We start from the raw sequence: 142,177 nt of genomic DNA, 5'->3' as shown, positions 1-142,177 counted from the left end.
CTTGGCTCAGGAAGGCTTTTGGGAATTAGAGCAGGTAGGCAGTGACTGTGTGTTTGCATGCAGAAGCACTTTGCTGATCAGTGTCAGCCTCAAGCAAGAAACAGCAAATAGGTCAGAGAGAAATTCTGCCCAGGACACAGCATGCTGCAGCTCAGGGAGGACCTGTGGCTCCTCAAGGACCAGCTCAGCTCTGGCTCTATCTGTAGCCGATGGCTCAATGTTTCCCAGTGGAATGCAGCAGTGGGGAAGTCCTGGGGATGCTGTATTGCTGTTCTTTCACTAAATTTCACCAGCATGTGCTTGCCCTCCCTCTGCCCAGTGTGGGGGGTTTATAGAGGCACAGGGCTGCAGACACCCGTGCGGTGTGGTGGTGTTTGCAGGGATCTTAGGATGAGGGAAGAGATGGGAATGTTGACTCCATGTTTCAGAAGGCTTGATTTACTATTTAATGATTTGTATTATATTAAAACTATACTAAAAGAATAAAGTATTTCATCAGAAGGCTGGCTAAGAATAGAAAAAGAATGATAACAAAGGCTTGTGACTGACTGAGACAGTCTGGACAGCTGGGCTGTGATTGGCCGTTAATTAGAAACAACCCCATGAGACCAATCCCAGATGCACCTGTTGCATTCCACAGCAGCAGATAACCATTGGTTACATTTTGTTCCTGAGGCCTCTCAGCTTCTCAGGAGAAAAAAATCCCAAGGAAAGAATTTCGCAGAAAATATCATGGCTACAGCGCGGCACAGCTGAGCTCATCCTGTGCAGGGAGGCGATGCTAAAGCCGAGCTAAACCCTTCCTCCTGGGAAGCGAGAGCTGCTGCGGCAGGGGGACCGTGCCCAGCCCAGCCAGGGCTCCGTGACCCGGCCCCTGTGCTCTGTGTTGCAGTGGCAGCCACCAAGCCCATCATCAGAGCAGCGGAGCCGGGGCTGACGCTGCCGGCCGGAGCCAGCACCAGCCTGAGCTGCGAGGCCGGCGGGTCCCCTCCCATCAGCTACCGCTGGTTCCGCCGCGGCCCGGCGGGCACGGCCGAGCCCCTGAGCAGCGGGGCCGAGCTGGCCTGGCCCAGCCTGCGGCCCTCGGACAGCGGCACGTACTTCTGCGAGGCGCACAACAGGGCCGGGGCCGGCGCCGTGCAGCGCAGCGATGCCGTGCGCCTGACGGTCACAGGTGAGTGCCGGCAGCGCAAACCCTCTGCAGAGGGGCCCGGGAACCGCATCCTCCTGCCCTGCCCGGCAAGGAGGAAATGCCGAACGCCTTCAGCACCCTGACACAGCCCTGCCCGCTGGCTCCAGCCTGCGTCCTTCTGCATTTCCTCGCTTCAGTTTCCTCCTCTTTGAGGAACTGCTCTTTTCTGATGCAAAACCAGATTTCTACTTCAAACATTCATTTATTTATTCCTCTGTGGGTTTTTTGAAGTTCTCCCTGGCTCTGTAATGCTGCCCATTGCAATTCAGCAAGTTTAGACAAGGAGTCGGGGCTTTATTTGGAGAAGCGGGAACAAGGGAGTGGTAACTCAGTGGCAGAACAAACCAAGCTGGCCTTTGCTCCCCATCGCCAGCTGCGTGTCTCAGGGAGACACACTGCACTTCATTCCAGGCTCTGGCACCTCCAGGCTCTGCAGGACACTGTGTGACAGCTTGGACTCAATGGCTGCAGAGGCCTTTTTCGATCGAATCAATTCCATGATGGGTGCCTGGTGCAAAACCTGCAGCTCTCCTTGGCTGGTGACTGGATCAGCAGAGCTGTGAAGCCCCTGAGGGCAGAGCCAAGCACAGGCACCTCCCAGTGGCCTGGGAAAGAGGCAGAGCCTGCTGAGCTCCCGGACACCGAGCTCTGGCTGAAGCCCTGGGTGCTTTTCCCAGCAGTCCCAGCCTGGAGGGAGCAGCACAGGAACAGGCTCAGTGCTGCAGCTGCTGCCCCACGCTGCTGGCACAGCATCCCCCTCCTGTCAGCTGGGATGGGGCTGCTTCCTCCTGCTCCCCCACCCGTGGGGAATTCTGTACCACAGCAGCATCACCATGGTGGTCAGGCCCCTGTGTAAGACTCTGCTCCCCCTCACCTTGCAGATGTGCCCACAACAACAGCAGCCTTGCAGAGGGATGTGGGAACCACGGGGGGACACCACTCAACCACCAGTCAGGGTGAGAGCTGTGGCAGCTGCTGGCCGGGCTGGGGTGTTGGGGCCGTGTGTCACCAGTGTTTGGATGTGGTTTTATTGCTGGGGACCAGAGTCTTGGCACTACTGAACTTCAGTCCATATGCCTCCGGTTTTAACTCAGATGTTTCTGAAAGTAGATCTTCTTCCCTCAGTTTCCAATCTTTGCAGGGCTAATACGTCTCTCCTTTGTAGGAGAGACTGAACGTGTCTTAGGACAGCTAAAAATGCCTTTTCCTAAGCTGCAGATCATATGGAATGGGATGTTCTGCGCTTGGTTCTTTTCTAAAGGGTTTTTTTGCTGGTTATCTGATCCTGAGTAGAAGCTGCTCAGGGGAGGCAGGTCTGGTGTCTCCAGTGGCAGACACAAGGAATGCAAAAGCTTCCTCAGACCCAACTGAAACCATGTACTTGACCAGGGACAGCTGTTTGAGGGAGGCTTGTGGTTTCCCGTTTGTTTTTGTGGCATGTAGGAATTTTTGCCTGGACTAGAGCAGGCCTGCTTGTTGGGTTATGTTTCATTTGCATTTATGGTGCCCCAGCAATCATGTGGGGATTGTGGAAGCTGGGGGAAGATGTTGGCAGGTGTTGATTGTTCTTGCAGAAAAACCTCAAACAGAGCTGGTGTCTGGAGGTACCTCAGCAATCTCCTGGACTCCATGGGGCTCCACCACTACTGCAGGTGTGTGTGTACAGACATGCAAATGCACACAGGTACCTGGTGTGTGTCTGTGCAGTTTGGTTATACATAAATATGTATATATACTATATATAGTATCCATCCAGTGACCATATGTTACTCCAGGTACTCTCTCTATAGTGTAGAGTATACATAATGCTCATTTCTGCAGTTTGCCTGTTTTCACTGCCTTGTAAGGGGGCTGGAGGCATTCACTTCTGGTCCTACAGCTCGAATCCCAGATCTCCTGGTGCTAAAATGAGGGCTGGAAATGCACAGTCAGACTTTAACTCATGTTTGTTTTCCAGATCTGCCCATAACAGCAACAACTTCTGAGAGTGGTGTGGGATATCCAGGGAAGAATGAAACAATTCATGGTAAGAGCAAAACCAAGCTGAGAAGAAGATTAAGGACCCAAACCAGATGCTCTGTAGTCAAAATTAATATTCTGCCTTTTTAGCTGCAAATTGCATTAACAGCTGTTCTCAAAGAACCTGATAATTTATGGTGGCTCTTTTAAAGATTCTGGATGTTTTTATGGAAGAATAAGAAAAAAAAGTTGACATGTGGGGCACACAGAGTTGTTGCTGTGTTGCTGTGCTCCTGAGCAGTCAGTCCATTTTTTATCTTGGACTGTCAAAGCTGAAACAGCAGAAAAACCTCAATGTGTGCCTCGAGCCAGATCTACACATCCTCCAGCTTTTGCAGCACTGTGAATGGTTTAGACACTTCCCAAACAGAACTGAACAGCATCCTCGAATGGCAAGCTTTATTTCATGATATGCAGTGCAATTATCCTGCCCAGCTCACATTCCTTGTGACCTCAGCATGAGCTGGACACTGTCTGTACAGCTGGGGTCCCTTGCTGAGGTGTACACAGTGCTGGGACACACAACTCCCACTCAGAGCCACAGCACCAAGGCTCTGTGGGGACACAGCCCCATGTGCTCAGGCAGGGCTGGCTCTTGGGGACATGGTAATGTCATGTCCCTGCTGCTGCTGTCACCCAGGAGGGCTCCCCTGTCTGAAATTCCTCTGTTGTATTGCTTTAGAGTTCCAGAGGACTGGCTTGTCCCTGTACCTGGTCATCCTGATTGCTGTGGTGTGTGGTGCTGTGGTTTTCCTTATCATCTCTCTTATCACTTGCATTAGAAGGCCCAAAGACGGTGAGTAGAATGTTCTGGAAAACCTGAATGTTTTACTCATGCCCAGCATGGCTTTACCTCTGATGGGTTTTGGGGCCTGGAGCAGAGCTTGCAGCCACCAGCAGGCAGGAGATGACACAGATGGTGGGAGACCCAAAGAGGCAGAGAAGTCCTTGCAGCCAGGAGGGCCTTCCAGGCTCCAGCTGTGGGGTTGGGGCAGCAGCAGCCCTGGTGCTCCTGAGCTGCTCCCTCCATCCCTGCCCTGCAGCCCATCCCAAGGTGTGTGTGTGGCTCTCTGCCACAGAGCCTTGGGATGGGTGTTTCCCACTGCTCCTCACAGACATCCCAGGGCTCAGACTCACCTGCCTGGCCAGGTTCACGGTTCCAAATCTTTAAAGTCTCTGGCAGAGGGTTCATCCTGTCCTGCTGCTGGGAAGAGCCTTTGGCAGCAGCTGCTGCTCAGCAGTTCCTGTAGTTGGCACCCAGAGGGAAGAGGTCACAGTCAGTTCTCCCTGTTCCATGTGAATTTGTTTCCTCTCTGGTCTTTAGTCACTGGATCCATTCACTGAATGCTCTGTCTCTCCTGCACTGCCACCAGAAATCCCCTTGACCAAATGTTCCTTGGAGCCCCCTCCTCACCAGCTGTGCAGGGAGCACACAGATGTGCTTTGGGCTTTGAGATCCCACAGACTTCATTTTTGCCTTTGTTTTGTGAATGATCTTCCTGTGACTCCATGCTACCAATTAATAATAAAATTGTCAGATATTTCTTTTACCATTTTCCTTATTTTTCTTTCCTTTTTTTTTTTTCTGAGGAATCCAGAATAGCCACTTTCAAAACTGCTCTTTATTGATTTCTAATGAATAGAGAAACTGGGGAAACCTGTGGAGTTCTGGTTTCTAACCTCAACTTTATCTTTGACGTTGGGTCAAAATAACCCAGTAGTGTGATAGCTGGGTTGTTTTTGTTTTCTTGGACTGAATCCTGGGAAACTGAGTCATCACCCACCTGACATGATAACCAAGGCTGTTATTTTTGTTCTGTCTTGAGAAGTCATTTTCTTAAACCAAGAAGTTAAACAAAGGAATTCTTTTTTAAGGAATGTAAATGCAAATTATTGACACAAATTCTGATTTTTTCTTTTCCAGCTCAAGTCTATGATGTAAAATTGTGAGTATAACCCTTTATCTGGCACATAATGAGTCCTGGGGGGAGGTATCAGAGCAGAAACAAAAAGCACTGCTATTAGCTGTCATAATGAAAACCCCCTTAAGCAGTCTGGCTGAAGAGGTTCACAGTTAGCTCAACAGCACATTGCAGAATGGCTTGTGGGCTTTCCACGGCAACAAAGAATGTGGGAAGAAAGAGCTTTTTCATGGCAATATCAGAATTGTAGAAGTGAGCAAGAGCTGCTTATTGACTCCTAAGCCCAGGGAGGGCTACTGAAGATGACTGCCAAGGCTGAATTCTCTCTGTTTTACCAAGGCTAAATTTCCAGTGTTTTTTCAAATGCAAAGGAAAGGAACTCCCCTTCTAGAGACCACTGGTTATACTCTGATTTATCCTGAAAACATCCCTGGCTGAATTTGCTTCTTCTAACCATAGCTAGGAAGGAAGTTGTAGCTATTTCTAAACACAGGTTTCACATCCTGATCTACTTGTAACCAGTGGAAGTTTTACTGAAAAGCCTGATAATAGAAGGAGAACCATTTCTCTAGGTATAAAGTGCTGCTGACCTGAGTATTACAGTGGGAAGTGCCAGCATCCCAGTGCTAGGCTTCCCCAGCAGTGTGTAAGGCAGAAGTTTAAGTAACATTTGAACCCTGAGCAATGGAACAAATGCTGTGATGACATTTGTTCTCAGGGGTTCTATCTTAATTTTAAAAATATTAGGTACCATAAGCCAGACAGTGGATGTGGGCTGTTTTCAGTTCTCAATTTACACTTCCTCCAGTTTTTTTTATAAATATTTATTTCTCTTCAGCAATTATCTGATTGTGCAAGAAATGGTGGTAATCCTCTCATTGCTTGCACACCCTTTGCTGCCTCTCCCTGGAAGCTTTCTCAGGGTTGGAAGCAATGCTGCTACAATGCCCAAGGTTTTTCTGCCACCAGAAGGCAAAGGACAAAATTCTCTCCTTCAGAAAATTGCCATAGCCCAGTGGCCCAAGGTTACATGGGTTTGAGTCAGACCATAGTACTGCTAAAATCCTGATGGTTGGAGATGCTTTGTTCACTCTGGTTGCTATTCTTTTTGCTTTTTGATTTCAGCCACAACTCGAGAGCAGCAGCTTCTTCCAGCACAGGTCTCTATGAGGAACCCATCTCTGCCACTGAAAACCACTATGTGATGGAGCTTGGGGAAAACAAAGTCTCTGAAGAAGTAAATAAGAATGTGTCTGGCTGTGTTGCAAACCCCCAGGAATCTGAGTATGAAGTAGGGGACACTTCCTGAGAACCAACAATGCTGTGCAGATACCAGTCCTGAGGAGCACCTTCACCCAGACAAAATACATATTTATTTTCCCTTCTGCCCCTGACAAATAGGTTAGACAAGCAGTGGTTGCTCTCCCTTTATAGTTTCTGCAGTGAAAAATGCAGGAACTTCAGTTACAGACTGCTGTACAGAATTTCTGATTTTGTTTTCCTTGATTCCCGTTCACACCTCTATCCACTAAAGCCCTTTGAATGCTGCACCAGGCAGGTCCCAGACTAGGAGCACTGTGCTGAACTTACTGCTGTATCTGGCCAAAAGGACCAGTGTTTCCAGCCTTTGTGTGGTGGCAGGAGAGCCAGCACTGAGGCCTGCTCAGCATTCCCCTCCCCGTGGGTGAGCAGGGCAGGATGAGGCTGGCTTGGGAATTGATGGCTCTTCTCCTGCCCACCTGATGCTGCACAGATTTAATATAAGAGATATTTTATAGAAACAATGGAAGGCAGACTAAAGCTAAGAGAAATTCAGGAACCTGCCACACCAGGAGAAGCAGTGCAGGAAGCAGGAATGTGCCCTGCTGTCCTTGTGCTGCCCTTGATCCCCCTGCACAGCACTGCAGGGAGGTCCAATGTGGTTAAACAGCAGTGTTATCCTGGCTGGACAGCCAGCACCAGGATCTGATGATATTAAATACAGCTGTTGTAAGGCTAACTCATTAAACTGAAAATAATTCCATGAATTCTGGTCTCCATGTGTTTTGTGTCTGCATGCACTGTGGGACAGCTGGACAAGGTCCAGGTCCTGACTTGGTCTGGGATGTAGCTGGGCAGAAGAGCAGCTGCTGTGCACCCTGGGCAGTGGCACAGGATGAGCTGAAGTCACAGCAGCTCATCTCTGTGGTGGTGTTCACAGGGGTCCCAGGATGAGGGAAGAGATGAGAATCTTGACTCCATGTTTCAGAAGGCTGATTTATTATTTTATGATATATATTATAGTAAAAGAAAATTATATATTAGAACTACACTAAAAGAATAGAAGAAAGGATTACATCAGAAGGCTTGCAAGGAAAGGAAAAGAATGGAATGATAATAAAATTGTGTGAGTGACCAGAGTCTGAGACAGCTGGACTGTGATTGGCCATTAATTAAAAACAACCACATGAGACCAATCACAGATGCACCTGTTGCATTCCACAGCAGCAGATAATTATTGTTTACATTTCGTTTCTGAGGCCCCTCAGCTCCTCAGGAGAAAAGATCCTGACAAAAAGATTTTTCATAAAATGTGTCTGTGACACATCCCAGAGCAGCAGATTTGTTTAGCAAACCCAGAGCTCAGCCGGCCTCTGCAGAGCACTGGGAGGAGGAGCTGGGCAGCCTGAAAAAAGCCAGCATCAGATGGTGCTGAGTGAGAGTGCAGAGAGCACCAGCAGTGGTGTGTGGTGACTGCAGGTAAGGGACATCTGTGATGGCTGGGGGGGTGCAGCCCACCTGCAGCACCAGGAAAGAAACGAGAACTCGGAAGACATCGAACACATGGGGCACTTTCTTGGAATCAGGAGCTGTTTACAAGGATTTGGCCAAGCTAAAAGCAACCCAGAACTAATGTCATTGACCTGGGAAGGGAAGTGAATTTTTCAGAGAGAGCACTTGTACATCACGTTTCTTCAGTCACACAAGCTTTGAGGGGAAATGCTAATTTACACCAATTTCTCTTTCCTGAAGTGGAACAAGGCTATGTTTTGATGACTGACTGTATGATTATCTGATGTGACAGAACTGTGCTGTGAATGGCTGGGGGAGATCACACAATCAGCTTCTGAGGGACATCCAAAAAGTACTTAGCAAAATACACTCTGTTGAGTCAGATCCATGAGTTAGCTATGGCTGGACCAAACAAGAAAGTCTCAAGCAAAAATTGCTTCTTTTTTGAGTGCATATGGTTGGAAAAGAGTACTTTAAGACCCCTCTTCTTGGTTATCTACTTTTTGGTGATTTGCTCATAGTTGGGTACTGAATTTCATCTCCTTGAACAGGAAGGATCTTATCTATCACCAGAAAAATGACAGCAAACTTCTCTGGCCACTGGCAAACTTTGTCAGAAGATGAATGTAAGATGTAGGCACAGCAGAGCTAGTCCCTATGAACAGGGTCTGAGTGACCATGGGGGGACATGGGGACTTTACTGTGTCACCTGCAGATAGCCCAAGATGAGTAGCAGAAATGACAGAACATGCCTGAGCTGTGGTACTTGAAGAAATGACACTTGAGAGAGTGTCCTGTCCTGTGTGGGGGAGGAAGGTGGGTACCTGGGGGGACAGGCTGCAGTGCCTCACCTGCAGCACTGCGTGGGAGAGAGCAGAAGTTCAGCCCAGAGCAGAGACACTGGAATAAAATACTGCATCTTAATAAACCAGGTAGCTAGCCAGCATGTCTGAGACATTGAAGGCTTTTCTGCTTGTGTTCAGATACAAAACTCTGAGGAGTCCTTTCAGTAAGGAAGAAATGGGCTGACTGTGTGACTCAGGGAGCTATGTCTGCATCCAGGGAGAGAAAGATGTCATGTACATCACATTTGGGGAACTACAGTTATTCATCTCTGCTTTAGTTAAATAGACTTTTTTTTTTTTTTTAATCCTGCATAATTAGAGCCTCAGGAAGTCTTGCATGTCCTGTTCAAAAATAATCATATCAGCAGTTTTAGCTTGGGTTTTCAACTTCTTTCAGGGCGTGTTCCCAAAAACCCAGCTTCTCTTAAACTGTTTTGTGGAGGAGACTGTTTGTCTGGGACAAGGCTCTACTGCTAGTTATGCATCAGGGTGTGGAAAGATTTGAGTTCTAATCATCTCTGTGAAAGTTGACACATTTCCCTCTTTGAGTGACACAGCTAGCAACTTTAACAAGTGGTTTTTTGTTTGTTTGCTTGCTTTTAGGGAGGACTCAAACATTGCTAAAATCTTCTCAGGGGCAGCATGGGCAGATGGATCCAGGCCACGTGCACTGGTACCCACAGCAAAGATGTAAAGAAGAAAAATCAGCAAAAATGAAGTTTCAATGTCTTACATAGACATGTTCTGCAAGAACGGGTGTGGCTGCCCCCGTCGTCTTCCTCAGCAGGGTGGCAGCTGGTGGTGGCTCTCAGAGCCCTGGATGAATTTGCTCCACCAGGTCTTGCAGCACAACATTTGGCTTTTTGCTCCAGACAAGTTCCACCACAGAGATCAGCAGGGTGGAACTTGTAATCACACTCAGCAAGGGTCCCACGGGTGGGCATGCCTCTGCCTGGGACTGAAATGAGATCCACCCAGCTCTCATTACCCTACTGACTCTGGGAAAATGAAGATCATCTCCAGCTCTCATCACCCTAGCAGAGAGGGAATAAGCTGTCACTGACATGGAGCAGCACTTCCAGAGATGGCTTCAGCTGCAAGGTGAATGTTTCAGCCCCAGCAGACAGGTATTTGTAGTGATGGGACAAGGCTGTAGCAAAACCATCCCATTTACCTTCTCTCCCAGCTCCAGTAGAAAACAGCTCCCTGTCCCTCAGACACATCTGCCTCCTGCTCAAAGATACTGTTTTCCTGATGCAGCTGTTAGAACCATCTGCTAAGGCATGGCTATTGAATAAATCCCAAAAAGCTCCTCTACTGACTATTAAACACTTATTACAGAATTCACTAGGTCACTAGATTTGCTTTTATACATGTATCTTATCTTTCTGTAACTCCTTCTGGTAATAATTAGTAAGCACAGATCAATCCTGTGTATCACACCTATAAAATTCTTGGAAGTACTTTTATAGATACCTTACAGAGCACACTCAGAATGTCCCCTTGGCTGCCACTCAGAAGTCACCTCCTTGGCAAACACAGTGTGTGCTTTCAGAACACGACTTTTGCCCATGAACTGGACTATTGCAGCAGAAATGTGAGCTGAGAGAGTCTATGATGCTCAGCATGACCTGGCAATGGGCACTTGCAGCTCAGAAAGGCAGCTGGGTGCTGGTGCATCAAGAGAAGATGATGGCGACAGGGAATGGGACTAGAAAGATCCATAGAGCCTTTCTCCTTCCTTCACCCTTCACCTAACTCAGATGGACTCGTGATGTTTCAGAAAGAGGATCCTAGATGAAAAAGAACAGAATAAAGGGAAGTGTTCTTCACTTGCAGTCTGGTCCCTGGAGGGTGGGAGTCTCTTGGGGAAAGGAGGACAGACCTGCACTTCTGGGAGAATGGGAGAAGTTGGATGGATTGTGGTGTTTGTGATGACTTTCATCAGCTGCAACGGTGAGTAAATGCTTCCATGTATAAGAAAAAAAATCAGAGTACTAAGAGGATAGCAAAAATCTTTTGAATTATAGCTTTTTTTTTTTAATTGACAAGTCAATTAGGAAGTCTTTAGCTTATTGTATTAACCATAGAGCCTGAGAATTCATGAGAGTCTCCTTTGGCATCAGATACAATGAGGTGCTTTCAAGAGTGTAGCAAATGGAGCAGTATTGGGCAAGTCAGCTTCCCTGCCCCAAGGCAAGAGCAAAACCAGCTTTTTGGGACCTTTAGCAGGGACCCACTCTGGTGTCCAGCTCTCAAAATAGTCTTGGTGAAGCTGGAATATGCATTCTAAATTTAATAACTCATCCTCATTGCTCTGTTAGCATGGCCCTGGGAAGGAGAAGAGCTGTGAACCAGGTGCTGGCACATTTGATTCCCCTTGGTCTCTCCTGCCTAATGACTCTCTGGTTGCATCAGGAAAGCGGGGACTGGGACCTTGGCTTCAGTTCCTATTCCCCTGACTGAATATATCCTTTCTCAGGGCATGTATGACACTGGCAGCAGCAGAAGAATAGTTTTGGGAAATGGGAGAAAAGTGCTCTTACACGTTGTATACAAAAGCATAGGATTGCTCCTGACATTTAGAAAATTGGGTTGAAATATAGTCCCTATTTCTTCATAAAAAACCCAGCTTTGCAGATTACTGGGATCTGCCTCTCAACCAACTTCTAGAGAGCTAAAGCTGTTGAATTTAACCAATGTCTTTTCGGGGAGGGGAAAGGGGAGAAGAATAAGGGGTATTGGGAAAGATGAGCCAAGTCAAAGGAAATTCAGGTGATTTGCTACTTACAAGAGGCACGTCCCAGAGATGTGGGATCCATGGACAGGCAGCTGGAGAAATTGGGAGAATGTGTGGAGAAAATCTGCCAACTCTTCTCCTGTGCCTACCTGAACACTTGGCAGGGTGCTGATCTAGGTCAGGTCTGAAGTTTTCCAAGGCTAAAGCAAAAGGATAGGTTTTGGTCCCCCATTCCTATTCCAGGCTCAGTACTGCAGGGAATACCCCTAAATGTTCCTGCCCACAAGGAGACTGTCTGTACCGAGAAAGAATTAAGAATTGGCAAGTGCCCAGAGAGAAACTCAATAAAAATAGCCATGAGGTCAAGGCAGATGTTCACTTCCCCACGTCTGATGACGTGGGCTGGCTGTGTGCTGTGGTGTACAGCACATCTGAGACCTAGCCAAGTGCTGGCACTACTGCCCGGTGAGTCCTGTCTCTCCGGAGGACGTTTCCCTCCTCTGCTGCATTCTCATTTCTTCCCTTCCACTGCTGTTCCTTGCAGCCTTCCTGGATCTGTCTAGTGTCCACCAGGTCACGGGCACATGGATGGCATCCACCACTCTACCGTGCACCTATGTGCCTACAGAAGATTTCACCCAGCAAACGCTCAGCTGGAGCGTGGAGCAGGACTCCAGCACCTCCACCATCTTCCGAAGGGACAACACCGGTGACCACGTCCTGCTCTCCAAATTCCGAGGCCGAGTCAGCGTCCCAAAGCATAACCCAGGGGATGCCTCACTGCTCATTCAGAACCTTGAAATGCCTGACAGTGGACACTACACTTGTCAAATCATCTGGAGGTCCAGAGATGACAGATTGATAACAAGAGAGGTGACCACTATAGTTAAAGTTGTCAAAGGTAAATCCAGCAGTAAAGTCCTGCTCTTGTGCAGGCAGGTTAAACCAAAAGAAGGTAGGGGAACCAGCATTGGTATGAATAGTCTTTCACACCACACAAGGTTGGGGGTTGAAGCATCTGCCTCCCTTGCTGTGTTGGTTAACCTTCCCAACACATGGAGGTGTAGGAATGAACTGGGGAAGAGAGCCAGTTAGTGTACAGGCCAGGCTGGATCTATTGATGGGCCAGTTGAACCCATAATGTCTGAGATAATATCCACATCTGGTTCTGTGCAGGCAGCCAATATCTCTGTGGCTCTTGTAGCAGGTGGGTGTTGTGTGAGCCAAGTCTGCCCTCTCCCCTTCCAGAGCATCCTCAAGGTGTGCTAGAAAAATCTCTTTCTGCAAGGGGGCCACCCACCCCAGAGAGCAGGACTTTGTGAAAGGGCAGCAGCAATGGTGGCACTGTGATGGTGTTTACAGGGGTCTCAGGTTGAGGGAAGAGACAAGGATTTGACTCTATGTTTTAGAAGGTTTGATTTATTATTTTATGATATATATTAGATTAAAACTATACTAAAAGAATAGAAGAAAGGCTATCATCAGAAGGCTAGTTAAGAATAGAATAGGAAGGAATGATAACAAAGGCTCTGTCTCGGACTCTGTCTGAGCTAGCTGGGCTGTGATTTGCCGTTAATTAGAAACATCTAACATAAGCAAATCAAAGATCTACTTGTTGCATTCCACAGCAGCAGAAAATCAATGTTTGCATTTTGTTCTTGAGGCCTCTCAGCTTCTCAAGAGGAAAAATCCTAAAAAAAAGATTTTTCATAAAAGATGTCTGTGACAGTGGCACAGCTAGTGTAACCTGGATTAACACACAGGTTACCTGAGCTCATCCTGTGCAGGGAGGCGATGCTAAAGCCGAGCTAAACCCTTCCTCCTGGGAAGCGAGAGCTGCTGCGGCAGGGGGACCGTGCCCAGCCCAGCCAGGGCTCCGTGACCCGGCCCCTGTGCTCTGTGTTGCAGTGGCAGCCACCAAGCCCATCATCAGAGCAGCGGAGCCGGGGCTGACGCTGCCGGCCGGAGCCAGCACCAGCCTGAGCTGCGAGGCCGGCGGGTCCCCTCCCATCAGCTACCGCTGGTTCCGCCGCGGCCCGGCGGGCACGGCCGAGCCCCTGAGCAGCGGGGCCGAGCTGGCCTGGCCCAGCCTGCGGCCCTCGGACAGCGGCACGTACTTCTGCGAGGCGCACAACAGGGCCGGGGCCGGCGCCGTGCAGCGCAGCGATGCCGTGCGCCTGACGGTCACAGGTGAGTGCCGGCAGCGCAAACCCTCTGCAGAGGGGCCCGGGAACCGCATCCTCCTGCCCTGCCCGGCAAGGAGGAAATGCCAAACGCCTTCAGCACCCTGACACAGCCCTGCCCGCTGGCTCCAGCCTGCGTCCTTCTGCATTTCCTCTATTCAGTTTCCTCCTCTTTGAGGAACTGCTCTTTTCTGATGCAAAACCAGATTTCTACTTCAAACATTCCTTTATTTATTCCTCTGTGGGTTTTTTGAAGTTCTCCCTGGCTCTGTAATGCTGCCCATTGCAATTCAGCAAGTTTAGACAAGGAGTCGGGGCTTTATTTGGAGAAGCGGGAACAAGGGAGTGGTAACTCAGTGGCAGAACAAACCAAGCTGGCCTTTGCTCCCCCTCGCCAGCTGCGTGTCTCAGGGAGACACACTGCACTTCATTCCAGGCTCTGGCACCTCCAGGCTCTGCAGGACACTGTGTGACAGCTTGGACTCAATGGCTGCAGAGGCCTTTTTCGATCGAATCAATTCCATGATGGGTGCCTGGTGCAAAACCTGCAGCTCTCCTTGGCTGGTGACTGGATCAGCAGAGCTGTGAAGCCCCTGATGGCAGAGCCAAGCACAGGCACCTCCCAGTGGCCTGGGAAAGAGGCAGAGCCTGCTGAGCTCCCGGACACCGAGCTCTGGCTGAAGCCCTGGGTGCTTTTCCCAGCAGTCCCAGCCTGGAGGGAGCAGCACAGGAACAGGCTCAGTGCTGCAGCTGCTGCCCCACGCTGCTGGCACAGCATCCCCCTCCTGTCAGCTGGGACGGGGCTGCTTCCTCCTGCTCCCCCACCCGTGGGGAATTCTGCACCACAGCAGCATCACCATGGTGGTCAGGCCCCTGTGTAAGACTCTGCTCCCCCTCACCTTGCAGATGTGCCCACAACAACAGCAGCCTTGCAGAGGGATGTGGGAACCACGGGGGGACACCACTCAACCACCAGTCAGGAAGACAGTAGTGACATGGAGCACACAGTGACAGGTGAGTGCCCAGGCCTGGGTTATTCACCTCTGTGGCAGGAGAATACCAAGGCAGGGAGTTTGCTCTTCCACAGCCAGACCAGACACCTATACTGAGTATGAATTGTGTCTTGATTGTTACCCGGAGAGGCACCACCAGAGGCTGGCACTCCTACTTGAGAATGTGCCTGATGATGGGAGGGGACAAGAAAATGATTTCTGTGTCCCTCTGGGACCAGAACTGTTGAGGCTGCAGAGCTTCTGAAGGAGGTCACCTGGGGCAAGAGACTTGGCTTAGGCCTCTACACCTCAGGAAGTTTATGGTGCAACTGATGGCAAAGCCCCCCAGGCCAGCCAGGGAGTCACCATAGGAGAGAGAGAGTGAAGGTGTCCTCTGGGAATCTGGGGAAGTGCCAGCAGGGCAAAGCCAAAGCATTCCCAGGCCATGCTGCAGCCAGGCATGATGCATCATATCAGCCAGGGCTGCCAGGAACCTGGGGCAAAGGTCAGGGAGGGGGACATGAGTGCCAAATGCTGCCCCAGGCCTGCTGGCAAAGGGTAACAGGTGAATCTAGGCTGGCAGAGCAGACCCCATTTTCCTGATGCCCAGTGGGGCTGCAATGCATCCACCATTCTCCACTGACAGATCCAGTCCCAACCACACGGGTCTCCAGGATGGATGCTGCTCCAGTGGGGCCTTTCACAGACATAGGTGAGTGGAGTCTCATGCTGGAAAACTCCAGATTTGCACTGGCAAACATCATCCCAGACCAGCTCCACATCTGGCTGCTGTGCTTGTGGCAGATACAAACACAGCTGACAAGGATTTTTGCAGGGCTCAATGCAAAAATCCAAGCAGACAAGGGAGACACAGAGCAATAATTTCAATTACTAACAAAATTAACAATCTAGTCTTCAACAAGGCTTTGAGTTACTCAATTATGCTCTGGCTCTTGAAAAAACTATTTAGTTATTTCTATCTGTCATCTACTTGTGATTGACTCTCTTTTTTAAGTTTGCAATGCTTTTGTAGATTGATTCACTGTGATCTGATAAATTCATGCAACACATACTTTTAAAATTTTGGCATCTATGAGATAACAATAAGAAATCTACAGTTGCTTTGTTTTGCATGTCTAATGCTGTTTACATCTAGCAGTAACTTACTTAAAGCCACCGACTGCAGGGAACAAACCCTGGCATGCCAAATGCCAGGTATTATCCAGGCAGGAGCTGCACTCCTGACTCCCGCCCACACGCCTGTTGGTGGGGGTGTCTGCAGCCTGAAGTTGGCTGTTTGTTTTCACGCAGGGATGCCCCATCCCTGGAAGTGTCCAAGGCCAGGTTAGACGGCGCTTGGAGCAGCCTGTTTGGTGGAAGGTGTCCCTGCCCACGGCAGGGTGTGGAACGAGATGATCCCTTTAAGATCCCTTCCAAACGGAACCATCCCGGCATTCGGTGACTGCCGGCAAGTGGCTGAACCCGCAGGTGGCCTCGGCCCTTTCTCGGTTAGGATTTAAAGGCCGTCCAAAGCAGGGGGGGAGTGGCGGCTGCCGGCCCCCGTGTCCCCCGGCCGCGGTGACAGCGCTGTCCCCCCGTTAGAAAAGTTAATCCACAAACACCAGAGGTTTATGTCCAAAAAGGAGACAGAGGAGTCCTTTTACTTTATTCGAATAAAGGGAGAGGCCATGGGGCATTCCCCTGGGATCTCTCAGATATTTTGGAGGATGCAGCCTCCTTTTTATCCCAATTTCCCGGCCACATTTCCCTTCTCTCTTTCTCCATTGGCTGAGGTACTTGAGAGGTTCAGACTGCCCCATACCCCTGATACTAAAGATTCCCCTCTAATGTATAACCCTCCCTTTTAATTTTTAATTCTTATGGAATTTAGGGTTTTTTCTTCCCCATTGTTTCTTTCATCTTTCAATGTCTAATTTCATTTATCAGCAAACCTAAAGTTTATTAGTAAAAGCAAATATATTTTTCCATTCATCAATCAGCGGAATCCTTCCCATTGTTTCTTCTATCTCCCAGTGCTGCTTTTATCTACCAGCAGACCCACGGCTTGTTTGTAAAGACAAATCCGCTCTTGCTCCCCCGCGCAGGTTCTCCGCGGCTCGCACCGTCCCCGCTGCTGTACGGGCTGCCGGCCGCGCTGGGCGGCGCCGCGCTGGGCGCGCTGCTGGCGGCGGCGCTGGGCTGCTGGCGGCGGCGGCGGAGGAAGGACGGTGAGCAGCGACAAACACAGCCGGGCCGGGCGGTGGGGACAGCCCCGGAGGAGGGGATGGGTGGGCAGTGGAGGGCCCGGTCCGAGGTGACGGATGGGAGGGACTGTCCCATCCCCATTGCTCCCATCCCCGTCTCTCCCATCCCCGTCACTCCCATCCCCGGTTGATCCCTTCCAGAGAGAAGCCTATGGAAGGGTTATTCCCAAAAACGTTTTGTTCTATGACACATAAAACAAGTTGATGCATATCTTAAATTCTTTTTTTTTTTTTTTTTTCAGAACCTCTCTATGAAGTTGCTTTGTGAGTACAATTTTCTACTTGGGGCATTAAGACTGAGGGCACTGTACTGGTATCTGTTCCTAAAAAGCCTGTTTGCTCAGGGAAAAGCAAAGATTTTTTTATCTTACAGGGGGAGGATCTGAAGACCTTGGCAGTTTAGTTAGCAACATGAGGACTTAACACATGGTCACAGGAGATACTCAGACTGTTCTTTAATATGGTAGAAAAACTGAAAGATACTCTGGGTGCTTTGCTGTGCCTGTCACATGCCATGGGAAAGCTGTTCTCTGTGGGAAGTTCTTGCCATTATTTAGGAAAGCAAAAGACATAAATTTTCAGCTCTTCCTTTAAGTTCCCTCTACACTTGCCTTTCTCTATAAGAAACATGTCTTAGTGCTTGGCCAAGTATTACTTTGCAGAGTTCCTGTTAGCATATGATTGTACAAACACATCTTCTGCCCTGTCCTCATCTCAGTCTTCAACACCTTCATACTGCTTTCCTACTCAGACACACACCATAGCCATCTGTAGCAATTTTTCCCAAATAATCCTGGTATTTATTTTCCAAAGGCTGGACTGTCTGCTGGTAACTTTAGAGTATAACATGATAATGCCACGAGAGTTTATAGTACCACTATTAACCAGTGCTTCTTTTTGTGTAATTCTTTTAACATCACTTTCTAGTGTCTTTCAGAGCCCCCCAGACCCTCAATAGAATAGTATGAATTTTGCTGATCCACAGATTATGTGGTAGATCTTGTCTCTAAGGTGTAAATGAAGTGCCATCTGCTTTAGTTGTCCCTCTCACTCGTGTCTCTCTGTCCCAGCCGCAGAACTGCAGATGTCGCCCTGCTGCACCCTGAGGTGGAAGTCCCTGTTAAGTGCCTACAGGAGGAAACGCACTCTAGCCCTGAAAAGACCACCATGAAAGGCAGGAAAAGCCCTGAGTATGAGAACCTTGTGACTGCAATGGAATCTCAATATGAAACAGAAGGAATTTTGTAAAGTGCCAGCTTTTCCACATAAGCAGCCATGCAGGGCTGCAGGTACTGAATAGTGAACTCAGCAGAAGGAAACTCTTCCTCCTGTTGTCCCTCTGTTCTGCTCTCACTGTTTGCTTTAACCCAGAGGAGCTGCATAACCTTTTGGTCTTTGGCAGACCAGGCCCTGCCTGCAGGAGCAGAAACCCCCAGCCAACTCTTTGCCTACCCACTTCTATAGAGCAAGTTGTTTCTGAGCAACCTGAAGGACCCAGGGCAGGAAGAAAGGATCTAAAGGAGTGAGAACATGAAATTCTTTAGCCTGTAAATCCAGGAGTAGTTGGTGCAATGCTGCCAGTCAGTAACACTAGCAAGGTGTACTCTCCAATGTGTGTTCCTGTTAAGACATCCCAGGCTGCAGGGAACCAGGATTGTGCTGGAAATGGAGATCCTCTGGCTTTTGCAGTTCAGCAAATACTGGTTGTACATTACATCCTGCCTGTTGCCTGTGCTTGAGTCTTTTTTTTTTTTTTTTTTTTTCAGCATGGTAAAGGGACCACAGAGGGGAGGCTGATGTCCCAGGAATGCCATTTTTGCTATCAGACTGGAGCTCAGTGCTCAGTGAGAGAGGGAATGAGTCTCTGAACTGTCACCCACTAGTTTTCTCCTGGAAAACAAGAACTGATGTTGAAGGAAATGCTGGCATTTAATTTTTACAGTATGGGGACCAGAGGCATGATAAAATAGAAATTTGAGGCATTAAGGGATCTCTCTGAATACAACAGGCTGACACCAATTTACTCTGGGGGATGTAAGTCAATCTGTCTGATTACTAATGCTGACCTGTTGTGCAACATGGATGCAAATCCTGCCTTCAGCTGCAGTGCATTCCCTACAGTACACTGTCACTCAGCAGCCTGATTTGCCTTGTCACTGTTAATTGTTTGCATCTTGCCTGGATGGCAGTGCTGCTGTCAGTTCTGTCCTCTCTGTCTGTGCCTCCAGCCAGCATCCCTTTGTCCTCCAGGGACTTGGCAGGGAGGAGGAATGCCTCCTGGCTTTAGCAAACCAAATTTGTAAGAATTACTGGCTTTTTTATATCAGTGGGTGCAGCAAGGAAAGCATGGGGAAGCAGCTGAGCTCAAGTCACACACACCCTCCTGCTTGGCCCTGACTTCACCCACAAGGCTCATCTCTGCTGCCATGAATCATCTCTGTTTGGGTCAGCAGCCTAACAGCAGGGTCACTTTGCTGTTTGTGGCCTAAGTGCTGTGTAGAGCCACACTTTGACCTTTACAGTTCTGAACTGCAGGATGTGAGCTGGGAAAGATCAGAGAAAAAAAATCTCCTGCCTATATTGTGAGGGCTTCACAAGCATGGTGACAGCCATGCAGGGAGGGCTGTGCTGGCTGTCAGGCTGCACTCCAGGGAGGCAGACAGGATGCAGTCTGTCCCTGTGGGACTCATGGCAGCCAGCCCTGAAGACCCCATGCTGCAGAAGCTGCTGGCATCAGCAGTTCCAGGGGTGGTGCAGAACAAAGGAGTTGAGGGGAATGGAGAGCTGCAGCCATGCTCATGCAGGGCAGTAGCATATGGTGCAAGGTCAATACTGGGTGAGAAGGGAACTGAAAACTTCTCAGCTTCCCCATCCTTACCTCAGCAAATCTAGGCCCAAAACACATGACATAGCACTCTCCTTCCTCCCCCCCTCCCCCCCCCCCGACCCAAAAATCATGCTCATTCATTTTCAATTAGTTTGGTATTTTGTGCAAGTTTTCCTGCTGTTTAAAGCTCTGAGCTCCAGGTTCACTCATTGACTATGGTAACACCATGGTTTTTTCCATCTTGTGATTCCTCCCAGCACTGATCTGCTCTGACAAGGTCTAGATAAGGTCTAGATACCTTCCTCAGAAGACATGAAGCCTGGGAGAAGATACAGAGGAAGAAGGCAACAGGAGTTAAGAAAGGGGGAGCAGATGGACCCAGATGGACCAGCCCCCATGTACTCCATGCTGTCACTCCTCTAGTTAGGGCAGCGACAGGACTTTGGTCACAAGTAGCAGAACAGTGGGAACATTAGAAGCCTGTCTCCAGTGCTGAGGTGTTTTTCCCTGGATAACAAGTGTGTGATTATTTCTGTATTTTACTTTTTGCATGTTTTCCATGTTTCTAATAAAACCTGTTGGCAATAGAACATTTTTCTTCTGAAAGCCACAGGGAGTTCTGCAGAAAACTTCTCCTTTCCTTGCACTGTGCTCATCTGCTGAGCTCTGCTCCAGAACGGAAGGAAAAGCTCAACTTCTGCCCTGTAAGGACGCTGCCCCCCAAAAACACACTAACTCAAGTGTCCAGCACAGTGTCATGAGACTTGCAGTTCCCCTTGCAGTGCTTGTTCCATGGAGGGGACCCGTTGGCTTTTACAACTGCTGGGTTTGTACCATACTTCAGAGCAGGGAGGTGGGAGATGAAGTCACAGAGAAATTTGTACCACTGTAATTTGATGCTTGTTCTTGTAAGAGAGGAAGGGGTTTACTTTCTTCCCCTTCACCCCAGTCATCTGGAAGGATCTGGGAGCTGAAGGGAAGAATTATCTAAAAAGCAGAGGGTAAACTACTGGAAGCAAATATTGAAAATCTATGAGAAAACAAGAATGAAGGGCATAAACAAACCCTTGGCCAGCTGTGGTGCAAAGGAGGTTGGGTCTGTTGACATCTTAAGGTTTGAATGACAGCAGGACTTGGGGCTGACATGGCTGTGTGCTTCATGGAGGAGTCACTGGGGACAAAGCAAAGCCTGAAATCTTAGACCTTGCTCTCTTTTGAAGCTAACCTCAGTGATAAAGATCAGAGTGATGTCTGTGAGTCATGAGGAGGTGCTTGAGAGTGACCATGGGAGTGTGAGTCACAAGGAGTAGGGCCATTTTTGACCACTTGTGGACCATGTTTGTCCAGAAGTGCACAAGCTATTCAAAAAGCAGAACACAATTTGCTTAGGCAATTATATATTCATAAGTTCCAGCTTAGTACAAACTCCAGCTTCTTCAAAATATTTACTAAGGAATAGTCGCAATAAAAAGCCCAAAAGCTTAGTATTCAAGTTTATTAATACTCTCAAATATTGCAAAATTTTTCTGGTGGTACTGTCCTAAAACTAGTCAGTAGAGTCTTGGGATTTTATTTTATTCTTGAGTTTTCCTTGTCAAATGCTTTCAGAGAGTTTGATTTGTCAAAATGGGCTGGATGCTGCCCCTGTCATTCCCCCACCATGACATATCTAAAATGCTACAAGTCAGTTACTGAAAACACTTAGCAACCGTTACATCTTCAAGTGGGATGATTTGGAGGGAATTACTTTAATTAAATAGCAGAATAGGCAACCTTGCTGCAAGTGCTGACTAGGAATAACCATGCAAAAACAAGAAGTCTTCTCCAAACAGCAAGGCTCCCAGGAGGGGCAATGGACTCCATGGCCTAATTTAAAACAGCTTGAACCAACATGCATTTTTCACAGGCTAATGGGCCAGAGGGAAGTTAATGAGCAGCCTCATTAGTTTGTACTCCATATAAAATGATTACTACATGTGCAAAGGCAAGATTCTTTATTATGGATAATGCTGCCTTTAGCCATGATGTTGTGATTATAGTTGCCAGGATCCTTGTTAACTGAGCTTAATTTACAGCTGGCTAGTTAATGCTGTGTAAGAGAACAGCATTGTATTTGGATGCAAATAACAAGGACCCGGGGCACAATTCCCTGTCTTCACCGTGCAGAGAAGTTGCACCAGCACCACTTCTGCTCTGATTTACTGTTGGGAGGGATACCCCAACAGATACTTCCAAAACCGGGGTGGAAGGGAAACCTGGCAGCACAGGATCCTTCAGGTGTTCTGGAACAATGAGATGGGCTGCTCAGTACCTCGGTGGCTTTCTGGAGAAATGCCGAGCCTGGAGAGGAAGGCTCCTGCCGGAGCAGGAGGGAAGGGCTGCACCCTCGGCGTCGCGTTGCTCAGCAGTGCCTCACTTGGGGTATTTGACAAACTGACACTCTGCACACTGAGTGTCGGACTCAGCTTGTCAAATACACGCAGTGCCACACTGCAGCTCCCGGGGTCACGGCGGCCTCGCCGTATGCCAGCCTGGGCACACAGAGGGAAGAGAAGCACAGCAGCTGTTGTTAAATTCACAGGCTTTTTCCAGTTAGCAAAAAAGCATCGTCTATCCTCCTATATTTCCCCCTCCTGCACTCTTTTTGGGTGAGAGAGAACCATACCAGCAGACATTGCCTTCTGCTGCTGAGGAAAATATCCACTCTATTAATTCAGAAGTCAGAAGTACAACTCTGCTCCTGGGCATACACACAGGGGTTAATCACTGACTCTGTTGGAGGCTCCTCCATTTGGCAGAATACTATAAAGATTATGATGCTGAAAGAAAACCAAGCTCCACAAAGGGAAACAATGAACTTCTTCAGAAGGGAAGTGAAACTTTCTCTTCCGTTGACAAACGAGCCCCCTTCTGCTTCATTTCTAGTGAACACAGAAAGCCTTTCCTGCAATAAGTGGAGCTTTCCACCTCCAAACACTGGCATAATCCAGCCTTTAAGGGTGAACATCATATTCACACACACACACACACTTCTGGCACAAATATACTGTTATTCCCTTGTTCTTTTATCAGGAGTGTGCAGGAAATGCAGAAATGCACCTAAAGAAAACTAAATAACAAAACATACACAAGAGAATATGTTGCACAGTATTACTCTGTTCTGTGTCCTTCTCAGATGCTGACTGTTTGGAAAATCAGTCTAAAAAGAGATTTGAAATTCTGATACTATACAACTGTCCCAGAAAAATCCATACTGGCTCCTAAGTCACACACTCATTCAGCACAACGCTGTTTATGTCATTCATACTTTTTCTGGACATGTCCAGATATAGCTGAGTTTTTAGCATGGTGTTTTAGCTTCCTTACAGTCCAGAGATTTTAATTTCACATGACCAGCATCACCAGTTTGTGAGAAAGTAGTCATGCTATTTTTAGTATCAAAATAAAGACTAAAATGTTTGTAATTATATTTTTAAGGTAGACCATTAAAGACATTAAAGTAGAATTAGATTAAGTATATTAACAGTATCATGCAGTGGGCAATTCATCAACCATTTCCACCTGTAACTTCTGTGACTCTATTTTACACAGATGATCATAGGACTTCATCTAATATCACAAACAGAAACATACCTGGAAAGGAAAAGGTTTTTTCAGGTGAAAGCATAGCAAATACATGTTCTTCAAAACCAAAAGAGAGCAGAGTAAGACTTAAGAGCAAGAAAACAGCAACAGCTTTAAAGGTAAAATCTGTTTCTAGACTGAGTCACTATCCAGGCTTTGCAATTCTGGCATTCCCCTGTCTCCACCTTTGCCTTGGGTGCAATGCAGATAGTGACCAGTTCTGTGCTCTGCCTCCTCATTCCAAATGCAGTTCAGCCACGGCAGATAAAACTATGTGGCAATGGATAAAATCAGCATATGCACTTCATGAAGATAAGAAAACTATGTTAATGAGCTGATTTAAGATCAGCCTACTGGAGTACATGTGAACCTGTGATTCCCCAAAGGACTCTATCCATACCAAAATATGGGGAAGCCACTAGAGAAAGACTAAGCAGGCTCTTCCACGGGTATCAGTGACCAGATTGCCTTCATCTCAGTGCTGATGTCTAACAGGGGCAGATATGGCCTTGGAAGGGGAAGAAGAAAACAAGGCAGCACTGCTTCTGCAATTGAAGCTTAAAATAATCCCCTGCTGTGGCTTTCTGAGGGGAAAAACAGCCACTTAAAATGTTGCTGTGAGGGACAGATAAGGGGTGGGGACACAATGGAGATAATTCTATCAGCAGATGGGAATGGAACTTGCAACTCTACCCGTAGAGATCATATCTGATGTGAATGGATTTGTCATTGTCAGAGCTTCTGGTTTCAAGCTAAAGTGGGCATTCCCCAGTAAAAGTTCAGTGTTATAAAACTGAGTAATCTACTGCATACTCTGAAGGCCAAAGAGAAAGAATTTTTCTTCCCGCATTCTTAAGTCAGTCCCTTACCAAATTCACAAAATGTCCCCTCCAGGCTGCACATCATCACTCAGGTATTTTTACAGGGCTGTCAGACTGTTCTGGAACTTGTAATGAAAATAAATGAAAAATAAGATTACTGGATAGATTCAACTCTAAACCTAATAACAGCGTGTATGGAAGTGTGGCTGTGTGGTTTTCACATGCTGAGTAGCAGAGCCCTAGGATGCAGGCTGAAGCCATTTCAAGGCATGCATTTATTTTGCAGGATTTGAACTGGAATAAAGGTCATCTCTGTTCTCCCCTGGGTGAAACACAAATCACATCCTGAATTGAAAGCAAGAATCCCCACAGATCTGTGGCAACAGAGTCTGCTGAACCCCTGGCCAGCTGAAACCTTGGGTTGTGCTTCTCCTAGGAGCTGGAAGACTTCGTCATAACCGAGACAAATAAGGCTTTGCTCATGGCAGGCTTCCACTGGATGCTGTCCTGCTCCATATATGACTTTCCTATGCCCCCAGCCCTGCAGTGGACACTGCAAGGAGCTTTGCCAGACAAATGCTGGTTGGCTTCAAAGCCCTCAGGAAGGGCCTGATAATCCCCCATTACCCTCAGGTCACCCTCACACGCTCCCACAGCCCCTGCACTCCCCTGAGCCCCACAGCCCCAGTCCCTGCACACTGGACTCTGTCCCCATCCCCAGATACCCAAAGAGGGGAAGAGGGTAAGTGCAGTAAACTTTCATCTGCTCTACTGAAACCATGGGGACAGTGAGAAATGGAGCTGAAGAGCACACTCGCACACGGCTGGGACAGGGTCTCCCCCTGCTTACACCCTCCTCCATCCCACACCCTCCCATGCTCATTGTGAGCTGCCTCATCTATGACTAATTTAGATCAACATCTCCCACTGCCAGCAGCTCACAGGCAGCATGTTTGTGAGTTGAGGGAGCGCAGACACATGTACCCAGCTGCTGAGTAGGGCTACAGATCACTGCTAATCATAATTTATCTTCATCAAGGAGCCAGGGCACAGTGCTCCTTGGCTGGGATCAGTGGCATTCCATCCCTGAGCCTGCCCTCCCCAAGCACACCCAGCCAAATGCTACCTCATCCCTCAAAGGAGCCACCAAAAAGCCCCTCTGGCTTAGGCAGACACAGCCCCAGAACCGAAGGGAAGCAGCCCAAACCCAAGCAGGATTAAGACCCCTCAAAGTTCAAGGTGTAACATGGGGTGGGAGGACAGCTTTCTTCACTGCCAGGAACATGGACACCCCACACCTTTCGGTGTCCCAACACCCACAGGCCTTTGGGATGAAGCCCAAAGGACACATCCTCCCCTGTCCCCAGCCCCCCTTCTGTGGGCAGGACGGGGACCTGGCACCTACCATGGTGGGGCCATGCAGAGCCGCGTCAGGCCGGGCTGGCAGCACGGGCTCAGCGGGGGTCGTGCAGGAGCGCGCTGGGGGCTCAGCCCGGGCACACAGCTCGGTTTTGAAGGGGCTGCTCCTCCTTCAAGAGGAAGCTGCGAATGGGGAAGATAAGGCTGAGGTTAGATAACAGGAAATGTCTGGATGTGAGTGACAACACATCCAGGTTGTGAAAGCAGCTCTCCCCATCCTGCACGAGGCTCACGAGCGGGGTGAGGGCGAGTGCTGCGGCCTTTGCCCAGTGCAGCCATGACGCCTCAGGGGCCGGGCACGCAGGGCCTGCAGCACACAGCCACCAGCAGGGCAAGGACGGGCACCAGGGAAGCTGTGAGCAGCCACACCGACTGTCCCCAGTCCAGCCACCTCCATCTCACAGTGGGCAGGCTCCGCTGCCCTGGCTGCTGAGGAGCCATGCAGGGGCTGTGAAGGCACAAACAGCCAGAAGGGCTCTGGTTCGGGACACAGGCTCATGCCCAGGGGTGGATCTCTCACCCTGAGAGGAGTCTGAGTGAGGTGCAGGGAAGCAGAGTTCTGTCCTCAGGGCTCCAGCCACTGCAGGAGGTTTTGTTCCCAAAGCTGCCCCTCAAGGCTCACCTCGCTTTTGAACTCATGGCCATGCCTCAGCTCTTCTGTTCCCTCGCACTCACATGAGCAGACAGGATTTGCTTTCCCAATTGCAGCACCCAACCAAGGAGCTGGCCCTGCCTCTGTGCCCCTGCTGGTCCCTCCACGCACCCTCTGGTGACCACTGAGGTCCCTGTCCTGGAGCATCCACAATGCCGGCACAGAAAAGTAAACACCAGTGGATAGTTCAGAGCTGTAACCAAAGCAAGTCCCACAGTTTCTCCTCTCCTGTCCCGTCCCTGTACCACCCTCACTATGAGGTAGACTCAGGTGGCACCTAGAATCAGTGCTGTTTTCATCCACCCTGGCCAGAACCTCAGCTGGTCAGCACAGATGTGGGGACAGAGACCAGCAAGCTGCATTTGCCCAGGCCAGCAGCACAGTCTGGCCATGCAAGACCACAATGACTTCAAGCAAACCCAAGAATTTTAGAGGCATTCCTCATCTTTCTAGGCCAGTATGATACACAGTATATTTTGTAAGACCTTGATTCATTAAACATATATTTCTCTGTGTCTGCACCATCCCAAGCATGTTTGCCATCAGCTAGCCCTGATGGTGTGATGGGCACTTGAGGGATATCCCTCTTGTCGGATTGGTTTTCCCACTCCCAGCATTCATCTGCCGCCCTTCCTTTCCAGTTTTGCCTCCCCACTGCTGTCTGGCTCTTCAACCAAACCGCACAGACACCCTCCTGTGCTGGTGGCTGGGGCCTGCCCTAGTCTAGCAGCTTTCAGTTACATTATCAGTGTGCCAGGACTGCAACCACAGACTTTATGTTTCTGCAGCTTTGACCAAACCCTTAATCTGGAAAGCACTTATTTATGCCTCCAAGTAACTGAGCCCCCTGGGAGCACCCGCGAGGTACTCCTGAGACTCTGTGCAGACACAGTAAGAGCAGCCTGCCAACAGTCAAACCCATTCCCTGTGCCTGAGGAAAAGTCAGATAATGAGGAATACAGTTACTGTCCAGTTCCTCTTTCATTTGCCTGTGTTTTAAAATATACAGTAAAAGAGGAATGGACAGGTCTGGGTGGTTTTGTTCTGTTTTTACTTTGGTTTTAACTGTCTGCAAGGAGTAGGGCTGTTCATGTAGTCTCTGTAGTTTTTTATGCAAGCCAGCATGAGCTTGAGTCCATGAAGGCTTTCTAGCCAACATGCCACCAGAAACCTGAGACTCAGCAGCTGGGGCAGTGGGAGATCAAGCATCCTCCCCCAGCCAGGACACTCTGCCTTGCCTGAACCTGACCCCAGCCCAGTCCTGTGGGCCCACAGTAACATCCAAGGTGGAAGGCTCTCAGGAAAGCTGATTTCCTCTATACTTTGCAGATGTCACCACACTGCCCTAGTCTGTGCAACAGCCTTGAAATCACACTCAGCATTTCCCAATGAAGGGACTGTTTTCAGTGCCCTTGCAGTGCATGCAGCTCTTAGCTTGCTCTGGGAAGAGGAAGAAAGGAGGTAGAGAAGCTGTGGGCATCACAGACTGGCATCAAATAATGTTTCAGTGGCTTCTGCATACTGCTCCCCAAATTTTCTTGGAAAATCACATGAAAATAAGTGCATCCATTTGATTTGTGTGCAGCAAATTCTCTCACTCTGCAGTCTCAAATTCTTGTACTTTTTACCTGCCATAAAGCAGGACATGAAGGATTAGCAGGTTTGTACTGGACATGTTAAAACTGGGACTCATTTAATATGTTGCTCTGTGCAGATCAATCCACACAGACATGAAACAAAAAGGCCATGGAACTCTTGGAGCAATTGCAGAGCAGATCCACAAAATTGATAAGAGGACTGGAGCACCTCCCTGACAAAAACAGGGAAAAGAGTTGAGGCTGCTCAGCCTGGAGAAGAGTGTGTAGAGAGACCTTTCAGCAACTTTAGTATTTGAAGGACCTACAGATACTGGAAGCTGGAGAGGGATTCTTCATCAGGAACTGTATTGACAGGACAAGGAGTAATGGGTGCAAATTAAAAGAGAGGAAATTTAGGCTGGATATTAGGAAGAAATTATTTACCGTAAATGTGGGGAAATACTGGAACAAATTACCCAGGGAAGTTGTGAAAGGCCCAACCCTGTCACAGTTCAAGGCCAGGCTGGATAAGGCCTCGAGCGAGCTGGTCTACTGGAAAGTGTCCCTGCTCATGGCAGGGGGAGTTGGGACTAGATGATCTTTAAGGTTCCTTCCAACCCTTAACTTTCTATGTTTCTGTAATCCAAACTGACTTAGCCAAGGCCAGGTGATTGCAGAATGTGGCCCTTGGTCAGCTTCTCTTCACAGCACACCAGGAGATTTTACATTGGGATGGCTCCTTGCACAAACATCTTCAAAGCCAACATACTTGTTTTGATGAAGGAATTAAAGCTGTGTGTTACCAAGTCAGGCCCAACTCCAGTCATCAATGACTGTCTTCCATTTCAGTTTGCTCAGTCAATCTAGTTCTGCCATCCAGCAGCATCCAGAATTAAGTCCATCAGTTTTAAAGCCACCATAAGAAAGGATGGAAAGACAAATTATTCATACATTTAATTCAAAAATACCAAACCGCTCTTCTGAAGTTTCTCCTCCCAGGTGAAGAATACTATTATTTACTCATGCACTGGCTAACTGTTCAAATTGTTTTCCTTCATCCTTAGTTCTTGGAGAGCTTTCAGACTAAATCTCGGAGAGCCAGTTGCTACCAGACTTTCTCCTGAGCTATCTGTGAGAACAATAGGCACTGCCTTGCACTGCAGTGAGGTGGTAATGGTCAGGGTCTAACAAAGCCAGCAGTGACCCCTCCAGCAGTCAGCTATAACACCACCCTTTTCAGTTTGTCCAGATGTGAGTGAGCTTTGACACTTGTCAGCATTACAGGTGCTGCTTGGAAGAAGCTGTGAGGCCCAGTGACAGCCCAACATGAATGCACATGGGGGAAAGGGTGAAAAGAAGAGTGTTTATGTGAGCAACCATAGTGACCATGTGAATGAGGAGAGGAGGAAAAGGGAGACCAGGAGCAGCCCTGAGCTGCCACTGCAGCACTTCCCCCCTGTGCCACTGGAAGCACTCATGGTGCTGGATTCTCCAGGGAGCAAGATGGGGTGAGTGTTTCCAGAGTTCCTTCCCTCCAGAGGATGGCTAATTATGACAGCTTAGCTCCAGGCACTAAAACAACTTGCAATGGTGCAGGAAAATATCACAAGTATTCCTTGAAGGCCAAGCTGTGCATGATGGAGGAACTCCCTTGGGAGGTCTTTCATCCCTACATCTGAGCAGGGATCTCTTCAGCCAGCAAGGTTAGAGGCATTTCATCCTCACCACAAGCCTGCCTCTAGGAACAAGACTTCTCAACTCCACGTCTTGTCAGAAAAACTCACTGAGCTGAGCCCTGCCTCACTGGCCAGCCTGAGCTTTGAGTTGTGTGAACATCTTGTTCCCATTTCCATTCTTCACCTCGTTCAGAAAGAAAAACAAATCAACACACCATGTGGACCTCCAAGTTTTGCTGTCAGTGCCATCCTCCCTTCCTGCCCTCTTTTCTGGCAGGTGCACAGCAACAAGAGTCAGAGGCTGGGCTCCAGCAAACAGCGGATATTTCTGTTCATGGCTGATTATGTGTTTGGCACACTTGTTTTAGACCTCTGGTTAAGGGGGGGAGAAATGAGAAAGACAGACAGAGAGAGAGGAAAAAAAAAAAGGCAGACACCAACCAAGAGGTTCAAAGCTGGTTTTCAGATGGACAGTGAGAGATAAGAAAACCCCACTAACTGTCACAGCTACTGAGTGACCCAGAAGACATCCTGTACCTCATACACTGTTAAGAATAGTATTCAGGGAACAGTAGTAGTGTTGATATTTAATTCTAAAGAAGTAGCAAAATAGCACCAGCCAGAGGTCAAGTAAGTTCATGTAGCTTTGACTTATTCTTACTTAATTTTAATGAGTACACTTGGATTTTTATATGAGTGGAGGAAAACCAGACTTCCTTTTTTCCCCAGGTCTGGCATACCTGTTCAGTTGAGACCAGTTCTCTGTTCAGAGGTGCTAAGTAACCTTGTCTAGAGATTTTGCTTCAAAATAAAGTTTTATTGCAGTCACCTTAATTCCTTAATTTCCTTAATTCTAATGCATCATTGAAAAATAAAGCTACATTTTCCACGTTTGCTCCATCAAAGGACTATCTTTTTTCTTGCAGTAATCTTATTACATGGCTAGACAAAGAGTAAAGTCTTACTCTAGGTCTTGATAGACATTATCTCTTAAAGAAATCATGAGCTATGGAGCTGCTTTATTCACTGCTGGTATCAATACAGTTACTTCTGAAAACAGAATCCAACCCTAGAATTCTAAAAAGACAATTGTGGATTCATATATCTATTGGGTTTTTTCATTAAAAAAATTTAACAAGCATTTAAGTTGTCAAAGACAGGATTGTGCCAATTCTTTTTCACAGACAATGAAGGCAGAGAGCAACTGTGCTTCTGACACTCATCACTGAATATGCAGTAACTAATTTTTTTTTCTCTGCATATTACTTTCAGAAACCACACATCAGCCAAGTTTCTCTGCTGCCACTTTCTGGAGATCCTACCAAATGAATATCCTGGGTACAGAGCACTGGTGATGGCTACAAGGCATGGCAGGAAAAGGCCTGTGGTGAACCTGCACGCTCCTGCTCTGCAGCTACAGTCTCTCTGCCATGCCAGGCTCTCTCCCACGTGGGAATACAACAGGAAAAGCAGCTCTGCAGTGATGCTCTCAGGCTACCCTCCCATTGCTCAAGGGGCCAGTGCTGGAAAAAGCAATTGGCAGTCAGGAAAAAAAACCACATCAGGCCTTTCATGTTTGGAGATACCACTTCTAAAGGCTCCTAAGTCACAGATAGCTGGAAACCAGGACTGCAGCTAGAGAGATACCAGTTGCCCAGTCTTTTCATTCTTCCTTTAGCATCTGTGCTGGTGAGCCCCAAGTGATAGAGTGCTGGGTCAGCCAGCCCCGAGTCTGACCCCGGGCAGATGTTCCAGATGTTCTGCTCTTCAGTTAAGCCTCAGAACTGACTGCAGGAACAGCATGGAACCAACACACCAGGAACACCTAAACTCCAAGTTGGTGTTTTATCAGTCCTGCACTCCACAGGCAACTGCTGCAGTGTCACAGAGACATCCCTCAGCACTGACCACTGTCAGACCCTTCACTCTGGGCTTCTGGGAGGAGGCAGATGTGCAGTTATGTTTCCCCCCTGCAATAGAACACAGAGGGCATTTCAACACCGCTGCCTCTGCTTGCAGAGTCACTGTCAAAGGGAAGTCCATGACCGCGGGGCTCTGGCTTGCAGCTCACCCGCTGGGTTGCTCAACAGTGACAGTTGGGTTTACATCAGCCACCTTTCTCTGTGGCAATGAAGTGCTTCCCAAAGACCATCATAACAGAACAGAAGGAGGTTTCTGTATAACACATCTCTGTCTCTCAGTACATGAAGTATCATGCTGGTAGGCCACCTCATAGTCATTACATCAAACCTCCCCTTTTGGGACACAGAAGTTGTTCACAGACATTGTGAAAAAACATCTGTCACAGCAGGATGACCTGCTTCATCAGACCTCTTCAGAGTGGCACAAGAAAAGCCAAAACAGAATTGTGTGGGTTGGTACAACTGCCAACGAGTTTGCAAAAGTGGGAACTCTGATTTTCATAAGCATTGCCTTGGCTGCTGCAAGGCTTCTCACCCTCCCCAAGAGGAAAACTGTACTTTGAGAGGCCACAGCCCTCATAACTTGGACGGCCTTTTCTTTTCTTTTGGACTCTTAAGAGATTATTCATTAAGTCTTATGCCTTCACACTATAGCTGAACTGGGCAAGAGCATGAAAATACATGGAAGGAAAGAGGTTATATTGACCCTCATGGCTTAATCTTATCCCAGGATGTGAATGAGCTTTAACAACACTCAGACTGAAAAGTTCAAATGTAGACACAAATGTCTCTTTCCAAAGCAGTTTATGGAATATTGCACAAATCCAACACGGCACATAAAGGTCTATTTTAAGCAGCACCCTAGCCTTATCCAGACAGTGAACTTACACTTGGCACCAAGAAAGACAAGAAATTGCCCATCAGAGCACATGGCCTGAGTTAGGAGTTAGTGTTAGAGCTCTGATTATCCGCTGAAATGCCCATAGGCAAAGAGTTGGGCCATCCATCTGCCTGCAGGGCTGGTCCGAAGGGCTGGCAGGGACACAGCCCTTCTCGTGGCTTTTTTCTGTAAAAGGCTGAGCAAATGCGAATGTTGACTCTTAAACCTGGAGCAGACCGGGTAACTCGAGGCAGGGCCACTTCTCTGAGCAGGTAAATACCCAGCCCGATGGGCAGGCTGGGCAGGGACACGGCTGTTCAGCAGTGTCCTGTCGGGAGAGCCTCAGCCGGGATTTGGGCAGGCCACGGAGGCAAGTGTTTAAAAACTGTTCTGCTGTGTATCAGAGGTATGTGTTATATTAACGATTTAAAACTTTTCGGCAGATACAAAGTCAAATTTAGCGTGACTGGTGCAAGGAACTGGGGAGAGACACAGAGGGAGAGACGCTCCCAAAGTCACCGGCCCACCGGGGAGAGCGGCGCTGTCTCCGGAGGTTGCAGGGGAGACTGAGCTGCCCCGGCTTCGCAGAGCCGCCTCTCGGGACCAGATCGGGCTGGGCTCCCCCCAGCCCAGAGCGGCTCTTGCTCGGGGCAGGGCCCGGAGCTGCGGCGGGGCCCGGCCGGGCCGGGGCTGGGGTGGAGCGGAACGACCAACGCCGCCCGCGCTGCCGCCCGCGGCCGTCAGGTGTCGCTGCCGCGCCGCTCTCCGCCCGACCCGGCTCCAGCCCCCGGCCGGGCCCCGCTCCAGCCGCGGGCGCTGCTCGGCTCCAGCCCCGGACCCTCGGCTGCAGCCCCAGGTCCTCCTCGGCTTCAGCCCCGGGCCCGGCCCGGTCCGGCCCCAGCCCAGTCCGGCCGGCCCCTCGCTGCGGCCGCCAGGAGCGCCCCGAGGAACCCGCTGCCCGGCGGGGCCGGCGGCCGGCAGAGCCCCGCGTTCCGCGGCGGGTGGTGCCGTGGAGGCTGCGTGGGAACATTCTTGGCGGTCCTGGGCTCGCGGCCTCTCCAGGGAGAGGACTGCTGGTCAGAAAGGGACAAGGACGACTTTCAGGCGGGGGTAGGGGGGGCCAGTTTTATTTTTAAAATCCGCGTAAAAATACTGCAAATAAAGCCCGAGCCGGCTGACGGGCCCGGAGGCTCATTCGCAGTCAGCGCAGGGCAGTCCCGCTCAATTACTGCTCAAAGCCGCAGCACCGAGGAAATCCTTGTGCTGGGAATTGCCTTCCTGACAGCCCTACTGTGGCCCTCGATATCGCTGTGTCAGCCACAGCTTTCTCCTTGGAAAATTCTGCAGGGTGTGCCATTGTCAGTAATTGCAAGAACCTGGTTCTTGTCAGCCCCAGACCATATCCAGACTCCCACTGCTCTGCCTGCCATCTCCATCCCTGTCCCAGCACTGCTGCCAAGCTCAGGGACTGTCCCTAAGTGTTTCTGGGTACTGTGTGCACAAAGCTGATGGCAAACACCTGCCATGGACCTGATTCCTGGGCACCACGTGCCTCTGCACAGGATCACAGTGACCATCTTTCCCCCACTGGTCTAACTTTGCTTCCTTCAGCCTGACCCAGCCAAGTTCTTCCCGGCTATCTGGCAGTAACAGTCTCTCAGGTTTTGCAGGTGTTTCCAGTTGGGGTGAGCACTGTAATGAGTTTCACGCTGCTAATGCCTTGAGACAGGAAACTTGAGGAACAAAAAGGATGGGTGAGTGACAGACTGCATCACACAGCCAGCACCGGGGGTGTGGATGTGGCATTGGTCAGGCTGCAAGTGAGTACTCACCACTGGAATGTCCCACAGGAAAGGGGCTTGTGCCAGCCCTGGGAGGATGCGAAATGAGGTGAGGAACTGGGCTGACCCACAGGCAGGTCACATCCTGAGGAAGGGGAACCCAGGGAGAGCAGGGACAGCAGGTTTGCCTGGGCTGGGAAGAGTGATGGCAGTTGCAAAGCACAGTGGAGCAAGGGCAAAAAGGGAGACATTGCTCTTCAAGAACACCCGAGTTGAATCATCAGGAGTACCTGCACTTTGCAGTGGGAGTTGGAGTTCCTGTAACCATGTGATGGGGAGAGCCAAGGCTGGTGCAGACAAAATATCAGTGCCTGCTCTCTAGCTGTGTGGCCATGCCAGTGTGCCTCACTCCTGCAGCAGAGCCAGAGCTCCCTGTGCATCTCTGCCGGGCTCTGGCTCCTACCCCTGGGGTCCCACAAGTGTTCCTGCTCACAGCTACACAGAGGTTGTTCATCCCCTTTGAGCAGCTCCCAAGTCACACTGTTACTGGTGCAATTTGTTGATGAAGATGTGGTTTGCAATGCCATTTTCTTAGGGAATGAAACATTTTGTTTCTTTACTCAGGGACACTTTTTTTTTTTGCTTTAATCAGTTTTGGGGAGATAAATAAAAGTATATATGCATACTGAGTGTGGCATGTTCCTTCTCAGATTTCCTTTCATTTACTTGATGAAGTGAGAGGGCTCTCCAGTTTCTTTACATATATAACATTTTTCACTTGCAAAAACATGGGAAGAATAAAGTAAATGCATATTTCAGATACTTTTTCCTTTCAGCCCTTGGTTCTTAACCTTTTGCATCATGTGCCCATGGGAAAGATAAAAAGTATTTCTTACTTCATGTGACCTGAGAATTTGGGGTCTTCTGTCTCTTCAACCTTTTCTCAGTTTACACAGACACACACAACACTTCCCTGCATGTACAGTGTGACAATAGCTTGAAAGCAAGTTTGTCTTCCTCAATTTTTTTTTAGCTCACATAAAAAAGATTGGGAGCATTTCACTTCTCACAAAGTCCTGGCTTTAGCCTCTCTTGAGCTTGCCCCACGCTGACAGCATTTGGTTGGACTGTGCTTGTCCCAGACCTTGCTAGCAGTGGCACCAGGCAAGCTGCCTGTCCTGTGAGAAGAGAGGTCCTGGTGGGTCACTGCAGTGGAAACTGTCTCAGGAAGAACTTGAAAGACACAAACCCCTAAAACTTTCTGCATTTCAGCTCTATACCAATTTAAATACATTTGCAACAAAGTTCAACAAGGTCCAGTAAAGGCTAAACTGGCACAGTGGGACTTCTTCCCATTTTCTTTCATTCCTGTCTTTAAAGGAGGTTTTTTCTTCCAACAGAAAAGCTTCTTCCCTCCTAACCTGCAGCCCACAGCATGGCACAGCCTTGCCCTGAGGAGCCTGGATCACAGAGTCAGCCAGCCAGCCTGGTGCCCTCCCTTGGCCATGGTCCAGCCAGTGCCACCCAGCACAAACAAGGGGCAGGTGATGTGGGGATGTGCCCTCGTCCTGCCCAGCAGCTGGAGAAGAGGAGGGAGGGCAGTGGGATGAAACCCAGGTCCTGTGGGGAGCAGCCAGCTCTGCCCACACCTCTGAACAGAACAGAACAGAACAGGCCATTGCTGAGCCCCAGGATCAAACAGCATGAGTTTGCTTGTGCCCACATTACAAAGCCCTTGAATCCACATATGGAGCCTTTGTGTTCATAAAGAATAAGCCTCAATTTTTCATGTAGTTTTTTTTTCAGTTGAAAGCATATGGAAAAAACCATATCCCATGCTGCAGTTCATCTGAGCAGTGTTTGCATAGCGTGGAACTGTAAGCTTGCCCATGCTGCCTATTGGCAATTGTTCCTGATTTATGATATTGTCCAAACAGTGTTCAGGCATCATTTAGGAGAGTATTATTAGCAAAGGCTAAAATAGTGCCAGGGTGTGAGCTAATAATTAAGTAGGATAGACAATCACTGGTCCAGTGCTGAAGCTTTTAAGCTGAGAATGTTTTGTTTACACCATAGCCACAGCCTGGGAATCAGTGGAAACTGGAGGGATGTGATTTGGAAGATATGCAGTTTATACACTGCTCTGCCAAGTGGGATATCCCATAGCATCAGGAAACCTTGGTCCTTCCAACACTGCCCTGCTTCTTCTTTTTCAGTGACCATCAGCTGCCATAACATAATTCAAGCACTGTAATTTTTATATTCTTATATAAATAATCACAAAATCAGTTCTACTACGAAGGCTGTTTTGGTTCAAAAGAGGAACACGAAGTGTTGCACACTGTGTAGGGGTTCAGGCATGAATGGGATGCAGTGGATGTGCTGGGTCTGTAGCAAGCAGAGGACTGGCACCTGGAGAGCAGGAGGAGGCTTTTCTCCAAGGACTGTAACAGCATCACAGGTAGCATTGTGGTGCCATTCTTAGAGATTGTGGATACTAAAGCAACTGGGATCAGGGCTGCATGCACTGATAATACAGTTTTGAAGGGCTGCCTTGGTTATTCTTCAAATGCCCAGGAAGTTTCTTTGCTCCTGCTATTTGTACAGAATACAAATACTATGGGAGCAGTATTGGGATCAGGAAGGAATCAATGTGGCTTATTCCTAAAATCAGGGTGGTCCACATTTCCATGGAAAAGTAGTCAAAAACATCTCAAGGTCGTTAAATTAAAAGAAAAGCATTTGAGAATAAAGACTTTTCATGTGGTTGGAAGTACATTAAAATCTCTTAAACAGCTAATTTTCTTCTCTTGAGCACAGCAGAAATTGCTCATAGTCAGTAATAGATCCAATACACTTCACCCTCTGCAAGTTTTCTGTTCTGACACTCCTCCCCACCATTTTCTTTATTTACTCACTGTTTAAAACTATTTGTGTTTCCAGTCTGAGATCACATCCTCTGCCACAGGCAGCTCCCAGCTGGGGAGCACAAATCAGCACCTGACCTTCCTGGTGAATACACCTGGCTCAGCTAGGGTGAGACTGCCAAGGGTCTGCCTTTTCTGCTGTCCTTCCCTAAATTATTATTTGTTCTCAGCAAGCTTTACAAGATTTCTTAGATGTTTCTACTTGTCAGTTGTTCCAGGGACTTTTAGTGAAAAGCGAGGGTAGAAGAAAATCAAACTGGAAGACTACAAGGAGATGCCTTTACTCCATGGCACCTCTTCCAAGCCTCGCATCTGAAGTGGGAATTTTCATATGCATGGAAGGTACTTTGGCCTAGCAGAAGTTGGTTCCCTGCAGCACATTCCTGAGCTGCAGACTGAGCCCAGACTAACATGATTTAAGTGGCAGGGCTTCCATCCCCTCACACTGGGAAATGCTGCCAAGGTTTTACAAATCTTGCTGTTAGGGCATTTTTCTTACTAGGTTTCAATCTTAAGTATCCTTTTGCACAGTTGCATCCCACTAGTTTCAGATACAAGCTAAAATGAAGAAGAATGACCTGAAATGAAGCCAAGGGAAATGCATGAAGTGATGTTTGCAGAGTACATTGATAGAAGGGGACAAAATGTCCTTGGGAAAACAAAGCTGATTGTTAATAACACATTTCATGATGCAGACACCAAAGAAGTTTTATAACTGCTGTGAAGTCCCTATGTAGTAACTTCATAGTGCAGACCTGCAAAGTGCTCAGGGTAGCTGAGGGCAGGGGATTGCAGGGTGGGCATTTGGATCTCGTGGGTTATCAAGCAGCCCTGTGCCTGCCCCCACCCAACTGGGTCATCTCCAGTGCTGGGCATCCATCCCCACAGGGATCTTCTGGACCTGCTGGCTTGGGGAGTGCACAGACAAGTGGGGAGCTTCTAGGAGCAAGGCTCAAACTCAAGAAAAGTGCATTAATCTGACTCCAAGTGCCTGATTTGATTGTATGAGAGCTGAACAGCACAGAAGGAATTTTAGTGATGCTGCACTGGAAATGGATTGCTAGCCTAAACCCTGAGCAGAAGATCCAAGCCCAGCAACATCTGACAGTAGCTGTGATTGGTCCACATATATCTGGCAAACAAAGAAGAGTTCTAAACTGATTTAATCTTTCCAGCTTATTCTAATAATCAGGTTAAGATGAGAGCCATGCTGTGGACGGAAGGAAGGTCAGCAGAACCCCAGTGTCTGTCAGGTGAGAGAATTAAGTGAAGAAGATGGATAAAGAGGAGAGATTTGGTGAGGGTGATGGGAAAGAGGACAAAAAAAAAGTTAATACCAAAACTCAATAATGACAAATTGAATGAAGTGAGGATTTCTTAGTGAGTGGAGCAGCACCAAAACAAAGTCTGAACATGCTTGGGAATGGACTGGTTCTGAAACCTAAACCATCCAAATCACTGCCAGCAGTTTTCTTTTGAAATCTTAGCTACCAGGGGGAAAGAACTGGGCAGAATTGCAGAGAAGGAGATCCAGAGAACCTCACAAGCAGGTACAGCACAGATGGCTGTGGGCTCTGTATCTTTTAGGTGATGTATTGGAGTTCTAATGGCAGCAACATGTATAACAAATGAGGTCACCAGACTAATGTTATTACAGCAAGTTCCACATGAATTAATCATGTTTGAGCCATGATAACAGAGGGTTGCTTAGTGTATTATCTCTGAGGCTCCCATCTCTCTGGCACTTGCTCTTAAGCCAGATGCCTTGGGATGGGGCATGGACTGTTTTTTTCAAAAGAAAGCAAGCATTTCTTTCAAAAGCAGACTCATTTATTCTGTTTTATTCTTGGGTAGGTCAAGCTTTGGTAGCAGAAGCAATCCCAAAACTGCAGTATGATATTTTTTGTAAGGTTTTATGTTGGGTTTTTTCCCCTCTTTTCTGTGGAAGATACTGAAAGGACCCTGGGAAATTTTCCCCCACCAGCCTTCTGGTTTTGAGATAAATATAATCTCTTTATAAAAACACACTCTCACATAGCTTACAGCAGCCTTGTGCTGGATATGGTGTTCACCATAAATCACACCACCTCACTGCCAAACCAAGTCTAAAACAAAGTGAAACTTCTTAGTGAATGTCCAGCTTTATTTCTGTCCTCAAGAGCAGGAAACTCATGTGAAAGGTTTTTAGTAGTCCTTGCACAAAAAAAAAAAAAAAGTTTGAGAGATCTCCAGATAAAGGTTTTCCTGAATTAATACACACATAGGTTAGCATACATCAATAAATAGAAACTCTTATGACCATGACAGGGAAAAGCCATGCAGGTGTGGAGCTGCTTGGGTGCCTGTGTGTGACATTGATAGGTCTGGTCACAGCACTGGCTTCCAGTGTGGCCATCCTCCCTGATGCTGGAGGGCTGCCAGGCTGCTACCAAAGGAATGAGAAAATAAAGAGAATGAGAACTTTGACCAAATCCCTGGTAACCAGAGAAGTTGTTAATTGACTTGCACATCACAACAAAAGTTGAAGTCAGGTTAATGGCAGTGGCTTATCCATGGGCTGTTTTTCTCAATCTGGTCACCCCAGAATCACTGCTGTGCTTTACTCTGCAGTACAAAAGATGTCTCTGTGGCTCACATGTAGCAAGCAGGAAACCAGCAGGAAAGAGTGAAGATTCCACAAAAATTCCACCTTTTCCTGTATTACTGACTGTGCTGATGCTTTCTCTGTTCAGTTCTTGTTTGGCTCCTGGGCACTCACCCAGACTCACTCTCTGGCAGAGACAAAAAGTGCCATTCATGGACTGAAAATTGGAGCTTTGGTTCTGGGTAACCATTTGGCTGACAGATGTTTCTGCTTGCCTGTCTCCATCATCGCTTTTTCTCCAACTAATTCCTGTCCTAGGAAGTGTTTGGCACTAGTGCAAAGAAGGAATGGGGGAAACCCACAAAAAATTAAAAACATTTTCAAAGCCTGGGGGTGTGAATTTCCAACCTGTTGGCTGATGATGTCGGGAGGGTGTGCCTGCACCTCCAGGTATGGGTGGGAGCCTGGCTGCTGGGGATCTTTCATGTAAGTCAAAGGCACAAGTTACAAAACATCTCCCAGCTCTTGTTTCACAGGTCAGGAAGTGCCAGCAGTCCAAGGGTTCAGAGAAATGCTGTCTGACAAAATGTGCAGAGTTGAGCCCTGGTCCTACAAGATGAGGGACAAGCTACCTGCAGTTAATTTGGAAAAAAAGAAAAGAAATAGAAAAAGAAACATACAAGAGATTTCTTTTGTTTGCTTTTAACTGTTTGGTTTGTTTTCATATTGTTTAATTTCTGAAATGTTTTGACCATTGTGCAGAAAAGTAAGAAAACAGAAAGAATTATGTTATTTTCTGTGTTCATTTGTCATGAGAGTCACAAAAATCCATTTCTGAGATTGTTTTATTCCTAACTTATGTCTGTTAACTGTACAGTGTCTCACAATGATCCCATAAAATCCTTGGGAACACGGACAGCAGAAGAGCTGCTCATTCTGCCCAAATGCCAGTGTGACAAGGGAGGGTGTCACAAGACTGTCACATCACCAGCTCTGTGACTGGCTCAGAGCCTCTGACCCATCTCATGCACACAACTTGTGCCTCACTGTGTCCCAGGGCTCACACAACAATGGGGTTTTTTTCCCATCAGTGAGGCTGATGGGCCTCACTGTTCAAGGAGGGATGGTGGCAAAGTTTTGTATATGGGCATTGCTGCATCTTAATAGAAATATTTTGAGGATTTCTGACTTCCTGGAGAGGTCTCTAAGCTGCTCCACCTTTGGAAGCACAGGACAATGGTGTTAGAGAGTAAGATTAAAATCTTGGAACTTTTACATGCATTTTTTCAGAAGGAGTGAGGTCACAGGAAAATTACTTAGTTGTTGGAAGGAGACTGGGACTGTTTCTAAACATTTGTCATTTTCCTACAAGGGATTTTTGCCACCTCGATAAGCAGCTGTCCAAGGCAGGAGGCAGTTCAGGGGAACACTTTGATGACACTTTGGCTGATCTGCTCCTGCTGGTGCTTCTAAGGGCGAGACGGTTTTGCAAAGCTCCTCCACCCAATTCAGAGCCCTGTGACTAACTCCCCTGCACAGAGCCCATTTCCTCAGAACAGCAATCACAGGCTGCAGACAGCAGCCTGGTCCTGCCCTAGTACAGCCAGCACAGTCCAGCATGTCTGAGGGAGCCTTAACATGGGTGTGATACCCAGCCCAGGAATTCCAGTGTCACGAAGTAATTATTTGTAATAACTCAGAGTAACAATTTCCATATGTAGGACTCAAAAACAAGAACTACAGGTTGGGAGATAGATACAGCTTGTTAGATGAGAGCAGGATTTCCATGTCCTTTAAAATAAGATCTGTCCTGTTTTCTGTTTTGGTCTCCCCACCAAAATAAAATCAGCTGCAAACAGATGTGTCAGTGAGCAGAGGCGGAATTATTGCCAGAGGTGTGAGGTGGGGAGGGTTTGACATGGACTGAACTCTCAACACCATGATCATACTTTACTGATTAAAGAGCCTGAACAGATGCATCTTTCACTTCCAGTTTAGATTAAAACCTTGCCTATCTCCTCCAGGTCGGCAAGTTTGGTGTTCAGGCTCTTTCAGGACTGTTCAGAATGTAGAAATTAATAGAGTGAGACAGACACAAAGTGAGGTGTCCCTAAAAACTTCCATGCAAAGAAGCCTGTGTGCTTCCCTGCATGGAGGGATGGGATCTTCCTTTGCTCATCCCTCAGAGAGTTCCTTTGTCCAGCTGGGCAGAAAAAGCCAGGAAGGTGAAGGTTAATGCCAAGGACGTTATTTAGCTTGAATGGTGGCTTTTTTCCTCCTCCACCCCCCATTCCAACACACACACACACAAACACACACACACAGGGTCTGGCACACACACATCCTGGAGCAAGGAAAGGAATTCCCTGCAGGACAGCAGGACACAGGCCAGGACCTCAGATGATACCTGCAGCTGGTGAGTCCTTGCCCTCACCCCACAGAACCTTCAGCCCTCCCCAGTGCTCAGAGCTGGGTCAGCAGCCCCACACACAGACCTTGCTCTGTTCCTGGGCTCAGCATCACCCTGGCTGTGGCCAGCACGAATCCTCTGGCCCCCAGCCAGCCCACAGGGTTTCTTTCCCCCTTTCTCTGCCAAAGCAAATTGACTTGTGACACCTTCCCTGATGTTTTCATCCTTTAAAGGGTGGAAAGCTGAAAGCCTGGCTTCACTGCCTTCACTTCCATGGCTCCTTTGTGCTCTCCCACCTAGATGTTAAATGAGCTCTTTCAGGGAGCACTGGCCATTGGAGTCACTGTGGGCAGGCAGGGGCACACGTGTGCTGCAGCCCCTGCCAGGCACAGCCCAGGGGGAACAGTCCTACCCCAGCAGTGCATCCTGGCTCCTCTTGCTCCCACTCTCCAGCATTTCAGCTCCCTGGGCCTTAGCCATCCTGCTGTTTTCATTTCAGAAAATCATATAACCTAGTTCGATCATGCCTTCTCTGATATAAAACACGTTGCAGGTTTTGACTGAAAGATGAATAAGAATTTTTGTGCCCTGTAGATCATGGATCTTATGGTCATCTAAAAAAAAAATTTATAATTTCACAATCTCAGATAAGACCGTGTCCTGACAAGTGGATACCTTCTTCTACTTCCTGCACTTTAGCAGAAATCTAGTCCACATATACACTACAAGCTCACCTTCTCAATCATACATGGTTTGCAGCATTCTTCCCAAACAGAATGACAAAAGGCATGTCCATGAGTGAACTCCAACTCTTCTACTCCTGACTCTTCTATTGACTCTTCTACTCCTCTCCTTGCATGAGACTATGAGGGACCACCTTGAGACTTGTGCTTATGTGGAATATAACACTGAGGTATTATAACAATCGAGTCAATAATAAACTGTTTAATAATAAAGGTGATGCCAAAACCAGGTGGGATCACCTGACCATTTGTTTTGCTAACAGAGGCACAAAGGACCAAGTCCAAAGCCCAGTGGAAGGCACCTGTGCACTTAGATGCAGTGCAGTGAACTTGGGTGTGGCCAGCAAATCCATCCCCTGTGCTGTGACAGTGGCCAAGGTGCACGGCACCAGATCTCTGCACAGGTGATGAGAACAGCGCCCTCTGCCCAGATCAGTGCAAGGAAAGTGCCTTGCCAGGGTCTCCTCTGCCTTTTTTTCAGAGCAACTTGCCCTGTTTCCACAGTGGTTACCCATAGGAACTTCCTTAGCTGCACAGTACCGTGGTGAGAGCATCTCAGCTCTGTTTATAACAAATTCAGAGCCTAGAGGTAAAAGAGCCACAAGACACCAGAATGTGTCATCTGGCTTTGGAAACTGGGAAACAAAGAGCTTCTAAATATGCAGGGACCTCCCTGTGTTCCTGGGACCACATAGCAAGAAGACAGAAAAGCCCAAACATATACAGAGAGGAATGTCTGCCCTCCTCCCTTTCCATGTGCTTCAGCCAGGATGTTTGTGCAAGAAGAAAGCCAGTTGAACAATAAAACCCACATGTCAGATGGGGAAGGGAAGTCTGGAATCCAGCACACCAAAAGAAAAGATTGACATGAGTTCATCCTCATGGTAAGGTTCTCCTCTCTAATGAGGATGCACATCACAGCATCTGTGATAGGGGGCCAAACTGATAATTGCAGCAGTGTGGTACTTGGCACTTTGAAATTTTCACCCAAGAATTGTGAAGCACTTTACAATTAAACTTAAATATATCTTTATATGAGATGAGAGGGGCAGTAAAGAGATAGCTTTGCTTATTTTGAGTGTGAAAAACACATAATTCCATCACAAAACAAACCAGAAGTCTCTAATTCACCTGGACATGGTGTTTTTAATGAATTTTAATGCCCAGTCAGACTACAAAGCCAGAGGACTTGCATGTCTTCATGCTTAGTAAGTGTTCTTATGACCTTTTGTCATAAGAACATACATTTTTAGTAGTAGAAATTATATAAAACAATGGAACACAAGAGTCCTCTCTTTAATAAGTATTACTAACACCTCAAAACATGAAGTGGGAAGGAAAGTATTGTGAACCAAGTCTGGCAAACCATAAGATTAAGTGAGGTCTGGGCACTGGGAGGTTTCACATCTGAGTACTTGCAAATTTTCACCACATTTTCATCAGATTCATTAGTTTTGGTTGGAAGAATGTTGGCCTCTCATCTGTCTGTGTGGCAAAAGTCCTTGCTAGGGTTTCCTTTTACATATAACACCAAAGTAATTAAGCTCCTAATTAGTTAAACTTTGAACAAAGTTCTGGCAATGTCTTCTCTGGCAAGGAGAATCAGTAGCTCTTACTGGACTGGGGCTGTCAGACATTTCCAGACAGCAGCACTGAGCACCTCTCAAAGCCTACAACTACTCCTCCTGCTCCAGGCAGCTGACAGAGATGTCAATGTCCCAGAAGTGATCCCAATGCAAGGTTTCCCTATTAAAACCATCTCCAGGGCAATCAGGTTTGCCACATGCCCATGGTCCTCACCAGTCTCAGACAGCCGTGGTGTACCAAGGGTTAGGGCTGGTGGATTCAGTGCCCTTCACTCCTGCCACTGTCCCAGCTCAGGAAGGGCTGTACCAATATCCCTTGCCAAATGTCCCCAGCCAAATGAGGAGAGGAAGAGCTTAGAGATACAGATGTGGAGTCTTCAGGTTCTGTGGCTTCCCTGCTGTGTTTATTTGCTTCTGCATGTCTATAGCCAGCTTGAGTGAGGGACTGCTGCCCTGGCTGAGGAGTCAGCAGCTGGGGCTGTTACATTGCCAGCCCTGGCACTGACCACCACAATTTGGCTTCTGTCTGTCCTTTACTTTCAGATTCTCTTTAAACTGGCATAAGCTGGTTTCCCCAGCAGCAGCAGCAGCAGCAGCAGCAGCAGCAGCAGTAGCAGCAGCAGCAGCAGTGCTGACAGGGTTTGCGTGATGCTTGAAGATCTTATCCCAGCTTCATCCCAGAAAATGGCACATGTATTTCACCCAGCCAGCTCCCAGTGATTACCAGGGCCCCAGTTGTCCTTTCCATGCCAGAGTCTGATGACTTTGGGATCAGGCTGTGCCTCACTAACAGCTCCTGGCAGCACTGATTTCACTGGGTCCTTTGCCCTCTGTGGCATCACTGATCCTTCACCAGCAAGGTGCACCCTGCTAGCAAAATACACCAACACTAAGAATAAAGCAAGGAGCAGGTGTCTTGTAACACATTCCTCTGGGCTCTGTATGGAGCTGGCAGTGCAGTGGCAGGGTCTGGGAATTCTGGAGATGAGGAGGAGTAAGGGAAAACTTAGATTTGCTGTGAAAGGGCTGACAAGCTCTGTATTAAATACTGGACTCCAGGTTATGTTTGGCCTCTCATGAGCAGACAGTGGTAGAGAGCCAAAAGTGTTCCCAGTTTATGACTGGCACAGAAGCTCCTTATGGGGAAGTCCTGAGGAAGGAGCTCAGAGACACTGCTGGAAATCTCCTCTAGTCCAGTGTGGTCCTGTAGGCTGCAGCTTATCACAATACAGAACTGCTCTGTGCCTCCAAATTTGCTTTTCTAAGGGAGAAATTGATTATATGGGCAGGGTCCTGCTTATGCTCTTATTTCTGGTGGATTTTTTTTGTCACCTACTTCTACTAAGATTTACCTTTTGGGATCAGCTCCTTGGCATGCACAAGCTGGTGTTGTTTCTCTGTCTGCACTGAAGCTGTTCTGCCTGTGATTTGTGTAATACAGACTGATGGTCTCACATGGTCATCACTGGTCCTCTCCAGCCCTTTTGCCATCACCCTCAGCAAGGAGATCAAGTGCTTTAGCACCCATAAAGACATTGCCATGTCATTCTGATCCCCATCATGCCCATGCATTCTTACAGACCAGGTGGATGTCCCAGGATCTGCTGGAGAACTCCTTGCTGAAGCTGCCCGTGCCAGGTTTGTTCTTGCAGAGCAGAGCACAGAGGTGCTTTGCAAACATCCTCACAGCCTTTGAGCAGCACAGGGCATCTTGCCACCACCTATTCCAAGCCTGAGTTAGCCTCTTCCTCTGGGCCCACAGGCAGGAAGTAGTAGTGTACAAGTAGAAGCAATCTGGGGTGAAGACAGCTCTCCTGTGTTGTCTGTGTGCCTGCTCTGAGCAGGATTACTTCCACTCCAAATGTGTTACTGCAGGGAATAGACGGGAGCTGGGTGGGGCTGCAGGGGCTGCAGGGACAATAAAAGGAAATGCCTCTGCTCTGCACATGGTCTGGAGAGGGAGGGTGCTAGTGCCAGGCAGGAGGGGATGTTGTGCAACACAGGGTCCAGAGGGGAGGCAAAACCAGAGCAGAAGAAAGTATTTGAGAGAGAGTGGATGTGTGGGTGTGTGGGTGGTGTCAGGGGAGTGGGAAGGAGACAAAAGAGGCTGTGTATGGCTGTGTGTGAGAGGATTGCAAAGATGAGATGAGAGGCAGAATGTCTGTGGGTGGCATGGAGAAGGATGCAGCGCCTGCTCTGTGCTGCCAGACAGAACACTCCATCCCAGCTGCTCTGACCACCTTTTCAACCCGATCAGCCACACCCTTATTTTACCCTTTTAACCCTCTATATCCAGTGTCCTTGTCTGAGGAAGAAAAACTGTGGTATAAGGGTCTGGGTAGGGTGCCAAGGTTCAGCAAGAGCTGTCCATCCCTTCAAGTAAACAAGCAGCATCTTTTCAAAGCTCCCTTGAGCACACAGAGATGCTTCAGAGTTGCTGTAGTGTTGAGTCTGGGGGTCATTAGAGAGCAAACTCTCCAGAAATGTTTCTGCTGATGTTTGAGTCACTGAGCCATCTTCTTACAAAAAATATTCACACATATCAGTGTTACCAGAGGGAAAACAAAAGCTTCATCCTTCATTGCAGTAGCCTTCCAACTACACTTCTCCCTATAATTTCAACATTTTGCAGTTCAAGTTTTTGCTTCTTCTGTTTAAAAAAAAAAAAAATTGGCTTGGTTTGGAGACTGCCTGACCCACATGGCTTAGACCAAGATGCAGCTGACCCCAACACCCTGAGGTGCTAGCAAGTGACATTTGAAATCAGAACTCTCTCTAAGCCAGGTTCCTGAAAAGCATGGGCCAAAGAGGTTGATAAATAAAATTAACAGGTTTGAAGACAAAGTAGAGGAAAGAAAAAATCAAGCTTGCTCATAAATATCCTTCAGAAAGTGAAAACATAGAAATAGTGACCTAATGGGAGGCTCTGCTCAGAATTCCAGAGGATCATGGTAATCTGATATGTACACTGACTTCATGAGTCTGGAGTCCTCCTGAAGAATCACACCACAGCCACACACACTTTGTCTTAGCCCCTGCATGCCATCTCCATGCCCTGCTGTTACAGCTCTGGCTTGTAAAGGGTTTCAATTTGCTTTTTTGGTGGACAGTAATTGCCCTGAATCAGCTTCAAATAGGAGAAAAAAAAGTTTAAAAAAAGGCAAAAGGAGCCTTCAGAGGTCCTGAGCACTATGCCTAGGTGGTGATCTCATGGCAGTAATGACCTCAGAGGTGTGTTTGGCTTGGTTCAGATTCACAGAACTGCCTCTTGCCAAGGATATTTTAAGTGGGCCAAAAACATCTGTAAACACACCCATCCAAAAACACACATGATGGGATTCATGTTAACTCACATGTGCTCCTCTTGGGAGATACAGGGTCTGCAGCCACTGTCAGCCTGCTGGTGCTGTTTATCTCACACCTCAGTTTATCTCACAGCTCAGTTTATCTCACAGCTCAGTTTATCTCAGTTTATCTCACAGCTCAGTTTATCTCAGAGCTCAGGTGCCCCAGCCCACAGCTCACAGACAGTGAACTCAGCCCATCAGTTGTAACCTGTGCCATGCAATACACGTCTCCTGTGGAGTTTCTGATCCTGGATCCCACATTGGGGGACTATTCCCAGGTCTTATTTCTCTTATTTCAGGATAAAATAATTTTTAGGTAAGTCATGTGAACTTTGCTGTGCTCCTCATAACTAATCCATTTGAAACAGGAAGGAAGGTGCTCCTGGGGTTCCAGTTTTCCAGGATGAACACTGTGCTCCTCACAGCATGGCTGTTTGATGACTGCAGTGACTGCAAAGAGCTGTGGGTTGCCCCTGCAGAGCCCTCAGAGCTCTGCCTGCTGACATTCTTGGTGCTCAACACATGCACTGGATCATTTTCACAAGCTGCTGTGCATTCCTCTCCAAACACACGTGGGATGCACTGATTACCTCCTTCTCCAAAGGCTAAATCATGTACACAGGACTAAGGCTGAAAGCTGGCAAGAAGAACAACCCTGTCTGCATAGGCAGAATGCTTCCATGGCAAAAACTCATACTCTCAAAAGCACATATTTTCCCATAAATGGCCAGTCACAAAGAACCAGCAACCACGAGCTGATGTGGGCATAGGGAGGAGCTCTAATGTCCATTACTGATGAGGAGCAGCTCTGTGACATGATTGAACTGCAGGATAAAATTGTGGGTGACTTCACAGGCAGTGCAATGCACACTGATGGTACTTGGGGCCCTCAGCTAGCACACAGGGCTTGGGACTTTCACCTGCCCCCCAGCCCTTGGAGGACACAGAGAAACAAAAGCCCCTTTTTAGCACACTCATGTTTTCAGCAGCTGCTGAACATCCAGACCAAGCAGCACACAGCTCTGACTCCAGCCTCTCTTGGGCACTGACAGCATCTGATGGGATCTCCTGACCTGAACAAACTGCCTTTGAGGAGATAGAGTGTACTCTAACAACCACAGTGACTCCTTTTAAACTATTTCAGAAAATACACAGCCTTAATCACCTGTTTAAACTATATTTCAAAAACTTTGTCACATAGGGCCATAGAAAAGGCTCCCTGAGCCTGCCAAAATTTGGAATATTTTCTCTTGAAGTGACCCTCTTTCAGTGTACTGTTACAGCAGATACCAGACACCACCAAGGCCAGGTCACACTGTAACATTTGCTGTCATCCTGAGTTTGCTTCCACTGAGTATTTGACCTCATATTTCCCATGCTTGGTCCCTCTTAAGAAAGGTTGTTTTGTTGGTATGGAATCCCAATAGGTATTTTCAAGTTCAAGGAAAGTGAAAAGAAACAAGCCCTAGCCCCCACTGTGCAATCCTCCCCTCTGCACCAATCCTGGCTGTGCTTTTTTCAGCAGGCCTCTATCAAGGAGGGATGAAAGGCAGAGTTCAGGACCAGGTCTGAAACCTGGACTTAATCCAACAGCACTAAATCTCCAGCTGCAATGATGTTACATTGCAGGAGACAGGAGGGTGGAACCTGGAGGGAAATTATTACCAGTGCTTGAAAGTTTCCCCTGAGTGCTTTGGGGCCTCTCTTAGAGTTTTGTAGTGGATCTTAGCAAGGCTTACTCTCCATCATTGCATGGGACAAGTCATTGCTGCTTCAGTGTTTCTGCTGGGTTGTTTTGCATGAAGAAGACTTCAACATGAGCTTCACAAAGCACAATTCTCAGGCAACCTGGCCTTTGTTCAGGAAAAAAGGAAGTCACAGGTCTGTCAGCATCCAGGGAACTCCTGCCTTTCAGCTGTCCCAACAAGACCCAGTGAATGAGAGCAGGGAGATGGGAAGGTGCTCTTTTCAGCTGGAATTTTCTGATCTTCTATTCAACCTGCGATTAAGCAGTCCCAATGCAAATAGACATTCCTGCCCTTTCAAACCAGCTTTGTGTCAAGATATTTCCAGGCAGGCAATGACAAGAACAGGCAGGGGAAGAGAGCCTTCCTCATGCCATTGCTATTAAAGATCTAAAGACCTGTTCTCCAGCTCTTTCCTTTTCCAGTCCCTCCCACATCTCTGCAAAACTGTTTGGAAAATACAGCTTTGGTAATCCAGAGGCTTTCTCCTCTCTCCTCTGAGTCTGCAGGACCTGAAACAGAAGCAAGACAAAACCTAATTATCACATTGATTAAATCATGGCCCTGTCTCACTGGGTTTACTCATGTGATTAAAGTTCCATTGAAATAGAACAGGGGGCAACCAAGGAGTTATCCCACCAATTTCAGTGGACTGTGGATTTTTGCATGGTTATTTACAACTAACTGATGATTTAACCCTGATGGAACTGGCTGGTCTTGTGTGCATGGAAATGCAAAAGATGAGATCACAAAAGCAGCAACACCTTGGCCGAATAACCTTGGCCAAAACAGGAGTGAGGTGTTTTCCAATCCTGCAGCAAGACACGCTGTGTGTTTGTATTGCAAACAGGAGCACAGCCCCGAGCTGGGGAGAGAGGAAGGCTGTACCTCTGGGACAACCTGTGTCTGTTGTAAATACATTTTTTTGCCTGACCTAGCAGCAAAACTATGTGTCACCCCACTCTAACCAACACTAGGCAGGCAGTGAAGGAATACATTGCTAACTGAGAAAAAAGTCTTTCATGAAGCAGCAAGTCAGTCATGAGAGATCCTAAGGCTGAGGGTAAGGAAGGGCAAACAGTGTCATGGGAAATACATACCTGATGTGGGGGTTCAGAGGACTGTGGCAAGAAATCCTGCTGTAAAACTGACTTTTTGCCCTGAAGGAGGAAAGAAAAAGGAGTATCTGCCATTTAGAAGCATAATCCTTGCAGTAGCCTTCATGCTCTTCAGACATGCCTGATCATTGTGTAGAAACCCTGACAGTATTTTCAGCCCAGAATGAAGCTACAACACACAAAGGAACCAGGCAAACAGGATGCCAGCAAGCCTTGCTAAAGGAAACACCATGTAAATCAGGGAGAGGAGGTCACAATGACTATAGAATGTGTTACTTCTATAGAAGGGGCCAGCTCAGCCTTTGGCTGGAGTAAGATTAAGCCTAGGCAACTGTGTTAAATGATATTGTGTGGGGAGGATGTCATGGGCTGGCCTTCACTCATCAAAGGTTACTATCCAAGTCATGGCACAGGAACACATATTTTTTTTTACAGATCTGACCCATGCCCCAGATAACCCAGTCTCCTGCTCTCAGATGCAGCCCATGTCTTAGTGCTTGAAGTTTTAGGGTTAGGGTTAGAAAAGGAGGGTCCTCCCTGGTTTCAGCTCACTGACAGAGCAAGGCCAGACTTGATGAAGTGTCTCAGCTAGTTCCCACGTTTGTTCATCTAATTAGGGCCACTGGACATCAGAGCATTTCATGCACAGGTAGCAGTGTCAGCAGCATGGCAAGCCCTGAGTCACGCTATGTGTTTGCAGCACTGTAGTATGGAAAACAAACCTAGAAGCATGGTGGAAGGATTTGTTGATCCTGTGTGCTGGTAGACTCTTTCAAATAGTTTCTCTTCACTATCAAGTAATAAGTCCAAAAAATAAAGGATATTCCTATTGGTGGATGAATGTTTTCCTTCTGTCAGACAGAGAGCTCATCCCTGCTGCTCCCACAGCAGCGTCACGGAGATCTGACAGCAGCAAAGTTTCCAGCCCTGTCCCATAAACAAGCAGAGTTTTCCAAGCCCTTCCCTGCTTGCACTATGGTCTGAAACAAATCCATAACCAGCAAAAGAAACAACTGCATTGGAACGGAATCCCTGGGCTTATTATTCATTTTCTAATGTGGGTGGAGCCAGAGGTGTGGAATTGGGTTCCTCTCTGATGCCTCCCATGGGATAATGCACAGTTTGTGTTTCTCCAAAGCCAGTGATTTGGAATAACAGTTGTCAAGTAATTTATTTTTAATGCCCTTTTGAAAACAAATTCCAAACTGTTGGGGTTTTATTTTTTGGAGGGTGCTGAGTTCTTTCTTTAATAAAACTTTTTAACCCTAAGAGCTACAGTTGTAACAAATTGGTTTTGATCTGTTTACTAGTGGGCTTACCTGCTAGAAAAGGCTGTTTCAGTGGAGCAGTGACATTCAGGGCCCCTTTGAAAGACACCAGGGACCTAAAGACCATTGATGCTGTCAGATTTCCAAGACTAAATTCCTCCCTATAATATCCAGGCTTGCAGCCAATTTAGCTGGCTTGGAGCAGTTGTAGCTTTAAAACATGCTTGATGTGTATTCAGATTTCAAAAAGGAAAAAAAAACAAACAAACCCAGCACTGCAGTGATTCAGAAAGATACACAGATGATGGAGCAGAGCAACAAAGTCAAGCACAAGCAGGCAAAGCCAACACAAGCAGAGATGACCTTTCTAAATTCCACAGCCCTAATTCTGCTCCTTGGAAAGAGTGCCTGAGCATTTGTACCCCAGCCTGATAGAACTATTTCCTTTCTCCATATCTGATTCCCTACATGGCTGCTGTGATACCATAAAAAATAACTTGAAAACAGAGTGGGCTATTTATGATTCTTTTTTTATGAAGGAAGACTCACTGTTCTTCAGAAACTGGTCATTCATGGATGTTTCTTGGGCAGGAGGCAAAGAGGAGGGAAGATGATTCTCTGTTTAAGTTTGCTAAAAAATTCAGGAGAAATGTTCCCATTGTTCCTGACACATTTTTCTGACCTATGGCACACAGATATCCTGAATCCCCTTTCCCATGCAGTGGAGATAAAGGAACACAGCTGAAGTCCACCCAGCTACCAGTGGTAATAAAATGTAATAAGGTTAGAGGTTCTACAGCATTTTTATCTAGTATAATAAGTGTTGTTAAACTCAGAATTCAGAGGAACTTACAACTGCAGAGGAAATCTTTTCTGCTCATGGATTAGGAAAGAGGTACTTTGGAATGAAAAGATCAAGAAATTTTATCCATGGGAATCCTTTGGAAAAGGCTGTGCCATTTTAATTATTTTATTGTTGCTACAACAGTAAGCAGAACCATATTGAGACTGTGGACACTAGACATGGAAAAATATGGATGAAAAGCACTAACAAGCGCTGGTCTTGACTGCAGCCTTAAATTAGTCTGTCCCAGTGGTACCTTTTGCTTACAGGAAATGCCTCCTGAGGTATTTCCCAGGAGAATGAGAGCTGATGGGGAGGGACTGCATAGTTTGGAATACTCCATGAATGTGTGAGAGGAGGCGAGGAGGGGCAGGGGGTAGGCGGGGAGGAGGAAGGGAAGGAGGGGACTGGCTGCTTTATTTTGTCTTTTTAAAGGCAAATCAGATTTATGGGGGGGAGGGGGCTACTCTTTCATTTTCTGAAAATGTCTTTATATATCCTACATTCAAAAGTACTTGTAAGGGTTGTTTAGAGACAGAGGAGATGTCATTCCCAAAATTTCACTACTTGTCAAATCTTGTATGCAGAGAGAAAACAAAAATCAGACCACAGAGTACCAGATGGCAAATACAGTATCCTTCATATTTCTTCATAGTTTTTAAAAATCTTTTGACCTTCCAAGACAGTCTGTGTGACTGAGATGTGCTTCAGTCTCGTTTTCTAAAGATTTCCATTTATTTAACACTTTAAGTAGTTGTTTGCAGGACTGAAACCTGTGACGTGAAAGAGATCAAAATAGCTTAACGTGGATTAGAGAACATTTTTCTCATGTAATATATCCCTTTCAGCACATCTCCAGAGAGGGTTTTATAGCACAAATATTTCTCAAAGTGACAGAACTGTGAAAGTGTGTGCCCTTGGTATGTGTTTACCTTGGAATAGCCTCTCAAGAGGCTTCTTTCTCAACACAGACTTCTTCACAGACACAAAATTTCCCTGCACTGCAGACAGAAAACTTTCTAAAGGAAACTTCCTACACAACAACGACTAAAACCCACAAATGGGTTTGGGGGTGGGACGAGGGGGCAGAAAAGGAATGCACTCGGGTCCCTATTGCTTTTCCTGCCTTCTCTGTGATAACTGGCACTAGAAGCCGACATCGCAGACAGACTCCACTCTCGGCAGCACCAGACTGGAGCGCAGCAGGAGCTCGGGCCAGTCTCTGAGGGCTGTTACACCCCACTCTGCTCTCTCTGGTATGGCAAAAATCCCCACGAGAGGAGCCTTGAGAGTCCTAGAGTGGGAAACAGAGTGCTCAGGTGCTCTGGCGTGCAGGAAGAGTGGTCCTCCAGAACACACTGCCCGGCTGTCCCGGCTCCTGTCACTTCTTGGCTCTCCCACCGCGTTTGCCCAGAAAATCGGTCCCGATTTTCCAAAAGAGCGTCACTTTCTGGGTCGCTCTTTCTCCGTCCCAGCTCCGGGCTCCTGGGCAGCGCCCACCGTGCTCATCGCGGCCACCGCGAGCTGGGGCAGAGGCAGCTCCGGGGCGGTCTCAGGACCCCTCCCGTGCCCGGAGGGGCTCCCGGGGCTCGGCACTGCGGCCGTCGGGGCCGCGCTCGGGGCGGGGGCGCCGCGGCCCCGCCCGGCCCGGCCCGGTCCGGCCCCTCCCGGCCCCGCTCCGCCCTCCCCGCGCCCACTCGCCGCCGCCGCCGCTCGGGACCGAGCGCTGGGGCCGCCGGCAGCCACCGGCCAGCAGCCACCGGGCACCGGCCATGGGCCGCGCCGTGCCCCGGCCGCGGGCATGACAGCGCGGCCGCGCCCCGAGCTGCGCCGCGGGCTCCGCGCGGAGCCAGGCGAGTACCGGGCGGGAGCGGCACCGGGCGGGAGCGGTACCGGGCGGGAGCGGCACCGGGCGGGAGCGGCACCGGGCGGGAGCGGCACCGGGCGGGAGCGGTACCGGGCGGGAGCGGCACCGGGCGGGAGCGGAGCGGGTCGGCACCGCCGGGTGGCTGCGCTGCGGGTCCCGGCAGGGCTCGTTCAGCTCCCGGTGCCGGGGCCGCGGGAGCCTCACCGGGCGGCGCTGGACGGGCGGGTGCGGTGCCGGTGGTCGGGACGGGAACCACGCGCGGCTCCGGCAGCCCCGGTGCGTTCGCGGGGTCGCCGCTGGTCGGGGGAGCTGTCGGGGCTGCGAGCCGTGCGCTCGTGTCGGGACAGAGGGACAGGCACGGGAATTGCCATCGCTGCCCCGTCCCTTCGCCTCCCCGGCAGCAGCTGCTGAGCGCAGCTGGCGGCACCGGCTGCGGCCGGACAGGGGTGCCCGGGCTGCGCAGAACCGTAGCTGCCCTTAGTGATTTTTCAACTCAACAGAACAAGCAACAAAATGTGGTATTATCATAAGGTTAGCTTGAAATAATGGAAAATAAGAGGGAAAACTTTCCCAAAATGCCAGTTGGAAATTCTCAAACGAACCATCCAACACAAACAGTAGCAGAGTGGAACAATTTTCTTTGCAGGGAGTTTCCACTGGAATAAATAGCAAGTTCTGTTAAAAAATATAAAAATAAAAATTTGCAGCTAGTTGTAATACTTGTGATGCTTGCCAGGGCTGGAATGTGCTCTCAGAATCCTTGTGATCCAGACTGGTGGTTCATTGCTGCTTTTGCTGCCAGTTCTTTAGAGCCACTTGCAGGTTTTACCTATGAGCCCTACCTAAGACACAGGTGGCTGGATTTCCCTTTACCTTCTGATGGTCTTCCATATTTAGAACATTCCTTAGCATTCATTTTCCTAAGCAGACCCCTGCCTATTGGTACCTCTGTGTCACCTAGAGTGTTGCTGTGATGTGGCAGCTCCACGTTATCTGCAGGTGATGGAAAATGAGGACCTTTAACAGAGTGCTCTTTGCCTCAGCATCCCAGCCAAGGTCTCACTTGCACAGCCTCAGCAGCAGGGCCATGAACGCCTGTTTCTGCAGGAGCATGAGGCTCTGCATGGATTCTGTTCCCAGAAGCACAAAGCAGGACCAGGCACTCCACCTCAGCCTTCCACTGATGCCTTCAAGGACCTGGTCATCACTTTGTCCAGCATGGTTTTCAGCTCATTAAGCCAGTGGTACTTGATGGGTTATGTACAAATGGGAATGTTCCTGGTCATGACACAGCTGCCAATGCCTCACTGAGACCTGGCTCACCCCCAGCTCCTGGGTAAACTTCCTGGGCCCCTGGGCTGGTGCTTTCCAGTGAGCAGCTAAAGAGAAGTGAAGTATTAGTGTGTGAACCAGAGAGAGGTGTTCAGGGGGCTGTTTTGGTAAGCACAGGCCTTTTAAAGCCACCCCCCCGAGCCTGCAGCTGACCAATTTTCTCCAAGATCTCACTGCCTGCGCAGGCAATAGCTTGGTTGTAGCCCAACTATTTATCGCCCTCTAGTGAGGTCCTAAAAATTAACATAGATTCTTTCCACGAGGAAAATAAATATTAGAGTTTGTCTGTTAAAAAAGATTTACATTTTCCAAGAGTCAGTGGCTTCAGGGAATCCCCCTCAAGCCTCATACCACACTTTGGATGGTTGCATAGCCTGATTTTGGGTAGGCATGGATACAGAATGATAGTGTGTGTCTCCCCTGCAGTCTCTGGGTGCTCAGTGAAGGTCTTTGCAACAACAGCACTGGACACAGTTCCTTTATTTTGAGCTGTCTTTAAGTGCTGGTGCACTTTAGGTTTTGGCTGAACCCACATGTAGATCACTTGACATGGCTCTGGTCTGGGTGATTGCTTCTGCTTCTTGTGCTCCACCTTCCTTAATTACAATTCAACTGGGCTGGCCCCAGACTTGGGAAGTGGCCTTGTCTTTGCAGAGGAGCTAGCTCCAGGGGCTGGAACTCTTTTAGGTTGTAACCAGGGGATGGGATTCAATCACCTGTGTAGTCAGACTGGTTTTACTTCACAGCTATGGGAGAGATGAGGAATGTACTGTGAATATGGTTTCTTTTAATTAACCTGAAGATGTAGCGGATGCTTGTTCTTCATGACCAGTGATGAGGGATCTCAGATCCCCTCCTGCTTGCAATGCAATGCATAAGATTCTGATTTGCAGCTCTGATACAGAGATCCTTGTGGATCCTTTCCTAGTCCCTCATGGACAGCATTACCTCAGCACACCATGCTCCATCTTCCTACCTGCCCCAGGCTCAGCACCCCTCTGTCACACCAGAACCCTCCAAAACACCCCCAGATTCCTGTGTTTGTTCTGTTTACCTTCATCCATACACTACCCACTCCTCCACTCTTGCCAGTGACACCATTCAGCTCTTGCTGGAGCAACAGCTCCCAGCAGATCTGGTTACAAACAGCTCTGAGAATGCCCACAGCAGCACTCAGCCCCTCAGGCTGTTTCTCACTGTGTCCTGCAGTGTGCAGTCACACCTTGATCACACTGCACCTGTCTCAAACGAGCAGCCTGTGGAGCTGGCAGTGCATCAGCTCTGCTGAGGGGACACCCCACGGTGCCTGCCTGGAGCTGGCGTGCAGGGCTCCCCCAGGGCCCTGCTGAAGTGTGATGCTGATGATCTGTGTTACACTGATGGCTTCTCAGGCAGTCAGGAAAGCTGCCCTGGCAGCTCCCCATCCCTCTGTGTGCTGCTGGGGAGGGACTGACATCTCCTCAAGGCAGTGCCAGCACTGGGGGTGCTGACTTCTAACAGAGCAAACAGAAAGTCTCCTCAAGAGCACCTTCTCCATTTCATCCAGGGGCTGGAAGTGTAACAGACACTGTGGTTTAAAACAAAGCTAAAAACCAATAAACCCCACTCCTTCTATCTTCCACTTCTCTGCCTTTCCTCCTGAGATGTCTCAGAGCTGTGGGAAGAGGAGCTGGCACAGGGATGGGTGCTCAGAGCCCATGCAATGGGGATCAGCCCTTCTCTGCTTGTGCACAGTGCTGCCCTCCTCATGTTCCCACAGAGCAAATGGCAGCACAGATAAGGACATGAAAATTTCCAAAACCAGGCACCCATAGTTAGCCCCTTGGAAAACAGCTGGGGTGGAGCCCAGTTTGTGGCATGTGAGAGAGAAACTGAAGCAAAACAGGATGTTTTTGTGATTTAAAACTTATTTTTCATAATTCCTATTTAAAGGCTCGGTTTGGTTTTGAAGTTGTCTGCTATATTTATTGGGAAATTTATAAGCCAGAGAGCTTTGTGTGTGTCTGATGTGTGTATGCAGATCTATATGTACACATGTCCTTGTGTAGGCATTACTTGTGAAGACGCTACTGCTCAATCTGAGGAAAATTTTCCTCCTTAAAATCAGTAAAACTAGTAGGTACTAACAGCTAAGTAATGGCAAATATAAATTCTATGTAGCTCTTCTGTAAATCTTGCTGGATAATTGGGTTTTTGCTCTGAACACCTCAATATTGGAAAGATTATGTCAAATTATAAAGTGTTTACCAAGGACCCATGAAAATACTCATGACTGGAGGTATTAGTTTATGCATAAACATGTTAAGCCCAAGTAATGGGAAATGGGACACAAAAGGGAGATCAGGAAGCCTTTGGGGTCATTTGTACCCCACAGGATGTCCTGTATTTAGCCTAATTTCAGCTGATACAGTTTTCACACCGTTGATGTTAAGGCAAAAGTGAAAAAGAAATACCGTGTGAAATTAAAGCAGGGAATAATATATGAATAGAATAATTGTCTTTAAATTGAATGTTTCTTGGAGTTTTCCATTGCCTGCCCCCTCAGGCTGTACTGGAAATGGAGGCACAGAGAACATCATCTCCAAAAAGCCCCATGGCCACTCTCCAGGTGCTCCTGGGGGCAGGTGAACCTCCACACCTCTGATCCAACCCCCACAACCCCAGCCTGTGCCCTTGCATGTGGCATGAGAGGTCATAACTCTGGTTTAGCCTTACTCTGATTGCCAGGGGATGATAACCCACTCTCAGCACCCCCATCCCCTGCAGAACACTGGCATTCTATTCCTGCCTTCCAGGGAACACCATTTTCTGCCTTTGTTGTTTCTTTTCCTTGGCTCATCTCTGAGATTCTGCAGTGGCTTGCAGCAGTTGCTCCTGTGGAATAATTATAACAGCCTTGTGTAGGGAACTTTGTGTGCATAGTAGTGATTCCACTGCTGGTGTTTTTCCACCTCTCATGCCATCAAAGAATGGGACGTGTTCTTTAAGGCCACACAGCCTGACTTGCATTGGTTCATAGCATTCTTTTTAGTAAAGGAATGCGCACATCTCTTTGCTAGCCTTGGCAAACTCTCCCATGGCCTCCAGGTTATTTGATCTTCCAGCTCCTCATCATCTCTGATCAGCTTCTCTCCCTCCCTTTCTCAGCCCACTGCAGCTCTTCAGGCTGTGTTTTCAAACCTCTCCTTTGCATCTTCTTTTCCACATGGGTTCAGTTGCTCCCTCCTGCCTTCCCTTTCTTGACCTTTTCTCAGCTGCTGAGCAATGTCTCTCTCTTGGCCTCTATCACTGCTCAACCCTTAATGCCTTCCTGCAACTCCAAAAACTGGCAAAAAAGTGCAGTTGTTTAAGCCAAAATCTACTTTTATTTGCCCAGCTCATGTAACTTTAGACTCAAAGCTTCACTGAAATTCATGATTGGATCCTCATTTGAGGCTAGGATGTCTATTTTTCATTTCAATCAACTGCAGAATTCTGTGGAATTAAATCCTGCAATTCAGCACAAACCTATCCTGGGGTTTGAGAAGTAGTTTGACAGTAAATGCTACTATGAGTGTGCCCACACTGATGCTGACAGGCAGATGAGCAAGCAGCAGGAGGAAAATGCCTTTCATGGTGTGTGTGCTAGCAGAGATGCTGTTGATTAACCCATTTTTCAGGCAGCCAGCTCTGCAAATGCCATTTCACAACCACCAGCTCTGCAGAATGCTAACGGGATGCTTATAAGGCATAAAGGGATTAATGCTCAGCTCTAATGAAATCCAGATGCACAGAGCTGCCTCTCCTCAAAGTCCTTTCTCTGGCCAAGCTGCAAATGAAATGATTTAATCATTGTAAATAGATGAGAAGCACCATCACTCAACGTGAAGCAGCATTCACTGAGCTCACGGGCGCTGCTGGCAGTGCTGCTGGAGGGGCTGTGTCACCCCCTGTCCCCCTGCCTGCAGGGACATCAGCCCTGGGGGGAACCTGGGACCTTCCCTGGGGTGCACAATTCCTGCAAGTTTCCAGCAGGGCCGGGGAGGCTGGCTTGGAAACAGCCTCCTTCTATCCCTGAGCCAAGTCCAGGGCGGTTCTGAGGCTGGTGGGTCCCTGGTCACTGTCCCAGGGGTGCTGTGGGCACCTTGGTGGGGGTGTGGGAGAGGTGAGGATCTGAGCCAGTGTCATGTGGAGCTGCACTGTCTGCTCAGGAGACCTGGAGCATTGCTGCCTTGTAAACTGTTTGTGGTTTGCACTTTCTCTTCCTTGGGCAGTTTATATTTTCCTTTGTCACACACCAGACCTGGGCAGTCTGCATGTCAAGCACTGGGGGTTAATCTGGGCCCTAGCAGGGTCTGGACCACCATACTCATGCTCAGAAGCCCTGCATGGAAAGGCTGAAGTAATTCTGCAGCTGAGCAGACCCAGCTGTCTGTGAATTTTTAATTTTTAATATGGCAGGAGGAGGGGTTTTGAACAAAGAGGCAGGGGGAAAAGGAGATATTTTAAAGGCAGCAAGGAATGTGTTACATTTTTCTGTTCCTCTGGTTTGGCTGCTTTGCAAGTTTTTCATTTTGCCAAAGCTCAATTCAGTGGACTGTTTATTTGCATTTTTAAAGAAAGAACATGATTCTTCATTTACTTTGGCCTCATTGATGAATTTTTATACTGTGAAACCCAGCAAGTTCCCTTCCAATGTTATGTATATACAACTTCACAACAGAAACTTCTACCCCACAGTACCAACCTAAATTAAATGGTCCAAAGGGTTTTATAAGAGTGTTCCCCCTCTGATTGCCCATGTGAGTAGAATCTGTAGTCGCCTTCTAACCACTGGTGTCATGCTCATCACCAGAGCATGGCTCAGCTTAAGGCCAGAGACCTTATAAGTGTGTAGAGCTGTGTAGAGGTTTTCTTCAGAGCTATAGAGGCAAGAATTCCTTGTGAGATGTTCCTGGGGTGGCTTTCAGCATTGGTTCAAAGGAGGGAAAGGAATGAGGAAAGAGCCCTGATATAAATTTTTTATCAGAACATGTAGGGGTAATCTGTTGTGATGGGTTTTCACCATGGGATGGAGCACTTCAGGAAAATCCCAGCAGGTGCCAGTGTTCGGTCTAATCCATTGTCAACACACATTTCAAATTTACTTGGCCCTGGACATCAGAATTGTGACAAAACTGTCTGGACCCCCAAGAAAAGGTGAAGAAATTTTGCAAAACAAGGTTTTACATTTCTCACTGCTTTCCTTTAGCAGCTGTTCATATCTTGCCAGGCCAAATGCTTGAAATTCAGAAGTATTTCTGAATCAACATCAATATTTATTGATCTCTTCAATTTCCATCAGTTAGTGATTTGCTGTGCTAGTGACACAGAAGAGACTTGCACTTGTGTTGTTCAAGGTTTTTCAAATTGATATTGATGCAAAAAATACTTTGAGTGTATCCTTTGGATGTTCAGGGCCTGTTCCTGCTGCAGGTGATGACTAGGAATCATCCTCACCAGCAGTAAGCATTTTTTGTGCAATGCATTTTTTTTGTTGTCCCAGAATACATAAAGACCCCTCTCTCGCTGAACCTTAAGATTTGCAGAGAAAAGACCTCCTGTGGATGTTCTCAGCAGAGGCTGCCTGTAATTTTCAGAGATTCTGTCCACCAACGCTATATCAGGGTTGAGGTTTGGAAATAGCAGGATATTTTAATTCTTGTATTGTTTAATTTTCACCTCTCTGTCTGGTTCTGGGACCTCAGTGAGGGAGCACAGAGCTGCAGGTGGGCACCGTGTGTTTTTCAGAGGCACAGCTGATGGATGAGAGCTGAGGTTTGCCTTCCTGCTTAAAGCTTTTGGGCCCCTTTTCAGGTGCCTGTCTTTGAGTGTCAGCTGAGGGTTTTGCTCTGTTTTGGGACCCTCAGCAGTGCCCTTTTATGGGATTGAACATTTGTGCTGTTCTCCAGGCATGGGCATTGCTGGTGGAGGACAAGGCAAGGCTGTGCTCAGTACCAGAAACACAGCCCCAAGCCATGATAACTTCCAAGTGTCCTTATTTGGGTTCCAGCCCAGTGCCATTTAAGAATATCCCCATGACACCAGCTGCTCAGAAAGACCTGCTTCAGGCAGGAGGACTGGTGCTCTGTGTGGTGACTGTCCCCTCCATCCTCCCTCACTGCCATCCACTGCTGGCATTGCTCCAGACCCCAAGGAAGGCACAAGGAATCCATGAGAGCAGGGAAAAAATGTGGCATGGAACAGATTTGTGTGAATTAAGCTGATCCCCAGGCACCTCTCTTTCCACCTCCAAGTGGAAAACCCACTTGGCCCTTGGCAGACAAGAACTGTTTCTCCCAGCCCTGCTTATATGGGAGACTTTAAAATAAACCAGCAGGGTTCCATTTCTTGGAAGGAAAAGGAAATATTTCAAAGTGTGTCCTTGCAAACTGATTTACAGCCACCAAGCTCTGCATATTTTAAGAAATGTTTTAGTTTGTTTGGAGCTGTGTATTAGCAGTAAGGAAGAGGGAAGCAGTTAGTGAAACATGACAGGAAGATGAAGTTGTGTAAAATGGCTCAGATAAATATTTACACCCAAGTTTCTTAGCTCTAAGTTCACATCAAACCATGGTTCATACAGAGCATGTTTTTTGTTGGGCCTGCTCCATTTTGGAGCCTTCTCCCTTCTCCCTGTTGGGTGATGCTGGCCTGCCTGGCTGGAAGGAAGCTGGTTAGCAATGCCTGATCCTGACCACCATCATGGGAGCACTATCTCTGCTATATATGGCATCCTCACAGAATCACAGAATGGCTCAGGCTGGAAGGGACCACACTGGTCCATCCTCCCTGCTCAAGCAGAGTCATCCCAGAGCTCAATGCACAGCATTGTGAGCAGACAGTTCTGGAATATTTCCAGAGAGGGAGACTCCACACTCTCCCTGGGCAACCCGTTCCAGTGTGCACAGAGCCTTCACAGTAAAGTTCTTCCTCCTGTTCAGATGGAGCTGCCTGTCTTCCAGTTTCTGCCCATTGCCTCCTGTCCTGCTCAGCACCACTGAGCAGAGCCTGGCTCCAGCCCTGACACCTCCCTTCAGATACTGATGGACATTGATGAGGTCACCTCTGTTCTCAGAGCTGAACAGCCCAGCTCCCTCAGCCAGTCCTTGTAAATGACATGAGCCAATCTTCCCCTGGCTGAGAACTGTGAAAAGAGAGGGAAAACAGTGCAAAAAACAAATCACAGACTGGGCTTTTGTTTTGCTCCTAGAACTCCAATAATTCACCTTTAAGAGACACTTGGAGAAGAAGTGGAAGGTTTTTAATGTTATTCTGAGCTGAAACCAAGGCTGAGAGGAAAAGACGCCTCTTCCAAGGAGCTGATGGCATGCTGTAGGAAGGAGTGGAGCTTTTCAGGGCACTATCAGCCAGGACCAGGCTGGCAGAGTGGCACAGCACCCTGGTGAGGCTCGGGGCACACACTGCCCTGCCTCCCAGTGGGTGCCCTGGGATGGGTTTCCCATTTGAAGCAAGGGGGAACGGCTGCAAGGCAACAGCTGCTGGAGCCCCTGCTAAAACTGTTCCAGCTTGAGGGGTCACATTCAAACTGTACAGTTTGCTGAGTGGCAGATGAAGTCTCGGAGCAGGGTGAGGGAGACAGCAGCTGTGTGAGTGCACTGTTCCCTAAACTCAATTTAAGTGTAAATCCACATACAACGGCAAGCCCGGGTTTTTTTCACATAACCTAATGCCTGATTTCCTTTTATGGACTGAACAATTTTCTCTTCTGTTTCATTATCTTTCTCTAATGGCATTTTCTAACTGGAAATGCAACAGCAGTGTGCCATGGGTACATGGTAGGAGCATGAACAGCACAGGAGGCAGCAGTGCCCACATTATCTCATTAAGAGGCTTTTGTAGGCATGCCTCTGCTAATGTAAACTCATTAATGGACAGGACAGCAGCAGTTGTTTTCACATGGATGGATCCAAGTCCAAGCAATGAATTGTTTCTCTACTCTTAACTGGACTCTTAAGTGTTTTTTAAATGTTGCCTGAGAACTAAGTGGCCATGTGCTACATTTATACAGTAATGTTTGCCCTGGTCCAGCAGACCACTGAATTGCCCTGTTCCACTGACAGCTGTGCTCAGCTGATCAATAGCAGTGATCTGCTATCTGCTCTAACACCCCACGCTGATATCATGAGGAGAATATTTGTAGGAAGATAATGTTTCACAACATCCATGCAAGAATATGAATAATGTTGATGTTGTGGGCTCTGAACAATCTGTGATGCTCCAAATAATCAAAGACATTGTGGCCCATGTTTTGCTCTCTCTGACCATTAGCAACATAAGCCTCCCTGACAGATAAGAATACCAGCATGAAACGGACTCTGAATCCATGATTATAAAAATTGGGATGGTTTTTTTTTGAAGAGTATATGATACCCTTCAATCATCTTTGCAGCTGGGAAGTGTACTGTTTGTCTAACGAGGGGAGAGTAACACTGACAGCTTAATGCTCCACACAGAGTAACAGAACCTGTCAGCTACGAGCACTGGGAGCAGCAAATTTCCCTTGGAAGTGTGAGCTGGGTGCTGCAACCCCACCCTGAAACGCTGGGGTTGAAGAAAGCACAGTGTGGTTTCAAAGAAACAGTGTATCAATGTTTCTGAAACAAATATTTCAATTTATACTTTACAGAACAATAGCCCTGTTAAACAATTTTCTTTTTTCATTTCTGAATGGCAACTAAACCAAACAGCATTATTCCAGTGCCACAGGCATTGCAAACTTTGACCCGCTGTTGTCAGAAGGAAAACCCACCCTGTGCTAAGCAGATGTCATTATTTTTCAGTTCCAGCCCACCTTAACTATTTGGAGAATAACATTCAAGTGCAGAGGTCAGCAGGGAAAAAAAAAACAACCAGTGCTGCTGGCCAGCTGAGCCGATAGCAGAGACCATACATGGATTTGGAATGAAGGGCATCAGACTCACAGCCCCCCTGGTGCCAAGAAATACACAGCTAAAATCAGCAGCTCACAGATGAGTAATGCACAAACATGGTCCAGAGTGTTAGAAGTGTTCAGGCACTTCCAGAGTGTGTTGGGTAAATGAGTCTCTGTTTCCATGGCACCAAAACAGCACAGAGATCACGCCATGTCCTTCGGCACTTCTGTGATTCCATGCCCAGTGAATGAGAGCAGAGCTGACCTCCAGGAAAAAGCACAGCCTGGCTCCAGTGTGGAGGGGCACAACGAGGTCCCCTCTTCCTGCAGAAGCAATGCTGTGGGCAAGGGCTGCCCGAGGCTGCTGGCAGCCAGGTGAGTCTGGCTGGGAGCCACCCTCAGAGCCCAGCCAGCTCTGCTCGAGCCCAGCCCTTGGGCAGGAGGGTCAGGGGGCTCCAGCATCACACAGGGCACTTGTAATGCTGCTAATGGGTAGTGAGATGGGAGGGGGTTTGTGCAAGAAAACCATAAATCTGTAGAGCTTAGAAATATGCTGGATTCAGAGTGCGTTTACATGGCACTGTGAGAACACTCAAGGTGTTAGGAGACTCTGCCCTGGTCCAGCAGTCTCTTCAGAAAATATCATTTACATGGGCTGGCCCATGCACAATCAAATTGTTTAAAATGAGATACACAGCTAGGTTCTCCCATGCAGGGAGGGAGTACACGAGCAACTGTTTTACTTTGTATGCCTACTGAAACCAAAGGCAGAACAATTTATTATTCCTCTATTAAATATGCAAATTAAGTACGTTAACCCTGAAATTGTGCCAATTAGCTGTGTGTCAAATTCCCTCAGTCAGATGATTGTTTTAGAGTGGCCAAAATGATTGCCTTACCTACAGTAAGGGGATTCCATAATGTCAGTGATGTCCTGCCAAAGGAACGGGACTGGCTAGGATCAAAGGAACTTTGGCTGAGGTCTTGGAAAGCGATTTCATTGTTTGCCTAGAGTCTGTTTGGGATCAGGCAGCTGGACCTCTGGACAGCTGATGATATCAGCATTTTTTTCAGAGAGATGGGGAGTACCTTGTGTCTTGTAGTCACAGCATTCCACTGGAAAGTCCCAGTGTTGTCTTTGTTGGACTTCCAGGGGTAGCCCAGTGCCTGCTGGAGGTGGTGCTGTAGGACAGATCCTCAGACAAGGCTGCTTTGCTGTCACCATTCAGGAACAGTCTGAAAGCCTTCCCTGTGGTCAGAAGAAGAAATCCACCAGTACCAACTCCCTGAAGTTTATTCTGGGATAAATGCCCTCCTACACTAAAATTCCATCAGGTCTGTCCTTAGCACCACTTGTACCCCAGAAGAGAGTGGCTTTGGAGTGGCCAAAATGATTGCCTTGCCTACAGCCAGGTATTGTTTGCCGTGGGATTCTTTGGCACAGGAGATCCTATCAAGGGTTTATTACAAAGCCTCTGAAGACATTGCTGCAATCTGCAGTGCCCCTGGCACAGAGGTGCCTCAGCTCACCCTGTCCTCATCAGTGACCTCTGCAGTGGCAGCTGCTGGCATTTGCCCCCGGGCATCCACACCCATCCTCACTGCCCACCTTCAGATAATGCATGGCTGATGCTTTGCTGCATTATGTTTGTGGGAATGTTTTATCCTATTAAGGCACTTCCAGAAGCCAGATGTTCTCTTTTAGTAGGGGCTTCCTTTTTTTAAAACAAGCATTTGTGAGCTGATGTTATTTTTATTCAGTTCTCCCTGTGAAACTTCCAAAGACAGATTTTTGCTTGGCAATGTCACAGCAGGGTATGAGGGAGAAATTGCTGTCCATCTGCCTCTGCCTACATTTGTACATGTACCCAGGGAACCTACTTAGGGAGCACTAAGGATACTGCAAAGCTGAATATTCATCTATTAGGAAATTGATTTATTAAGTCACACTTGCAGGCCCACTCCAGCTTTGAGTTATGTAATCATACATTCTTTTTCACGAGGTCATCTGTGCTTTGGAGGCCTCTGTTGGACCTGATCAGGCATGGAGTCAGGAGTCTGTGTTGTGGAAAGCTCTAGGCTGTAGGATTCCCAGGTCCTTGGCTGCAGAAGTCAAAAGTCTTGTAAACTAAATGGGAGATGAGGAGGGTGTCCCTTCCCTGGCAGCTGGACTCCACTCCAGCCTCTGCCATGGATTTCCTTTTTGAACAGCATTAAATCACTTCCACCAATTTTTATTTTCTCACACAAACCCCTGGAGACAGACTTGCAGCCATGCTGAGCTCCTGTAGCTCCAGGGAGGGCAAACAGAAGCAAACCAGCCCCAGCCAGCCTTCCAGTTTGCTCTGAAAAACCTGACATAATGTGGTGAACACCAGTCACACAAATTGGCTGAAATGGCTCTGTCCTTTGCATTTCCATGCCTGATATGAGATAAAACCTTCCCCTGGCATCACAGGAATGGTAATGCAGTCATAAGGTGCTGAGCTGTAACAGCCTTGCATCCTTAGAGATGGGACCAGTGAGCTCCCATGCAATGAATGTTTTCACTGCTCAGCACAGACCTTGAAAAGTATACAGTTAACAAAAGCAACATCCTTTCCCCTTAGGAGCCCTCCCTCATCAACCAGCAATCTTGGTTTCTTTAATTCCTAGAATTTTTCATATTTTGTAACATTCAGAAGTCAAAAGATCAGTAAGTCTCAACATGCTCTGAACTCCCTGGCACTTAAAGCTCTAACATAGGCAAATGCTGAAATTAGAAATAAGCCACGGGACAGATTTTCCCATGCTCACTAATCAAGAGTCACTGATGTAAGGATTTCTCTCCCAGGCTAAAATCTCTCCTCTTTCTCCAGCACAAAATTTACTTATCAAATAAAAGGGGACCTGTGACCTCTGTATATGTTGACTTGGATAGTTATAATTTCTAACTCTTAGGTCTCAGCATTACAGTCACCCCAGTTCTGTGTTATACAAGACTTGGTGGCTGTGGCTGTTAAAAAAGACAGAAGTGTCTTGAGGTTAGGCTGCCTGGAGAGGGGCCTGGTAACAACCTGTTTGCTAAACTGGGAGTCATGGAAAATGAAAATAGAGAAAAATCTACCAAGGAACCTCATTCATTCCTCTAGCTGATAAAGTACAACTCCCTAAAGCATTATATGCTCTTCATATCTTGGTCTGGTCCAGTTTTAAATTGTATTTCTATACTTTTCCTTAACAAACTATTTCATGGTATGAATGTTTGGAAGTTTTCTTGAACTTCATCCTTTGGTTTTTTTCCCTCTGTTTATTCATATAATTACTTTAAGATTTGGCTGTGAAAACATAAATATGAGAGTTGACCAGTGTTTTAATGATCAGGAAGGGGAGGGAGGTGTCTGGGAGCACATGGGAGCACAGATCATGGCTTTCAGTGCTGAGCTTTCATGATTATTAGCTAGACAAAAAGAGAATTTGAAGAGTGCAATGAGCAGGTCTGCTCCCAGGGTGGCCAGGCTAACTTGAATGTCTTTTTGTCCTGCAGAAGATGAAGCCCATCGTCCAGAGAAGACGATCTACCTCATCTGCCATTACTAAAGCTCTTGGAAAATCAAAGTCCCATTCCAGGTAGAAAAAATATCTTTCTGACTCCTGTTTCCATCTTTCTGCCTGCACAGACTGAAATCAAATGGGTTTTCAAATTCATTTAAGCATGTTGAGGGCAATTTGGTCCTGTGGCAGGGGCAGGTGGGGGCAGGTGGGGGGGACAAGGCACCAGGCAGATGTGGTGGTTTGCAGGACATGGGCTGATGCAGATTTAGCACCCCTGAGGGGCATCCTGGGCTTCCACCTCAGAGTTTCCCTGCACAGCCACCCCCTGTGCAGCTCACTCACTGCCAGAGCCCTCTGCAGCCCCTGCTCCATGTGTGCACTGCCAGTGGGAGGGACAGTCCTGACAATTGCTTCTGCCTCAGCTGCAGGTACACCTGGGCAGGTGAGGGGGCTGGAGCTGCTTCTGGAGATGGAGGCAGTGGTGGGAGGCATGCCCAGGCCCTGAGAGCCCTGTGCAGGATGGCATCAGCTCAGGACACTTGTTGGAAGAGCTGCCAGACCCACACATGCTCCAGCCAGCCTGTCCCTGTCAGGGGGCAGCAGCTTTCTCTTCCTGCCAGCTTGGGTAGTGGAGAGCTGCCCCCATGCCTGTGCCTCCACTGATGCTCCTGCAGTGAGGAGTGCCAGCAGAGTCAGGGAGCCACATGCCAGCCGGTCATGCACATTTTCTGCTGAAACACTGAGTGTTCTTACTCAGCCCTGAGCTGAGCACCTCAGCCCAGTGGGAGCTGAGTCCTCCTTGACCTCCTCCCCTCCTGCAGCACTGTGTCACTGCCAGAGACAGATAAGGGGATACCATGGTCCTTTCTGCCTTGCTCTGATAGCAGTCTTGTAAATAACATTTCCTGAGGGATTTGTTTAGTTTGATTTTTTTCTCTCTTTGTAAGAAGGAGAAGATAAAGCTGAACTGATTGATCTGGACCAGCCCTCTGGAGAATATCCCTTTTGTATCCCACCATTGGTGATGGATGCACAGTGCAGCCTGCTTCTCTGGAATGAGGGGGAGTGTCAGTCTCACAGGACATTTAATATGAAGGGCAGGACTGATTTTCATTTGGTTGTCATTTGAAAAAGTTATGTGACTTCTTTTTCTTTCCTCCCACCCCCTGTAAATTGCAGTAAGGAAAAAAAAAAGTGAGGAAGAGAAACAAATTCTTGACTTTATTTGGCTGGAGAACATCCTTATGAGGGAGGGAAGCTTTAAGTGTTTATTGTGATGAATTGCTGTGGAGGGAGCTGGTCCAATGCCATCTTTGCTCAGGCCATGAAAGCATCAGTGAGATTTTTTTGCTATCCTGCCATTGTGTTTATAAAGCTGGGTAATCCTCCAGCTTTAGGAAATCCACTGCTTGGGACTGTGAGATGCTGTGGCTCCCACTGCTCAGCTGATGGACATGGAGAGTTTTAATATCATATCTGAAGGTGATGAAACTTCTCACTTTCAGCCCCACAGCTGCATAAGTCAAGATTCACTTGGTGGTGGCTGTGGAGGAGGGAAGAGGGAATTTCTGTTTGCCAGAGTGCAGGTGTTCCTGTGAATGGGGGAGGATTTTAGTAAAGCAGCTACTGGCTGGTTTTAACCTCATTCCTGTGAAATCAAGTGAGTTCAGTTATGAGGCCAGTGGAAACTGAGTCAAGACCAACGTCAAAAATACTGCAATTACAGCTTGTGTGGGTTTTTATTTGTTTGTGTAGAGTGTCCTCAGACTAGAGGGTAGAGCAGTAGAGCAGCAGAGGGAGAGCAGAATTGCTGAGGGGTGAAGGGAAGTATCCTTGCCTGCAAGCAAGAGACACATTTTTCTCTATGTGTAGAGACAGGAGGATCTCTGTGAGGTTTTTCCTGTGTCAGCCTAAGGCCATGTCTCAGAGTTTTACTAATTAAGTCAGGCTCAGGCACACAAACACACGAGCAGGAACTCTTGCATGTTCATGCAGCACAGAAATGGCTGTGGGAGCTGCTGTGCCAGCTGCCCTGAGCCCAGAGCAGTGCTGAGGAGGTGCTCTGTGGGGTGCTGAGCTGCAAGCAAGGACACTGCACTTGGCAGAGCTCTTCCAGCTGGGGACAGCACAGGGAGAGGGTCTGGTTCAATCTCCATGCTGCCTTGTTGGCTGAAGTCAACAGCAGAACCCCTCAGGGATTTTTGGAAATGGTGAGCACCTCTATGAATCTCAGTGGAAACAGCAAGCTGGATGGCTGCCAGGCAAGCCAGAATCAGATGTCTGGAATTAGATGAGTACATGCAGTTCATTTTCTTTTTGCTGCAACTCTTGTGCTGACAAATTGTTCAGGCTGGATGGAAAACATGCACAGAAAGGGCAGTGCCCCCACGCCCAGCTGAGCCACGCCATGAGCCACAGGCTTTCCATGGTCAAGTCATAGCTCACACACATGTGCAGGTAGTAAGTATTTTACCTGAGTTGGAAATTACTCAAAAACTACTATTTCAGCAACTTAATCTCACAAGATTTGGTGTGGTCTTTTTAGGCAGTTTTCTGTCTGAGGCTGGTAAAGTTAATTGTGCAGGGGCAGGGGAATGTGGGTCATAATAGAGGGCAATAGAGGCTGGGAGAAGCACAGAGCTCTCAGTCTTCTCCAAAACAGAAAAGGAAAGCTTCTGACAAAGTCTTGTGATTTTTCTTACTCCTCCAGGGAAACTACTCTTTCCTCTTCCCATTCAGACAATGGGCTGCCAAGTGGGGTGTTCAGCAGCCCAGGCTCCACCTTCATCCTGGATGAGCGAGTGCAGCTAACCGTGGGCCTGCAGACCCAGGAAAGACACCTGATTTTGTTGAGTGATGTGCTGGTCATTGCCAAGTCCAAGTAAGAGGAATTTCCTTTTCCCCAGTAGGTGCTGTTGAAGCTAGGCTCAGCATGTGGTGGGGTTTTTTTGGCCTGTCCTGTGCAGAGCCAGGTGTTGGACTCAATGACCATGTGGGTACCTTCCAACTCACAAGATTTTATGACTCTCTGATCTACTTGTGGAGCACTTAGCAGCCTCCAAAACAATGCTTCTTTGGAAATGTGGATCTAAAACGTGGCATTTCCCCCTTCCTTCACAAATTCTTCTTGGTATTAATGTTTCACTCCATTTGTCTGAAGAAAAAGGTTGTCTAATCAGTTCTGCCCATTTCCTTATGAGGCTGCTTGAAGATCACCATGAGGGCAAGAGGCAGAAGGACAAAACTGACTTTCAGTCTGACTCCTTCTGTCACATATAAATTAAGAGCTCTAACTGCATCTGCATGACTTGAAAGGAGCATGATCAGACTCTGGAGGACTAAATGTTATTCTCTGGCCTAAGGAATTAATAATTTCCATTGCAGATCCTCCTCCAGCCTGAAGCTGAAAAAGCAAGTGCATCTGAGTGAAGTGTGGACTGGCACCTGTCTCAGTGAAGTGGCAGAGAAAAAGATGAGTCCTGAGAATTCATTTGTCATTGGCTGGCCCATCACCAACTATGTTGTCACCTTCAGGTACCTTATCAGACATCAGAGCTCCCTCTGCATCCCAGTAGCTACTCAAGTCTCCCTGTGTCAAGTGAACAATGACTGAGGCTAAAGGGCCCATTTCCTTTTCCATTTCCTTACCCTGAAACCCAGGTAACCTGTGCTGGCAGCAATAATTATAGGAACAGCAGACTTTGGGAAGGAAATACTAGGAGAAAGAAAATAGCAATTAAAGGTCACTGCAAAAATAATGAGGGCCCACCAGATGAGTTAACTCCAACTTCACAGAAAGGGATTTTCCCTTATCTGAACACTCACCAGTCTGACAGGAAACCTGGTCCAGTTTGTTGCTGGATTTTTTTGTTATTATTATTTTTGGTATTTGTTAAAATAGATCAGAAGAAGGAAAGGACTGTGCTTTTGTTCCAGGGCTTTGCAGGAAGCAGCTTTGACTTACAGCCATATATAAATGAAATTGGGTAGAGTTTCCAAAGGCTGTTACCCATTCAGCACTTGTTTGATGATCTGCCTCCCTTTTTGTCTTCAGCTCAGCTGATGTGAAGGAACGATGGCTGTCAGAGTTGCTGGGGTAAGTGACCCTCCTTTCATCCTCCTTCCAGGTGGTTCCTCTACAGGCCTTAGAGAAATCTGCCCTTCAAATCATGCTCTGATTTTCAGCATGTCAAGTGTCTAAGTGCTGAATATTGATGCCCCTAGGAGAGTGCAAAATTGGTGCTAACAGCTGGGAAAAAAGGGGGTCCAACAGAAGATGATATTGATGGAGCATCCTTTTTCCTTTGGAGCTGGAGGTCGACTTTACTAATCACTGTGGAGCTGTCACAAATGTTACTGATTCTTCAGATGTTTTTTGATTTCAACTAAAATTTTTATTATGTTGCATCTAGAGGCTACAGTTTTTTCTTTTATGTTTTATATGCGGTTTCCACTAACACTCAGACAAAAGTGTTTATATAGAGACAAAGAGGGAAAAAAAATCTTCTAATTTGTGGAGAACAGTAGTGATCCTGAGGGAACACTGGAAGGTATTATACAGACACATCTACCTGCACTGAAGTACTGCATGTGGGGGATTGTTAGTCTTTGTGCTCCAGGTAGATAAAGAAGTCAGTAAGAGCATGGGGCCTCACTATGAACATTACATTCATGTATGTCATAATTAATCTGTATTTATTACAGTGCCAAGGAGGATGTCCCATCCAAATTTTAGGGCCCTTCTCAAATTTGGTTGGGAAATTACATCCCTTCCCCTTTTCTTTGACTTTCAGGCATATCAATGAGGTAAAACAAAATGAGTATCTGAAGAATCTGACCCTTCAGATCGTTGTGCTGGATGATGACAACGGTTCTTCTGTAAGTAAAGCTAAGGACCTGCTTGTCAGATCAAGACTACACAGGGGTCTGTGGAGTAGGGGAGAGAATGCAGGGCTGTGCTGATATTCCAGCATCTGAGTATCTGCATCCTTCCCACTTGGAAGCCCACTTGGAGAGTTTTGGCTTGAGAAAGGAGTAGATAGCCAGGCCCTTATCAAACAGCACTTAAGATTATTCTTCACCTCTGACTTCTTTTCTCTTTTCCTTTTGCTTCACTTCAAAATTCATGCCAGTTTGTGGCTGAGTGCCACAGTCAATTCCTATTTCCAGTGCTATGAATTGAGGGTATTGATCACAGAGTCACTGGTGTGTTGTCCTGAATTAATTTACTGGAATGTGTCCCAGTCTAGCATACATTTCTTGGCTTCGTGCCGAGCTTGGTGGGTCACATTTGCCTCCTGGGTATTCTTCCTTCAAAGAGTGACCCCTGACACTGGTTGATGAGCATTGCTGTGTTCCATGTTCACCCTTTTGAGTGACAGTGACATTATAATCAGACAAACATTGATGGGATCAAACACAGCATCTAAGCACCACCCACCTCCTGTGATTTCTGCTGTTTGAAATCTTTGGATGGTATTATAGACCCATGACAGAAGAAGGAGTGGAGAATAGCTTTCATTTTGTATACCCATCATCCTTTCTGGTGTAGTTCAAATTTGTACAGCTCATCCAACCATGAACATTTAGTAAAGACAGTCCTTAGACACAGATGTGACATTTTCCCCAGATTTTGAAGCTACAAGAAAATGCAACCAGACTTCTCACCTTTGTCTTAGCTTCCTGTATTTTCTCTGTTTGCCTTTCTAGACTACTGAGGTCAAGGTGTCCAATGTGGAAACTGCAGAGAGTGTGATGAAGAAGACCCTTCTACAGCTTGGGCTCCCTGTAAGTGGCAGGTGACAGATCTTAGCTAAGGATTCTGGCAGCATCTGCTTCACAGGACAGAGTGGGTGTGGATAAGTGTAGATTTGCTGTCTGTTGCTTTCTGGGCCCTCACTCTGGCCCCTCTCAGCTAACATTTTTCCCTTCTCTCTTCCTCACCCAACAGGGCAGGACCAGTGAACACCACCTCTGGGTGGTCTCAGGAAAAGATGAGCCTGCTTATCCTCTCATTGGTAAGAGCCTTCCCATATTGAGCATGATTTTGTTGCTTAATTCTGGCACCAGAGGAAACAGTAATAGATTGTATTAGTGTATGTGGCAGAGAAACATCAGAAACATTGCATTCTTCACTTAAAAAGCAATAGCAGGGACACTGTTCTTGATATAACATGTGACATAAAGTTGCTGTGAGATGTCACTTGGCTTTTATCATCTCAGCATCCACATTTAATCAAAGCATGGTGATATCTTTGAAAAACTTCACACTTACCTCCCTTTTCCAAGCAAATCTGTGCATTTTGCGGTGGGAGCCCATCACACTTTTCAGCAGATGCTCCAAATAAATGGGAGATCTTCAGGTGGCCCAAGAAGTACCTTATTTGCAGCAGATGTGGTGCAGGGGTAGGACATGCCTCAAAGCCTAATTCAATCTGGCTGCTGGTATGAGCTTGCAGGGCTCCAGGTGTGGAGGCTGGTCCTACTCTCCTGCTCAGCTATGCAGGCATCTCCTCACAGGCAGAGCAGGAGGTCAGGGGCAGCCTCTGCCCACCTTCACTGTCTGTGACAGAGGTGTCCACTGACCTCTGTCAGACAGAGCATCTCCTGACACTTCCCAGGCCCTTTGCCTTTGGGCTCTGTCAGAACCAAACCAATTGCTACAGTCAGGTGGGTATTCAGCAAGAGTGTTTTAGATCTAGAGGAAAGCACTTTGGCAACTGAAAGAAGCAGAATTTTTCCATGGCATATTGGTGGCTTACAAGCTTCTAGTTAGGAAGCTAACATGTTTATCCTTCTCTTTTGGTACTTACTTAGTTTTCATTGCAATTCAGTTCTCAAATAATGAAACTGCTTTCCACACAAAACATTGCATCACATTGAAAACCCAGTTTGTTGCATATTGGTTGTTATCTTCTGAACTGCAGCCTTAATCCAGTACTAAACTGACATCACAGGCACATGTAGGCCACTTGCATCAATGCCTTCACAGGCTGTTTATTTGAAAGCTTTCCTTTCTAACAATTTGTGTTTAGGTTTTAGAAACTCCTCAGGCTTGACGGAGGGTAGGTGTGTATATGGGGGCCTTGAGGACAATCACAATGGTGCTTGAGTGCTATAGATCTGTAGGGGATGATCTGAGAAATAGAGGAAACATTTTAAAACCATTTAAAAACATTTAAACCACTGAATTTTGTCTGTTAAGTTCTAACCATTCACCATGGAGATCACCAAAGCTGGAATTTTCCAGTAACAGTAAGAGTTTTTACCACAGCTCTGCATTTTTGCTTGCTCTTTACACAACTCTGCTCAACAGGGCACGAGTATCCCTTCAGCATTGCCTTGAGCTGTCTCCGGGACTCTGCTGACCAGCAACAAAGAACCAACAACAACACTCTCCTGGCTGATGGGACAGAGGCTTCCTTCCTTGCTCAGCTCCCAAAGGAAAAACAGTGTCAGTTTGTCCTGAAACCCAGACTCCAGGCTCCAATGCAGCTGAGGAGAGGTAGGGGCTGCAGGAGTGTGGTACAGCCAGATAGAGACTCTCCACTGACCAGTGCAGTGCTGAGCTCTTCTGGCATCGTACATGTACCCAGAGTTGCTCTCATACCTGAATGGAATGTAAAGAGGAAGAGACTGCAGAGAGGTGAAATTTCTCTGTGCAAATGTCTCGACTTAGCTTTCAGTCCTTTGTTAGTCTGCAACTGCAAGTCATTGTAATAGAATCATAGAAAATGCTGAGTTGGAAGAGAACCATCAGTATCATTGAGTCCTGGCCCTGTACCCAATAACCCCACCATCCACCTGAGAGCATTGTCCATAGGCTCCTTGAACTCAGACAGCCTTGATGCTGTGACTACTGCCCTGGAGAGACTGTTCCAGTGCTGAGCCACCCTCTGGGTGAAAAACGTTTTCCTGAGATCTCACCTAAACCTCCCTTGACTGATTCATGCCATTTTCTCAAGGCCAACACTGGTCACAAGGGTGAAGTGATTCTTGCACTGCAGAGACAGCAAGAGAAGAATGATGATTGAGAATTTTGCTGATGGTTGAGAGATGAATAAGTGGTTTCATATATATACTGCTGTATATTGTCTAACCATCCCCATTAAGAGTGCAGCTAATAAACAGGTGAGGGTAGAAAGTGTTTGTTTTGCTGGGAACTCTGCCTCCACTGTACATCGCTCACTGTCCAGCAGGAGGACAGACAGGTGTGTAATGAAGGTGTGTGTTTGCTTTCAGAGTCACTGCAGAAGCACACCAAGAGGAAGAAGTCCTTGATTGACTGGGCCCTGCGCCGCAGCACCAGCACCCCCACGGGCAGCCCTCCCTCACAGTCTCCTACCACGCCCCGCAAGCTCTTCGGCCTGTCCCTGTCCTCTGTCTGTCCTGATGGAATCCTTCCCAAGCCAATCATGGTAAGCAGCAGCCTGGACTGCTTGTCTTGATGTAAATTTGATGTCTTTAGCCCAAAATTTAAAGCCACTTGCAGCACTGATGAGGATTGCATGGGGAAGAGGATCATGGTTTACTTGTGATCCAGACTCAGCTCAGTAACAAGGGTGGGAACGACCCTCTCCTGGGTAGTCCCCATCTCTTCATTCACAGGCATCTGTCCTTTTCAGTGAGTGTCTCAAGGTCATCACCAGCTGACAAGGGGCAATGTCAGTGGATCCTGCCATGCTATGTAACCTAGAACTCATTCACTACAAGAGTCCCCTAGGCTCACACATGTCACAGGATAAGCGTGCCCACATGAACTGTATCTGCAGCTTGCCTGTCAGGTTTTCATCCCTGGTTAGATCAGGATAAATCTCCTGTGTTGTTTTCTTTCCATTACTGACTTGGTCATCTGCTAATTACATTGCAACACATGATGAATAATATACACAAACAAGAGGGTAAAGTGTTAGGCTCTAAAGTACAACTGGCTTTTCTCTTAGGATATGCTGCTCCTCTTGTACCATGAAGGTCCCTCTACTAGGGGCATTTTCAGACGTTCTGCCAATGCCAAGACTTGCAAGGAACTGAAAGAGAAGCTGAACTCTGGAGATGATGTTCAGGTGGATGGAGAGTCAGTCTTTGTGGCTGCAGCTGTCATCACGGTATGTGTGGCCGAGTAACTCAGCTGTCTGGGCCAATGGCACCTTCCTTCTTTAAGGAAGCAGTGAGTCTTTATGGGTAGGGAGGATTTCAGGGGAATGGAAAGCATTTTCCAGCAAGGAAAATTTTCACCTGTTTGTGTGCACAGAGGTGATACAGTGGCCTGGTTTTCACAGGCATACATGTGCAGCCTTTCAGGATGGGGCTCCCTTTGGCACCTGCCCATACCAAACCACCCCCAGAAGGAAATACAGTGATGTCCACCTGCAAGGCAGCTGTGATGTCTGTACATTGCCAAATAACATGGCAGATGCTGCACTGACATATGCATAAAACCCTTTGCTGACAGCAGTATGGATGTTCTTTGTCATTTCTGAATACAAGGAAGAGGCTGCAGAAGGTTTGGGACGACTTGTGCCACTTGAGGGCAGCTGCTCTTCAACCCCCAAAACAGGAGCTCACCAGTGCTCTCTGGACCCCCAGCTTTCGCCCTCTGATCAGCCAGAAAGCACAAGGGAAAGCAGCTGCTAAATCCAAGCAGAGGGGTTGTGGTGGGTGGGGGATGAAGCCTGTGATAAGACCCATGGTTCAGTAAGGAAAAGCTTGTATTTCATACCGGCAATTAAATCTGGTCAGAGTAATTTAGGCACCAAAGTATAAAAAAAAAAATCCTTTTTTTCTTGTTGGCCTGATATCCAGGCATTTCCCAAGACAAGACATACATTGAGTTTTTGAATAGTCCCCTGAGAAAAACCAGCAGTCCTCCTAGCTGAGAAATGTATCAGAGAGATCTGTGCAGAGCCCCAGGGCTGAGTCCTCTGCTGGACTGCAAAAGGGACAGTCCTGCTCTGGAGAAGGGGCAAAACAGATGGGCTGCCTGTTCATCCTGCAGTGCTGCCACAAAAGAACCTGAGGAAGACAGCTTGGTGGGCATGGGAGGGGAGAATAAACATGTTTGTGTAGTGTCTTGCTTTATCTTGTGCTTAATATGAATAAACAGTGACTATATGCATTGTGAAACTGAAACCAGGAATTCAAAACTGACCAGACTGCTCTGCATATATATATTTAATTCAGGATTTTCTCCGAAATATACCTGACAGTGTTCTATCCTCAGACATGCACGGACTGTGGATGGAAGCTGTGGACACAGAAAATCGGGCACATAAGATTGAAGCTATCAAAAGGTTTGTAAAAGCCTTTGTAAAAGTTTCTTTTGGTGGGAAAAGGGGGAATCATATGGGCCTAAGAATTGCCTTCATTTTCTGGGAGATTACTGGCAATGCTCCAGGCCACAGGGGAGGAGCTATTGCTGATTGCCAGTGTCATGGATCAGAAAATTTTATTTTCAATGGTCTTTTTTGAACATCCTCAACATTTCTGATCCCAAAAAAGTAATTTAAAAATTCTCTTCTGATGATTAGTTCAAATTACCAGAACAAGTAAACTGAAAAAGCATAACAATTCAGCCACCAGGAGTGCATCTATGGTAGCAGAATTAAATCTTTAATGACAGTAACTTTATTCTTATGTCCATGAAATGAGGCTGATCATCATATTGGTAGTTAGAAGAAACAGCCCTGTCAAGGCAGAGATGTGGACCTTGAAAATGGCTTTACTGCCTTGAAACTGCTGCCCTGAGCATGAGCAGTTTATCAGCCTCCTGTTGGATATTTATTTATCCCATTTATTCAACCATGGCTCAGCTCAATTTTTGAACCTTACCATTTATCCTGGGCCTTCTTTATCCGTGTTCCCCACAGCACATGACACAGCAGTGGTGTGGTCTGGAGTGCTGCTGGCCTGGAGCTGTCTCTTGTCTCCTCTGGGCATTCCCTGTTTAGTTAAGGCATTGTGGGTTTCCCCCCACATGCTCTGAACCCAAGTCCCTTTGTCCCTCCAGCTCTGAGACCAGAGCAGGTGGGAAATTTGGATGCAGAGTTGTGGCTCTCACATGAGCTGGTGGAGGGGAGTGACACAGATTCACCTTATTATCAAATGTGGATGTCTCAGGCTGGGTACAAAGGGGCAGAAGGGGGAAAAAGCTTTGGGATGCAACTTCTGGAATCCAAAGAGCAGATGTTTGTGAACAGCACTGTTTTCCTTTTTTCCTACTCTCTGAATAGTCTCGTCAACCAGCTTCCAGAGGCCAACCTCATCTTACTCAGACACCTCTTTGGAGTCCTGCATCATATTGAGCAGAATTCTGGAGTGAATCAGATGAATGCCTTTAACCTGGCTCTTTGCATAGCACCCAATATGCTGTGGCTACCGAGTCCCACTGGGCCTGAAGAGGAGAGCCGGTCTACAAAGAAGGTAATCTTCCATGGGTTTGGGAAAACCTCTGGTTTCCCCTTTCACTGCTTTTTATGGCACTGCCTTTTGTAGTCTAAAGGAAGGCACAGGGCCAGTGACAGTGCTGGCTGAGTGGCACCCAGGCCCCATCCTTTCCTCTGTGCAGCTGTGCCCATGCTGGGAGGGGTTTAGCCCCTCAGGCTGTCCAGGGTGAAAAGGGAAGCAGTGATTGCTTCACCAGATGAGCTTCCTATATGGCCAAGCAAGCACAGGAAAACTGGAGCAGCTGAAGTTGGACACTGCCACCTCAGCTGGAACAAAATAAGCAATGAGCACAACAATGCAACAGAAAGGAGGAATGCTGGCTTGGAGCTTATGAGGTGTAAGCAATAGTGAGGAAAACTGTAGAATGTGCTATACCTGGCTCACAGCACCAGTTCACATAGTTCATATTCTTGCCTCAGGTGTTCATACAGATGCATTGCCACATTATTAACAGCTTCTTAAGGAAATTACATCTGTAAAAAAAAATGAGATGATCTGGGTATGGTTTTACTTGCTCTGTTTTCATGAAACTGAATCTGTGAATTCCTGTCTTTGCCAGGTGGCCTTGTTAGTGCAGTTTCTGATTGAAAACTCAGGAGAGATTTTTGGGGGTGATATTGCTTCCTTGTTCCAAAGAGCTGACATAAAGAAGTCCAAAAACTCAGCAGAATCTCTCGGTAAGTTGGTGGTAGTAAATCTTCCAGAAATATTTAAAATATTTTAATAGGTAAACTCCTCAGACAAAAGAGTTTGCTTTACCTCCATGTTTCTTCTAAGGAATAGCATTGAAAACCAGCTGGGTTTGGTTTTCCCTTCGCCTGTCAAGCATAGGCAGGAAGAGATAACAAAGCAGAGGGCTGAGGTGCAGAAATTCCAATGTGACCCCAGGGGTAGTTGTCTTTCTCTGTGGCTGCTGTTAAACCTACTTTAGCCATCGCAAGAATTTAGTGTAGCCTTAGCACTGCCATGTCCCACATGGTTTGTATGGAAAGAGATAGAGTTGTCTCTGTTAGCTGTCCTATACAGGCCAGTCGTGAAAACTGGTCATCAAACCAGAATTTTTTTATTATTTCCTGTGAGAATAATGGATTATCTTTATTTTTCCATGGGCTTCATATAATTTCCCTAGTTTGGTTGTTAGGTACTATATATATGGCAACAAATTAATTTGTGTCCTCTGCCCCAGACATAGGCTTGGCTCAGCATGATGATTCCTCTGATGAGCTGGAGTATTCCACTTGTGATCCAGAAGGGCCAAAGCACCACCTGGAATCTGATGATGCCATTTTTGAGATACCCAACAGCTTGTTACTCGACGAGGATCAGGAAGACTGGGACTTGTTCAGTGAGATCACAGCCTGCTACCAAAGCAAAGCGCAGACCAACGCCAGCGCAGACAGCTACGAGCTCCTGGAGGAGGACGGCTCCTTCTGCTCCATCGGCTCCATCCGCTCGCTCAGCCCGGCCCGGGACCGCTGCTCCTCCGAGCCCAGCGTCTGCCTCAGCTCCCAGCTGCCCCCACAGAGCCACGAGCCCGTGGCCCGCCAGTCCAGCTGCGATGCCACCATCATGGGCAGCCACACTGACTACGTCCACAGGCTCAGGCAGCTGCAGATGGAGAGCCAGAAGCTCATTGATGAAGGCCTAAGCCCTGGGGTTAATAAGGCCCGGCAGAGCTTGTGGCAACCACCTCAGACCACCTCCAGGGTGAAGCAGCTCAGCCTTCAGAAATCCAGCCTGTCCAACAGGTCCAGCTTCTCCAGCCTGTCCTCTACCACCACCTCCCCATCTGCCTCCTCACTTAGCTCCTTAGACAGTGCTTTCTCCTACTGTTCAGAGTCATCAGCCATCAGTCCCACAGATGTCTCATCCCTGCCATTCATGTTTGGCACTTCTGCCAGGCTTCATGCTGTGTCTCCAACGGCTGCCAAGAGGTCCCAAAAAGAGTGGCACAAATCCTTCACATCTCCTTTACATCTGTGCAATCTGGACAGTTTTCACGAGGGTGAACCCAAGGCTGGAGAGACCAGTCATTGCTTTGGAGAGCAGAAAAGTTTTCCATGTGTCAGCAGAGCTGCCATGGGAAGCCCATTCACTGACATTGACTGGGAAGAGGAGGAGAGACAGCTGAGTTGTTCAGGGTGCCCTGGCCCAGCGCTCAGGAGCCAGGATTATACCAAAGAGTTTGAAGAAAGCCCTGAGCACCCAGCTGCCAGCCCATGCAGTGAGACATCCCCACAGGCCAGCCACCCGCAGCACAGGGAGAAGACAGTGAAGAACATAGAAATCAAAGGCATTGATGACTGCCCTCTGAGCCAGGAAAGCCTGAAGCGCACCAAGATAACTTTTTATGTGGCCCCAAATAAAGAAAGCTCTCAGGGGTCTCAAGTGGGAGAAGAGGAGAGATCTGTGACAAACACCAGCAGCAGAGACTCACCCAGCAGCATCAGTGAGCAGAGCCCATCCAAGAGCTTGCAGACCGTGAGAGTCCACATCCCCCAGACATTGTTCTATGGGCAGAACACCCCCCTTGTCCTGCAGTCCTTCTCCAGGCGCTACCCCCACCAACCAACGGTTCCATCCCTGCAGGCCAAGCACAGAGAGAGCCCCCAAAGTGCCTCTGCTCCCGAGGAGCTGGAGAGACAACCAGGGGAAACGGCGCAGGCGCCAACCCAGAGCAAGGGCTCGGACACATTCAGCCACACCATCCGCATCATCCTCCCCGACTCCATCCGGAACACCATCAGGGACTATTTCAAGCAGGATGAAACCGAGCCCTGTCCCATGGCAGAGGTGGAAGCAGTGGAGAAGGAACTGCTCCGGAGCAGGGTGGAGTGGCTCAGGAGCCAGCCTCTGGCAGAGGTGGCCGCAGAGGAGCGTGACACAGCAGTGTTTGCAGAAGAAACTTTTGTCTGAGGCGATGGTTGTGGAGGAACTAAATATTTTTTTGTGTATGTGCAACAGAAAATGTTCTGTAATATATGACCAGGGTGTGAAGAATTTAGCAGGCTGCCTGGGGCAACAAGTGTAAAGTGACACTAATGTGTATGTAATACTCATTTTGGTGGGAGGTGGGGGGGGGCTGCTCTTGTGTTTTATGCCCTTTTCTGATGAAAGAGACTTCACTGGCTGGGTGTGGAATGGAGTGAATACCACCAGACTCTCCCTGTCCTTGAATTAGCTGACCTGTACAGGGCCTGACTGCATTTTTTTTAATAGCAGGAAAAGAGAAACATTGCTTTATTTTCTCCAGTCAGCTGCTGATGTCGGTGGATGACTGGACAATAGGGACAGCTAATGCTTTTAATAATTAGTTAAAAATCTTTACACTTGCACAAAACCCACCGTTATTCACAGTTCATCACAACCAGTCATCCAAAGGAAAATTCTTCACCTTCATTCCAGAAATCACTGCTGCTTCACTCTGCTCATCTGTTGTCTGCTCTGGTCTAGCTCACAGCCCTCAACCATTATTGGTTGAGGCTGGGTTCCAAAATCAGCAGCTGAAGCCCAGAGTCCAAAGTCCAGCATTCAATGACAGACAGCATGTGTAACATTTTAAGCCCAAGATTGCTTTTTTCTGGAATTAATTACACAGTGATTCTTTCTTCTCATACCTTCCCCAAAGTTAGCATTTGACAGAGACACAGTTGCCATAAAGGATTTTAGCACTGTCACTTTGACAGGGCTGTGAATGTTCTTCTGTGTCCTCTGGGAGTAGCTCAGTAGCTAGGAGTTTCAGTCCTAGTGAAAGTTGACAATCTTCTGTCAATGCTGATGCCCCTTTCTAGAAGCAGTGTGGATGAGGCAAGTGACTAAATTCCTAGTCATGCTGAGAGGGACTTGAGCAGGGCTTGGTTTTAGCACGAGGTCAAGGAATTGTGGAAGTTGTCAGGAATGTTGTTGAGTAGATGCTGAAGCAAAGTCACATCTTGCCAGAAAGTTGTCAGTCCATGCACTGAAACTGTCCAGGCTTCATCACCGATGCTGGCTCAAAGAAACACTGAGTTCCCCCTCAGCAGAGAATGTGCCCTGTGCACTCCAGCAGAATTAAGTCTGGGGAATTCCAGGCAGGGATGTGCTAAGCTGGCTGCTGGTAAAGACCACCAAAGAGATGCAGCCAGTGGAGTCCTGAAGCATCCCTCAAAGCCATGCTCAGAAGTGCCACAGACTTAATGGGACTTGTTAGAGGGTTGTGACACTGCCAGCTGAACTCTAAACAGATGCTGAGAGCACCACATTAGTTTGACAGGTTGTTTTAAGGAAACAATGGAAAAGGTCTCAAAGGTTGAAAGGTTTGGGATGGTTCATTTGAAAGTTACATGAGAGTTTTCTATGGTGGTATCTGTCAGAGAGACAATTCTTTTACTCAGTGAACAGTGAATGGGTGAAGGAAAAAAGAAATACATGAATCCTAATGACTGAAAAGTCGTGCTTGTGGAATAAGTATCCCTGCAAGCTGCTGAGTGTCTGCAAATAGCCAGAGCTGGAGCTGCATGACAGCTGCCATGGTTCAGTCCTTGCATAGAGGGGAAAGCCATCTCTGTAAAATTATCTGGTGTCAGATCCCTCCACTCATCTGCCAGGTGCCTGTGAGGGTCAGTGACAGGAACCTGGCCCAGCACTCCAAATTCACACCATCAAATACTAGGGCAAGGGAACCAGGGGGAAGCCCAGAGCCCACTTTCCAAGGTGTATACAGTCTGTTTTGTTAGATGAAGGGTGTTTACCTCTCAAATGTGGCACTCTGTCCCAGATCACCTTTGTGGCCCTTGTATAATGAAAGGTGTATATAGTCATAACACAACTCCACCACCAACATAATTTTCCTCACACGTGAACAGCAATAAAGCATCCACAGTCTTTTTTTCCAGAGCTAAAGTTGTAACTGTTTTAATAAAAGATACATAAGTTGTCACTGTGGTGTTGTCAGCTTTGTTCCCTTGCTCTTACTCCCCTCTCCCCTGTGTCAGGGTGGTGGCATTTGCACTGAACTGCTGTGAAACACACTCACCTCCCAGCCCGGCTCTGCCAGGCTGGCCACGCTGGCAAGAAATCTTCTGCCAGCACAGCAGTCTAGGCATTCCTCCTGTCTTTTCAAGAAGGTGAAAGAGCAGTAAATATTATAAGAAAAGTCTGCCTATTCTTGGAAGAGAGATGATTCTGTATTCTATAAAAAGATCACAGGAAACTTAGGAAGAGATTAGTTTAGAGAAACACTGGGTTAAACAGGGAAAAACACACAATTTTCCTTGCCTCATCTTAGGCTCCCTAATGTGGGCGCAGTTCTCTGGGTAGCTGCTCTAACCTAGCTCTGTATTATAACATTTTTCTTTATTTTAAACAAAACAAAATCCTGCAAAACTTAACACAAACCAGAGTTCTGGGCTTGGAAATTCACAGCCCTTCATTTCTATGAGCCAGAAACCAATCTTGAAAATGTTCCACAGCCCCCAGCTTGCTTGTAACAAGAAATAACAAATGCACAGACACTTGGTTGGATTTCTGCTCCAGAAAGGCCACACTTTCCATTAATGTATGGCCCTGAGATGCAAACAGGTTTCCCTTCTTTCTCTGCCCTTTTTTAGATCATTAGACCACGCTGGCCTGTCACACACTGAAAGCCCTGCCCACTGCCCCACCAGATGCAGCTCTTGGGAAGTCGTGTTCCATGGTCACCACCCAGGACGCGAGGAGCCTTCAGGGCCTGCTCCCAATTTAGACCAAGGCCAAACAAGTCCAGCTCATCTGCCTGGAAGAGAAATGACTCATGCAGCCTCATCTTATTTCTGTTCAGGATATATGATTTCTTTCCTTATCCTGCAGGCTGACAGAAACGTGACAGAAGTGCCTGAGGCAGCTGTAGTTTACTTTAAACTTTCCAATTCTGTTTCTGATGTTTCAACTGTCAGGAAAGCCAGTCTTCCAAGACATACTCTCCCTTATCCTTTGTAGCAGCTCCTTTGTGCAGGGGCCTCTCTGTTATACCAGGAAACCTTCGAGGGACAGGCAGCCCCACCAGAGCAGCATGGGCTACTCTGACTCGCTGCATTTCCATGCTAACAGCTTGTCCTAGAAACTCTTTCTTCAGAGGTCACCCACACTCTGAAGAGGAACACAGCAGTCATTCAACCCTTCCAACCCAGAAGCTGCTCCCTCTCTTGCTGTCCTGCCAGGATGTGTGCAGAGAGCTGACCTTTTCCAGCAGCAGCCTGGGCTCCAGCTTCCTGCCTACACCAAGGTGGGGACCGAGGAGTGGGACTGCAAAGCTCCAGATCACCTTGGCTTTGCAAGAGACTTGAAGTGCTACTGAAGGTGATGGCTTAGCTGCTTTCATTTAATCCATATTTGTTCTCTTTCTTTTTTTTACAGTAAACCTGGGACAAGTTGGAGGAGAAGAGGTTTGGGAGAAACAGGCACGGCCTGGAAGATTTTTCTGATGTATGACAAAGCAAAGGGCTCTACTGTCACATGGCAGTCACAAGGCTGAAGCCTTAGTACATCACCACATCCATGGTCCCCAGACAGGGCTGGGACCCTGCAAAAACCTACCCTGCTGCCATCACCTCTTACAGCACATGGTTCTGGCCCATGCCAGAAATTCTTCCTGCAGGTACCCTTCTGCTAAGGATAAATTTCTGGCAGGGATAAACATTTGTACCGATTTTTCCATGAAGGATCCGAGAGGAACACAAAGCCCATTGAGAGGAGTCACAGATCACTCATCACCTGTGCCCACAGGGACAGCAGGCCGCAGGGGTCCGCAGTAGGAAGGCATGGATGTGCACAGAGACCATTAGACACAAATGGCAGCTGTGGCTCCCCGAGACAGGCCCAGGCACCGCTCAGGGCGAGAAGAAGGAGGAGGGACGGGCACAGCTCAGCGGCCCCGCCGCCACCGCGGCCTCCCCCTCCTCATCCTCGTTCTCCTCGCAGCCGCCGCCGCCCCGCGCGCGCCCCCTGGCGGCAGAGCGCCGCCACAGCAGCCCCGCGGCCTGGGCCCCACGGTCGCGCTGACATTCCGTAAATCACAGAACCGCAGAACCGTAGAATATCCTGCGTTCAAGGGACCCTTCAGGATCATCGAGTCCGACTCCAGGCCCTGTGCAGGACGTGCCAAGAATGCCATAATGTGCCGAGGAGTATTGTCCAAACGATTCTTAGCTCAGGCTGTGTGCTGCTGCCCTGGAGAGTCTGTTCCAGGGCCCAGCCACCCTCTGGGTGAAGAACCTTTTCCTGAGATCCAACCTAAATTTCCCCTGACTCAGCTTCGTGCTATTTTCTCGAGTCCTGTCACTGGTCATGAGACTGAAGAGCTTGATACCTGCCCCTCTGCTTCTCGTTGTGAAGATGTTGAAGAACATCATGAAGTCTCACCTTGGTCTCCTCTTGTCCCGGTTGAACAAACCAAGTCACCTCAACCACTCCTCATAAAGCTTCCCCTCCAGACTTTTCATCATTCTCATGGTCCTACTCTGGACCCTCTCGAACAGAATAGTCTTTTTTACTTTTACTACCTGGAGTATCCCAGGTGAGGCCCCACCAGTGCTGAGTACAGCAGGACAATCACCTCCTTTGATCAGCTGGCAGTGCTGCATTTAATACAGACAACCAAATTTCATCCATCTCCTTCTGTTCCAGCCAGGCTCATGGTACCAGAACAGTTCATCTTGTTGGTCTAAAAGGCTCATTGTTAGAATTTTATTTGACAGGTGGGGTAGTACAGCAATGAGAAGATTTAACATTTGGAGAAAGTGGCTGCTCACAGCACAGAACAATTCAGGGACCCGAAACATCTCAAGTTCATAGAAGTGGTTCCTGCTTACAGGAACTGTCAGTACACAAATGTCCTGAGTATGTTCTTGCTGACCAAACTCAAGTCACCTACATCACCAAGCCCATCAGTACACTGACTTGCAAACAGCAATCTCTTCTTAAGCTTCCCAAATTGGAAAAGTCTGCTCCACTTTTAAAGAGCCAAGCCTTGCAAAATTCTCAGCAGTTACTCAGAATAGCAGAATTCTTAAATTTCAAAGGAGAAAGCAAGTCACATACAGCAGAGATATTTACTGACACCCACCCAGGGAAATATAAAGCCATACACTTTAATTCAGTTGGTTCAGCAAAGCATTTAAGCACTTAAAACACATACCAAAGACCCTATTAAGCATGCTGCCTTGTTCAAATAAGAGATTTGCCAAACATGCCTTTTATACTAAATCAGACCTTTATGGCCTACTGCGAGCCAGCCACAAAAAGCAATAGCGTCAACCAAGAGCTAAGTACCCTGCCACACCTAAATGAGGGTGTAAGCTGTGCAGCAGTCGTTTCCAGTCACTGTTTGCTTTGCTTTCCAACCTCCAGCTGCCTCCTCATGTCCGACACATCCATGGGGACCCTCAGTGTCACACCATCCATCGACTTCTTAACGCACACCTGGCAGCCAAGGCGTGATCTGAGAAGAAAACATGAAGTGAGGCTCCTCTGTTCCCCAGGTAAAGGGAGAAATCCCCCACCCACACTGGGATGTCTGATTCAGGATGGCTTTTCACTAAAGCTCCTGTTAGAGATCTGCTGTCCCTCAAGAGAAAGCAGCTCTCAAGGCACAGCTGTAATACAGAACAAGCCCCATCCTCTTGGAAAGAGGTGCCACATGGTGAGAATCTGCCTCAGAGGCTTGAGGATCTGCTGTGATCAGCAGGGAGGCTTACGTGTCAGTGAGCCCATATGCCAAGTCCAGCATGTCTAGCTCTTCATCTGAGATGGCATCAAGCTTTTGGAAGGTGTCCTTGTCAAAGATGAGGTGACAGGTAGAGCAGGCTAATGTCCCTTCACAGGCACCTGGTGGAGAAGCAAGGAAAGGACAGCAAATCAGGAAAAATAAGGGGGTGAGAGAGACCATCTTTAGGAATAGTGTGAGAAAAGGCCGTTTAACAGATCTGGAGCATGTCAAAAGAGATGCTAGGAAACACAACAGATGGATGCAGTTTCAAGCCTGCCTCTTGTCTGGGAGAATCACCATCAGTTTTCAAATTTTTACATCAGCTCCATGCAGCCAAAAGCACTGACAGAGGCTGCTGGAATGGCAGTGTGACAGTGTGAGGTTACATTGCCATCTCAGCATGGTGAGCCACCCAGCAAGCAGCTGGTGGGGAAGGGAAGCTTGTTCATGGTCTTGGCAGAACACAGTGGCATATTGTTGCACTCTTCCTAAGTACCCACTGGCCCTAACAGCCCATGCACATATCCTGCTGCAGCACCTACCAAATCCATCAATGGCCAAGTTGTGATTGACTACCACTTCCAGCAAAGTCTCCCCTTCTTTGGCTGTGGTCGTTAGTCGCTCTCCATCCCGATTTATAAAATGCACTGTCACCTGATCCTCAGGGCTGTAAGACAAATTTGCAAAAATCAGAGGAGCCCATCCTTTTCTGCACATCCACAACTGAGGTCTTTTGGCTGAGTGCTAGAGACATGGCACTTAGAGGGAAATGTGCACACAAACACTTTCTCAAAGGATTGTGCCACGCATATGAGAAAAAATTCAAATTATCAGTTCTCAGTGGCAGCCAAATCTGAGTTGCCCCAAAATATTTCCCATTTTATCAAACAGCCCAGAGAATAAATGTCTATCTGTGCACAAACAAGTGCAGGTGCTCTTCACATGCTGCCCCTGCTTGGGCTGGCTGGCAGAGGGAGCATGGGTAGGCAGGCAGAGCATTTGCAGATCCCAGGTCTGGGCTGTTAATCCTGGGTAGACCAATGCAATTACAAGCAAAGTGCTCAGGATCAGATACTAATACAGCAAGAAGGGCTGTTGTCATTCATGTTTTGCTTCCCCTTCCCTTTCCCAAGGGGATTACTTGATGATTGTTCCTTTTCTGCTGCTTTTTCTTCCATGAAATGCCCACGCCTTTCCTTTACTCCATCACAGGGAGCCTTCTTGTGGTGAGACATGCCCAGCCCCAGCTTTTACAGAGCTACTGGGCTGAGTAACTTCCTCTGAGCTGATGTGATCCATGCTCAAGAAAAATTGCTAATTATTTTGACAGCCTGCAAGATTTAATCTGGCCAAGAGTTAAGAACATAGCCATCAGCTTCTCTTAATGATAACTGCAGAAAGGGAATCTACAGATGAGAGAGAACCAGCATCTAGTTCATCTCCTCCTGACCAGGCTCTCACACCAATCTGGAGAAGGATCCTACCCTGACAGCAGCGTTCAGGATTTCTCACCAAGACAAGTGTATCTTGAGACTGTTATATTTGCTAGAGGAAGTACATGAGCAAACAGGTTTTTTTTCTTAGTGTCCGTACCAAATGCTCACTTAGATATAGATATATATATATATCTATCACTTAGATATAGGAGGTTACCCAAAGGTCCCAGCTCCTGTGCTGAAAGAAGGCAACACCCTGGAAGTGGTTGGGCCTTGTGTCCAGTAACTCTCAGTGTGGCACTGCCCAAGTGCCCATTATCCCAAAGCCCAGGGCATTCTCCAGTGGCAGAAGCTTCTCTTTCATCAGGTTGACAACATACATCAGTTTCCTTCATATAGTACCTACAGATATTTCTAAATATGCAATTTAAAGACTAGCCCTCAAATGTCAAAACAAAACAAAAGAATCCTCGTTTCTGATGGATCAGACTAATTTATTCCATTTGAATGGCAAATAGGCATGTTTTTAGGCCATGTTTGGTTTATCTTTATGGGTGAAATAATTTGTTACAAAATAGAAATGGTAAAGTGATAGAATGCCACTTAGTGGTGAAACCAAATTGATTTTTTTAGCTGGATAATGGTCAGAGGTTTGGAAAGATCTTATCAGGATGTGATAAACTCAACACTGTAAATTCAGTGTATGCCAACTGATTATTTCCTTTTAAAAAAATAAAATCTCAAACCTTTTGTGACACAGCAAAGTGGTGAAGGAGGTTTCAAGAAATCAGTTCTTCCCCCATCAATGTTTTCCCTAAAAGATACTTTCCAAGGCCATAGCAAGATGCCTACAAGTACTGCCAGAGATAATTTCATAAGCAGCAAACCAATTAGAAAGAAATCCCATTGATAATGAGTCTTCATAAATCCCACCAAGTGGGGTTATCTATGACTTTTCTCTATGGTCAGATAGCAAAGTAGTTTATTGTATTTTCTGCGATGGTTGGATCTCTCTCTCAATGCGTAGCAGATTACAGTCTGACCTAGATCATACTAGTCTATGAGATCCACAAATTACATTTATTTTACCTTCTCTTCCTGAACTATCTCTGAAGCAGAGAGAGGAAAGGCTGGCAGGGAACCTGCAGTAGTTCCTGCTGTGGAAAAGGGCCAAAGAACTCTTTGTCACCTTCATGAGATGGTTCCCAGCCACTATCTGTGGCCCCCACAGCTCTGGAGGCAGGACCAGCACCTCTGACAGGTCCCCATAGCTCCAGGGATGGGAAGCAGCTCCTCTCAGGCTGGGTCCTGGCACCACCTTCCTCCCCATCAGCTGCTCCCCCAAGCTGGAGGTTTCATCCTCCACCTCCCAGAGGCCACGGCTTGGCTGGCCTCTCTCCTCTTCCTGCCACAGGGCAAGGCAGAGGTGCCTCCATCCCTGTGGATGCAACAAGGCAGCATTTGACCCACCTGGACTCCCCAGGGGCATCCTGGTGCGAGGAGCTGAAGCCTCTCTCTGCCCAGCCCCTTGCTGGGCTCTGGTGCTGCGCAGTCACAGCACAGAGAAGAACCAGGCGAGTTCTGCTGGCGCTCAGTCTGCTCTGCAGGGGCCTCAGGAGCCCCAGGATGCCGTGAGCCATCCTGCTCCCTGTCCCCTGGGCTGTCCTCTGATGCAAGGACAGCTTGATTAGGCATTTATACATACAGCTGGGGAGGATGGGGGGAAGGAAAAAAAAAATGAAATAGTAGGACAGCCTCCCTGGGGATGGAGGGAGGGAGGAGGGAGGGGAAGCAGGAAGGAAGGATGGACAAAGGGATTGTGCTTGGATCTTGCTGCAGTCCAGCCCAGCAGGGCATGGGAATTGGTGGAAGCACAGGAACATGTGAAACATCACCTCCACATGCCCATTTCCGAGCAATGCTCACTTTTTTCTCTTTACAGACTTCCCTTTTAGGAGCCAGAACTAAATCAAATTTCAGGAGAAATATTACTTGTGATGCCTAATCATACAAGGAGTTGCAAGTTGAGGGCTGGAAGAGCAGAGAGGCAGGAGAGCCAATGTCTGCTGCCTTGAGGAGAGGGGGACACAGTTCCTACAGCAATGGAGTGAAGACATGAATTCTGCTCTTGACAAGATGGCATCCAGCCACATCACTGCCTTACCCAATACACCAGGCTCCCATCTCTAAAATGTGAATATTCACTTACTTCACATGGTGGTGAGAAGCAGCCACACTTAGCTGCTCATTTGCTAAACTCTCTGCTGAAAAGTACCATAAAGGTGCAGATAACTATAATTCATTTCATGCTGATAATCCACACTACTAAGCTTTGAAACCTTGCAGAAGAAAACTCTTAACTTATTCCCAGAAACAGTCACTGGTTTAGTCTACCCTCCTTTACAGGGTAAATCAATATGAATTTGAGGGCCAAAAATACAACAGCAAAGACAGTTTCAGTTCCTGGTTTCTGTGGAGTTAGGGAACAGCTCTCACCTCAAGAGCATGAATGGTTCCTTCAAATTTACAGCTCACCATTTGGTAGGATGTCTGCTTTAATCAAGTTTTTTTAATGCAATAACATATTGGTAGCCAGTATAAGCAAAAAAACAACCACGTTTATACTGGACTCTCTAAGCAATTTGTACAGGGGAAAAACCACAGCATAAGATAAAAAATGTCTGCCTCAACACAGAAACACACACACAGCATTGGATTCATAGTTCTGAAGATGATCAGAAAGTTTTGGCTTTTTGCCCCAAAATGAAAGTTTTCCACCCAAAGCTTTCAGGTTGGAAGGGTTGGAAAGAGGTGCTTAGGCTTTCTGAAAAAACCATCGAAGACATTAAGGAATGCAAGTATTTTCCATAAGCCAGGAGGGAAATGTATTCTTCAGTTCAAAGGCAAGTGTTCAGGCTTTCAGACATACCTCTCAGACAGCTCCAGTGGAGACAAATTCATGGGCAATACATAAAGGATTAAAAAAAAATAATAATAATTCTCAGGTCAACTTTTCCAGGTGGTTTGCTCTCTCCTACAAGCTGCCCCAAATGCTTGAGGCTTCAAATCCAAATTCTTGATCTCCATCTCAGCCCCAAACTTAAAACTACTCTGTGCAGCTTCTGCAGCTGAGAGACTCTGGCCAGTTCTGCCTTTGCTTTTCAGGCACTACAGAGATGCAGCAGACAGCCCAGTTCTGTCTCAGCCATTTCCATGGAAAGAAAGCAAGGCTGGCAAAGAGAGCTGCAAGGAGAGAGGCCACAGCACATACAAACCACAAAGCATCTTATCTCTCCAGCAAACCTTGAGCTGAGAGAGATACATTAGATATATGCACAGCAGTTTCCACTGCAAGGACATTTGTGTGTTTGTCTGGCACTGACTCCTCTCCCTGCCAGGAACTCAGAGCACAGCAAGTGACAGGTCAATGTCACCTGATGGAAGAGAGGGCAGTGCAGAGAGGGAAGTCAGGGAGACATTGAGGTGCAGAAAAGGGGACAACTGCTCCCTGGTGAAAGCAAAACAATTCTGCTGGGGCAGGAGAGAATCAGGCCCTTGCAGATTTTGGCTAGTCTGTTTTAAGATCTCTGAAATACTGAGAAAGGGCAGAAGCAGGATCTCCTTTCTAGAGTAAATAATTGCTCATTTAGCCAAGGGCACAAAAATAGAAAGCTTTAACCACTTCTCCCAGCAAATAACCATCCCTCCCACAAAAAAAAAACAACCAAAAAAAAACCAAAAAAAAAAAAACCCAGCCAATAAAAAACCTAAACCAAACAACCAACTAAACCAATGCAGAAAAAATACCATTGCTTTGGGGAAAAAAAAAAAAAAAAAAACCCAACCAAAAACCAGCTCAAAATTTTGCTTCACAGTTCAGCACATATTTTATAATAAGGCCAAAAAACAGCTGAAGAGAACCCTTAGCTCTGCTTCAAGTATGGTTTGGCAGAAACCAACCTCCCAGCAGTCCACACAGGCACATTGCCCCCACTCCACTTCTGTGGTTTCTTGCCAGCAGGCCACACTCTGTCAGTGCAGTGGCTGTGCCCAAACATCCATTCATGTGCTGGCACATGCTGGTAAGGAAGTGGTTTTCTAGCTTGAAATACATTGTCCAATATCTTCTGTAGCACACACCAAACAATGTGGTCCTCCCTCCCCCCAGTCTAGGCACTCTCATGCAAATATCCAAAACACCTGTGAGCTGTCTCAGCTCCACCTCAGCCCCAACTTCTGCACAAGGAAGTGAACACTGAAATCAGCACTGGCCTAACCCAACCAGAAGCTACACAACACCTTTACAGCTCTCCACAGCAAGAAGCATACTTGGATTTTTGAGATGGCAAAGCCAGCTCCTCTGACCAGTGTTATAGTTCCTTGCCAGCAGGCAGAGCTGCCCTGGCTCAGTCTCGGCCCATGCTGTTCATGTATAGAGGGAGATAAGCTCGTGCTGGTCCCATGGGAGAAGTCTCAGGGACTGTAGTCAGAGCAGCAGGCACACAGACCCAGGAATAATGAACATTTCCAGAAGGCAGCCTTCATTAATTGGAAAAGCAAGAGCAGCTTACCCCTCCCCTCCTAACCAAGCCCACTGCCTCACAAATACTCCTGTAGGGAAGCAGATATGGGCTGCTTGCTGACACAGAACTAAAGCACTGCACACAACGAAAATTCACCTTTCCCATTGTCACTTTAAAAACCCATTAACCACCTTTCCTGTTCCAGAGCAAGTTGCTAATAAAAGCAAACAGAACAATTTGTACTGGTTTGACTTTTAGCAAGCCCACGAGCCCAGACAGAGTGATTCTGCTGCCTCACAAGAGATGCACTGAGCATAGATCTGGGACAAAGTGCACAACCAAGGGAGCTCAAGTCACAGATACTGCCTCAGAGGCTGGGGCTTGGGGAGAATATAAATATGCCTCAATTTCTACATCTCTCAAACAAGGCTGTTTGTCCCATTCTAACCTTCCCTACGTGTTCAGCAACCTTCTGAGAATGACACAAACAAAGGAGCAAGAGCCATATTCTCACCACTGGAAGCAGGAGGGCAGACGTGCAATCAGAGATGGGCTGGCACTGCAACAAGAAAGCACAATGAATTCACAGCAGGGCTTCTGGACAGCAGCCATGTCTGACAGTGCAGCTGCTCCTGGCTGGGTGAAGGCCACTAAAAAGTTACAGTGCCCCAGCCAAGACCTTCACTTGCACATGCTTCTCCTTCAAGCATCCAGTCAAGGATGCTTCAGAGATGGATGGGAGTGCAATGCTGCTGCATGTGGGGTGTAGACAGCCTTGACCATAATCTTCCAGCTCAAGAGCAGCTTATTTCACACCCTCTTCAAACTTGTTGACTCCAGACCAACCCTGGCCTGTATTTTGTTAAAGGATGATGCACAACCACAGGCTACAGCAATCATGGGGGCTTGTAATTTTTAAATTACGTCTGCTCACCAGAAATATATGTATTAATGCCTGCTCTGAGCAACGGCATTCTGACCATAAGCTGAAGGTACAGTCCCTTCCACGAGCACCCACTATTACTTTTGCAGTTTCAGCACTACTTTTTCCCTAATACCTCCTCATTCTTTCTTCCACTTTTCACTATACCCCTCATCTTGACACCTGTCTTGAAAATCTCCATCTTGGAATTGCTAATGATGTTTAGAGTCACATCACCTGGAGCTAGATACTCATTTAGGCATTGTTCAGACACAGGCACCGGCTTCCTTGCCTACAAACTGCACTTGGAACTGCAAACCTGCAAGACAAAAGCCAGCCTCAACCTAACATTTCATACATTGAGGCCCAGACCTTTTCTTTACAGAATGCTTTGGGTTGGAAGGGATGAAGATCATCTGGTTCCAATCCCCTGACCGTGGGCAAGGTTGCCACCCACCAGACCAGACTGCTCAGGGCCTCATCCATCCTGGCCTTGAACATTTCCAGGGATGGGGCATTTTTCTTACAGAAGTAATTTTTGTGCAAGGGAGACATTAACATCACATGTGGCCCAATTTGCATATGGGTATGCAACAGTTAGGGCTTGGCATCAGCAACAGAGGAATTCTGTTCTCTGCCACTTGTCACATGCTCTGAGATTATATGCCCTGGTATAAGGCATTTAAATTTTACAGCCAAGATTGAGATATGCACAGCTGCAAAGCTGGCAGGGAGCAGAGCAGCCATGCTGATGGTACAGGGCAAACAAGGCATGCCTTGGGTGCTCTCTGCTTTCTCATTGCAGTCTGTCTTTGTAGATGCTCAAGCAGCTGCCATATGGGTGCCTACAATTATCATACCTTACCCTGTACATTGCATTACCAAGCTTTGGATGCTGGAAAAAGCTTGTGCTTCCCTCCAAACGTTTTATCCTGAGCAAGAAACTAATAAGCATCTACCGAGAGAAATCCCTACAAGGCTTGTCTGCATCAAAACAAATCAAAATTTGGAGACCGTGCCCCTGCAATTCCTTGCTTTAGAAAGAGCAAAGCAGAGAAGGAGAAAGCAATCAGTCTTATTTTCTGCAGTTACTTTGTCCTACTTGGAGTCAGTGCATCTCAGGCCAAATGCATTAGTCTACCAAACAGATTGAACTCAATGAATATTTTACTCTGCAGAGTTACTTTGCCTTTTCTTTAGAGTTCTTAATAAATTGCACTGCTTAATAAAGCAACATTGCAGAACCTGTCAAAAGACAGTGTTTCAGTCCCCCAGCCTTCTGAGAGCCTTTTATCCTCTAGTCTGCCTCTGTCCCACAGACAAAAGCATCTGGGCCCCAAACATATGTAGATATAGCCTAAACTGGATCTGAAACATCCCAGACAGACTAGCAAATCCAACAGAAGCTGTCCCCAAAAATTAGAGGTTAAATGCAAATTTCTGATCCTAAACTACAGAATGCCTTACAAGAAACTAGAAGAATAGGGTGATGTGGATTTTTTTAATGTGGTCCTGTACAGAAGCAGTCTTCAGCCTTTAATGCTTTACACTTCCATTTCTTCAAAGACAAACTGAATATAGATAAACCTACGGGGAGAATTACTAAGTCTCAAGCCTGTAAGGTAATGTCCATTGAGAAGCAAGGGCACTAGAAGCAGCAAGAACAGGATCAACCTTTCCAGACCTGTGCTACCTTCAATTGAAGGCTGCTGTAGCATTAAAGGAGACATGCAATTCCCCCAGTGTTCAGGTTTTTAGAATCCTGGCAGGAAGGAACCAAAAAAAAAGACTTACCTGTAGAAACTGAATCTAAGCCATGCCTGGTGGGGATTGCAGAAGCCCCTGTTGCTCCACACTTCATGTTTAGTTTACAGAAAAGTCCAGGTCTCTTCCCCAGCACCAGGTCTGTGAGCACTAACATGTTCCACTGAAATCTGCACCTTATTCTGCAGTGCAGCAACGATTAGGCAGAGGTTCTGTGAGGCCCCTCTTCACAACCACCAAGAAAGCAGCTGCAAATGAAGATCACACAGTTCATTAGCAGAAAGGTGGCAGCAGCCACTCTTCCACTGCTGGAACCCCATCCTGAGACCCTGGGAAACAGGCAGAGACAACCACAGCAAGGCAGCTGAGAAGCAAATTGTGCCCAAGTCCCCAGAACAGGCTGATGGCAGCACAGACTGGGCAGGGTGTCCATGCAAGCAGCAGCCCCAAGGCCCAGCCAGCCTCTCCTGGATGCGCCCAGGCCAGGGCTGGGCCCAGCAGGAGCTCAGCCACAGCAGCTCCATCCCGTCCCTCTGCAAGTTGAACATTTGTACTCAGAGCCTCCTCAAAGAATTCCAGTACTGGCTCCAGCTGGGGGGCTGGGGAGGGGGAAAGGGCTGTTACTGAAGCTCTTCCCTTTCAGAGTGCAAGAAAGATCTCCCTGTTTGTGAGGGAGCTCCCAGGCTGACCTCTGGGCACCACAAGGCTGATCTGCCCAGCTACAGGACACAGCACTGGACTTAAAGCAAACCTTAAGTAACCAGCCAGACACAATCTGCTGAATTTCTCTCAACTTTATTGGCACTTCAGGAAGAACAAGGTATGGATTTTAACAACTCTTCTGAAAAGGAAAAACATGTCTTAGTCAAGGTTCTCTCTGCAGATAAGCACATGGACCCATTAATTACTCCAAAACCTTAAGGAATTGATGTTTTATTATAATCCAGTAAAACAACTGGTCAAAAACCTTCAACATAATTTACAGCAACAAAAAAAATAAAACAAGAAAAAAAATAAGCCAGGCAACATGTGATAAAGTACTTCCCTTCCCCCACCCCCAAGAGGAGTAGTTATCCAATTAAACTGGAACATGAAGAGGAAGAACAATTCACTGTATTCTAACAAATAAAAAATGTGTCTACAAATCTCACCATAATACTGAAAGCTTCTTACATTAGTTTTCTTGCAAAATATCATCTTTATAATACAGTATACAATTCCAAGGGGAGGACCATAAACATACCCTCCATCCCTTGACTAATATTTTCTAATTGTGCATAGCTAGAAATATTGAAATCAAATATCATTAGATACCACTGGAATATAATACTGGTTAAAAAGAAGGCAGGGCTGAAACAACTACAAAGAGTTAGGTGGACTCACTGGCACAAGCCGTTCTATTCCTTTATTGGACCATGCGGAATTAGAACGTTTAAAAAAACATATAAACAGAAGTCATGCCAACATCAGAATACATGAGAGCTCAGCAGTGTTGTGTGACCCATCAAAGCAGAAAATTACTGGTTTATTAATTGAACACATATTCCAGGCACCATACATCAGCTTGTTAGGAAATTATTAAAATATTAGATAGGATTTTTCTCCCCTCAAATGCATCAACAGTTGCCATGGACAGAGCAGAAGTGCTGAGAACCAGCTTTAAAGCACCAAAACAGAAGTTTAAAGGTTGTCTGTTCCCCAGTAACGAGACTCGTGCAGAGCCAATGCCAATCACCTTCAGTACACAAATATGCAAATACATTCTGACAAATTTAACTCCAATCTTTCATTTGTGACTTTCATGGTACTGAGGCATATTTTTCTTGGCCAACAAAAAGCTTGCCATGTCATGTGCTCCCCAAAAGCACTCTGTGTCCAGGGGAGAGAAGGGGGCTCCCACATGACACACCTGGAGGTTTAAGAGCATAGGTTGGCATGTTGCTTCTAACAGAGGTTGGCTGGTATTTGTATGAATCCCTACACAGATTGCATTGCTTTCAAAAAATAAAGTAACACAGAACTGGTGAGGTTGTTTCCAGCCACCCAAGGAATTCTTGGGGGAATACTGCAGTTTGTTAACACTATCATGAACATTTATTTTTTGGCACAGTCTCCCTTTGCCCTTTTTTTATACAGCAGAGAGCTGAAAATGCTCCAATTTTCAGATGTTTTCCTTCTATCACCACTACCAGTAACATCATACAAAAGGAGAATCAACAAAACTGAGCAGGTTACAAAATTTGGAATTATGCTAGGCAAGAAAATAAATCCCAGGCTAACCCAATGACTTCCTATAGGGACAAACTAATCCAAGGAGGGCAAAACAAAGGAGGACTTCGTTTTAGGTGGAACCCATTTTTAAGATGACTCTCCTGAAGGTTAACAGTTCCTTTTATGAGGATCAAGGCAACATCCAATTCAACCCTGAGCATACATGGCTATTTCCTCCACTCAAATGGCAGGGAGGACTCTGGGTAGCTACAGCATGGGCAGCTTGGATGACAGGAGGTGATGGTTATTACAATACCTGGCACAAGCAGCTCTCAGGACCAGTCTCAGAACCATTTGTATCCCATTTCTAAGAGAAAGCCTTCTGTTCTCAAAGCCACAAAAGGCCAAAGCATCCTTCTGGGGAAGGAAAAGCACTTGAGCCAGGGATGTGGCAGAGTGCTAGTGAGGATTAAGAAAGCAATTGGACAAGTGTCTCAGGATCCTCTCCCCTCAATTGCTGCTTGAAGCCAGGAAGACAGATGCAGTCTTGTACATGACCCAGATATGTGAGCAGTTTTTGGTCCCCAGCTGCTGATCACTTTTTATGATTGCATCTAGTTTAAACTAAAGGTATCTGAGCTACAGTAGATCTATACACAGTCATAAGGCACCAACAACTATGTGCTAAAAAGGCCTCTCATGGAAATCTTGTTCATGTAACTAGAAAAGTATCTGTTCAGCAAGGGAAAATACAGCTACACTAATTTTTAGTCTTTTACTTTTCTACCTCCCACTTTAGGTTTTCATTGGCAAAACCAAAAAGGAAGGCAGTGTACTCTAGCTATCTCTGCCTCACTGGTTACATTGAAGTCAGACAAATGATAGTGAACAAAGCCATTGACCAGAGACAAAACCTCTGGAAAGCAGGGAATTCGAGGCTTCAAACCACACTGTATCAGTGGAATTATTCCAAAGGCCTCCTCATGATTAGAAAATTCAAAGCTCCATCATTAAACAACAAAATGTAACACCAGCAGGAACACCACAGAATCTGTTTGGTCTGCTTATTTTTCTAGGACAAAAGCTTTGGTCTTTTAGAGAGAAAGTCCATATTTTACCTTCGATCCTTCTTCCTAAGCTCCCCTTTTTAACTACATGATTCAGACTCTGGGTTAAGTCAGAAATTCAGACCCTGACTACTAAGCTTTATCCTGAAGCTTGCACAGGTTAGTAGGAAGGCAGAGTGTCAGACTGTCAGCTCTTGACTATTTAATGCAGTACAAGGATCTGCTGGTCTCCCCACACAATGGGAGAAGACAGCAACACAGCCACCTCCGTGGGCAAACCCAACACACCAAGACTTTACCCCAAGCCAAACAACTTCAGATTTGCCCTAATACACATTTGCTTCCCCAAGCCACCCCAGGCAGACATTATTTACTATTCCTTCTTCTGTCAATTAACTCCAGCATTTGCCCAAAACTTGATAAATAAGACCATGGTCACTCTTCTGTAGTGGTTCCAGCATAGCACGATTATGAGTGATGATGGGAGAGGATGGGAAAGAGGGGAGAAGAGAGTGCAGGGCAGCAGGTGCAGGGGGAGTTTACATGGACTCGAACTCGTCGATGCGCTGCTTGGTGTTCCCCTGCCGGATCTGGCGCAGGGTCTTGTACTTGTCTCGGCCCAGGCGCATGTTCTCAGCGTGGATCATGTCATTGGCTGTCTTCTTGGTCTCATCCCGAGCGTTTGCCAGCTCTGAGGAAAGAGCCTTTGGAGGGGAGAAGCAGACAGCAGCAGGTTAGTACCAGAGAGACTCAGAGCTGGACAAGATTTCCTGCTGATCCTCCTAAAGATCCAGTGTCTATACAGACAGGAAACAGACAAGCCCCAGTGTATTCTTCTGGGCAACCTGCTCTAGCTGACCTTGCTTGAGCAAGGAGGTGGAATTAGATGATGTCATGGAGGCCCCTCCAACCTAAACAGATCTATGATTTTATGGAAGTTGTTCATGTTTCTCCCTAACATTTGAAGATATAAAACATCAGACAATCTGTCACATATTTATCTTCATCTAGCACAGTTAAGAAAGATTGTCTCCAATGCCTGTATTTTAAAAGAATGGCCACATGGAGGGATCCCTGAAGACAGCAAGAACATCTTGCAGAATCTGAGGAATTACTAGCTTTCCACCAGAAAAGGAATTTGCTACAGAAGATAAAATGCACCTCTAGCCCTCTGTGTGTAATTACCACAGTACAATGCACAATGAGCAAAGCCTGGTGCAAGTCAGGCAGCACAACTAAATGCTTGGAATTTAACACCAGAACACTGGAGTTCCTCACAAGACGAGGGTGCAGTAGTGCTGTCTCTGTGCTGAGCCCTAGTGGGCTACTCCAGGGTTTTGCAATGCAGAGTTTTGCAATGCAACCCAGACTTGACAGTGAGAGACAGCTGCTGGATAGGAATCAGACAAAGTTCTTCAATTCCTTGCAGCCAGGGCTATGAACAGCTGTCAGGTGGTTGGCAATACTCACAGACAGCACACTACATCTGACAGACACTACTTGTTGGCATTGCTTCAAAATATTTCACTGCTTCCAGTAAAATGAAATTCAAGTGGCAGGAGACCAGATCTGCCTCTCTGCTCAATGGTTAAGCAGCTACCTGGCAAGATTATGATCATCTCCCTTCCCTGTGTCTCCCCTCATTTTTTAAATAACAGTAATACCTTCCAGCTGCAAGAAATGTTGAGAAAAGTAGAAGCAGCACCCCTACACACACATTCTGCTGCCAGCTTCTTACCTTCAAGTGTTTCTGGACCCTCTCATTCTTCTCTGCCTCAGTGGTGCGCTCCTCCTCGCTGCGGTCCTTGATGGTGGCCTCCGACCTCAGCTCAGCACTGGCCTCTGCTGCATTCTCATCCTGCTCATCATCATGCTCGTTCTCAGAGTGCATGGGTTCAGTGACATGAGGGGTGCTCATGGCAGTCTTCAACTCCTCTTTGGTCTTCTCTAGGTCCTCCTGCACCCTCTGTGCCTGCAGTAGGATATGCCACAGTGAGTCAGTCAGAATAATCCTGAGTGCCTGAGACTTCTCACAGAAGCACCACTTGGTGCTTGTTACAAGGAAACCTTGCACCTCCTGAAGGGGTGTATTCCAAAGCTACTCAGCTACCATCATTTGCAAAATTTTCTGCTGGGTAACACTTCAGAGATTTGAAGAATGGTTACTGTTAATGGAAAATGGGCTACGGGTCTAATTAGTCAAAAATTGCTACATGGAGTTAGAATAAGTTACCAGTTCCAAAGCTGTGTATTTACAACAGCCTCAATCTTGCAAGAATTGAGTTTAGCATGGAATCTAGTGCAGTAGTTTAGGTTACAACCCAGAACAAAGACCAACTCCATAGAAAGGATGCCATTTGCTCAGATTCTGCTTTACCTTATACTGCCACTCCTGCGCCTCGCTCTCCTTCTTCTGCCTGGCCAGCTCCAGCTGTGTGATCCTAGCTGTGAGTTCTGCCATCTCAGCAGCCTGCAGAAGAAAGGCTTTTAATGGAAACAAAACCCAAGGTACTTGCTAAATCAAGCATTTAGTTCAAGTCCTGAGTGAAAACACATCTTTTCAGTGAGAAGAAAGCCTTCCTGTTAACTTCAGTTCCACCAATACCTCCATGATGAAAGAGGAAAGGAGGCCAAAAAAACTTTGCGTTTCATTGTGAGTTGGGGTTTTGTTTGGTTGTTGAGTTGGTTCTTTTTCCTTCTCCCCAAAACAGAGCTACAAAACTTAGTTCTTTGAATCTAAACCAGGGAAAGCAACACTTTATCATTATCACATACAAAAAAAAAAGGCAAAAAGCAATACAAATCTACTGCACAAATATATTTACACATATGTTCATCTACTTGAGGATAAAATTTGAAGAACCTATGAATATAGTGCTTCCTCACTATATTCATAGCCTGGTTTGCTTCAAAAGTTTAGATGCTTCCCCTTTCACTATTTTCCCTACTTGATTGTCAGTTCACTAACTTACCAACTGTTCCTGGGTCTTTTGTTGATCATGGGATGCTCTCAATAGGGCCTCCTTGGCCTCTTCTGCTTCTCTACGTTCCTTAGCCAGTTTCTCTGCTTCCTCCTGAGCTCGTTTTCTCTCCTGTTCCAGCTCCAGAGCTCTGCGGGTCTGTTCTTCCAATTCTGAAAATAGGGGAGCACATTTCAAGTCAGATCAAGTAAAGAATGGCAGTAGAAGAGGAAAGTCTGTCTGGGTAAGGGTCTTCCTTCAGAGGGACAGGTAAAGGAGGGATGCAAGCAACCGTTCCCTGTTCTTTCCTTTACATTTTACCTGGAGCTGTAAGACTAAAAATTAAGCCCACCCCCAATGGATTTGTGGGGAAGCACCCAGCCCAAAATTACATACTTAAGGGCAGAGAAGCCTGCAGCATTTTGCTTGGGCAACACCACACTAACTCTAGCCAAGCAATTAGATAGTAAATCACCACAGCAATGGCTGGTGTGACCCCTGCTACACTCTGACTCCTTCCTCTACAGATATGCTGGGATAAAGCTTCCAGCCAGCACAGGAACAATGGCAAGGTACTTCTGCTGCCAAGAGAGAAATCTTGGCTGTTACCCATTTCTTTAATGCATATATTTTTTCAGCAACTGCATATGGAGGGCTTACATTTGGCTTCAGGAGGCTAAACCAGGGCCCTAACACCAGTTAGCACACAACACTGGAGAGATAAATTACTCAGAGATGCTCATAGCTTTACTATTTGAACCCTTCTCACTCAGACTATTCATCATCAAAGAAAACACTGAAAAATTTCCTATTACCTTGCTGAGCTTTCTTGGTTTGCTCCTCAATTTGCTTGAGTCTCTCCATCAGCTCCTCCTTCTCTCGCTCAATCTTCTCCTTCTCCTTTTCTGCCAACTCCCTCTTCTTCTTCTCATTCTCCAGCAGGGCTCTGATGGAAGGAAGTCACAATGTAATTTCAAACCAACTTGGAGCACTTCCTAGTAACCACACAAAAACAGCACACACAAGATGTGCCCTACAGCACTCAGATAATGAGCTTTACTCCCTTTATAGAAGTGCAAAAATATAAAACTCTGCTGGCATTCATCTCAATGACAAGTTCATAAGTCCAAGAAAGTAATGGGAAGTCACATTTGTGGTGAGTACCATTACTATCAACCCATCAGACCTACTGAAGCAGAAAGCAACCTGCTTTATTTTGGCTCAAGCAGATTAAGGTGCTGCCAGCCATTTATCTAGCACATGATGCTACTCATGCAGTGATCAGTCACACCCAGGTTACTCAGAGCCCTACCGACCTCTCCATCTGTTTCTGGTGTTTCTCTTCCCGAGCCTGTGCCTTCATCTGCTGCACCTCAATGGTGTCTGGTTTACGTCTGCGCATGTAGAGCTCGTGGTTCCCCATGCAAAGCGCCAGGATTCGCTTGTTAATCCGTAACCGAGGGGCATAGAATACAAAGTCCTTGGGGCAAGAAAAAGGCAGCATTAGATTTGCTCTTTCAGCATAAGAAGCCCCTTGTGCTATGCACTATGCTCCTAAGACCCCAAGCATTTTAGAGTTGCCAGCCAGCTTTTCTTAATAATGTCTATTTCATTGGTGGTGGCAGATAGACACTTATTTCTGGAATGGATTTCAACCTGACAAGCACACCCAGGGCAGGAGCACCCAATGTGTCTGGGTTTCACTGTAACACACCCCTAGCACCAAGCACACAGCATCTTGCATCACCATTTCTTTACAAACACCAGCAGGGCTGCTTTACCAGGCACACCGAATTCCTGGCTTCTCCCACCTCCCTTTCCAGTTCAATAATCTGTATAATAGCCTGGCCAGCCACTTAGAATGTAATGTCTTGGCTTATGCCAGAGGGGGTGTTAAATGTTACAATCAACTTTGTTCTGTTCAAAAGGAGCAACAGGGAAATGCTTTCAAGCAGCAATGGAACAAGAATGACCAGAAGAACAGAAGGTACTGGCTAGCACTGGAAATTATAAGGTGTTAAAGATTAAAACAATTACATTCAATATAAATTTGCAAGGAAAAAACTTCCAGCCTACCCTACTCTACAAAATGACTTAAAGCTTCTGCTTTAATTAAGGTGAAAACCTGCAAAAGATCATCCCACACACTATTAAAGTCAACAGGGTGCAAAGGAAGCATTCACGCTAACAGAGGTACCTCAGATCCCTAACTGTATTATCAGAGAATCTGAACAGTCTTAAGAGAATCAGAAACCCTAAGCAAAGAGCTACTCCCTGCCACTGATGTTAAAAGCTTAAGCTTATACTAAATTTCTACCCTCTTAGCCAGAAAAAAAAATCTTAACTATCACTTGACTGCCCTGAACAGGTTTCCCTGCTTACATCAGCGTTCATGCTATTGATGAGAAGATTCAGTGCAGAAAACCCCAAAAAGCCCCCAAAACCAAACCCACAGAAATCATTCAGCTAAGAAGTTGAAAATTTAATAGCTTAATATGAATCTTGCTTCTTACTGGTGCCTTCTTGTCAATAGGCTTAATAACAAATTTCTTGTCATTGAATGAGATATTTCTGATCTCACTCCAGGGGAATCCAATTTTCGGTGTTAGCCTGTAAAAATGGGAAGCAAAAAGAAATAAGAGATCCCAAAGTCATTTCAAATTCTTGACTTAGAATATAAAGCTTAAAATTATACCAAATCCACCCTCATATTTCAGTGCTCTTATGGTAGTTGAAATCAGCAGACAAAATTAGTCACACAGATGAAACAGAAATATAAGAAGCAGTTTTTCAATCCCACTTTTTTTTTTGTTTTTTAAATTAAAATCAGAACTGGAGAATGCATCTATAGCAGGAAGACTAGGGATAAAGTGAAACTATCTTGAAAAGATTTGCCAATTTCTTGTATTTGTTGGTCCAAAGAATCACATTTTATGGATTATTCTGGCAATGTCAAAAACACAGCCAAGAATGATATAGAAATGGTGGAGTTTAGTTAAAGATTTGAATTCCAGGAGAGATTGATTTTAAATGACTTTATATTGGAAAGGAGCTGAAGGCAACAATGAAGAGAGAGGGGTTAATTACCTATCATTCTGCTCATAAATGTTGAGTCCAAGAGCATCTACACCTAGCCAGAGCTCAGAGCCTTTCTTGTTCTTAATGCTGAAGTAGTTCACACCGTACATTTCCAGATCCTGTGCAATTTTCAGGTACTCCAAGACAGCATCTTCTCTGCAGCATGTAAAAAGAAAAGTTATTCTCTTTTGAGTCTTTAAGCCATTAAAGCAAGAAGGTTCTAACTTCCCATGTGCACAGAGCAGCAACAAGCTGGCAAAGGTTCTAAGCATCACTCTAGTAGATAATTACAAACTCTGCAAACTCAGTCATGTTTTACTAAGAACAGCCAGCTGATGTGGACCAGCAGAGGCATGTAAACTAGTTACTCTGAGCAAAATAACCTGAAGAATGCTAACTTATCCTGAAGCAAGTCACAGATTTTATTTTTTTTTATGTATTTGTACATTACACACTGACACTACTTGAAATACAGCAGTTTCACACTGCATCAGTTACCTAATCATTCCTCGATGTTCCTCATGCCACACCTGGATCCTCTCCTCCCACTGGTCCTTGTTAAGCTTGTGCTGCTCCAAAACCCTAGAAAGAGCATACATGGGATGTTTCAAACCAAGCACTACATATATGCACACACACAATCACATCACTCTATAATAATGCTTCATTAAATACTCCACTGGCATCAGAGTTCACCCACAAAAATATTCCAAGAAATACAGCTTCATTAAAATAGATAGAGTCAATGGTCAGTATTCAGACTTCTAATAGAGGACAAATTTTATTCAGTTTCTTTTTTTTGTAGTGTATTTTGTTTTGGAGCTTTTCTCACTACTTCTGATTAGAGTTTCAGAATAGTAATAGGAAGTTTAAGGTTAAAGCTCTTTACTAATTGAATACTAATCTAAATGCCCAAAGTAGCACAAGGCTATACTTTATTCTGAGTATTGCAATCAAAACATCCCCGCCATTTAAAAAAATATTTAAAAATCACAAACCCTTTAAGAAAGAGAATGACTAAGACTATGCAGGTTCACTTGCCTTTGTGGGAGCAGTTTATCACTAGCAAGGTAGCCAGACTTGTGCACGTCTTTGTTGAAGTCTCCGTACTTGGACTGGACGGCGTAGGAAGCCAGCAGGACAGCTGTTTCTGGGGGACAGTAAATGTCATCGTTCAGAATTGCCTCCTTCACTTGCAGGAAGAACAGGCGCTGTGTGATGTCCTGGATCAGCTCTTCTGCCACATCTTCTGGGTAGAACTTGGCACGGAATTTGAAAAGCAGGGGGGTTTCTTTACGTACATCCTGTGCTGTTACCTGCAACAGAGTTAGCAGATTTTATAGTCTATATACAAGTGAAAGGGAGCAATTTACAAACAGGAAAACAAGCGTGCACTAGGAAAAAAATTCTCCTTTCCAATGCAGAAAAGAGTATGCAGAAAAGCAAGGATTTTCAATTACTTACTGCTAAATACCTCATCACTTCTCCCCACTGGACTTACCAAGCCAGTATTTATGGCCAGTGGTAGTTAAGTTACTTTCCAGGTTGCTCCTCAACCAAGATGCTCACTTGAGCACATCATCAGCATTTTACCAGGAAGGGTAACAAATCTGGCCTGGTTAACAGAGCTAGATGCAGGACCAGGTCAGACACCACAACTCCTCATACCCTGGGGAGGGAGTGTGTGGACATCAAAGCACCAATCACTGATCTTACAGTACTTGAAGTGCATGGGTAGGCAAGAACAGATCCCTGACAGAAGTATGGAGACTGAATTTGCCCCTGCACTCTCAGAAGGGAACAAGGACAAGCAAAATTTTGGAGCAAACATACCTTTTTGTTCAATTTTAGCCATGTTGAGAAACCCTTGGTGTCTTGATACTGAAGTCCAAAAAACCAGACCTCTCGCAAACCAATTGTCTTGACAACCTGAAAGAAAGGCGATTATTAGCAAGATTCCCAGATGGACTGAACTCAGCAGTGGCTGAGAACATGTTAGAGGTAAGTTCAGACAGTGCCCTGACCACCTGCTTCTCCTGCTGCAGTGCACAGAAAGATGACTGAGCATCTAAGAGGTCTTAAGTGGATGGGTGTGATATTCTTTGTTCTCCTTCAGCTTTTTAAGGCTTGTTGCTATTTATAAACAATAGCTGGGACATTATTTTTTTTCAGCTACTTATAAGCCAACATGTACAGCCAAAACAACGCAGCAGCTCTGACAGGTCTAGTAACTTCCAGGAATGAGGAACACAGCTCCATTTTCAGGTATATCCCACACTTATCATGCAAATGTACTATTCCTGGGCAAGTCATGTGCTACTTTAAGATTTGTTTCTACTCCACTCATAGCTATAGACAGGGCTTTCATACAGCTCTTTACTGAGCAGCACCATTCAGAGGAAGTGCAGAGGCTAAATCCATATGCTATCCCCTGTGCCAGCACAAAGCCACCACAGACATTAACTACACCACTATGTGAGCTCTCTCTGTAGTTACTTCCCTAGCACACCAGGCATGTAAATAGGAATTAAGAAGGCTTTACAGACATGTTGTGACAAGAGACAAGAGCTTCATGGTGGGGCAGCAAGACTACTGCAGTACAGGGCCACTGTTGGTTAAAAGGAGGGGGAAGTTTCTCCAAAGCCTGATTGCTATCAAGACATCCCCCTTTGTGCCCTGAAAAGCCTGGGACATGCCACAGGGTGCAGCAAGGGGCTAACATTGGTGCAGAGACTGAGACTTGCCCTGTGAAAACCAGCTGCCAGGTCAGTTAATATAATTTTGTACTGCCCAAAGGTGCACTCTGTTCCCTTCTGATGTGGTCTCTACTTTGGCAAGATACAACACCAAAGACATAGGTTCCCCACAAGCACATCACTAATTAGATTGTTTAGGGCTTGGATCAGACATTTTATCTGGCCTTTCAAAAGAGCATTAGGGCCTTTGTTCCTTTCAGAAAAACCAAATGCAGTTTTCAGCAGAGGCATGCCATTGATGGCACACACAGAGACAAAACCTACACTAGGGCATGTAGTCCATGTACATCATCCCACTGGGGTTCCTGAAATTATTCAGCCTGTCCTTGCTTGAACATGAACAGGAGAGCTGGGCTAGAGCCCCTGCAGATTCAGGGGGATGCAGATCATTTGTGCATCACACAGCTGATGAGGCTTTTGGAGAAGAAGCAGGGTTTGCTATATACATGAAGTTTTGGTCACTTCAATATAAGAAAGATATCAATCTCTAATATTAAAATATTAGAGAGGGTCTAAAGGGGGCAATGAAGATGAAGGGCTTTGTGGGGAAGCTTTATGAGGAGCAGCTGAGGGCACTTGGTCCATTCAGCCTGGAGAAGACTGAAAGGGGACCTCATCACAATCTACAACTTCCTCATGAGGGGAAGAGGAGGGGCAGGCACTGATCACTTCCCTTTGTGACCAGTGACCAAACCCAGGGGAATGGCCTGAAATTGTCAGAGAAGGCTTAGGTTGGATACCAGAAAAAAAGATTCTTCACCCTGAAGGTGGCTGGGCCCTGAACTGGCTCCCCAGGGGAGTGGTCACAGCACCAAGCTTGACAGTTTAAGAAACATTTGGACAATGCTGTCGGGCACATGGTGTGATTCTTGAGGATGGTCCTGTGCAGGGCCAAGAGTTGGACTCAGTGATCTTTGTGGGTCCCTTCCAAGCCAGCACATTCTGTGATTGGAAGCAGATGGTTCAAGGAGGGGAAGAAAGGCTGTCCTAGAGCTCTGTTCTTGGAAGCATTAACATATGAATGGGATGGAAGCTCCTCACTCGACTGCATGGGTCTGCTTTCCTCTCTTTCACTTGACAGCAGCTTAGGCCTGGGAATTGAACAGGCTGGGCTGCCAGCAAGGAGCTGAAAGGCTCCACACTGTGGTCCCACACAAAAGGACTTTTATTCCACAGCAGAAGCCTGCACAGCAATGGCAGAGACAAGAACGAGCTGGGGGCAGAGAAGAGGGGACACAGCACAGCACTCACCATCACAGTCCCAAGCTGCCACTGAACTAAGGCAGGGAGGATAGTCCTCCTCCCTCCTCAGCTTTAGCAGGCTATTTAGTTCCATTTAGCAAGGAGAAAAGCATGAAGAAGAAACAGCTTTCTACAGCTGCAAGGAATCTGGCTGGCAGCAGCATAATTATGTCTGGGGGTGTACAGCATTCAGAGCCCTAATGAACTGTGAGATGTTCCAAAAAGCAAACAGCTACTGGCAGTGGCTAGGGATGGAGAAGGGCTGGCACAAAGGATGGGAGAATAGACAGTCTGTTTAACACAGACCACAATACTTAAATACCTAAAATCTACACTCTCATTTGGAGAGCAGCATCTTTTCTTCATTCCAGGGGGAGCATTAAGTCAGTCCCTGGGTCTTGTTTAGCCTGCTGGGTAAAGCTCAGTTTACAATGGGCAACAGATTGGATGCAGCCCTAAAATCCAGCTGTCCCATGGTACCTTGACCAGCTACTACAAAACTTTAATTGAGTACTACTTTTAGCTTAAAATTCTATTCAGTAAGCCACACTGATGTAGGGAAAAAGGTGCTTTTCTGGTGACTCACTTCATCCTCTGCACAAAGTCTAAGCACACATTAGTAGGGGTTTTTTACTTATGTTCAGAGAAGAAACAGAAGATCTTTCAGGTAGCCTTTTCTCTCATTCCTTCTTACTCCATGTTTTCTAGGTCTGTATGACAATTCCTGTCCTTCCCCTCAGCACTCACCCAGCTCCCTCTGAACTATGTTCCTGCTGTTGGGTGCTGCTCCACAGCTGAAGAGGGAGCCATAAGCAGCCTCTTAAATGTACACTTCAGCATCAAGATGATGACTGAAAATGGCTGTCATTCTCAGCCCAGGAAACACAACACCACACTGGCAAACAAGTACAGATTCTGATGAAAGCAGTATTTACACACAGGCAAGAGCAAAGCATGCAAGCAGAGGAAAAGGCGTAGCACTTGGATCATGTTCCTGCATCAAAGGCCAAATCATCTCAGGCTATATCATGGGACAAGTGCCTTGAATGTTGCCCTAGTTAAAGATGAGGTAGGTCTCTCTCCCTTTCTACAACAGGCATGTCAAGCATATCTGAGGGAAAACTGCCAGCTAACTTATTGCTGGAGGAGCTCTGAACTGGTGCCACACCTGCAGTTTCATGTACCAGTCAAAAACAACCTAGAATGGGGGCTTCCAGGTACCCTAACTTAGTACCCAGGTTAGGCTCCATTTACAGCCACAAATGTCCAAATGTTTCCCCTCCATTTAGCTGGTGGATGCACTTCTAGTTTTCCCTTCCAAAGTGCTAAAATGCCAGAGTACTAAACTACAGGATCTTCAAGTTTTTGTACTTACTACAGTTTGCCATTGACATCTTTAGCAACAAGCAGTCCATTTTTGGTTGGAACTACTGCTTTTCTAAAAATCAAAGTTTCCACAGGTTCCTGTGAAATTTGAGACACATTTTCATACTGCTCAACCACAAGCCTTCAGCACAGGGACAAGAGTTCTGGGGTTTGCTGGGGCAACCAGCCACTGTCCTGAGACTTGCTGCTTTCTACCATAAAACTACCATAGTGAGTTTTGGTTTCAGTGCTTTCACCTAGTGGATTAGGTGTTACAGAGCTATTTTATATGTGTCTAAACACTACTAGATAGGACCTAGTAGTAGCTAAAGATTTCTTACGCTTTCCCTCCTCAAAAAGCTTAGTTTGCAGGCCATGAGACACCAACCACCTTTATTCCAAACACAGCTCAACTCAGATGGAGTCACTCAAAATTCAAGAGGGGTTTGATCAGCTTGTGCTGTAAGCTTAAGTAAACATGAAAGAAGTCTGACAAATTGGTACTCCACAAAACCAAACTGGTATTCTACAAAACCACTAATTCACTGCAGCAGGTAAACAAGGAGGAAGCTGCTAAGCATCACCAAGGTTTCAAGCTGCACAACACCTTGGTGGCCATGGAGATAGAAAAGCAAGGCAAGACAAGCCAGGGCACACAAAATCAGAATCTCAGGAGATCTGGCTCTTAATGAAATCTGAAAGAACCTTAAGAATTAAAAAGAAAATGTATAAGACTTAATGCTGAACATAAATACAGCATCAGGAATTCAAGTGTGTAGAGAGATGCTTATTGTTATCATTTTAACTCATAGATAAGTGCACATTTCTATTACAAGCTTAGTTTTGACCCCAAAAGCTCACAATAATGAGGAAAAGCATCTTTGGAAGGTTAACCACATGTTTTTAAATTTTGAAGTGATAGCTACTGAAGTTTCTCATGTGACATTTTCTTTAACCTGTCTTCATGGCCCTTAATGGGACAGAAATCACCTTTAAGGAGATTGGACACTCAATGATTCAAGCTACCTAGAAAAGGGAGGGGTTTTTAATGCTTTTTTTTTTTCACCCAAAAAAAGGAAGTTTGAGAGGCAAAAGATTGAAGAGACAATTTCAAAGCCATCCACAGCAACAAGTAACTAAGAATTTTCACCAGACAACAGATTAATCTTTCTGTGTAGAAGACATCCAGTGCAAAGCACTGCTGTGGTTTACTGGCTGCTCTCCAGACCAATACAGACAAGGGTCAAAGGAGGAAAACAAGCAGCTATCACTGCTGCAGTGCCTGTGCTCTCCATCCCCAGGAAAGCAACATTCCAAGGGACCTGGGAAGTGATAAAGCCTATGGGATAAGCAGCATCTCTGACACACAGAGCCCATCCTTGAGCTCTTCTTTTAATCCATCACTGGCAGCTGAGCAATGGGAGCAAAGTTACAGCTCTTGCTAGTGAGCCAGTAAGTGCTGGAGTTCAGCAGCTGATGTTAAAAGGTGCATCAGCAAAACCGCAGAAGACAAACAGTACAATCCCATCACATTTAATCCAGGTTTTGTCCTTGCAGACAAGCCTAAGATATTTAAGCTAAAGCTGTACAATTACAAGATTAGGGAATAGGAAGAGCTCTAGAATACATCATGATGTTACTGAACATGTTTATCAGTTCAGTGGTACTTCTACAGCCAGCTACTTTGGGGCAGAAACCACTTCCTACAAAGCAGTGAGGTATCTGCATTGTTCTGTCACTACAAAAATTCACTTTGAAATTTAACCAAACAGGAAAGAGGAAGACAGGATCATTTCTACCTCATGCCCATTCACATATTATTACTATGGAACTTTAGACTCAAATGCTTTTCTCCTCATTAGCCTAAAACCTAGCTACAAGCTTTCCAAAATTTTCTGAATCCTATTCAGAGTGGGCCAGAATCATGTGTGGCATAATGAATACATTTATCTACCTTTACACACAACAGGTGAAAATAAATACTGCCTAAATGTTACTGAGCAAAGCCAGCAGATTGCACTGAGGCAGCCATGCAGCTAAAAAGCCTGGTAATGCTTAGCAGCTTCCTTCTTGCTTAACTCAGAACTGACAGTTCAAAGTGAAAGGGCACCCCAGGGCAAAAAGATGCTGGATATCTTAAATTTTTTCTGTACAAGAGTCAAAAATCAGGTTTCACACCAGAAGTCAATGTCCTACAACAGCAAAACCATATGTCTGCTTTATAGAGGAGCTCTCCCTTCCCTCAAAAAAGCACTGATGAAAGCAGATCTTTTTTCAGAACCAGCATCATGCAGAAAACACTAGATTATCAAGTCCAGGGGCACAGCATGGCTTAAGGGAGCTAGAAAATAAACAGAAGTAACTTTGTTCTCACACACCCCATCATGGTCTATCTAACCTAAGGATAGAAACTGAGGCAGAGTGAACAATGTCCAGCCAGAGAGCAGCCACAGTGTCAGCAGGGACACAGCACTGGACTCTCCCTTTACAGGAACCAATACACAAAAACTGCTCAGTCATGTGAAAAACACTGGATATGAACAGCAGACAATACATTTAAAGGCCCATCCCTTTCCTACAGGGAGCAAGCTTTATGTCAACCAGACCTTTTAGAAATAACAAATGTTTAAAACTAGCTTCAGACACCTTTTTTCCCTCCCTCATTTCCAGCTTCACCTACAATCCAATTTAGGTGGAGTAAGCACTGCCTCAACTTAGAAACTTAGCTCTGCAACAGCATTTGTTTCTCCCTTGGCAAAGTGTTTACTGTGGAAAAAGCAAAACACAATTCTGTTTAGACAGGTGCTGTGTGAAATACACTGAAGGGAGAAAAATGTGCAGCTGTCCAAGAGCATGACAAAGGAGTGAAATCAATTACTAGACATGAAGAGCTGCTATATATTATATGGAAACATGGCTGGATGCTTCTCAGAGACAAACTGATGAAGCCCAAGTCTGTGACCTATGTCAGTTTGCAGCAGAAACCACAGATGACCTAGAGCTGACTGAAAATATCATGTGTAGATTAAAAATATTACTGACATGACTAGTATTGTTTCTCAGCACTTGGTGCTTTGCTTGGATAGTAGCAGAAGCTAAATATTGAAAAATAATCATGGGAAGCATCCACATGAAGAACATCACCTTCAAAAAAAAATTTTAAAAAACCAAAAAAATACCAAAAAACAGTTCATTTTTTAATGAGCCTGGGAACATGACACCTCAGCTTCATTAGCAAACACTCTCATGAACTAACTGTGGCAGAGTTCCATGTTGCACAGATGGATTCTGGATAGAACTTGGCTTTCACTTTTATAAATCCAAACCTGTCAGATCTGAGACCACACAGGGCTAAAATATGCAGGAGCTACTACATAGTAAGACATGGACAGCTGAGAACTACACTGCAATTCAGAACTTTTTCAAAAGCCTTTTTACTTTTTCCATTATGAAAGGATGCTCTTTCACTAAAGCTTTGGATCTCCCTCCATTTCAGGGCTGGGCTGCAAAGAGCAGTATATCATCTAGTGCTGAATCATCCAGCTGAGTACAAGAGAAAACAGTAGTTTGTGGTTAAAGATCTAAAAAAATATATAAAAATTGAAATTATATTTGCTGGCCCCAAATGAAATAGCTGACTTCAATGGGTGAATCAGCCCTTAATTTTCTCTCTTCCTTATGATAGGTACTATGTAGAGCTGACCCCAGAATGCTCAGCTCTACTGAACCACACCCAAATCTGACCTATCTGGTCTGGCAGTTCTCTCATCTTGTCATTACTCCAAGATTCAATTTGCATATCTTTGAGCTATGAATTTACTGTTCCCATTTCTCTCCAAGGAGCAAATCCATGGCCAATTACAGCAGATAAACACTGCTCTGGAGTCTGACAAAGTTTCACTCTCTGCAGCTGATAATGCCTGCCTTCTGCTGCTCCAGCTTTGGGCTGCACACACCTCCCTGTTTCTCCTGGGCCAGAGCAGCAGGAAATTTTCCTGCCCAGTGAAAGCTGGGGAAGGCTGAAGCACCCAATGCAGACAGCCCAATGAAGGGTGGTACAACCATCACTGCTCTTAAAGTTTCCCTCAGGGCCTGGTGGGAGTACAGAACATCACTTTACCTGCACTTAAAGGCCACAGCAGCATCTGAAACCCAGCTGAGCCTCTCCTGGTTTAGAGACTAACTACCCTTTGGAATAAATTACACAATGCTTGCAGGTAAGTCAACCAAAAATAGCTTACTAGGTCCCCCATAAGACTTTTCTTACAAACTAAGACAGCAGATATCTACTGCTTTCCAATTACTGTTATTTTGAGCCATAGCACCAATTCAGTTCACTAGAAGTAATAGCTCCTAACACAATCTTGGAGGTTACAAAATGCAGTAGTTTAGGGAAAAAAGTACAATTTCTTACTGTGCTGAGTTCTCTTGAAGCTATTACATATAGTGACACTCAATCTTTGAAGTCCTTTAGAAATTATTTGCTGTTGCCTCAATAGAATTGCAATATCTTTATCAACTTTGAATCTTCTGCAGCTCCATCTCTTACCTGATCAAAGAGTTGCTTCCCTGTGGTGTTGGGCTGGATGGCAAACTCCAGCTCAGCATCCATGGTGGTGACACGCACACTGATCTGGAAGACAGAAAAATGCATCATTACAACTCCTGCTCTAAGTGATGCTACCCAAAAATGACAACAAACACCTGCCCAGGAGCAGGATGCAGCTCTCAAGCCTCCAGGGACTTCACTGCCAGCAGGCACAAAGTCATCTCCTCTGCCAGCATGGCACTCACAGCTTTCCTGTAGAATATAACTTTCCTGTTTTGCAGTGTTTTTATCCTCTCTGGTCTTACAAATATTCACATGTACTGACACACATGAGAGCCATTTACATCTTACAAAGTTTAATTTCCAGAGTAGAACATTCTGGTGTCTTTCACAAAAGCAGAGATGTTCCAAAACTTGGTGCACACAAGAAGGCATCCAACCCTTTTGTTTGAAGGGTGAACATCAAGGAAGTTCCCAGAAGCATTAGCAACTCAGTCTGCCACAGAAGGCTGGTCAATAATAACAATACACTTCCAGTTGCTGTGAGTATTTGGAGAAGTTGGAAGGCACAATCCCTGACATGCTCCAGGGGCTGTGGGTGTGAAGCAGACAGGATGCAAGGGTGCCCTCACAGGCTATGACAAAAAGGCTGCATGATGAACATGAGAACAATTCCCATCGCAGTAGACCTGCCAGTGCTGCTTTCCAATTCTTTCAGGGAGATGAAAGACTTCTAAAAGCTGCAGAAATTGTTTAGGTGTTATTTAAAATTGTAACCAAGATTTCATGACTATACTAGCCTTAGATGCAAGATCATCAATGGTCTTCCAGAAGAAATGTTATATGATGCACTGTCTTGACAGGAATGTCTCACCATCACATTTTCACTTGTGGCATGAAAGTGGCAAGGAACTGCAGCAAGGGAGTTCACAGCTTCATCCCACAGAAGCAGGAAGACACACATTTTTCACTTCTCATGAAGCCAGTTAAAACAGCAGAGGCATTTCAGGTCAAATGCTAGTGTAAAACACTGCTGATCCCATTCAAAACTCCTGATAATTACTGGGAAACATTATTTAGATGCTTGGGGCTAGACAGAAACTGTCCTGGCCTGAAAGCAGATGCCTTAATTTTAGGCCAGGGAAACTGAGGTCTGTGAGTACACCAAGCTGCCTGAGAATCCAATTCTGCTTGCATGCCTATCAACTGAGAAGGGTAAAGATATTTCACAGTTTTTGAGCACAAGCTGTACATATTAAAACAGATTTATTTAAAATATTTTTCCATCAAAGCAGAGGTTCAAGGCTTGAAATTGTTCAGACAAGATACTCACAATGCACCAAACCCCAGCACACAAGTCTTGCATTAACAGTTCTCTCTCTTGCTAAGTCATTTACCTCAGATCAACAAATACTAATTTTTTTGCTCTTCAGTGCAATCAATCCTATTAGTACACTCCACCAGGCTTCCAGTGGTGAAGGGTGGAGGGAATTACACTGTGAACAGCTTTAAGAACAACTCCAAGTCATATTTGGACTATAAGCTCACTCCATGACACAGGATACCAAAAAAGCAAGAGTAAGCAGAGAAATATTCAAAGAACCACATAATACCAATACGATCACAGGCAGTTCGATTCCTGTGTTTCTACCAAAAATATGTACAGATTTCACACCTTGTTTATTAAGAAACTAGACTGCAAGAGAACTAGAACCAGGGTTTTTTCCCCAATAAGCAAGAAATGTTCTGCTAATTAATCTAGGTAAGTACCAAAAGAGACCAGTAACTATAACAAATACTTTTTGAGGTTTCCCAGAAAGCCTGCTTCAGACTAGTCACATCACTATTTTGTACTTGATAGCTGCTTGAGATAAATCTAAAGATTTTCTTGTTTTAAGTTAAGCTAAAAATTCTGTAAGGTTCAAGGTAGGCTTAGCACAGCTAAGCTGAAGTACATGTAAGTTGAAGTTCTGCCTGTTTCATGCAAAAGGAATGTTTAGACATTACTAGAACAAAGATATCATGTACAAGTATATCAGGAATAAGTTGGTTTTGAAGCCCTCTAAACCTTCTGACACAATGTCAAACTAAAGCAAAACTATCCCACAGAAGTAGCAAGGAAAGCACAAATGGCCTAAACTCCTAAGAACAAAGCTTTTTTTTTTAATTAGCAGCTTTCAATAGCATGCAGATGCCTTAAATTCTCTCAGTGTACACCTTCCCAAAATTATTCTCTTTGAATCCTCGGCCTTGACAATGGGCTAATTTCATGGTGCTTTGGTGAAACAAAATTGTGGCCACTTCTTAGAAGGGCTGAATGGTCCCCAAAACAGCTTTGCTGCTTACACTTGGAAGCAGATTTCTGCTTCTCTCCTCTGTAAGCCTGATTCACCCAGCACAGCCACCAGTGAGAGCAAAGCTGTCCATAAGCTACATTCAGGTATAAGAAGGGTTACATTAAATGAGCCATTAAGTTACTCCTTGCATTTTGTTAGCTTTGAAGTATTTCCTGTTCACCTAAAGCATGAATGTATCAGCTACTATGAAACAAAAGAGTCTTTGCTCCACCGTTTATGGACAAAGCACAGTAGCTACTCTTATCTGATATCATGTACACGGGTGATTAAGGGCCAAATATCTGAGCACCAGAAAACTGAACTGAAACATCAGTGGCACCTCTTTGCAACTTGTGCCTAAATAGCTCTTAAGAGCTATTTAGAACAAATCACACCTCAATATTTTAAACAAAGCTACTTCAGTAACCCCATAATTCATGCAGAATGCTTATTAAAACTCACATCTTTGTTAGCACAGTAAAATAAGGTCCCAGCAAAATTCCCTCACTGTCAGTCACTTATACGCCCTTAAGCTATCTGACCCAATATTATCCTTCAATTAGTACACTCAATAGGAAGATTTACACATTTCCCCCCACCACCCCCAGCAGCCCCCTGTGCTCAGGATGAGTAGCAACCTAAAGTCTTGAATGGGTCTGCACTTGCAGCTTCAGGCTGATCTAAGAGAGCAGAAGCTGAGATACCACAGGAAACAGGCTCGTGCTTTGCAGAACCACACCCCGGCAGTGCCGTTTCCCCAGGCTGGACCGGGTTTAACACGTTCAGCAGCGCACGGCCGGGAGCTGCCAGCGCAACCAGCCGGGGACACAGCACATCCTGGGCTGTGCCACTGACATTTTAACCATTAGTTACTTTGAACCATCAGTGGTCATTTAATACTTGGCTGAGAAGCTAGTTTGCTGTAAAATTGAGCTTTGTTAAGGCTCGTTGGTGTGAAAACAACCCACAAAGACATTTTTTCCCCATACCCTACCAAGCTAGAGTGGTTTTGGTTTTCCAGTTCACAACAACTGGCTCAGAGGGAGGTTTATACCACTTCAGGTGGCATTAAGATCAGGAGGCACTGATCTTAATGCACTCTGCATGCAGTTTAAACAAGCTGCAAGAAGAGATCTACAGACTGCTATCATCTCTACCATACAAGTATGTGCCAGGCACTGCATGTTTACCTTCTTCCTCCTCATTCATTTAAAGTCTCACTTTAGGTAAAACCACTTTATTAAGGTATTCATAGCTGAGTACCGACCAACACAAATGTTACACATAGGAATAAAAATGCTATAGCAAAACAAAGCAACCCTATGCAGTCCCATAAAAATTTAGACTCATTTGCTTCGTTCCTTGAGAGTTACTCTGCCAAAAAGCTCTTTTAAACCTTCTATCTAGTTTGCTACCAGTGCTTATTCTCAACCCTCAAGATTCATCACCATCAAGCTATTAGATTTTGTATTTCTAAGCCATCTAATAAGGTTTTCCTAGGTTTGAGGGATGGCATAAGCCTTGGGATATTTATAATTTGGGTTGTAAACAGAAAAAAGTCAATAAGGTATCTGACTTGGACTGCTGAGCATATCCAAATTTAGCTCTGTCAGTCCAGACAAGTACGGTGCACACTGCTGGGAGATGTGCAAAAGAGACATTGCACACCAGTGATTCAATCACAAGGTCCAGTGGCAGCACTCATCCCCAAGTATACTGCCCTCCTATTCCCAATATTCTGTTACTAAACATCTATCAAACTTTCAACACTTAAGTGTTTTAAGAAGGTTTACTGGATTTCATCAACAGATTTATCAAAAATACTATCCCCTAAGGCAGTAATTTGTACTCAAACTCTGTTTAAAGCAATTAATTGAATTTATTCATCATAGCATTAATAATATACCTACCATTAATAATATACCCGCAGCATGCAAATGTTTGCAACTCTCTAAAATCTACTTGGATCCTAAAGTCACAGAAGTTTATTCTAATAGGTGGTCTCTAAAGAGTCTTTTGTCTTTCCATCATTGTTTAATAGCCTCTCATACAAACAGCTACTAATTAAATGCTTCCAGACACCATTTTACACATTGCAAGAACATTCAACTATCACATTTCAACAGGCAAATTTATACTCACCAAATTTAAAAAACATGCCAAAAAAAGTGCTCATATTTAACTGATTCCTTTCATAACAGCTACAGGAAAGAGATAGAAAATTAGCAACCCTTCCTCTTCTCTATTTGGGGAATTACCATAGTTCCATCAGCCTAAACACTGCTAAAGCTTGCCAGTGCCAGAGCACATTAAAGAGCTTCCTGCTGCCAAGGACAGTATTGTCAAGAGTGATAGGTCCTGCACAGACAGAAACTCTTGCATGGCAGAGATATTCTTCCAGCCCCAGAGCAGCTGCAGCCAAAGAAAGCTCCCTTTGACCAGCAAAAGCTTTCCAAAGGCCCATGCCACCATTACCCTCTCCTGCCATGGTGTTAAGCAATCTACAAGAGAGACACTTAAAAGACAGTGGTATCTACAGCCACCTATGTGCAGCATCTTTTCAGGTATTTTAATATTTCCCATATACCTTCAAGTCTCGCTTTCTGCCCCACTGTGTTTGCAAATAAATTTTACTAGCAGCAGTAATTGTTAGGTTTCTGAATAAATCCTCCTAATAGTGTGCTATAAGAACTTCCTGAGATGAAAACGTGTAGCTGCATATGGCAGGACAAACAGGAAAGACTGATACTGTCACACTCAGCAACGGATGTATTGCCTGTGCTAATGCCCCAGTGCTTTGAGCAGCACGAGAGGTAGAAAAGACAATTCTGTTTGTCACAAGTTGGGACAGGAATAGAGTACTAGGAAATTCATGTCAGAATAATAAGTGGAGTCAGCACAACAGAGTATCGACCTCTACAAAACCCTGACCCTGAGCTAAAGCTTCTTTCCTCCCTGCATTTCCTGTATGCATGGAAGCTGTTGTACCCTGCTGGGCTGGAGGCTTCAAGATATTCCCTGCTTCCCAGCTTCAAGCCTCCAAGTGGCCTATTTCTGGAGAAAGTATCATAAGGAAAATTTATACTTTATTGCAAATTTGACTGGTACAGAACAGAAGCAAGCTCAATTAAAAAGAAATTCCGGACCAACCTTTATAGCCTCTGCACTGAAAGGCACCAGTTTACCCAGCAGTTACTCCATGTAAAAATACTAAACCAATACCATGCACCAGTTCCAACCTGGGAAGCACATCAAATCCAGCTGGAGCTGCAGGAACTAAGATCTCATAAAGCACCTTAATAAAAAAAGCTGCCCAGTTTTGGCTTTTTAGCAAGATCAGCAGCAATATGGTGAGTTTAACAAAAAGTGTCCCCGTTTCTCAGACCATGCAAGTGGAGCAGAGTGCTCTGCAGTGCTGCACTTCCCTTCCCACCACTGCTCAGCCTGCACAGCCCACTGCAAGGACAGCAGAGCTTTGCAATGCCTTGGAGGGGAACCAGAGGTGATGCCCCACACCTCAGCACCAGCCATACTCACAGACATCTGGCTCCTTCCTGAGTGCCAGCACCCTGCTGAAACAGCCCTGGCTCCTCTGTGTCAGGGTGAGGCTGGGATCGGGTCATGTGAAAGCGCTTGCAATTTCTCAAAGGATTACACTTTATTAACCAAGCCCCCTTCCAGCAGTCTTAAAGGGCCTTTTCATACCTCTAAGCTCATCAGGGAACAGAACAGCAGCAGGGACACCCCAGGCACCACACTGCAGACACCAGAGAGAGGTTAACCCTCCTTCCCAGCTCTCTGCACCAGCCCCATCCTGCTCTGCTGGGGACACAGCACTCGTCATTTGACTGGAGCACAGGCCATGCAGTAAGTCCACAGGAGGCATCCCATCCCACCCCACTATTGAATAAAGCTACCACCCAAGGGGAAAGCCTGCCATGGTACTTGTGGTACCAGTGAGCCAAAAGTAAAACTCACATCCTATGGAGTGTGTGGCTTTCTTCTGGTACCTAAATACAGCTGTAGCAGGAATGCACCCTTTAAAGCATCCCTAATGACTTTAGCATGGAGCCTGAAGACACAGAGCAGTGAAGGGACAGCTCCTACTACCCAGCTTCACAAATTTCTCTTGTGAGCAACAGAATTCAGGCTAAATCCAACAAATTTGTGCTCATATGGTCTTATTCCTTCCTTGTGAAGGAGCAGGGCAGCAAGCCAGCTTGGACTGAGAAGCTGCTGTGGAGCCACACCTGAGCACAGTCACACCAGAGCTGTGTCCCCACCACCAGCAGCTGCTCTTTGTCCCCAGCAAGACAAGATGGCTCATGTGGGCAACAAACCACAGCACCCACACAGCTTCAGGAGCCACGCTACTGGGGACAGGAAGAGGAAGCAGGCCAGAGCACCAGCCTGCAAGATCAAGAAAGTTCACGACTTTGAGAAACCTGCTTGCAAAAATTGTATAGAGAAAGGCTGGAGGCACCAGCACCTAAGAAAGGGTGGAAGCAGCAGTGTCTGGGCAGACGTGCTCTGTGTCATCTGTGGCATTTAATACCTCATTGAGACACCAAGGGATGCTGCCAGGGTTTGCCCATAGCTTCCAGCAAAACTCACCTTCATAGCACCAATTTAAAAACACTGGGTAGGGGGGAAACAGTTACATCACATCAGCCATAAAAAAGATAAGCTTTCTTATGTGGAGCTTGAAAGAGCAGAGGATTTCTGCTTTACCTAACAAATAAAGGGGTTCAAAATAAGCCAATTCTGTGCCCATTCCAACTGCATTTCCATAAATTTTCTGACAAGGTTTATAGCAGTCATTGCATCCAGTGGTTGACAACCTAACCCTATTCCTGAAAAGGGTAAAGACAAGAAACTGACTGAGGTGATTAATGAGATTAGCTCAGTTGGTTAGAGCATGGTGCTAATAACATCCAAGATTGCAGTTTCAATCCCCCTACACATCATACACTTGAGAGTTGGACTTGATGATCTTTGTGGGTCCCTTCAAACTCAGAATAGTCTCTGTGTGTGTATGTGTCTGTAACTAAAAATTTGCTACAATATATAATGCTAAAGGTCAGTTTCAAAAAAGGAAACCAAGTGATTTATTCTAATATAAACCCTGTCATGCTGTAGTGTCAGAGCCCTGGAATATTTGTTTGACTGTTAATCTCAAAATATCCCTGTGTTAATTTGTACTGCTTATCTCACAGTGATGAGAAGGAAAATAAAATTCTTCCATACAGCAAGTGGTAACCAGGAATGCTTCCATTAAAAAAAAAAAAAATTAAAAATTTGTTTCCTTGAAGGTGAAGGCAGTTGCTGCCATGAAAAGGCAATGCCTACAGAGCACAGCAACACTTTATTGCATATCTGGTTCTCAAGACCAAGCATGAGAAGCCACAGCTCCCTTCCTGTTTAAGTCCTCCTCTGCATGTGATTGATACCTGGCACTCAGAGAGGCCTGAGCAGAGGATCACTAAGCAGAGTTGGAGGGGATCATCCTTGCAGGACATGTTTATCAGTCCAGAGATCAGCTATTCATACCAAGGCAGGGAGTCTACTTCAGACACCCTTATAAAGACCAGGGATTCCATTTTTTTTCTTCAAATGGTGGAGAGCAATTTCAAGATTTATTACCCTCAAGGACAGTTTCTCTTAAAAATGAGGTCTCCTTCAAACCATGTTCACAAAGTTCACAAAAAAACTTTAAAAAAGCCTGCTCCTCATGCAAAGGGTCTGTTGTCTGCAGTTGCCTTGCTTTAGATGCCTTCACTCACTCACCCTGCCCCAGCTTTGCAGCTTTCTCACTATTAATGTTGCCCTGCTCTGGAGACACTTTCCTCCATTAGCACCAGCGGGCACACACTCATAGGTGCCCTGCACAAGCACTCAAAGCCAGGGCTGTGCCAATGCTGGCTCCATAGGGCTGGAGATCTCCACATTTGAGAATTCTGGAGGTACCATTTACCCAATTTAATCAGTGATCCGATTTGGGCAGGCAACTTTTTCAGGAAGAAGGTTCTACTTTACAAACACTACTACAAAGTTATTAATTCAAACCTATTATTAAAATTCCCCTACCACCTACACATCACAGCTTCCAAAATCATTCATGATGTTTCCAGGTTTGAGAGTACTGAGCCAGTAGAAGCAGCCATGGGTGGATCCCCACCCATTTACAGTCAAGACCAGATACTTGTATGCCACTTATTACACTACTTACTCCCAACCTGGTGCAATGGATCAATTCCTCTATTTTTGCCATTTCCTTTTCCATAAATAGATTTTTCAAGCACCTCCCTTTGCTTTCCTGTAGCTGTTCCAAGTAATTAACATTGCCATTTTCTGTTTCTTTAGAGTCAGTTTGAAGAAGCCCTTGGAATAACTATTTTTGTGCCTCCTGTTTGAGCTGCTTAGAGAGAACATCCTTTACTAGTCAAAACTAGGAAATTAAAATACCATAGGGAAAATCCCCAACCCCTTTTCCTCAACATCTGGATCAGCAGGTAAAACTTGAAGCAAAATCTAGCAATGTGCAGTTGCCATCATTCAACTTTTACAATCTGTGCAGCTTTGGGTCTTGTTTTGGGGAGGTTGCTTGTTTTGTAAACACCTTTTTTTGTGCCTGTTAGAAAAGCTTTTCCCTGGAGAAGCATATACAACTATTATGGGCTCTGCACACTAATAGTAGGGTTGGCAGTTGTATTTCCCTTGTCAGACCTTAACCACATCCCTTGCTAAAGCTCTTCAACCTAAAGGCAGTTAGCAGGCAGTGGCATGTTTGAATGCCAGCCAAGTTATGGGTGACATTCCTCACACTGCTGTGTACTCCTCCCAGGCAATCCTACTCACAGGTTACAAACAAGAGGTTTGTGCCACCCCCCTTATGTTGTAGACCAAAGAAAGGTGTTATGATCCTGGCTGTGACTGCAGTCACTAGACCAGCAAAACAGTCCCTGCACTCCCTACCACCATCAGAGGCACTTCAGATTTTCTGAAAGGCTCTTAGGGAGCAATTTTCCCCCCAACCTTCCTTGTCCAGTTCTTCCCCTTCCATCCCGAAGCCAAGGGCAGGGAATTTCCCAGAACTGTTTAACACTTGCAAATACCCAGTGTGAGGGGCTGATCAGGCAAGATTGGGAGCCAGGATATGTTCCCAAAAAGTCAATGAGCTTTCCAAACATAGCATCCAGTGAATGTCTGCCAAAATCACAAGCACCTACTTTGCTGGAAGGAGCTCAAAACAAGATCAAGACAGGATGCTAACAAGACAAGTGGGACCTGCATTGAGGCATCACATGTACAGTAAGCACTTGAGGTTCATGAGCTAATAGACTAAATACTCAGTTCCTATGTAAAGGTCTCTAAATTCATCTACAGTTAAGAATTGTTTCAGAGGTAACTTGGAATCAAGGGCAAATAAAATTGCTACACTCCAACTCTCTGCTAATCACTAAAGACACTTTCCACAGGGAAGAAAGCATGAAGATAACTGCTGTGGCCAAGCTCTTCCTTCTAAAGGACTCCCATTTAGATAAAAAGTCAGAGCAAGCCTATCTTGTTTCACGTGCTTCTCTCTGGCCTTCAACTGAGAGACTCCTAGCAGTTTAGCTCTGTTACAGGGAGGGGAGCTGAACACAGGGCTGCCTGTTCTAGACACCCAGAGCACAGCCTGGGTGTGGCACATCAAGTTCTTGGCCAGCTCACAGCCCTCACTGAACCTCTGAACAATGGCCAGACTTCTAGGAGCTAGAACACAGTCTTACTGTGGGATCTGACTGCCCAGACTATGAGCCATCCCTCCAAATTTAACTACATGCACAGTCAAGCATGAGCTAAAGCTGTTTCATCATCCTGTGATTTTCAGCTTTATCATTTCCAGCACGCTAGACAAATCCTGCAACTTCCTTTCAGTACAGGGTCTCATTTAGGCTGGCTAAATTTTCATATCTATTTAGGTCACAGTTCCCTAAAACACAGGATTTCCCCTAAATGGCTCAGTTCTACACTTCTTTTTAATATTCAGTTTCCCCACCCATATTTGCTTCCCTCACCAGCAACCTATTTTAGATTTTAAATAGTTCTGTTGGGACTGTCCACAGTTTATAAAAGATCAGCTTGTGATTGCTGAAGTAGTCTTTGTTATTTCAAGCTCCATCTAGTTAGGCATCTGAGCTTTCCTAATACAGAGGAGAGCAGCTAAACCACCCTGACAGCTACACCACACAGAACCCCATGTCCCAAACGGTTCCTGAAGGGGCACAGGAGCTGAGGAGAGCAGTGCCAGCACATAGAGTATCTGTATCCACCACCACAGGAAGCCATCCTGAACAACCTGCACCCTCCCAATCACTTGTCTGGGTTCATTCTTGTACTCCACAACTACATCACAAGTAGCAATTCAAAAGGGTAAATCAGGGTGGGAATAATTCTTCTGTTATTTTCTCCAACAGAATAATTTCATTGGTCCTGTTCACTACACTTACCCAGGGGCAGTGCTGCAGGCCATGGAACAGAACGTTTTGGGTACAACTGGACAAGATGGACCAGGCTATTGAACCACTCTTATTCCTCACTCCCAGGCATACCTGCTTTATCCTTTGCAGCAGCCCTGATTCACAACCCCTTGGTGAGATTTACCATCAGGCCACATATATACCTACATGCCATTAACCCCATTTTCTATTGGACTTCAGAACAGAACTGATGCAAAACTTTACAGTGGCAGCAAACCATCAAAGTTCTCAAGCAAGCAACCAAGTTGATTTAGTTCCTTCAAGGCTGAAAGTAAATCCACACTCTTGGCTTCACAATCATACACTTTCTGAAATAGACTGTTTGAAATGGGGCTATTTCAGAAAGAAAGCCTGATAAACTTCAGCTAACATCTGAGACCTAGATGCATTGATGAAGACATTGCTGAATGCCCAGGACTGTCAGTGGTCAAGTAAGACTTATTAACATAAACAGACTTCTTGTATCAACTGGGCAAGAGTAATTTCCTTACATGAACAGCAGTTTCAATATCTAGATCCTTGAGTCACCTCTACAGAGATGTTATGAACCATCTTTATATAGCCAGACATGCAGATCAGCCAAACTGTTAGTGGTCTTCCTACAGCTGCAGGTCAAAACTGGGAAACTCAACTGGGCAATAGGAAGAGAAATAGCCAGATGCTGAGTACATCTCCTGAATAGGTCAACGTACATGCAGATAAACCCTAAAAAAGGAAAGAGTAAAACTCACTAGACTAAGGAGAGGCAGGGAGCCTGAAAACCAGCCTTCTGTAAAGACCATTCAGAAGTCATCTTGAGAGCTTAGCTCTTACCCAGACCTGCAGTATAGGGTTGCTTTATGTTTTCAGGTTTTTCCATATGCTAAGGTACAGCAGCATAGGGTTGGCAGACATGAGTTCAACTTTGATCAAAGTCAGGGCTCCTTCAATGCTCCTTCATGAAGTATCTTACCCCTAACTGCACTTCACCAGAACACTTGGAGCTGTCAGAGCAGCTAACTACTCCTGCTTAGGCTTGCTGTAGAAATTGATAGATCCACATTAATGCATCTAATCACCCATCTCTATCTAAGGGAACGGCAGAGCAGCAAAATCACTTGGTTTATAAGACTGTCTGAATCCTCTCCGATCACAATTATGGTCAAATCCTTCCAAACACTGCCAAGTCAAAGCTGTCATTTGAATATGGTAAAAGCATTTAATGGCAAAGCCTATGGATTAAATCTGTCAGAACTTGAAGCAGCAAAGGAGCAGTGCAGCCTTCTGTCAGATTTTTACTTGATTATTTACCACTGTCAGAACAAACAGTAAGATAGCATTGTATTTCTGTGCATCATGCTGATGCAAGTGCTGTTCATATTGGTCTGATTTTTAGTGATTTGGAAGTTACTCAGTCACTCTCTTTGCTCTGTCTTCTTGTAGTTTCAAGATAGCACTATTATACTGATATATACTGAAAATGCTGTAAGAAATAAAATAAAATGTAAAATGCTGACATGGACCCCTTATAAAAAAAAGGATCTCTACCCTAAACTGCTGGATGTGTAAAAGGGTATTCAAACTGAGCATAATACATTGCATTGCCTCTTGCAGTCACTCTTCAATCTGAGATCTGAGATGCTTGTAACAAACCACAGAGCAAGATAAAGGAAAAAAACCCCTGAGTTGGGGGTTTTTGAGAGTTGCACTTCTGTGTGTATGGCTGTCAACACAGAACTCCAGGCAAACAGTGCAGAAGACATTGGTGTCTACAGATTTCACAGAGCCTAAGACACAAGCAGCAGCAAGACATTACAAGTAGAGTAAGAAAATTAATTTTCAGGGACTTGCTGCTGCCCAGTTTGTCATGGCTGGGTCAGAATATTATCAATTTCAGGTACAGTTTAGTGTTTAAAGCAAACCAAAAATTTTAAGTCAATACTTGGGTTTTTTTCAATACCAATTTCAGATAAGAGGGGTTCCTTGATAGCTTTTGAAGTGAAGGACTAGCATAGCAACAAAGGAAGCATGTCACCTCAGTATTACAGCAAAGAATAAGTTACAGTCCAGCTTCTGTAACAAAATCAGCACAATGGAGCTGCAGGCTGGAGGACCAAGACAACACTTATCAAAATGTTTCCTTGGCTTAGTGATAAAGCACTTCATGGTCTTAAATAATAACACTTTTCAAGCCTTCCACAGTCCCAGCCATGGACTTGGAGCTTCCTGACATTTTTAGTAATACTAGTTTTTTCTGACCCCATTGTTCAAATTACCAGCAACCTTAGAGTTTTTGAGGCGGCTCACAAAATGAGCAGTCATGGCTAACAGTTCATACAGCAGCTTCTGGTTGTCTAGGGGATTGTGAAGAGTGAAGTGATAGAACATAATCATTTTACTGCTCTCTGCTTCCAGTACTTCACCAATGCAAACAAATTCACATGTTGAGTGTGCCTCAGTGAAAATTACAAATGCTGCAACAAAAATCTAGCAGCTCAAACAGCACATTTTCAGTCATGAAGAAGAAGCCAGGTTTCTCTTTAGGCAAGCTTAGATCCTGATTTTTCACTGTAGGAGGACAACTGTAGCTACAGAACACTGAATATGAACAGATACTGGATTCAGTACATCTCAGTTGAAGCCTTCTTTGTCTATCCAAAAAAACAAATAAAGTTTATCACTTTTTCAAAAGCAGTTTTATGACTCCTTAATATTGGGATACACATCGGAATAAATGAAATAAACAGATGTTGGCAAAACAATTATTGATGCTTAAGGTTTCAATCTCATCTCGCAGACATTTCTTAACACTTGGATGCAACATACAGTAGTAACAAATAACACACTAGAGAAACAACACCCATGCCTGCTGTGCAGTGTCTCCATTAATGACTGCTGTCAAAACTTAGAGGAACATATGAATACAATGAGTAATATAATCTAGTAACATTCCTAAATGATAACTTTGCTCATTTTAAAAACAAAACACACACAAACCATCCACCAAAGCAAACACGTCACAATGTATGTTTTTATTGCTTAAACACTGAGTATTCTACTGTCTCAGGTGTGCTATAAGTGACCATATTTTTAATCCTTCCAGTTTTCCAGGCAATTTTGCTTTCTTGCAGATCTGTTTCAGAAGTCAGAGAGTAATTAAATTAGATTACAAGTTACTGGGTGCTACTGAAAGGCATTTAAAGGACATTAAAGTGTTTAAAAGACAATGCAGTCATCAGGCACAGCCAACGTGGTATGATCCTTCTACAATAAGGTCACCCACTCAATGGATGAAGGAAAGGTGGTGGATGTAGTTTTTCAGTATTTTAGTAAAGCTTTTGATACTGTCTCTCACAGCATCCTTCTGGACAAATTGTTCAGCTGCAAGATAAGGAAGCTCAAATTGTGCTGGATGAAGAAGCAGTGGAGGCAGGCTCAGAGGGCTGCAGGGAATGGGGCTGTGTCTGGCTGGCAACCAGTCAGCAGTGATGCTCCCCAGGTCTCCATAATGGGCCAGTGTGGCTCAGTATTTTTATCAAATGATGTGGTTTGCAGGAGCTGAATGCACCATTAGCAAAGGTCCTGACAATACCAGCATTGGCTGTGCTGCTGACTCACTCAAGGGACACGAGGTCTTGAAAAGGCATCCAGATAACTCAGAGCATGATTGATCAGGGCATTAAATTTAAAAAGAACAAATGCCAGATTCTGCACGTGGAGCAGAGTAATACCAGGCACAGTTCCAAAGTGGGAGAGGAGTGGGAGGAGAGCAGCCCTGCAGAAAGGGATCTGAGAATGCTGGTCAGGAGCAGGCTCAGGAGGAGCCAGCACTGTGCCCTTGGAGACAAGAGGGCAAAACACACCCTGGGGGGCATCAAACACAGCAAAACAACCAGTCCAAAGAGGTTATTGTTATTAAAGTGTCAACTTAATGATCTGTAAGCAAGTCCTTACTTCTAATACATATGTACAAGCCCCTCCTCTATCATTTCTGACTAATAGGATTGTTTTCATACAAGATGTATTGGACCACCAAGTTCTGTGTGGGTTTTGCATTAAAACTTTTTACTGGGCAATCTGATATTGCTTGAATTTGTCAGCAGTGGAACTGCCTTGTTTCTTACAGTGTGCCTTAAGAACCATTTGCTGACATTCTGCAAGTCCTGTAGACTACAATTGTCAGGAAGATATCCAGTTCTGGATTTTAACAGAGAAAAAAAAAATTATACACAACCAAAACCTTCTTGTCCATCCAGAAAACTGCCTGAAAAGACATTTAGCATATTGAAGAACTATTTTTTTTTTGTCCTCTGAGTATACTGTTCTGGCAAAGTGAATTTAAAAAATAAAATCTATGCCATATTCATATTCTTAGAGACATTATGAATGAAAAGCCACACCTCTGGGGGATGGAAGATATCAAGTATCCTGACACTTCATCCTAATCATTTCTCTGGCAGTTCAGTTTCTGCACTGTAACCAAGCACAATGGAACTCTGGGCTAACTTTTTCCTTGCCATATCTTTTCAACTGTACTGTGCAGTTGAAAAGCTACGGCAAGGAAAAAGTTAGCCCAGAGTTCCAGAGTAAACCTAGAATGTTATGCTTTATTAGCCTATACTATATAAAACCAAATACATTTATTAAATGCTGTGACCAAGTGGTTGATCAGATTGTAATAGCGGATTTTTCCTGTACTAAGTCACTTCACCACCATAACTAAATTCCCAATCAAGAGAGGAAAAATGCTCTCATAAGGGCCTACAAAGGAGAATAGTAAATATCAGTGATATATAGAGACAGGAAAGACTTGTTTCTGGCTGCAGAAAGTCATCAGTTTACAGCTGGACTCAAAGGTCTTTTCAATCCAAACTGATTCTATGATTCCATCTCAAGAACATAAGAAGGTATACAATGGCAGAGGAACTGTTCTCCAATATGTTACATGTAAAATTCTCCAATATCAATTTAACAACCCCACTGCCCCACCAAAAAAAAAAAAAAAAAAAAAAAAGAAAGAAGACAATGAAAAATACAAAATACAAGAAAGTTTTTACAATATTCACCCTTCAGGATACTAAAATTCTGTCCCTGAGAACCTTCCTCTAGGAAATAAACAAGCTGACAAAGACAACTAGAAATTTGCAAGAATGCCTTGCAAAGCTCAGTCTGGACCATGGCACTTGATTCACTGCTTCAGGTATTCTTTCTAACTCTTCTGAGATTTCCTTTTACTCTACACAGAATCACAGCTGGCAGAGAAAGGAGTGTCTCTTCCCTCTTCTAGTCCGTCATCTCATTCTTGCCTAATTACATGTTTCTCTACAGAGCTGATCAGGTTCAGAGCTTTTCATTCATTCCTCCTTCAGGGGCACTCCTCTGCCCTTTCCCATAGCTATTCATCAACCAGCAACAGCCAAAGGGAAAGAGGCTTGGCATGGCCAAGTACTCCTCTGCCTTAGCCTGGCAATCGGATGAGAACTGATCAACGTTCTTTCCTCCATACTTTGTACCTTTCAATAGGTTCCTCAGCTACTACTGTAGCTTCAGAGATGTTAGAACAACTAGGAAAAAGCATTCTGCAGGAGTCATGCCTTTAAAAACATTTTCAAAGGATGTTTTTTCTCCATTTAAGTTCAACAAACTGCTATACAAAGTCGAGGAGTTTCTGACTGCCCCACTACTGCCCTGGAGGATCACACATTCAGAGAAGTGAATATATCCTTTCACAGCTGCACAGGAAGGAAGCAGCACTAGATCACCTACCTATTGATAGCCACAGTTGCTGCAGCCATAATTTTTTCTTGCCAATATAAGGCCCAAACTTCTGCAATTTCAGGTTCTAAACCCCTGAACAGTTGTAGATGAGCCTGTGGTCTTACAACCACCAAGCCTGCCAGTGACTGTCTCTCCCTCTCTCCTTGCCAAGTATTTGTTTTAAACACTACTCTAAGAGTCAGCATTAGCTACTGGACTCAGAAGGGTGAGGTTTATGCCCACAACTTCCAAAACACTTGAATGCTCCACCTAGAAACAGGCACAGGAACGTTACAGAGATGTGCTTGAAAGAGTGGCCTTCCATCAACCTAGAGACTTCAGCCTCATTTGGAAGTTTCAGATGGGATAAAAACAAACTTTTAACTCAATATTATTGGCTGCACTGTGCAAATACCTGCTGTTCCCAAATACCCCTAGGGAAAAAGCAAGCAATTAACTGGCTGCTTACTATTGCTCTTAATTTACATCAGTTAATTGCCCTGGATTATTCCTGGGTAGAGAGAGATTTCCTCTTTTCCAATAGTGTGACTACAGCAACAGAGAGCTGGTTTCTGGTATAATCACTGAGCAAACAGACAAAAGGGAAACGGGACACTGGAATGATAGAGATCCAAGGAGTTGAAATCTTGGAGCTCTTTTCAAACAAACCCCATTGTAGTTCTCAGAACAGTGATTAAGCACAGATAACAGCTTTATTGTGCAAATTCAGGGAGGCCCTCTTGCTGCACAGAAGGGGAAAAAAAAAAAAATGAAGTCAGCCAAATAAGGTTGCTTGAGCTGCACCGAGCCAGGAAAGAGTCCAGAAGATGACGCAGCCAGAGGAAGCTTTTAGTCAGTTTCCTTCAGAGGCTGGAGCAGAGCCAGAGCCACCTCTGAGGAGGAAGAGGGGCTTCTCTGTGGAGCAGCCATTGACCAGCAGGGACGTGGCCAGGCCACAGCCCCAGCAGGGTGCTGACCCCAGGCACATCCAGTGTCACAAGCAGAAGGTACATGAATCCTTCCCTTTCAGTTCATCAGCTCTTTCAAGCAGCTACTGGGGACTTAGTGAGCTTTTTGAGGAGAATTTCACTTCAGACTAGACATTATACATAAAACAACTGAACCAAGTTTCCTCTAGAGGCAGAGATGCCATTTCCTTTCAAAATAAATGAGTCCATATAAAGACATCTTATGAACAATCCTCATGACTAAAGCAAGAATTGTAACGAAACTTCAGGGGTGACTAATCACACAAGGTGGAATCACCCAAGGAAATGCCCTGAAGGTTTAAAAAAGATGCTGTTTGTAGTTGTTATGGTGACAGGATATTTACAAGAAGCAAGTGATGGTAAACCCCTGATAGGAGGCACCCTGTTCCCCATGGGATTCTTACAGCAGAAGCAGCAGACCTAAAGCTCTGCTGGGGCCTCTTTTATGGGGTGCACCTCACCAACCTGCAGCTTGCTCAGCTGCCTCAGGCAACAAATCAAGAGGGCAAAAATTAAATAAAGGACTCAACTAAGATGTTTAATCTTCTAAAAATGATAAGCACTCTTATACGTAATATTGTCACCTTGAAGTTTTATGAACTGGATCATGACTACCAGTTCAGACCAGGCACTTGGAACAGTTCTTGCTCACAACAGTGTAAAACCACTATAACTGATGGGGTTTGCCCTGTCAGGGGTAGGGCTTGCCATAAGATGAGAAGGAAGATTTTACCAGTATGTAAAAACAAAGTGAATATTTGTTTCTCATCAATGGTGTACTTTAAATCCCTGTTTAACTTTAATATAGAAGGCCTAAAAGTACCAAACAGAAGCTTTTGCTCACTGTCCAGCTTAATTGCTTCACCTGACATGAAGTAAAACCTTGCTATTCTTGCAGAATCTAGGGACCAAGCTGTTGAATACAATACAAACTAAGGTGCAAAGGCCTTTCCTGTTTTGCAAAATCCCATGGTAGGTATAAAGCTACAGATAATTCACTGCTTCCCAGTTTCAGTGGTTTACCTGCTTCCACTGTAAACTCAGCATGTTTTAGCTATTGCTGCTTCTGAACGACAAGTCATCTGAAAATCACCAACAGGGGAAACACTTCCATATAAAAAAGTCTTTGGCATTCAAACACACCTCTTTACAGCAAGTCATATTTCTGATGGCATTAGAAGAAACATATAATGGATTGAGTTTGCCTAACAAGTTAGCACACATGTAAAACTTGGATCAGTGTCACCAAGCTTCCCAAGCTGTACTGAGTGAGGAAAGGAAGAGACAGCACCAATGGGCCAGTCATGAAATAAGACAGAAAGCATCTACAATGCTTCTGGAATTCCTTCATAGCACAACAGGATGAGGAGAGAAGTGCCTACAGGATGAGGAGAGAAGTGCCTATCTATTAAAGTCACAGTTTTCATCACTATCCTTTTCCTCCTCAAGACATCAAGCAAATTCCACTAGAGGAAAAAAATTAAAAACAATCCAAACAACTGTAGCATTCTACTCATAGTTGCCATCTTGTTGCAGCATTTGGTAGCAAGTAGCCACAGACAAAAGAAACTAATTAACCAGAGGATTCTCCTGATACACACTGCAATCCATCAGTTACTTTTCTTCTAACCAGAACCTTGAAGCTCCAAAGAGCAATGGAAAAAAAACTTCTAGGACCTTTTGAGTTTTGCTGGGAATTAGGACCATCAATTCAAACTACAGACAGGGTCCCTAAAGATCCTAATAACTATTGCTTAGCTTGAAGCTAAGCAATAGTTATAATAACTATAAGACTTACAACAGCTAAGCAAGTTATAATAACACTCAGCTTCAAACTAAGGTATAATAAAGCCTGGACTGGTACCTTTTCCCTTATTACCTTCTAAAATTTCTGCATTCACAAGACTCGCTTTGATTAAAGCCCTTTCTCTGCAATGTTACCTAAAACAGAACTGCCCAAGTGCTGGTGACTGGACTGTTGAGTGCACACCTCTCATGTGATGAATGCTCCTGTTTCACCTTCAATGGCCCATCCATTCACAGAGCAAGCACATGCATGGGCAAAATAGTCAATGAATCCCAGAAACCTTGCACCCATCAGGCAGGGAGAGATCAGAGCCTACTCATGGCAAATAAACAGACTGCACACAAATGGAGGAGAGACTTCTCAGAGCTTGACAACAGCTCATTTTTAGGACTCAACTACTTCCACCCTCTGCAATACAAAGCATGGGGGGAATTATATGCTCTTTTTGGTGTCTGCTTAACTGTTCACACTTCACAAACTTTGCAGAGCACAACATATTTAAACCAGAGCTGTACCATTAGATTAAACAGGGAAGGTTTCCTATTGAGAGTATGGCAAGATCAGCAGGCTGATGCATGATGGACTTTCCACACAGCCTACAAAGCCTCCAGCAACCAAACCCCCCCATTACATGTCACAACAGCAAATCATGTGCACTAGTTCAAAGGTTACCAGAGTTAATCTTGGATTCTTATTAATAGTGCTACACAGCCTAGTGTCACTCATAGCAAGCCTCCCATAACAAAATGGAAATCTCCAGCTACATGTGCTAACATTTAGCCTAGCTTGAGGAGGTGTAGAGACTCAGAACTCAACAGGTTTTGCTGCTTAAGCCATGCAGCAGCATGTTTCTGTAAGCCTGTTGAGATGAATGATAAGAGCTACCAACCAAGTGGTTTTGACACAAATGCTTTTCCTGCCCAGCCAGAACTGTTCCCTAGAACATTTCCTCCATCTGTCTTCTTCACAATGGATTTATTTTTGTGATGAAGCCCACATAAACCTACATTTAACTGCCCAGGTTTCACCCACATTTGACCTTGATTTTTTTTCCTTGACTAAGGAAAATCGCTTGCTAATTAAGCAGCTATTAACAAATCTTAAGCTAGCACAGTAGTAGTCATGTTTATTTCACATGAAGAACTGATTACACAGTTATGCCAGCATATCCTGTTCCTGTAAACCAAAGATCAAGAAATAATGTTTCAAATATTATTTCAGTTGGGTCCGTAACTAGACCAGATGAGGCAGGAAACCAAAGGCTGATACAGCAGCAGGCCCTGCAGCTCTGTACTGCAACAGGCACAGACACTGAACTGCTCTCTTCAGTGTGCAACACAAAGCATTACACCAAAACACTTGCATTTCTCTATCTGCTCCAGTTTTTAAAAGCTCCGAAAGCAGAACTGCTCTGTCAAAACCAGAACTGCTATGTCAAAACCAGAAAGCAGCAGACTGAGAAGGTGAATCCAGCCCAGGGTGTGTCTGGGAGGCTGAACGAGCACCTCACAGCCAGCTCAGATTCAGCCTGGTGCTGGGAACTCCCCCCCACAAGCCACTCTTGTTCAGGATTTCTTGGCTGATCCACACTAAAAAAAGTCACCCATCATGACTGTAAACTCTATGGCTAAAAGGTCTCAAGCACAGAAGTCCCCTGACTTGTGCTATTTCTGTTAATCTTACTGAACTTGTTGTATGTTAGCTTTTTTAGTAAGCAAATCTTCACTAATCACTAATATTTGATGGAAGGCCTTTCTAAAGCTTAAGAAAATACTGTCTTAACCTTGAAGAGGCTGAGGTTTGATATCCTTTAATATGTTGATGTTTAATTAATAATAACCATCATCTAGCTATCCATGCTATCAGAGATGGAATTTAAGACATCAGGAAAAGTAGCTGTCAATCAAATAAGCATTCAATACCTAGAGTAAAAAAAGTAAACTATTAAAAGAAAATCACAGCAGATTTCATTTCAATTTCTGTTTGCACAGAAGTGAGTTTTTGTTTGGATTTGTTTTTTTCCTGTCCTTTATGTAAACCACAGGCTCTTAGCTTAAACATTAGATTTTCTTAGGCCATTACCGATCACTCCGGTACGGAAACATCCAGAGACTTCCAGCCTGCTCCTTCCTGTTTTATCAATGAAGGGCTGGGACTAATTCTTTCGCTCCAACCAGGAGAAATTAAATGGAAAAACCCCATGCTCCTCATTAGTCACCGAACTCCTGCTGCGAGGAGAGTCAAGTACGGACTTGACTAGACTTTCTAAAGTACCAAAATCTCCTCGGCCAAGAAATACCTCGAGTCAAGCTGGGACAAGGTTCCCTGGCAACCCAAACTGACTAAGCGCAAGTTGTGAAAACCCCAACTTCTCCTCTTCGGGGAGCGCACGAGGCGGCCATAGCAGCCGCCCGCTCCCTCCGGGCTCTCGGGAGCCTCGCCCCGCTGCCCCCCCCGGCCCGGGCGCACACGCGGGCGGGCGGCGCCGCCGCCGAGCTCCGCCGGACATTTTAGGGCGGAGAGGCGGCCCCGCCGCGCCGAGACCCCGCGCTCCAGGCGCGGCCCCTCGGGCGGGGGAGCACAAGATGGAGGGGCTGGGCGGGAGGCTCCGCTCTGCGGGACTCCTCCGTGCCCCTCGCCGCTCCCTGCGGGGCGGCCGCCGCCGGCCGGGGCGCAGCCGAACCCGGGCGGGAGGAGCCCCCAGGCCGCGCCCGCCCGGCCCCGCGCACCCGCCCGGAGCCCGCGGCGGGGCCTCCGTGCTGCCCCGCGCCGGCGGCACCCACCGTTTTCGGCATCTTCCCGGCGGGCTGGGCACGGCCGTCGCTCCTCCTGCGCCGGTGGGGATCCGTACGGGCTCCTCGCTGCTTCTAACGGGACTCCGCGCCTCTCCGCCCGGCCAGGCCCCGCCCGGCCCCGCCCGGCCGCCTCCGTGCGGGGCTGGAGCCGCGGCGCCCCCGCCCCGGGAAGGCCGAGCCGGGGCGGCGTGGGAGGGGCGCGGCGCGGGGGCTGCGGCGCGCTCCCATCGGGGCTGGAGCCGAGGGCTTCCAGCGCCCAGAGACAGCCCCGGCCGCAGAAGTTTATGCGCGGATCATTGGGACTTCTGGTCCTTGATAAAAGCATTGTTTAAGAAAATAATGCTGTTTCGTCGGCGATTGCACTGTTCAAAGTAAGACCGCAGCACTGACCTGTGACCAGTGCTTCTGTCCCTTGTGAGCCAGAGCTGTGTGCACACAGGTGCAGCTCAGCCCCGGCTCCTCGGCCCGTGCTGTGGCCAGTCAGTGTGCTGTTCCGTGCAAAGTTTTCACAGCCATCTGTTTGACTAAAAAGTACACTTCCAGCTTGTACCGAAAATCACGCTGTGATAAGCCAGTCTCCGTAAAAGAGGCAGAGGAGTCCTGCAACTTTATTCGAATAAAGGGAGAGAGTCCACTGGAACACACACACACACATCCCCAGGGTTTTTTCTCTCCAGGTTTTGGAGAGCGCAGCCTCCCTTTATCCTGAACTCCCGGCCGCACGTTGCCCTCTTTCTTTCTCCATTGGCTGAGGTACCAGGAAGGCACAGCCTTCCCAAACTGCCTACCCCGTATTCCCCCTTGAACCTGTCATTTTATCCCAAAGTTCAGAAACTCAAACTTGGGCAGACCCACTTGATTGTTTCAGGAGCCAAGCTGCCTGGGATCTGCAACAAACCTACTGCCCAAAGTCAGTAGAGACATTAAGACCCATTTCAAAGCTGTTAACATCCATACCTTCACCCATCGAATTGTTTGTAAACACATTAGCACACAGCTTCCCTCTCAAGTTCCAGATGCTTCAAAAGCCCAAGGGACTGTGGCTCCCTGAAGTTTGGCATGTAACGTCTGGTCTTCAAGGCTTCTCCAAGGCCACACCCACAATCACAGAATATAAATGATCAACCAAATTCAAGGATAAAAATAGCAGAGGACCAGTGGCAGGCCATCCACCAAAGCTTCTCTTGCTATCTCTGTTTTGCAACCACTGATGGAAGGAATCAAGGTTCAGCATTTTCATGGGGATTTAAAGAAGCTATCTCATCTCATTTGGGACTTTGAATATAACTTTCATGCAGCAAACTAAAGCCTATTTTCTCCCAGGAAATTAGAAGTCATTCTTTTTAAAGTTAACAGTGTCCAGAAGAAGGAAATTAAATAAATGTAATGTCTTGTTTTTAAAGAAAATAGGAGCATACCACTTTTTTTTCTTGACTTTGTGTCTTCTTGTCAAGTCTGTTAAACATTTTTGTCTGGCAACAGGGTCCAGGCACTTTGTTTGCTTCAGCTGAATATGCAGGTTTCACTTAAAGTAGAATCTCTATGCTGTGCCTACATAGGAAAAATCATGAGTATAATTGGATTGATGTAAACTGGTGTCACAGGGTGCCTAAGAGGCTGTTTTACAAAGTTTTCTTGCTTCTTTGTCTCCTTTTTACATTGAGACTTTCTTAGACAAGGTCAAACAAGACTGGTTATACTTATTTCCTACAGAAATAGATACTGACAGAAGACATACAGAATAATAAAGTCACTTGCTTGTGATTTTTTTGCCAGATTTGGATACAGAAATGTTAGGTGTGAGCCTTCTCCCTAAATTCAAGAGACTCTGTGGAAATTTCTTTTATGCTAGCAACATATATGGTGGGGAGAGCCCAGTTCTGCTTCTATTGAAACTTCTATACTAACATTCCTTCATAAGACTTAAGTAATTGTTTGGAGAATTCCATTAATCTTTTTGTAAAGGTGATAAAACTTTGTATGATAAAAGTCTAGCTATCTTTATCTTATTTGGCTGTCCCTTGCCAAATTTAAGGGGCCATAGTTTAACATCCAGGGACCTAAGATTTTTCTTCACAGTGCTAATGACAGGAGTGCTACTGAGGCAAGTGAATCCTCATGCCAGTAAAACAATCAGATCCAAAGCAACTGTATTCCCACTTACAGTGTACCAGGCATTGGCCATGTCCACAAAAAGTCATAAACCCCATATCAAACAGTCCCAAAGAGTCTGAAGGGCTGAGACAAAGCTTCAGCATAACATACACTTGTTTCTGACCTCAGCCACTTCTCTTGTCCTTCTTCCCTATTATTCTTATCAATAGCCAAACAAAATACCATTCATGCCACTTTGAAAGACAAGAGTATCCTGTGACAGGCACATGAGTCTCTACACCTCATTTCCTCTCCAGCTTCTTCTTTTCCCCTTCCCCTCCACTGCTGAGGTGGAGAACAAGACATCTGAAATTTGAACCTCATGGCACTCCAGCCACAGCTCCATGATGAATTCCTGTGGTGGAGGTGCTGCACCAAGACCTGACCTTCCCTGCAGACCTCTCCTTTAGCAGCTGCTGAGGAGCAATTGTGACATCCAGCTCAGCTTTTGCTGAGCCCTCCCTGCCTGGCCATGTGTGAGAACAACCATATCAGTGGATTCCTTGAGAATTGCAGATGGGTTACATCTCCCTCTGACTTCAGGATGAAATTCCAAGGGGTAAAAGCATCAGCCAATTAAAAGTCCTCCTTGCAGGAGGCTGACGAAATGAGTAACATTACCCAGGGCCTCAAAAAGGTTGTTACTCCCATACTGCTCAGATCTCAAATAATATTAAAGTATTTGAGAATTAGATTAAACCAGGATGACATTAAGCATTCCCCTGGGAAGAGGTCTGGTATTTCACTGCTGATTTATTGTCTTGGTTTTATTTTCATCAAGCCTTTTGTAGTAGCTTCTTTTAAGCAGAAAGAACACATAAATTATTTGGTCTGACATACCAGAATTATTTAGCATGAGCACAAAAAAGGGCCTGTTTTAATAGCATATGGGTTTTTTGACTAATGAGGAATTACTTGAGCTCCCCTTTGCATTGCTTTGACAGAAGATAGAAGCCAAAAGTGTTTCATACTAGAGGTGTACTTCAGAGGGCTAAATTTAGCTTGATTCACATAACTAAAGGAAGGCACAAAATGAAATTGTTACTATAGTATGAGAACTGCACCTTCAACACACAGTAGTCCTGGACTCTATTTAAAATTAACCAGGTCTTGGAATTGCAGCTCAACTTCATTCTCCTGCTCTTACTGCTTTCCTTCTGCTCAGACATTAATGCCTACAGGTTCACAATGAATTGCTGTCAGTGATGATCTTGGATGTTTTTAATGTTTAATTGTATTTAGGGGTAAAAAATATCTTTCCTCCCAAACAAACACTATCACTTCACTCACACCTTTATGTCTTGAGAATCAGGGTAATCTTTTGCAGGTAATCTCAAGCTGGAAGGATGAGAGGAGTAAAGGGGAAAGCACTTCACATTCAGGAAGGCAGGATTTGAAAAAGCTGGAAATAATTCCATTCATATGCAGCTGCAGTGACAGGGCAGAAGCTGATGGGGCCACTGGATTTGTGAAC

The 142,177-nt window shown here is 46.1% G+C and overlaps 5 protein-coding genes across 6 annotated transcripts in view; 3 read left to right on the top strand and 2 right to left on the bottom strand.

Moving 5' to 3' along the window:
• The window catches only part of LOC136562663 (V-set and immunoglobulin domain-containing protein 4-like), an 8,303-nt gene extending 1,155 nt beyond the window's left edge, over window positions 1–7,148 (top strand). The window contains exons 3-9 of one of the 2 annotated variants that reach the window (XM_066559617.1): window positions 893–1,174; window positions 2,074–2,148; window positions 2,767–2,844; window positions 3,150–3,218; window positions 3,894–4,007; window positions 5,136–5,157; window positions 6,259–7,148. In XM_066559617.1, coding sequence (XP_066415714.1) covers window positions 893–1,174; window positions 2,074–2,148; window positions 2,767–2,844; window positions 3,150–3,218; window positions 3,894–4,007; window positions 5,136–5,157; window positions 6,259–6,442 — 824 coding nt within the window. In that variant the 3' untranslated portion in view covers window positions 6,443–7,148. The remainder of the gene's footprint in view (window positions 1–892; window positions 1,175–2,073; window positions 2,149–2,766; window positions 2,845–3,149; window positions 3,219–3,893; window positions 4,008–5,135; window positions 5,158–6,258) is intronic. The other variant, XM_066559618.1, reaches the window with a different exon arrangement.
• A 3,455-nt stretch (window positions 7,149–10,603) lies between these two features.
• LOC136562567 (V-set and immunoglobulin domain-containing protein 4-like) lies at window positions 10,604–18,663 on the top strand. The gene is made up of 8 exons (XM_066559473.1): window positions 10,604–10,706; window positions 12,035–12,391; window positions 13,399–13,680; window positions 14,580–14,687; window positions 15,312–15,377; window positions 16,771–16,893; window positions 17,172–17,193; window positions 18,000–18,663. Exons 1-8 carry the CDS (start codon window positions 10,652–10,654, stop codon window positions 18,175–18,177), a joined length of 1,191 nt encoding a protein of 396 aa, XP_066415570.1. The 5' UTR covers window positions 10,604–10,651; the 3' UTR covers window positions 18,178–18,663.
• Window positions 18,664–65,004: 46,341 nt separating this feature from the next.
• Window positions 65,005–84,687, top strand: LOC136562795 (rho GTPase-activating protein 20-like). The gene is made up of 14 exons (XM_066559801.1): window positions 65,005–65,168; window positions 71,038–71,208; window positions 71,712–71,861; window positions 72,382–72,423; window positions 73,121–73,205; window positions 74,037–74,114; window positions 74,278–74,344; window positions 75,643–75,831; window positions 76,569–76,744; window positions 77,270–77,431; window positions 78,507–78,616; window positions 79,556–79,745; window positions 80,329–80,446; window positions 80,956–84,687. Exons 1-14 carry the CDS (start codon window positions 65,005–65,007, stop codon window positions 82,683–82,685), a joined length of 3,432 nt encoding a protein of 1,143 aa, XP_066415898.1. The 3' UTR covers window positions 82,686–84,687.
• A 3,416-nt stretch (window positions 84,688–88,103) lies between these two features.
• Window positions 88,104–91,630, bottom strand: LOC136562690 (adrenodoxin-like). Its single transcript, XM_066559662.1, has 4 exons — window positions 91,398–91,630; window positions 89,034–89,158; window positions 88,481–88,610; window positions 88,104–88,224 (listed from the first exon to the last, which is right to left on the bottom strand). Exons 1-4 carry the CDS (start codon window positions 91,628–91,630, stop codon window positions 88,104–88,106), a joined length of 609 nt encoding a protein of 202 aa, XP_066415759.1.
• A 6,285-nt stretch (window positions 91,631–97,915) lies between these two features.
• On the bottom strand, window positions 97,916–138,646 carry MSN (moesin). Its single transcript, XM_066559345.1, has 13 exons — window positions 138,538–138,646; window positions 116,365–116,448; window positions 108,286–108,381; window positions 107,494–107,768; window positions 106,951–107,034; window positions 106,462–106,608; window positions 105,888–105,984; window positions 104,691–104,854; window positions 104,190–104,320; window positions 103,387–103,547; window positions 102,792–102,884; window positions 102,153–102,386; window positions 97,916–101,118 (listed from the first exon to the last, which is right to left on the bottom strand). The coding sequence occupies exons 1-13, from the start codon at window positions 138,547–138,549 to the stop codon at window positions 100,954–100,956; spliced, it is 1,743 nt and encodes a 580-aa protein (XP_066415442.1). The 5' UTR covers window positions 138,550–138,646; the 3' UTR covers window positions 97,916–100,953.
• Between the last annotated feature and the right edge of the window lie 3,531 nt (window positions 138,647–142,177).

This window comes from Molothrus aeneus, chromosome 14, assembly GCF_037042795.1.
Source record: "Molothrus aeneus isolate 106 chromosome 14, BPBGC_Maene_1.0, whole genome shotgun sequence".
Taxonomy (NCBI): Eukaryota; Metazoa; Chordata; class Aves; order Passeriformes; family Icteridae; genus Molothrus; species Molothrus aeneus.
The sequence above is the reverse complement of the archived record's forward strand: the minus strand, read 5'-3'. Positions and strand labels throughout refer to the sequence as shown.

Bases quoted from the DNA above. Each gene is read 5' to 3' on its own strand.
- LOC136562567 (XM_066559473.1), top strand. From the start codon at position 10,652: ATGGGAGAAGTTGGATGGATTGTGGTGTTTGTGATGACTTTCATCAGC. The intron at 10,707-12,034 runs GTGAGTAAATGC...TGTTCCTTGCAG, and splicing joins GACTTTCATCAGCTGCAACG to CCTTCCTGGATCTGTCTAGT. The intron at 16,894-17,171 runs GTGAGCAGCGAC...TTTTTTTTTCAG, and splicing joins GCGGCGGCGGAGGAAGGACG to AACCTCTCTATGAAGTTGCT.
- LOC136562795 (XM_066559801.1), top strand. From the start codon at position 65,005: ATGTCCTTCGGCACTTCTGTGATTCCATGCCCAGTGAATGAGAGCAGA. The intron at 72,424-73,120 runs GTAAGTGACCCT...TTTGACTTTCAG, and splicing joins TGGCTGTCAGAGTTGCTGGG to GCATATCAATGAGGTAAAAC. The intron at 74,115-74,277 runs GTAAGTGGCAGG...CTCACCCAACAG, and splicing joins TTCTACAGCTTGGGCTCCCT to GGCAGGACCAGTGAACACCA.
- LOC136562690 (XM_066559662.1), bottom strand. From the start codon at position 91,630: ATGTATAAATGCCTAATCAAGCTGTCCTTGCATCAGAGGACAGCCCAG. The intron at 88,611-89,033 runs GTAGGTGCTGCA...CTTCTCCACCAG, and splicing joins CTTGGCCATTGATGGATTTG to GTGCCTGTGAAGGGACATTA. The intron at 88,225-88,480 runs GTAAGCCTCCCT...TTTTCTTCTCAG, and splicing joins GCATATGGGCTCACTGACAC to ATCACGCCTTGGCTGCCAGG.
- MSN (XM_066559345.1), bottom strand. The intron at 104,321-104,690 runs GTCGGTAGGGCT...TCCTTCCATCAG, and splicing joins CACCAGAAACAGATGGAGAG to AGCCCTGCTGGAGAATGAGA. The intron at 102,387-102,791 runs GTAAAGCAGAAT...ATCCTACTGCAG, and splicing joins CGCAGGAGTGGCAGTATAAG to GCACAGAGGGTGCAGGAGGA.